The sequence below is a fragment of the Xenopus laevis genome, chromosome 3L (genome assembly GCF_017654675.1).
Source record: "Xenopus laevis strain J_2021 chromosome 3L, Xenopus_laevis_v10.1, whole genome shotgun sequence".
Taxonomy (NCBI): Eukaryota; Metazoa; Chordata; class Amphibia; order Anura; family Pipidae; genus Xenopus; species Xenopus laevis.
In genome coordinates, this window is record NC_054375.1 from 158,623,146 (window position 1) to 158,744,437 (window position 121,292).

General features: G+C 45.9%; 7 protein-coding genes across 18 annotated transcripts; 2 read left to right on the forward strand and 5 right to left on the reverse strand.

The window, feature by feature from the left end:
- Window positions 1–235: 235 nt before the first annotated feature.
- Window positions 236–6,400, reverse strand: mospd3.L (motile sperm domain containing 3 L homeolog). Of its 5 annotated transcripts, none has more exons than XM_018251158.2 (6): window positions 6,002–6,400; window positions 5,031–5,310; window positions 4,154–4,229; window positions 3,860–4,071; window positions 1,714–1,867; window positions 236–678 (listed from the first exon to the last, which is right to left on the reverse strand). In XM_018251158.2, the coding sequence occupies exons 2-6, from the start codon at window positions 5,227–5,229 to the stop codon at window positions 582–584; spliced, it is 738 nt and encodes a 245-aa protein (XP_018106647.1). In that variant the 5' UTR covers window positions 5,230–5,310; window positions 6,002–6,400; the 3' UTR covers window positions 236–581.
- A 2,139-nt stretch (window positions 6,401–8,539) lies between these two features.
- On the reverse strand, window positions 8,540–21,476 carry pcolce.L (procollagen C-endopeptidase enhancer L homeolog). Its single transcript, NM_001094308.1, is given in 9 exon segments — window positions 8,540–9,066; window positions 9,174–9,347; window positions 9,530–9,610; window positions 10,024–10,367; window positions 10,697–10,833; window positions 10,967–11,091; window positions 11,203–11,461; window positions 12,509–12,617; window positions 21,373–21,476. Coding segments are annotated over 9 exon segments (1,443 nt in total). The 5' UTR covers window positions 21,456–21,476; the 3' UTR covers window positions 8,540–8,935.
- A 3,075-nt stretch (window positions 21,477–24,551) lies between these two features.
- Window positions 24,552–36,334, reverse strand: fbxo24.L (F-box protein 24 L homeolog). 2 transcript variants are annotated; one of them, XM_018253855.2, is made up of 10 exons: window positions 36,198–36,334; window positions 34,834–34,917; window positions 32,719–32,887; window positions 31,277–31,515; window positions 30,883–31,135; window positions 30,543–30,701; window positions 30,284–30,405; window positions 28,437–28,568; window positions 27,659–27,829; window positions 24,552–24,949 (listed from the first exon to the last, which is right to left on the reverse strand). In XM_018253855.2, the coding sequence occupies exons 2-10, from the start codon at window positions 34,834–34,836 to the stop codon at window positions 24,638–24,640; spliced, it is 1,560 nt and encodes a 519-aa protein (XP_018109344.1). In that variant the 5' UTR covers window positions 34,837–34,917; window positions 36,198–36,334; the 3' UTR covers window positions 24,552–24,637. The 2 variants fall into 2 exon arrangements, with proteins under 2 accessions (XP_018109344.1, XP_018109343.1); XM_018253854.2 differs by lacking the exon at window positions 36,198–36,334 and adding an exon at window positions 35,365–35,903.
- Window positions 36,264–51,843, forward strand: lrch4.L (leucine-rich repeats and calponin homology (CH) domain containing 4 L homeolog). Of its 2 annotated transcripts, none has more exons than XM_018251270.2 (19): window positions 36,264–36,480; window positions 40,507–40,651; window positions 40,726–40,852; window positions 40,960–41,065; window positions 41,150–41,286; window positions 42,760–42,872; window positions 43,154–43,250; window positions 43,525–43,612; window positions 44,216–44,313; window positions 44,737–44,798; window positions 44,949–45,140; window positions 45,230–45,295; window positions 45,416–45,452; window positions 45,994–46,045; window positions 46,134–46,214; window positions 46,859–46,965; window positions 47,082–47,219; window positions 47,302–47,379; window positions 48,178–49,491. In XM_018251270.2, exons 1-19 carry the CDS (start codon window positions 36,264–36,266, stop codon window positions 48,430–48,432), a joined length of 2,196 nt encoding a protein of 731 aa, XP_018106759.1. In that variant the 3' UTR covers window positions 48,433–49,491.
- Window positions 51,844–53,141: 1,298 nt separating this feature from the next.
- On the forward strand, window positions 53,142–61,536 carry LOC108711801 (sialidase). Of its 3 annotated transcripts, none has more exons than XM_018253857.2 (6): window positions 53,142–53,631; window positions 57,645–57,736; window positions 57,950–58,023; window positions 58,105–58,227; window positions 60,443–60,537; window positions 60,611–61,536. In XM_018253857.2, the coding sequence occupies exons 1-6, from the start codon at window positions 53,557–53,559 to the stop codon at window positions 61,421–61,423; spliced, it is 1,272 nt and encodes a 423-aa protein (XP_018109346.2). In that variant the 5' UTR covers window positions 53,142–53,556; the 3' UTR covers window positions 61,424–61,536. The 3 variants fall into 3 exon arrangements, with proteins under 3 accessions (XP_018109346.2, XP_041443332.1, XP_041443333.1); XM_041587398.1 differs by lacking the exon at window positions 53,142–53,631 and adding an exon at window positions 55,221–55,489; XM_041587399.1 differs by lacking the exon at window positions 53,142–53,631 and adding an exon at window positions 55,221–55,485.
- Window positions 61,537–65,918: 4,382 nt separating this feature from the next.
- irs2.L (insulin receptor substrate 2 L homeolog) lies at window positions 65,919–87,976 on the reverse strand. Of its 3 annotated transcripts, none has more exons than XM_018253863.2 (5): window positions 87,761–87,976; window positions 84,782–85,198; window positions 78,495–78,784; window positions 76,193–78,014; window positions 65,919–67,285 (listed from the first exon to the last, which is right to left on the reverse strand). In XM_018253863.2, exons 2-5 carry the CDS (start codon window positions 85,104–85,106, stop codon window positions 67,278–67,280), a joined length of 2,445 nt encoding a protein of 814 aa, XP_018109352.1. In that variant the 5' UTR covers window positions 85,107–85,198; window positions 87,761–87,976; the 3' UTR covers window positions 65,919–67,277. The 3 variants fall into 3 exon arrangements, with proteins under 3 accessions (XP_018109352.1, XP_018109350.1, XP_018109351.1); XM_018253861.2 differs by having other exon boundaries at window positions 84,782–85,302; XM_018253862.2 differs by lacking the exon at window positions 87,761–87,976 and having other exon boundaries at window positions 84,782–86,457.
- Window positions 87,977–102,261: 14,285 nt separating this feature from the next.
- nyap1.L (neuronal tyrosine-phosphorylated phosphoinositide-3-kinase adaptor 1 L homeolog) lies at window positions 102,262–117,035 on the reverse strand. 2 transcript variants are annotated; one of them, XM_041587400.1, is made up of 8 exons: window positions 116,900–117,035; window positions 109,985–110,938; window positions 108,739–108,900; window positions 108,065–108,351; window positions 106,645–107,715; window positions 105,286–105,474; window positions 105,114–105,193; window positions 102,262–104,950 (listed from the first exon to the last, which is right to left on the reverse strand). In XM_041587400.1, the coding sequence occupies exons 3-8, from the start codon at window positions 108,858–108,860 to the stop codon at window positions 104,699–104,701; spliced, it is 2,001 nt and encodes a 666-aa protein (XP_041443334.1). In that variant the 5' UTR covers window positions 108,861–108,900; window positions 109,985–110,938; window positions 116,900–117,035; the 3' UTR covers window positions 102,262–104,698. The 2 variants fall into 2 exon arrangements, with proteins under 2 accessions (XP_041443334.1, XP_018109355.1); XM_018253866.2 differs by having other exon boundaries at window positions 109,997–110,938; window positions 116,900–117,034.
- Window positions 117,036–121,292: the final 4,257 nt, after the last annotated feature.

Below are 121,292 nucleotides of genomic sequence, written 5' to 3' on the forward strand. Positions count from 1 at the left end.
CAGAAGGAGAGTCCCTCCCCCTGCAGGGTGATACAGTGACACAGACAGAAGGAGAGTCCCTCCCCCTGCAGGGTGATACAGTGAGACAGACAGAAGGAGAGCCCCTCCCCCTGCAGGGTGATACAGTGACACAGACAGAAGGAGAGTCCCGCCCCCTGCAGGGAGTTGTGATTATACAGTAATGCAGTAGCAAATACAGATTGGGTGCAATGGGCCCAAATAAAGACAAAACATCAGCTGATCACAGAATTTATTTAGTAAAAATGATTTCAGGACAGATGATGTATCAGTTACATGAGATCTAGGCAATGTACACAATACAGGAATTTGTATCATTTCACTTGATTTTATACACAAGACTTGGATCTATTATCTGAAATGCGCGTAACCCCTCTGTAATGTGGATCCCTCTATAATGTGGATCCCTCTATAATGTCCGTGCGTTTAGCAGGGAGAGTTGCAGCTGAGAGAATACGGACTCATTATACCGGGAAAAGCAAAGCAGCCGAATATGGGACACAATAGGTAATGACATATTCTGGGTCCTGGGTTTCCAGATAGTAGATCCTCTTGCTGTATACTCATACACAGAGCTGAGACCTGGGGGGTTCATATCCTGGGATTGGAGTGCAGGCCATGGGCTCAGTCACCCTTGCAGGAAAACCATAGTCAGGAGGCCTAGAGAGAGAGAAAGAAGCGTCAGCTCCATAAACCTGTGATCAACACACATACAGGAGTAGTACAACTTATACTCTCTGCACACAGCCACCCCTGACTCTCTGGGTGCAGCTTTTCTGCATGAAACTGCCCATGCATTAAATACCATGTGCCCCCGTTATAACCCCCTAAATACCGCGTGCATCTATTATAACCCCCTAAATACCATGAGGGTGGGCAGCAGCATGAGGAGCAGGTGAGGATGAGGGATGAGTAATAAGGAATGAGGGGTGAGGATGAGGGTGAGTGTGAGGGATGAGTAATAAGGAATGAGGGGTGAGGATGAGGGTGAGTGTGAGGGATGAGGGTGAGGAATGAGGGGTGAGTGTGAGGGGTGAGGGAAGGATGAGGGTGAGGAATGAGGGGTGAGTGTGAGGATGAGGGTTGAGTGTGAGGGATGAGTGCAAGGGATGAGGGATAAGGAATGAGGGGTGAGGATGAGGGTTGAGGTTGAGTGTGCGGGATAAGGGGTGAGTGTGAGGGATGAGGGTTGAGTGTGAGGGATGAGGGGTGAGTGTGAGGGGTGAGTGTGAGGGATGAGGGGTGAGTGCAAGGGATGAGGGATAAGGAATGAGGGGTGAGGATGAGGGTTGAGGTTGAGTGTGCGGGATAAGGGGTGAGTGTGAGGGATGAGGAATGAGGGGTGAGTGTGAGGGATGAGGGATGAGGGGTGAGTGCAAGGGATGAGGGATAAGGAATGAGGGGTGAGGATGAGGGTTGAGGGTGAGTGTGCGGAATAAGGGGTGAGTGTGAGGATGAGTGTGAGGGATGAGGGTTGAGTGTGAGGGATGAGGGTTGAGTGTGAGGGATGAGGGCTGAGTGTGAGGGGTGAGTGTGAGGGATTAGGGATGAGGGGTGATTTTGAGGGATAAGGGATGAGGGATAAGGGGTGAAGATGAGGGGTGAGGATGAGGGTTGAGGCATGAGGATGAGGAATGGGGGGTGAGGGGTGAGGGTCAGGGGTGAGGGGTAAGGATGAGGGTACCTAGCACATACGCAGCCACTAGTTTCTGCACCACCGACACCTGCAGGTTCTCATGGATGAGGCTTCTGGAGTCTCCGTGCAAAGGCAAGATCAGGATCACCATGGAAACCAGCCCGGCCAACATGTACAGCCCAAATAACCACGGAGAGGGAGTGCGAGGGAATCCTGTGTGAGACACAGCCCAGTATCAGTATCTCTATATAGTATTATATATACAGTCATGTGAAAAAGTTTGGGAACCCCTCTCAGCCTGAATAATAATTTACTCCACTTTCAACAAAAAAGATACCAGTGGTCTGTCTTTCATTTCCCAGGAACATCTGAGTACTGGGCTGTTTTCTGAACAAAGATATTTAGTGAAGCAGTATTCAGTTGTATGGGATTAATCAAGTGTGAAATCTGGCTGTGCAAAAATGTGGGTACCCTTGTAATTTTACTAATTTGAATGAATGTTACTGCTCAATACTGATTACTGGCAACACCAAATTGGTTGGATTAGCTCGTTAAGCAAGTTGTGCTTGTGTTTGACTCTCCTCTGAAGAGTGACAGTATGGGATCCTCAAAGCAACTCTCAAAAGATCTGATAACAAAGATTGTTCAGTATCAGGGTTTAGGGGAAGGCTACAAAAAGCATCTCAGAGGTTTATTAAACTATCAGTTCCAACTGTAAGGAATGGAATGAGGAAATGGAAGGCCACAGGCACAGTTGCTGTAAAACCCAGGTCTGACAGGCCAAGAAATATACAGGAGCGACATATGCGGAGGATTGTGAGAATGTTACAGACAAGCCAAAGATCATCTCCAAAGACCTGCAAGAAGATCTTGCTGCAGATGCAGGTGTATCTGTACATCGTTCTACAATTCAGCACAATTTGCACAAAGAACATGTGTATGGCAGGGGGATGAGAAGCCCTTTCTGCACTCACACAAACACACTCGCTTGTTCTATGGAAAAGATCATTTACACAACACACAGGCATTTGGGAACAAAGAGCTTTGGACTGAGGAGACACAAATTGACTTATTTGCTCATAACAAAAAGCGCTTTGCATGGCGGGAGAAGAACACGGCATTCCAAGAAAAACACCTGCTACCGACTGTCACATTTGGTGGAGGGCCCATCATGCTGTGGGGCTGTGTGGCTAGTTCAGGGACTGTGTGGCTAGTTCAGGGGCTGTGTGGCTAGTTCAGGGGCTGTGTGGCTAGTTCAGGGGCTGTGTGGCTAGTTCAGGGGCTGTGTGGCTAGTTCAGGGGCTGTGTGGCTAGTTCAGGGGCTGTGTGGCTAGTTCAGGGGCTGTGTGGCTAGTTCAGGGGCTGTGTGGCTAGTTCAGGGACTACTGGGGCCCTTGTTAAAGTCCAGGGTCGGATGAATTCAACCCAATATGAACAAATTCTTCAGGATAATGTTCAAGCATCAGTCACAAAGTTGAAGTTCCGCTGCAGGGGTCGGATATTCCAATAAGACAATGACCCTAAACTCACTTGGAAATCTACAAAGACATTTATGCAGAGGGACAAGTACAATATTCTGGAGTCCCCCGACTTGAATATCATGGAAAATCTATGGGATGAGTTGAAGCAGACTGTCCATGCTCGGCAGCCATCACATTTAACTGAACTGGAGAGATTTTGTATGGACCAATGGTCACAAATAGCCACATCCACAATCCAGACACTCATCAAAGGCTATAGGAGGCGTCTAGAGGCTGTTACATTTGTAACTAAGTATTGATGGAATATCTCTGTTGGTGCCCAAATCTATGCACCTGTCTCATTTAGTTATGATGCATATTGTATATTTTCTGTTAATCCAATAAACATGATGTCACTGCTGAAATACTACTGTTTCCATAAGGCAAGTTATATATTAAAAGGAAGTTGCTACTTTGAAAGCTCAGCCAATGATGAACAAAACTCCAGTGAATTAAGAGGGGTTCCCAAACTTTTTCCTATGACTGTATAGGTATAAAAAGAAGCATGAGTATATATGTATCAAAACAAACGAGTATATATGTATCCTTGTGATTGGTGCATAGTGAAGTCATGTGACTCTTGTGCAACAGAAATAACGTCCCCCTGTTGTGCGACATGAAGGAACTGAAAGTCACTTGAGACCCGCGTGGCCGGTATAAATAGTAAAGCAGGGGGGTCACTTACCATGTCTCAGGGAATACACGTGTGAGGGGGGGTGCCACGGCAGGGAAACTTGGGGGAGCCGCTCTGCTGCCTGTGGTTTGGTGCCATGTAATGTGGCTGGCACGTCTTTTCTGCCCCCCCTGCCCCTACTTGCTCCTTCCTCCCAAACTTCAATGCGGAATTTATCTGTAGTACCGTAATTCCTCGCCCGGATATCTCGGTGCCGCGTCACTCTGTAACAGACGGGAGGAAAGAGGTGAGACGGGGAGGTTCCATTCTGTGCCATGGATGGGGGGCAATGTGGGGGGCTCTTACATGTCAATGCAGGAATTTGGCTTCACCAGACCTTCAGCTTCAACCACCGTGTACCGTAACGGAGCTGTACAGAGAACTGGGACACACAATCCACATATCAGATACACAATAGTACAGTGTACCCCAATGTTTCACTATATCTGGGGCAACTGGGTACCCTATAACCACATGACTGTTACCCCAATGTTTCTATATATCTGTAACCTTGTTATGAGCTAAGGGGACCCAGTCTGAAGGTCAGTTAGGGGGAGATTTGGGGTGAGTGATTATTTGTACCCTGGGTACCCCTGGAACTATAGCAGGGTGACACCCCAATGTTTCTATATATCTGTAACCTTGTTTTGAGCTAAGGGGACCCAGTCTGAAGGTCAGTTAGGGGGAGATTTGGGGTGAGTGTTTATTTGTACCCTGGGTACCCCTGGAACTATAGCAGGGTGACACCCCAATGTTTCTATATATCTGTAACCTTGTTATGAGCTAAGGGGGGCCCAGTCTGAAGGTCAGTTAGGGGGAGATTTGGGGTGAGTGCTTATTTGTACCCTGGGTACCCCTGGAACTATAGCAGGGTGACACCCAATGTTTCTATATATCTGTAACCTTGTTATGAGCTAAGGGGGCCCAGTCTGAAGGTCAGTTAGGGGGAGATTTGGGGTGAGTGTTTATTTGTACCCTGGGTACCCCTGGAACTATAGCAGGGTGACTGTTACCCCAATGTTTCTGCAATTCTGGTGCAATTTAAGTGCAGTTTTCATACAAATACACAGTGGGTGCTGATGCTGAAGGGAATGCTCGGTATCACATACACTAGGACTCCCACTCATACTTTATGGTGGTGCTGAAAGATGGGGTGTATGTTGCCCGTGGGTGCAGGTCTCACCTTTGAATCGGAGCACGTGGGAGAAGGGGTTGTACAGGGTGAGCACCTGCTTGTGGCTCCCTTGGTCATCAGCATAAAAGTCCAGTTTTGGGGGAAAGATAAAAATGGGGGTGGAGGAGGGTTGATCGGGGTGAGAATAAGGCACGGCGCTTCCCCGTCGGTCTTCATCTTCGCCCCTAGCCAGGGACCCCCGCTGCATGGTGCTGAGAGGGCACAGGCATTAGGGGCACAAGTACTTGATGACTCTGCACTCCATCATCAGGCAACAGCTGGAAGGGCCCTGGGACGGGAGAGATCAGTTAGTTGTGGAATATAAACAGCAGGGGGGCATCACTAGATCCTCCAGCCAATCAGATCACAAGATCATCGAGACCTGGCTGAGAATTATCCCCATTTATCACATGCGCCTGTGTAATAATAATCATGGCTGTACATTTCCACTAGAGCCCCGTGTAACCCACACATTGCTACTAACGACACTGAGATCATGTGATGCGTCTGTGCAATTGGTCACTTTGTACAAACAGAAAGTCTGGGCCTGAGAATTAGGGACAATGAGTAATTACAGGAATGTCTGTCCCCTGATCATGTGATGCGTCTGTGCAATTGGTCAGTTTGCAGAGGGAGAGGTGAGGGAACATTGAGCAATCAGTGGCCTCCATTTCCCAGAAGTCTGTGTCAGTATCTGAGGCTGTTGGGGCCCAGGGGTCGGGGAGGGGAGCCCTGGTTGTTCTAGGGATTCTAGGCTAATTGAACTAAACTACAAAACGTGGATGAGATCAGAGGCCTCTGTGCTGACGCCACTAAACCAGCAGCGCACCATGACGTCACCCTTTCCACGTCATCACGCCCCCCCCAGTAGGAAACTACAAGCCAGCGCTAAAGGACCGCACAGTCAGCGTCACCGGGAGAGAGCGCCTTTCTCTCTTACCAGCTCAATAATATAACGGAATGTCACCGGGGCTCTTTACCTGCAGCTTCCGCCATTAGCAGGGCCTGCTTCCGTGACGTCACTCCGGGTCCCGCTCGGATTGGTCGCACAGCAGCGCTGTCAGCTGGTTAGTTGGAGGGCGGGCGTAGGATCGCGAAGCGCGTGATGTTTTTGTAGCTCATTGGCTAAACGATGTCCTATTACCCACCACGCCACTTCCGTCGCTCGGCAACTGCTCTTCTTTGTATTCGGATTGGGTAGCGCTGGAACTAGCGACTCCCGGATTGGTTGCTTATGGTGGGCACGGCCTAGAGTGGCGGATACCCTGTGCTGGTCTGTCCGTGCCAACGACTGATTGTTGTGCGGTGTGAGGAGTCGCTAGCGGCTGATTTGGGGGTTTCTTTGTGTCAGGGTTTAGTTGTGTGGGGAAATAATGTGTTTGGCAACTACGGGATCCCCCAGTGTAGAGACAAACAGACCCGCCAGTAACGCTCAGTATAGAGGCCAATGAGAGCCGTTGGGGGCGGGGCCTATTGAGTGTTGAGGCCAATGAGGGCGGGGTCTATTTGTGTATTGGTGGAACTGCTGGAGACTCCAGTCACAAGGGCTGCCCGGGCCCCCTGGTTCCATCCCCGAGTCACATTCACTGTCCCCAGTTGAGAATCTTTAGGCACCGACGAGACTTAGCGCCGAGCGGTTTCCTCTGCGTTGGACGTCACGTGTTGGCTCAATATATAAAGAATTGTACAGTTATTCCGAGTCAATGCACGGAGTGGGCGTGTACAAGCGCGTGTGGGCGTGGCGGAGGTGTATGTGGGCGTGGCATATACACAAGTTCTGGCTGTGGCTTTGGTATCGCCCAATTCCCTCTGCCACATCACTAAGTTGTTCCACATGTGCAGAGACATAGAGCTGACACTCAGGTCCGGACTGAGAATTATAATAGGCCCTGGCATTTCAGCTACACAGAGGCCCAATCAGCCCCCACCAGCCCACTAAATAGTGACTTTCTATGGGACCTTATAGCAGCCCCTCTGGCATTTGCCACAACCCACAGATTGTCAGTCCAGGCCTGAACTCACACTCCAACCACTGGCCTCGCACTCACTGAACTCACACTCACTGAACTCACACTCACCGAACTCACACTCACTGAACTTGAACTCACTGGCCTCACACTCACTGAACTCACACTCACTGAACTCACACTCACTGGCCTCTCACTCACCGAACTCACACTCACTGAACTTGAACTCACTGGCCTCACACTCACTGAACTCACACTCACTGAACTCACACTCCCTGAACTCACACTCACTGAACTCACACTCCCTGAACTCACACTCACTGAACTCACACTCACTGGCCTCTCACTCACCGAACTCACACTCACTGAACTTGAACTCACTGGCCTCACACTCACTGAACTCACACTCACTGAACTCACACTCCCTGAACTCACACTCACTGAACTCACACTCCCTGAACTCACACTCCCTGAACTCACACTCCCTGAACTCACACTCCCTGAACTCACACTCACTGGCCTCTCACTCACCGAACTCACACTCACTGAACTCACACTCACTGAACTCACACTCCCTGAACTCACACTCACTGAACTCACACTCACTGAACTCACACTCCCTGAACTCACACTCCCTGAACTCACACTCACTGGCCTCTCACTCACCGAACTCACACTCACTGAACTCACACTCACTGAACTCACACTCACTGAACTTGAACTCACTGGCCTCACACTCACTGGCCTCACACTCACTGAACTCGCACTCCCTGAACTCACACTCACTGAACTCACACTCACTGAACTCACACTCCCTGAACTCACACTCACTGAACTCACACTCACTGAACTCACACTCACTGAACTCACACTCCCTGAACTCACACTCCCTGAACTCACACTCACTGAACTCACACTCACTGAACTCACACTCACTGAACTCACACTCAAACAGGTCAGGTCCATAGAATATGAGCACTTGCCTTTAGCCCTTATATATGTTTTATCTGTCAGTGGGTGTCTGAGACTATAAAGTTATCTCTGCTCACTGCAAACTTGGGGTGCAGAAAGTGCTTTTGGGCTCTGTATCCTTGGGCAAACTTCAGCAGAACCAGAGATAAAGGGAATCTCCCCAACTGTGAGACAAAAGAGAGTGTGAATTCCTGTGCCCCATATGGTGCAGATTGGGTCTCACTGACCTTCACACGAGCCCAACGACCTTGGTTGCCTCTTGGCCTGGGGCTTCTGAATTTTTGTGGCACCTGTTCCTTTTTGGTCGGGCATATTCCCAAATATTGAGTAGTGAGCCCCATCAAATGACATATTCCTTTGCTACAACTTGACCGATACCCACATGGATGTGACTGGCTACCGGCTGTGCCATTCAAGCATTGGAATGGCTACGATCCAACCATCTTGTGGAACATCTCAAGTTCAGGGTAGGAAGGAATTATGCATTGGTCTCATCTGTGGTATCACAAGGGGCCCCACTGCACCCAGTCTCCCATCATGCACTGAGCTGGGATAAATAAAACATGGTGACACAACAGCACCAGTCTAAGCTTTTTATTGTTCTAATCCATGGGAGACAGAGGACAGAGGGATTAAAGTAAGAAGAGAACTGGGGCAGGAAGGAGAGAATAAAAGACTTTTGAAGGAAAGAAGAAGCAGAGCAACAGTAGGAACAGAAGCAGCAAAGGAAGAAACAAAGACATGGGGCAGAGAGGAGAGAAGAAGGGCACAGAAAGGGGGACAGTGTGGGAGATGATGTTTGGGGTGGGGGTTGTAGAACATAATATGACAATGAGCAATATGCAAGAGAATAATGTTGGACAACCTAGGTTCCTGAAGAGCAGCTTATTGCCAGGGAGGCTATGTAAGTCCAGCACCACAATGTTGTCGGTTATAAGGAACCCAGACAGGACTATCTTGACCGATGTGAGGTCCTTAGCAGGGTTTCTTGGAAATGGCCGTAAGGAACTGATGTTGAGCAACTTTGTAGCCAATGACAAAACTCTCCGGAACGATCCTGCCCTGTCCCTCAGCATTGACCTCTCCCATGAACAGGTAACTGGAACCTGGCGACACAGAGAGGACAGGATTGCAATTGGTGTACAGATACTCAGCACTGCTATACAGAGCAGGAAGTTCACTACCAGTGTGTAGCTACTCTGTTATACGTTACCTTTCTTCAGGATTGGACACTTGGGACACTCATTGATAACCTTGATGCTCATGGTCTTTCCCGATCCTTGGATGCTCAGACCTTCAACCTTGTAGGTTTTGATGATGGTGACTGTTGCCAGGAGCGACTTCTCCGAATCTCCCTGCGTCAGAGCGTTCACGGTCCCTGTCACCACTACAGGAACAAGATATGGGCAGTAATAAAGAGTATATGGGTGACCATTCGTGAAGAAGACCCTTAGGGTGCATAATGAGATCTTGTGGGAACGATGAGGCTTTCCGACCAAAGTTTATCCTGAATACTCAATTTTATACGGAAACTGAACAAGCTCAGCCCATAATAAGATCATTTCTTACCAAACTGATTGGCGCAGTAGTGACTTCCAAGGGATCCAGATTTCCTGCACTTTAGAGGGCACTTAACAGCCGATGAAGAACCTGTAAAAATTCAGTTGATTCATTGAGAATAAAACAGAACAATGGCACCATGAACCCTTGCATGGATATCAAGCCTAACATTCTGGAGCGCTTGATTCTTCTTCACCCCACCACTTCAATCATCCAACAATTATCTAATAATATGATGTCCATGTTTTTATTTATGCAACCAACCTGTCACAGACTGGAAATATGTAGGCAACACCCCCCCCCTTAAGTCCTACCCCATCGTAAGCCCCACCAATTTGCAAAACAACTGGGAGCTATGATGACATTTAATGAAGCTGAAATATTTTTAAAGTGGCTGAAAGCCTATGACCTTGGATGGTTTTCCTGTTGGGTTAGTATTTCCTAAGGTTACACTGACTAGAGTCACCTAATGAAGTGACAGCCGGACTATTTCCCACAAGTACCTGGGCTCTTGGGCAGTTTGGTTGGCTTGGTTTTGGGCTTTGGAGTGGTTGCAAGTTTCTCAGCTTTAGTGGGCTTTGCTTTCATGGTGGGCTTGACTGTGGTCTTGAGGATGGGCTTGGCAGTGGTCTTGAGGATGGGCTTGGCTGTGGGTTTTTTACTGAGCTTGGTATCCAGAGGTGCCTTTTTGTCTGTAGCACCAGTGGATGTAGGTTTGGAAGTTGGCTTGGTCTTTGGCACGTCTGAGGCGTCCCTCATCCTGTAGTTTGCTGCAAATCCATCAGCCGTCACGCTGAGATCCGACACAAACTGGACCAGCATTTCATTGCCATCAGAGTAAATAGTTCTTAAAAACAGAAATCAGAGAGTTAGCTCTTTGGAACACATTGCCCGTATCTCACTTTCCCTGGTGTGTAGTAAGTTCACTGGGACAAACATGAGGGGCGAGACTGAAAGTGTTGAACTATACACAGTATACTGAGCCAGGAATCTATTAAGCAGCTTTGGATAGCCAGTTTGGCTAGGATAACTGAGGTGCTCCTCTCCCAACTGGTCTGTAAATGGGGCAAACATCTGGATCTTTCCGTGTAAGGGAAACTTCTACTGAAAACAGCCTGTTGCAACCCATCATTTCTCCGATTCCCATGGAACATAGTTCTGTTTTGTTGGACTCACTTCGGTGGAGAATCGCCACAGAATTTGCCGATTAGCCGGGTGTTGTCGCTTTGTCCCCCGTTAAACACGGCCAGGTAGTCGTAACGGCAATAACTGTCCCCTTCAACATCAAACTTCCCGAATGATAATTCTACCACCTGAAGGCATAAAGAAGAGTTGGGGGCAAACACTTAAAATGAGAAACTGATGAGACTATTCGAATTAAACATGGGGTCACAATAAATGTAAGGGTCCTGACCCCTCCCTCTGATGGGACAGCAATGTTCTTACCTTTTCCTTTGGGGCCACAATATGCCAGGAGCAGCTGGTCCCACTTGGATAGTTGTTTTCCGGCCAGTTGAGTGTGTTTATACTTCCCTGTGGCTTCTCAAGCTTCCCCCCACAGATCTGACTCTCTAAAGGAAGAAAATACCATAATGTGACCCACAATGTGACACTGAATATCCCAGGCTCCTCCTCTTCTGTCTGTCCCCCTGACGGCCTATCATATTTGCGGTGGTCCCTACCTGTGGGTTGGGTGGAACCAGCAGTGTACCAAACCACAAATCCTCGCCCTCCCGTCCCCTCATCTGTGACCATCTCCAGCATCATTTGTGGGCCGGTAGAGAGAAGAGCTCCTGGGCGAAACGTTCCACAGACACGGGCCAACCTCTGACCTTTCTCACTGTGCCCATTGTAAATGTTTAGGTAGTCATATCGGCAACTGGGATCTGCCTCCATGTCCAGCAGTCGGAACGTGAGCATAACCACATGCCCATCTGGCACCTACAGCAGAAATGGGAGAGACACCTCAGTGCATTAGAGATTCTTATTCCTTTCTTCTCGATCTTATCCCACACACTCATCTCTCTTCTCTCCACAATTACGCTCCCACCTGTCCCCCATCTGTCTCCATTACCCACTCTTCTCTGCAGAATTCTTCCATATTCTTCCCTTTTGTGTCACACATCAGTCTCTTCCTCCTCCTACACTCATCTTCCTTCTAGATTTCCTCTTCCATCATCTCCCACTTTTCCTCACCTCTATTCTCTGCAGAATTATTCTTTCATCCTTTCTCAAGTACCACTTTGTACTCTCCAGACTTTTTTCCATATTCTCCAGAAATCTCACATACTCATATTCTTTCTAGAATCCCTTTTCCACATTTCCCCCCTCTGTCTTGCTCGCCAAACCATCTCTCTTCTCTCCAGACTCTCCATCTTCTCCCCACTAACCTAAAACTATTGTCTCCAGAATTCTCACATTCCCCTTTCTAGAATTCCTCTTTCATAATCTCCCCCTGTCTTGCTCACATATCCCTCTTCTCTCCAGACTTTTTTCCATCTTCTCCCCCACTTATCCCACTTACCTAACACCATTCTCTCCAGAATTCTCACATTCTTCTTTCTAGAATCCCTCTTCCACATTCTCCCCCTTTGTCTTTCTCACCATCTCTCCAGACTTTTTCTTCAATCTGTTCCATTCACCCAACATTTTCTCTCTAGAAGTACCCTACTTACCTTTCTATGCTCTCTCCAGAAATTTGTCTTTTATCTCCTTCGCCTCTACTCCACACACCTTTCTCTTCCTTCCTTAGAATTTCTCTTCTACCTTTATCTTTACTATCCCTCCACTGATTTCTCCATGGGTCAGAATTGCCCTTCTATACAGCTTCTCTCCTTTATATCTAGATGTTCTCACCAGAATTCCTCCTCCAGTTTTTCCCTTTGTGTTTCTCTCTAGATGCACTCTATTGTTCTTCTGGGACCTCAGCTCCACCATCTCCTCTCCTGCCCTAGTTCAGTTCAGAAATCTGTTTCCCTCACCACTTACCGTGATTTTCCACAGACATTTCTTGTTAGGGGGGTAATTATTTGGAAATCCCTCGCTGGCAATGAACCCCGAATCTCCCGTGAAGTCTCCGCCGCATAGAAACACCGGTCTGTGAAAAGTATGAAGAGCTGTTAGTGGTCAGGGGGTGAGGGTGGTGCAAGGTAGGACACGTAGTTGTTGATAAGGGGATTTATTGGAGGATAAGGGTCCGTAAGGTTCTACTCTTGGCCCATATACGTGGCTTTGTTGTGCAGGTTTGTTTCAGGGAACATGTTTATCTATGTAGCACTTGCTTGTATGTGAGTAAAACTGCTAATATCATGAGAACTAAAAGGTAAAGGTGCCGAGATGAGCACGGGGGGCTTTGGCCGAGTGATTTTCTTCCATAATTAGCTTTAGGCGTGAGGTAGACGCCCCTCGGGAAGGTGCACAGTTAAACTGTAGCTTTAATCAGAGAAACAGGGGGTTCTTCTCCTCCACTATCAGACACACAAGGGAGTTTCTTCATGTGGTTTCTCTGTGGCCCCTAAACCCCCCCTGACCAGACGTGACATTTCCGCTGAGGGAGGGTCAATAGATTTCAGCTCTCGGCCTGTCAATGTGACCTGTGTCCCAGATGAATAAAGGGCCCAGTGTGAGCAAAGAGCTGACTCTCACTACCTGCTTGTTCCCCCCTTCTGCTCATTAAAGGGGTCCTTGTGTGGGTGAGAGCAGGAACTAGAGGATGGGAAATTGGCCGGATTACATATATTAAACATACACTTGGTGCCTTTTACTCTCATTAATCCAAGAGCTGCTCCATATGTGAAACTACAACTCTCAACATCCACTGCCATTCATGCTGGCACTAGACCAGACGGACCACTAGTGGGAACTGGGGACCCTCCACATCTACTAAAGCTCAATAACTGATGTTTTATAAAGAAACGAGTACAGCAGATCCAGCATTAACTAGTTAAGTGCCAGTGACATTCAGTTCCAAGACTCCATAAATAACCCCGTGAGAAGCACTTGCTGTGGCCCCAACACATGTGGGAACATTCCTTATAACCCACTTGCCACATGGATTCCCTGTTATTCCCACACCCTGCGGCTGCAGCTACTGCCCAAGAGATTGTTAGCTCTGCTGCTTCCATTGACATATGTAACCCCATGTGCACTCCGTGTGCCCCCCTCTCCCCACCTCCTGCTGCTTCCCCATATAAATCCTTATAATTAGATGTCAGGATAAAACCAAAGTATGTACGGAATTCCAGAGAGGAGCTCCCCCCCCAGGAACCAGCAGCACATGGAACTTGCCCAGAGTAGTGAAGTAAGGGGGGGGGCAACATGGAGCGACTCACAAATCTTTCTCCTCATTCCCCCCTCTCTGGCCAAGTTGCCCTCCCTCTGAGCAGATAGAGGTACGACTGCAGCCCCCTGTAACCCACCACTCCCCACCTAAATGCTTGAGGTATAGAGTGTATACGTTTGCTCATAGTCTGTACAGAGAGATCCCATAAAACTATGGCAGCATAGGTATTCCCTGTACTAAGCACAATTCAGCAGGAACAGCCCCTAAGTTTGCTCATAGTCTGTACAGAGAGATCCCATAAAACTATGGTACATAGGTATTCTCCTGTACTAAGCACAATTCAGCAGGAACAGTCCCTAAGTTTGCTCATAGTCTGTACAGAGAGATCCCATAAAACTATGGCAGCATAGGTATTCCCCTGTACTAAGCACAATTCAGCAGGAACAGTCCCTAAGTGGAGACACTGCGCTGGTAAGTACCAGGTACCCAATCTCTCCCAATACCACTGTGGAGTGGCTCAGGTTAGTCCCATGCATCAGGTAAGCGCCACACATGAAGTGTAACTGACAAAGGGGTGTAAAAGGGGTTACATTTTGGAGACACTGCTGAGATTACGGCTGGGACCTGGTCATGGAGAAAGTGAGACAAGATGGCGTCATTTGCTGAGAGTCCCCAGAGTGTTCTGGAGTGGTGCAAGAGTTTGGGCCTGAACCCAAAAAAGACTGCTGTAGTAGGTCCAATCATACCCAGAACAAAGGAGGAAGTTATTAAGAAGATCCTGGATACTGATGGATCTATTTAGTGACCTAGAGTGGTAAGTTCATGACGCGACCCAGACGTGTCTGGTAAATGTTCTTGTGGATAGTCCTGGCGAGATTAATAGAGAGACCTGTGTACTTGGTGTTGAAGCAGAAGAGAACTGTTACTGGCAAATTATCTTACCATCTGTTCCAGAGGAGAAGGAATCAGTGACCGTGAGGATGAAGTTGGAGCTGATGTGGAGGAACCAAATCCCCTTTGCACTGATGCGCCACCACTACCTACCGTTGGTCACAGGCCAGTGACTAAATGACAGTTTGAAGTGACGCCCCAGACAAAGCTGAAATACACTGAATTGTGTGAGAGTTTGAATTCTGCTGGGAGAATCCCACCCCTACGTGATGTCTTTGAATCAGCTCAGCTTGTGGAAGTATTGGCACAAGTGAGAATTTGAGACAGTTGCCAATAATAAGAGACTGAAGATATTTTCAGGTGTGGAACCCACTCCCTTGGGTGAAGAGACCTTTGAGGTCTGGAGAGATTCTGCTTTGACCGCTGTTGCTGATTGGCCTGGGTCTGGACCTGCTTTGTGTCGCAAGATCCAAGAGAGTTTGTGAGGGTCTTCACTGGACCTCATTAAGCTACACAGAGAGGTGTGCCCGCACGATGGTCCTGAGAAGTCAATAGAACTGTTGGAAGATACCTATGGACCAGTGGAAGATGAACTTGAGATGCTGTACAAGTTTCAGTCTTGCATGCAGAAAGACAAAGAGAGTCTGAGTATTTAAAGAGACTGCAGCAGATGTTAAAGTTACTTGTTTGCAGAAGGATCATTACTACTGATCGCCTTGATTCCATGAGACTGAAACAGTTATTCCGAGGGGCTTCGTCTATGGACCCCACTGCCGTGATGTTGAGATCTTTCTACAGAGGAAAGAAAGAACCCACTTATCAGAAGTTAATCCGAGAGATCGTAGTTCTGAAAAGACTTCCAGTGATTCCCTAAAGGAGGAATTGAAAAAAGAGATTGCAAAGCTCAAGGCTCGAGTTTCTGGAAGGGTGAGATGCCAACTATGTCTAGACCGGCTCCATCTCCTAAAGTAAGTGGTGATAGCAGAGAACCACCCAAGTTTTTCCTTTCTGGTCGGTTGGGCCATATGTCTACAAACTGCAATAAGCAACGTGAAGAGGCTGCGGCTGCAGAAGTGGCCTCATCTGGATGTGATGTGAAGAAGTTACCCCAAAAGAGATATCGGAAGAGACGTAGTCAGGTGAAGTGTTACACCTGTGGTTGGTACATTCATACTTCCCACTCCTGTGATTGGGGATTGAATGAAGAATCTTATGATGGATATGAGACATCTTTCCCATGTGGATATTCCTGAAGAGAAGTCCTGTGGCACGAGGGTGGTCTCTGAGCACTCTGGCACCCCCCATAAACCTGAGAGACTGGGCCTGGGAAAGTGCAAGTCTTCAGCCAGGGGACATGTCAGGGTGGTTAGTGAGAAAGTTTTCCCCTGTGATTCTCCCCCAGAGGTTAGAGAGAATGAGGATAGTCTGTACAGAGAGATCCCATAAAACTATGACAGCATAGGTATTCCCTGTACTAAGCACAATTCAGCAGGAACAGTCCCTAAGTTTGCTCATAGTCTGTACAGAGAGATCCCATAAAACTATGACAGCATAGGTATCCCCTGTACTAAGCACAATTCAGCAGGAACAGTCCCTAAGTTTGCTCATAGTCTGTACAGAGAGATCCCATAAAACTATGGCAGCATAGGTATTCCCTGTACTAAGCACAATTCAGCAGGAACAGTCCCTAAGTTTGCTCATAGTCTGTACAGAGAGATCCCATAAAACTATGGCAGCATAGGTATTCCCTGTACTAAGCACAATTCAGCAGGAACAGTCCCTAAGTTTGCTCATAGTCTGTACAGAGAGATCCCATACAACTATGGCAGCATAGGTATTCCTCTGTACTAAGCACAATTCAGCAGGAACAGTCCCTAAGTTTGCTCATAGTCTGTACAGAGAGATCCCATAAAACTATGGCACATAGGTATTCCTCTGTACTAAGCACAATTCAGCAGGAACAGTCCCCTAAGTTTGCTCATAGTCTGTACAGAGAGATCCCATAAAACTATGGCACATAGGTATTCCTCTGTACTAAGCACAATTCAGCAGGAACAGTCCCTAAGTTTGCTCATAGTCTGTACAGAGAGATCCCATAAAACTATGGCAGCATAGGTATTCCCTGTACTAAGCACAATTCAGCAGGAACAGCCCCTAAGTTTGCTCATAGTCTGTACAGAGAGATCCCATAAAACTATAGCAGCATAGGTATTCCCTGTACTAAGCACAATTCAGCAGGAACAGTCCCTAAGTTTGCTCATAGTCTGTACAGAGAGATCCCATAAAACTATGGCAGCATAGGTATTCCCTGTACTAAGCACAATTCAGCAGGAACAGCCCCTAAGTTTGCTCATAGTCTGTACAGAGAGATCCCATAAAACTATGGTACATAGGTATTCCCTGTACTAAGCACAATTCAGCAGGAACAGTCCCTAAGTTTGCTCATAGTCTGTACAGAGAGATCCCATAAACTATGGCAGCATAGGTATTCCCTGTACTAAGCACAATTCAGCAGGAACAGTCCCTAAGTTTGCTCATAGTCTGTACAGAGAGATCCCATAAAACTATGGCAGCATAGGTATTCCCTGTACTAAGCACAATTCAGCAGGAACAGCCCCTAAGTTTGCTCATAGTCTGTACAGAGAGATCCCATAAAACTATGGTACATAGGTATTCCCTGTACTAAGCACAATTCAGCAGGAACAGTCCCTAAGTTTGCTCGTAGTCTGTACAGAGAGATCCCATAAACTATGGCAGCATAGGTATTCCCTGTACTAAGCACAATTCAGCAGGAACAGTCCCTAAGTTTGCTCATAGTCTGTACAGAGAGATCCCATAAAACTATGGCAGCATAGGTATTCCCTGTACTAAGCACAATTCAGCAGGAACAGCCCCTAAGTTTGCTCATAGTCTGTACAGAGAGATCCCATAAAACTATGGTACATAGGTATTCCCTGTACTAAGCACAATTCAGCAGGAACAGTCCCTAAGTTTGCTCATAGTCTGTACAGAGAGATCCCATAAAACTATAGCAGCATAGGTATCCCCTGTACTAAGCACAATTCAGCAGGAACAGTCCCCTAAGTTTGCTCATAGTCTGTACAGAGAGATCCATAAAACTATGGCAGCATAGGTATTCCCTGTACTAAGCACAATTCAGCAGGAACAGCCCCTAAGTTTGCTCATAGTCTGTACAGAGAGATCCCATAAAACTATGGCAGCATAGGTATTCCCTGTACTAAGCACAATTCAGCAGGAACAGTCCCTAAGTTTGCTCATAGTCTGTACAGAGAGATCCATAAAACTATGGCAGCATAGGTATTCCCTGTACTAAGCACAATTCAGCAGGAACAGTCCCTAAGTTTGCTCATAGTCTGTACAGAGAGATCCCATAAAACTATGGCAGCATAGGTATTCCCTGTACTAAGCACAATTCAGCAGGAACAGTCCCTAAGTTTGCTCATAGTCTGTACAGAGAGATCCCATAAAACTATGGCAGCATAGGTATTCCCTGTACTAAGCACAATTCAGCAGGAACAGCCCCTAAGTTTGCTCATAGTCTGTACAGAGAGATCCCATAAAACTATGGTACATAGGTATTCCCTGTACTAAGCACAATTCAGCAGGAACAGTCCCTAAGTTTTGCTCGTAGTCTGTACAGAGAGATCCCATAAAACTATGGCAGCATAGGTATTCCCTGTACTAAGCACAATTCAGCAGGAACAGTCCCTAAGTTTGCTCATAGTCTGTACAGAGAGATCCCATAAAACTATGGCAGCATAGGTATTCCCTGTACTAAGCACAATTCAGCAGGAACAGCCCCTAAGTTTGCTCATAGTCTGTACAGAGAGATCCCATAAAACTATGGTACATAGGTATTCCCTGTACTAAGCACAATTCAGCAGGAACAGTCCCTAAGTTTGCTCATAGTCTGTACAGAGAGATCCCATAAAACTATAGCAGCATAGGTATCCCCTGTACTAAGCACAATTCAGCAGGAACAGTCCCCTAAGTTTGCTCATAGTCTGTACAGAGAGATCCCATAAAACTATGGCAGCATAGGTATTCCCTGTACTAAGCACAATTCAGCAGGAACAGCCCTAAGTTTGCTCATAGTCTGTACAGAGAGATCCCATAAAACTATGGCAGCATAGGTATTCCCTGTACTAAGCACAATTCAGCAGGAACAGTCCCTAAGTTTGCTCATAGTCTGTACAGAGAGATCCCATAAAACTATGGCAGCATAGGTATTCCCTGTACTAAGCACAATTCAGCAGGAACAGTCCCTAAGTTTGCTCATAGTCTGTACAGAGAGATCCCATAAAACTATGGCAGCATAGGTATTCCTGTACTAAGCACAATTCAGCAGGAACAGTCCCTAAGTTTGCTCATAGTCTGTACAGAGAGATCCCATAAAACTATGGCAGCATAGGTATTCCCTGTACTAAGCACAATTCAGCAGGAACAGCCCCTAAGTTTGCTCATAGTCTGTACAGAGAGATCCCATAAAACTATGGTACATAGGTATTCCCTGTACTAAGCACAATTCAGCAGGAACAGTCCCTAAGTTTTGCTCATAGTCTGTACAGAGAGATCCCATAAACTATGGCAGCATAGGTATTCCCTGTACTAAGCACAATTCAGCAGGAACAGTCCCTAAGTTTGCTCATAGTCTGTACAGAGAGATCCCATAAAACTATGGCAGCATAGGTATTCCCTGTACTAAGCACAATTCAGCAGGAACAGCCCCTAAGTTTGCTCATAGTCTGTACAGAGAGATCCCATAAAACTATGGTACATAGGTATTCCCTGTACTAAGCACAATTCAGCAGGAACAGTCCCTAAGTTTGCTCATAGTCTGTACAGAGAGATCCCATAAAACTATAGCAGCATAGGTATCCCCTGTACTAAGCACAATTCAGCAGGAACAGTCCCCTAAGTTTGCTCATAGTCTGTACAGAGCATGTTGGCTGCCTCTCTCCCTGTATAACAATGGCAGTTGGTGAGCTATATACATCTATACAAACAATACTGAGCTGATGTGTATTGGTACATTGCAGGGTAGTTTGGGAATTAATTCTTTATTGCTGTCGTTACCACTCAGTTCCAAGACTTAATCGTATTCCTGAATATTTGTGCCTATATATTATACATTTACATTATGTGCATATATGATATGGGGGTGACAGGGGAAAGATGGGGGGCTGTGCCTATATATTATACACTTACATTATGTGCATATATGATATGGGGGTGACAGAGGAAAGATGGGGGGCTGTGGCCTATATATTAATACACATTACATTATGTGCATATATGATATGGGGGTGACAGAGGAAAGATGGGGGGCCGTGCCTATATATTATACCTTACATTATGTGCATATATGATATGGGGGGTGACAGGGGAAAAGATGGGGGGCTGTGCCTATATATTATACACTTACATTATGTGCATATATGATATGGGGGTGACAGGGGAAAGATGGGGGGCTGTGCCTATATATTATACACTTACATTATGTGCATATATGATATAGGGGTGACAGGGGGAAAGGATGGGGGGCTGTGCCTATATATTATACATTTACATTATGTGCATATATGATATGGGGGTGACAGAGGAAAGATGGGGGCTGTGCCTATATATTATACACTTACATTATGTGCATATATGATATGGGGGTGACAGAGGAAAGATGGGGGCTGTGCCTATATATTATACATTTACATTATGTGCATATATGATATGGGGGTGACAGAGGAAAGATGGGGGCTGTGCCTATATATTATACACTTACATTATGTGCATATATGATATGGGGGTGACAGGGGAAAGATGGGGGTATATCTGTGCCTATATATTATACACTTACATTATGTGCAGATATGATATGGGGTGACAGGGGAAAGATGGGGGGCTGTGCCTATATATTATACACTTACATTATGTGCATATATTATATGGGGGTGACAGGGGAAAGATGGGGGGCTGTGCCTATATATTACACACTTACATTATGTGCATATATGATATGGGGGTGACAGAGGAAAGATGGGGGGCTGTGCCTATATATTATACACTTACATTATGTGCATATATGATATGGGGGTGACAGGGGAAAGATGGGGGTATATCTGTGCCTATATATTATACACTTACATTATGTGCATATATGATATGGGGGTGACAGGGGAAAGATGGGGGTATATCTGTGCCTATATATTATACACTTACATTATGTGCAGATATGATATGGGGGTGACAGGGGAAAGATGGGGGGCTGTGCCTATATATTATAACACTTACATTATGTGCATATATTATATGGGGGTGACAGGGGAAAGATGGGGGCTGTTGCCTATATATTACACACTTACATTATGTGCATATATTATATGGGGTGACAGGGGAAAGATGGGGGGGCTGTGCCTATATATTACACACTTACATTATGTGCATATATTATATGGGGGTGACAGAGGAAAGATGGGGGGCTGTGCCTATATATTATACACTTACATTATGTGCATATATGATATGGGGGTGACAGAGGAAAGATGGGGGGCTGTGCCTATATATTATACACTTACATTATGTGCATATATGATATGGGGGTGACAGAGGAAAGATGGGGGGCTGTGCCTATATATTACACACACACATTGGGTGCCCTTACCTGGTGTAGTTGTTGGTGTCAGAGTTCTGAGCTCGGCACAGTCCCAGTACAAGTGACAGACAGAGGAGGAGAGTCGGACTCATGCTGCTCGGGGAATGTCTGCGTGGAACAGTAGCGGAGAGAGTGAGAGAGTGAGTGAGAGTGACTGGAAGGGGAGCAGCGTGACAGCTCTAGTAAGAGACAATGAGAGGGGGGAGTCTGAGCAACTTGGCTGCAAAGTGTCAGGGAGGTTTGGGGAGGGGGTTAATGGGACCCAGATGTGTGTCTGTCCCACAGCAGCGCCCACAACTGTCACTCTTGTGTTACCTACTGACTCTGAATACTCCTGCCCAATCACACGCCTACAAACCTGAAGAGCTGACACTTCTACTGCCACCCTCTCTATATATATCTCATTATATATCTCATTATGTCACTGTAACCTTGAGCTAAAGGGGCCCAGTCTGAAGGTCAGTTAGGGGGAGATTTGGGGTGAGTGCTTATTTGTACCCTGGGTACCCCTGGAACTATAGCAGGGTGACACCCCAATGTTTCTATATATCTGTAACCTTGTTATGAGCTAAGGGCCCAGTCTGAAGGTCAGTTAGGGGGAAATTTGGGGTGAGTGCTTATTTGTACCCTGGGTACCCCTGGAACTATAGCAGGGTGACACCCCAATGTTTCTATATATCTGTAACCTTGTTATGAGCTAAGGGGGCCCAGTCTGAAGGTCAGTTAGGGGGAGATTTGGGGTGAGTGTTTATTTGTACCCTGGGTACCCCTGGAACTATAGCAGGGTGACTGTTACCCCAATGTTTCTATATATCTGTAACCTTGTTATGAGCTAAGGGCCCAGTCTGAAGGTCAGTTAGGGGGAAATTTGGGGTGAGTGCTTATTTGTACCCTGGGTACCCCTGGAACTATAGCAGGGTGACACCCCAATGTTTCTATATATCTGTAACCTTGTTATGAGCTAAGGGGCCCAGTCTGAAGGTCAGTTAGGGGGAGATTTGGGGTGAGTGCTTATTTGTACCCTGGGTACCCCTGGGAACTATAGCAGGGTGACACCCCAATGTTTCTATATATCTGTAACCTTGTTATGAGCTTAGGGGGCCCAGTCTGAAGGTCAGTTAGGGGGAGATTTGGGTGAGTGTTTATTTGTTACCCTGGGTACCCCTGGAACTATAGCAGGGTGACTGTTACCCCAATGTTTCTATATATCTGTAACCTTGTTATGAGCTAAGGGGCCCAGTCTGAAGGTCAGTTAGGGGGAGATTTGGGGTGAGTGTTTATTTGTACCCTGGGTACCCCTGGAACTATAGCAGGGTGACACCCCAATGTTTCTATATATCTGTAACCCAGTTATGAGCTAAAGGGGCCCAGTCTGAAGGTCAGTTAGGGGGAGATTTGGGGTGAGTGTTATTTGTACCCTGGGTACCCCTGGAACTATATCAAGGTGACACCCCAATGTTTCTATATATCTGTAACCTTGTTATGAGCTAAGGGGGCCCAGTCTGAAGGTCAGTTAGGGGGAGATTTGGGGTGAGTGCTTATTTGTGCCCTGGGTACCCCTGGAACTATAGCAGGGTGACACCCCAATGTTCTATATATCTGTAACCTTGTTATGAGGCTAAGGGGGCCCAGTCTGAAGGACAAGTTAGGGGAGATTTGGGGTGAGTATTTATTTGTACCCTGGGTACCCCTGGAACTATAGCAGGGTGACTGTTACCCCAATGTTTCTATATATCTGTAACCTTGTTATGAGCTAAGGGGGCCCAGTCTGAAGGTCAGTTAGGGGAGATTTGGGGTGAGTGTTTATTTGTACCCTGGGTACCCCCTGGAACTATAGCAGGGTGACACCCCAATGTTTCTATATATCTGTAACCTTGTTATGAGCTAAGGGGGCCCAGTCTGAAGGTCAGTTAGGGGGAGATTTGGGGTGAGTGTTTATTTGTACCCTGGGTACCCCTGGAAATATAGCAGGGTGACATTAGTGGGGGATATCACAGTGGAAAAGCAGTTTCTTTAGCGCCTCCTGGTGGAGAATATGAACATTTTACTTTATGTTCCCCTGTGCCACTAGGTGCTCCCCCTGTTCTACTCTGTGCTCCCCCACTGGTACCCCCGTTGGATTCCCATTCTCACTGTAGCACACTGGGTCGTACATCTCAATATCTGAGACTTTAGTTACTGATCAGCATCTCATGTGTGCTTCTTGCACTGGTAACTATAAAGAGGGGTGTAACTATAGAGGAAAGAGGGGTGTAACTATAGAGGAAAGAGGGGTGTAACTATAGAGGAAAGAGGGGTGTAACTATAGAGGAAAGAGGGGTGTAACTATAGAGGAAAGAGGGGTGTAACTATAGAGGAAAGAGGGGTGTAACTATAGAGGAAAGAGGGGTGTAACTATAGAGAAAAGAGGGGTGTAACTATAGAGGAAAGATGTGTGTAACTTTAGAGGAAAGAGGGGTGTAACTATAGAGAAAAGAGGGGTGTAACTATAGAGAAAAGAGGGGTGTAACTATAGAGAAAAGAGGGGTGTAACTATAAAAGAAGGTGTAACTACAGAGGAAAGAGGGGTGTAACTATAGAGGAAAGAGGGGTGTAACTATAGAGAAAAGAGGGGTGTAACTATAGAGAAAAGAGGGGTGTAACTATAGAGAAAAGAGGGGTGTAACTATAGAGAAAAGAGGGGTGTAACTATAGAGTATAAGTTGTAAGTAAGTAAATGGCTTAATTCCCAGAATGGGGGGGAGGGGAGGCAATAAAATGATTTTGTTGTGTGGCCCAGTAACCTCTAGTTCTGTCATTGCCATTTCTGTGTCCTCCTGCCATTGTCCCCCCTTATCTGCCCCCCCATATCTTTCTGCCCTTGTTCCTCCCACCCCCATATTTATTCCTTGTCCTCCTGCCATTGTTCCCCCAACCCCCATAAGCTTTGTGTCCCCCCCAATTCCAACTGCCCTCGTCCCACTCACCTCTTTATTCTTTCAGTCCCCCCTGCAGGTCACTTGTGCCCCTAATTCCCCTTCTCCCTTATGGGGGCACAGAATGGCAAGTAACTGCAGATGCATGATCCCTCTTGCTTGCCATTGGCTCGGGCGCTGCCCAATGACTTGGGGCCGGATGGTGCATTGTGGGAAAGAGCATGAGACTGGCCACCAATTTGGGCACATAGAGAATGAGACCCCACGAGTCACTTGTTTCTGCTGAATTTATTTTGTGTAGCGGTTAGATTGTCAGCTCTGTGCTCTTTATAAGGTGCATGATGGGTGGCCAGTGTCTCTCAGCTGTCACTAGCCCGCAGGATAACATTCAGAGCCTCCCACAGGAAATCCTTCTGTTGCCCCTGGAGGGGCATCTGAGCCACAATCTCCTTGGCCTTTGCCACATGCTCCCGGGGGCTGGAACATTTCAGCAGTTGGCTCATGTAGTTCTGGTAGGTTTTGCCAGTCTCCTCGGCCCCTGTGTGGGTGCCGGGGGGGCCCTCGTGCCCATCAGGGAGATGCCGGTATAAGGTCCCTTCCTCTGTGTCGTAGCCACACACCATGTAGAGACATTCCCGAGTGGAACAGATGTAGCGGGTGCAGAGAGGAACCTGCGGGGGCAACAGGGGTCAGTAGCACTCCTATATACTCCCTCTACATATATAGAGAATTCTCACCAGAGATAATAATCACTTACATTATACCCCCACCCCCAGTGATTTAACCTTCCCTTCTCCTTTACTGGCCTGTACATGGAGCAAACCAACATCCTAGGGCAGGGGTGTCAGTGCAGGAAAGCAGACCCTGCGGCTGCTGGGGGGCCCAGGAGGCCAATTCATTTGCTGTGGGGCCCAGTGAAATCTCCACTCCACTGGTCTAGTGGTAGTCAGGTGCCTGAGGTGCAATGGTGGTGGGCTAACTAGGCCCGTCCCTATTCTGTCACATAGCCCTAGTCTGGGCCCAACATTATGGCTGGTGGCCAGTTAATTGGATCAGCCTGATTGGGCCCAGAACAGGGTAAAGTTTGTCTTGTTAGGGAACACCCCAAATGAGCAGCTCAGGTGGTAAGTGGACAGTTTTAGGCTCAGTTGCCATACAGTGATGTGTGCTGGGATATTGCTATAGTTCCACTAGCTCATGCTCAGTAGGTGGGTTGGGCTCCCGTTTGTACTGTCACTAGTATGTATACAAGGCAGCTGCTATTATCCTTGGATCCCCCTTATAGGCAAGTTGCATGTGTGCCCAGGGCTTCAACTAGGGTTGCCACCTGGCCAGTAAAAAATAATAGGGAATAAAGATAAATATAAAGGAAGGTCAGTGATCCCAATGTTATTAATAGGGAATAAAGATAAATATATAGGAAGGTCAGTGATCCTAATGTTATTAATAGGGAATAAAGATAAATATAAAGGAAGGTCAGTGATCCCAATGTTATTAATAGGGAATAAAGATAAATATATAGGAAGGTTAGTGATATGATCCCAATGTTAATAATAGGGAATAAAGATAAATATATAGGAAGGTCAGTGATCCCAATGTTATTAATAGGGAATAAAGATAAATATATAGGAAGGTCAGTGATCCCAATGTTATTAATAGGGAATAAAGATAAATATATAGGAAGGTCAGTGATCCCAATGTTATTAATAGGGAATAAAGATAAATATATAGGAAGGTCAGTGATCCCAATGTTATTAATAGGGAATAAAGGTAAATATATAGGAAGGTCAGTGATCTCAATGTTATTAATAGGGAATAAAGATAAATATATAGTTAGGTCAGTGATCCCAATGTTATTAATAGGGAATAAAGATAAATATATAGGAAGGTCAGTGATCCCAATGTTATTAATAGGGAATAAAGATAAATATATAGGAAGGTCAGTGATCCCAATGTTATTAATAGGGAATAAAGATAAATATATAGGAAGGTCAGTGATCCCAATGTTATTAATAGGGAATAAAGATAAATATATAGGAAGGCCAGTGATATGGATCCCAATGTTATTAATAGGGAATAAAGATAAATATATAGGAAGGTCAGTGATCCCAATGTTATTAATAGGGAATAAAGATAAATATATAGGAAGGCCAGTGATATGATCCCAATGTTATTAATAGGGAATAAAGATAAATATATAGGAAGGTCAGTGATCCCAATGTTATTAAGAGGGAATAAGATAAATATATAGGAAGGTCAGTGATCCCAATGTTATTAATAGGGAATAAAGATAAAATATATAGGAAGGTCAGTGATCCCAATGTTATTAATAGGGAATAAAGATAAATATATAGGAAGGTCAGTGATCCCAATGTTATTAATAGGGAATAAAGATAAATATATAGGAAGGTCAGTGATCCCAATGTTATTAATAGGGAATAAAGATAAATATATAGGAAGGTCAGTGATCCCAATGTTATTAATAGGGAATAAAGATAAATATATAGGAAGGTCAGTGATCCCAATGTTATTAATAGGGAATAAGATAAATATATAGGAAGGTCAGTGATCCCAATGTTATTAATAGGGAATAAAGATAAATATATAGGAAGGTCAGTGATCCCAATGTTATTAATAGGGAATAAAGATAAATATATGGGAAATATATATTTTTTCTGGAAAAGGTGGCAACCCTAGCTTCAACCAGGAATAGGTGCCAGTGAAGATACGGGCACTAGGGCAGGACAGCACAGGGAGTGGTTCCACATTAACAAAAATGTCATTTATCAGGAGCAAAATCTGGCAAAATGGGTGGGGCTTGGACGGGTAGTAGGCAAGCTAAGCTGGTTTGTGGGTGTGGCTAAGCAGACATTAGGGTATGTGATACCAGTGGAGGCTCCTGCAGGGACACCTATCCAGGTGCTTGTTCAGTTCTCCCCCTAAAATCCTTGCTGGCCTCTCCACTAATCCAGGCCGGAGAGCTGGTCAGACACAATTCCCAGCATCCAGGGGCGTAACTACAGAGGAAGCAGACCCTGCGGCTGCAGGGGGGCCCAGGAGGTACAGGGGGCCCCATGAGGCTCTCATTGATGAGCAATTTGAACATATATTGGTAAAACAGGACAAACACTGGATATGTTGGGGGCCCTAAAATTAATTTGCTGTGGGGCCCAGTAACATCTAGTTACGCCACTGCCAGCATCCCAGGCAAATGAAATGTTCATTATCTAGTGACAAGCACGCTGAGGCTGAGCTGCTCAGTAGGTGGCCACTAGGGGTCACTAGACACTAGCTGGGGCACTAGTAACACTCAGAGTAGAGAGAGGAATAAATGTAATTGTGCTGCACACATGGGCCATAACCCTCAACAAACATTTCACCTGCACATGCAGCTTCACAAACACTGGGCTTCCTCTAGCCCACCCGGGGAGACGCCCACCAGCTCCACATCCACAGCCAAAAATTTCCTTCCTCGTGTCTCGCTCCTGGATCAGTATCAGCGTGTGATTGAGCCCACACCAGATCTGCACTGGCCACTTCATCTGGGCCACCTACTGGGGAAAACATACATTAATAACTGCTGTACTTCTGTATACAGGATATAGATCAGTAATGAGTATCTGTGCTGTGTATGCATGATATAGATCAGTAATGAGTACCTGTGCTGTGTATACAGGATATAGATCAGTAATGAGTATCTGTGCTGTGTATACAGGATATAGATCAGTAATGAGTACCTGTGCTGTGTATACAGGATATAGATCAGTAATGAGTATCTGTGCTGTGTATACAGGATATAGATCAGTAGTGAGTACCTGTGCTGTGTATACAGGATATAGATCAGTGGTGAGTACCTGTGCTGTGTATGCACGATATTGATCAGTAGTGAGTATCTGTGCTGTGTATACAGGATATAGATCAATATAAGTACCTGTGCTGTGTATACAGGATATAGATCAGTAGTAAGTACCTGTGCTGTGTATACAGAATATAGATCAATAGTAAGTACCTGTGCTGTGTATACAGGATATAGATCAGTATCAGTACCTGTGCTGTGTATGCATGATATATATCAGTAGTGAGTACCTGTGCTGTGTATGCAGGATATTGATCAGTAGTGAGTACCTGTGCCAGTGTGAGGCTGAACAGTGACTGTACCTGGCTGGGTTGCCCTCTGTCCGTTCTGTCTCCAGTGCCCAGCTGTCCGTACCGGTTGTTTCCTTGAGTAAAGATTCTCCCGTGCTCATCAGCCAGTGCCAAGTGATTCTTTGATATGGAGCACAGAACTACCTATAGACAGGTGAGACAATAAAGCTTTATACAGGTTGTCCAGACAACACAGAACTGTAATTATATGTCATCTGAGTGCAATAACTGAGCACCTGCCTGATAGGGGCCAATTATGTATTTTATCTACTTCTAATGTACATACATACACATTTAATAGGCACTGTTCCTGCTGAATTGTGCTTAGTACAGGGAAATCCCATAGTTTTCTGGGATCTCTCTGTACAGACTATGAGCAAACTTAGGGACTGTTCCTGCTTAATTGTGCTTAGTACAGGGGATACCTATGCTGTCATAGTTTTATGGGATCTCTCTGTACAGACTATGAGCAAACTTAGGGGACTGTTCCTGCTGAATTGTGCTTAGTACAGGGAATACCTATGCTGCCATAGTTTTATGGGATCTCTCTGTACAGACTATGAGCAAACTTAGGGACTGTTCCTGCTGAATTGTGCTTAGTACAGGGAATACCTATGCTGCCATAGTTTTATGGGATCTCTCTGTACAGACTATGAGCAAATTTAGGGGACTGTTCCTGCTGAATTGTGCTTAGTACAGGGGATACCTATGCTGCTATAGTTTTATGGGATCTCTCTGTACAGACTATGAGCAAACTTAGGGACTGTTCCTGCTGAATTGTGCTTAGTACAGGGAATACCTATGCTGCCATAGTTTTATGGGATCTCTCTGTACAGACTATGAGCAAATTTAGGGGACTGTTCCTGCTGAATTGTGCTTAGTACAGGGAATACCTATGCTGCCATAGTTTTATGGGATCTCTCTGTACAGACTATGAGCAAATTTAGGGGACTGTTCCTGCTGAATTGTGCTTAGTACAGGGAATACCTATGCTGCCATAGTTTTATGGGATCTCTCTGTACAGACTATGAGCAAATTTAGGGACTGTTCCTGCTGAATTGTGCTTAGTACAGGGAATACCTATGCTGCCATAGTTTTATGGGATCTCTCTGTACAGACTATGAGCAAATTTAGGGACTGTTCCTGCTGAATTGTGCTTAGTACAGGGAATACCTATGCTGCCATAGTTTTATGGGATCTCTCTGTACAGACTATGAGCAAACTTAGGGACTGTTCCTGCTGAATTGTGCTTAGTACAGGGAATACCTATGCTGCCATAGTTTTATGGGATCTCTCTGTACAGACTATGAGCAAATTTAGGGGACTGTTCCTGCTGAATTGTGCTTAGTACAGGGAATACCTATGCTGCCATAGTTTTTATGGGATCTCTCTGTACAGACTATGAGCAACTTAGGGACTGTTCCTGCTGAATTGTGCTTAGTACAGGGAATACCTATACTGCCATAGTTTTATGGGATCTCTCTGTACAGACTATGAGCAAACTTAGGGACTGTTCCTGCTGAATTGTTGCTTAGTACAGGGAATACTATACTGCCATAGTTTTATGGGATCTCTCTGTACAGACTATGAGCAAACTTAGGGGACTGTTCCTGCTGAATTGTGCTTAGTACAGGGAATACCTATACTGCCATAGTTTTATGGGATCTCTCTGTACAGGCTATGAACACATTTAGATGCCTGGCTGTTCTTTATATATAGTTATATTGTTACCAACGTCAGAACAGTTTGAATGAACAAGTGATGGTGAAACAACAGATTTATCTCTATAATGCCCCAAACGCTTTATCCCTGAGGGCACCAGGGGGCAGTTCATGGCAGTAATGTTGCTTGATACCCACCTTGCAGGATAGTGGAATGGCGATGGGCATCTCTGTGTCAAAGGAGCCAAAGGGTTGAAGAGTCCCAAATAAGTTTCTATAAACCCCATGAGAGTGGATCTCATAATAGAGAGTTCCCAGATCTGAGGAGGAAACAGAAGACAGAGAGAATCAGCCTGCGGGACAATACCATCTTGGAATTTGCTTTCATTACACTTACCAGACACAAACTGGGACAGAACCCCCAGAGCTAATTATTGGTATGTAAAAGGGCACATACCTGTGATGTACATGACAGTGTTGTGGCCGGCACACAGGTAGGAGATGACATGATTGGTCAGGCACTGGGACACCTTGCGCATCACCATTTGGATATTGTAGGACTGTGACTGCCCCACTTGAGTCTCGTTGAGCATCAGGCTGTAAACTTGGCCCTTTTCTAGGAAAGAGGAAAGTTGTGTCAGTCATAACAGCAGTGCAGGGAACCTCCTACTTTCTTCTTGCACTACTCATGCTAGTGCCTTGCTATGGACACTAGTAGATCTAGTAGAATGGCTGCTTCCATTAACAGCACCTTATTCAAAATGGGCTTCATGGGGTACCCAAACCCAATCAAGTACCTGTTAGCAGAAGTAAAATTCTTTGGGTCTCCTCTCCGAGCAGTGCGATCTGTTTAAATACCATGGAAGGGTGAAACTGAAGCTTAAAGACCCTCTGTCCATCCGACTGCCGGTAGAGTTCCACACAGTCACAGGGTGCTGGGCTTGGGGCCACTTGTCCCTCCAGGAGTTGTTCCTGTGCACCTTCTGTTTGGGACATCAACACATACAAATACTTGAAGGAGACGCTGACACTTTTGGGGTCACCACAAAACTGCAAGAAAAAAAGAAGAGGATTGTGAGGATATAACCTCAGAATATTGGTCAGAATATTTATACATACATGTTGAGAGGGGGTGTGGAATCTGGGGTACACGGCACATGAGCAGCAAGGATATTAATGGGAAGTCCTTACATCCTTGACTTTGTGAGCCAGAACTGTGTAGTGTGAGACTGCTTTCCACCGCACAACACCGTGATTATAAAATGCCATGTCAATGTGGAGAAGGAAGAGGGTGCCATCATAGTCCAGCACAAACATGTGGTCTCTAGTGGGCAGGATGCGCTGGAATCCATTGGCCACGGACAGACCAACAGGACAGGTCAGCACATGCCATTGTCCTCTAAAAGGCTGCGAGTAGATTGCCTTGGTGTCTGAGGAAAAACATCATTGGATGTGACATTAGAATAGCAAATATATAAAGTAGAGAACGAGGGGGGGAGAATTATAAGGAAAGAATCAGAAAGAATAAGGGAGAGAAGAAGTATTAGGAAATGATCATGAATTATAAGGGAGGGGGAAGAAGTATACGGAAAAAATTAGGAAGTATAAGGCAATGGGAGGAAGTATAAGGAAAGAATCATGTATAATAGAGGGGGAGAAGTCTAAGAAAATACTAAGGATGTATAAGGCAATGGGAGGAAGTATAAGGAAAGAATCAAGTATAATGGAGGGGGAGAAGTATAAGAAAATACTCAGGATGTATAAGGCAATGGGAGGAAGTATAAGGAAAGAATCATGAATTATAAGGGAGGGGGAGAAGTATAAGGAAAGAATCAGGAAGTATAAGGGAGGGGAGAAGTATAAGGAAATAATTAGGAAGTATAATGTATTGGGAGGAAGTATAAGAAAAGAATCAGAAAATATAGGGGGGAATATACGGAGGAATGAGGAAGTATATGGGAATGGAAGGAAGTATAAGGAAAGAACCAGGAAATATAGGGGGGAAGTATACAGAAAGAATGAGGAAGTAAAAGGGAATGGAAGGAAGTATAAGGAAAGAATAAGGAAGTATAGTAGACAGGGAGGACATATAAGGGATTGATCAGGAAGTATAGGGAAGGGGGGATACGTATAAGGAAAGAATCAGAAAGTATAAGAGAATGGGAGGAAAGAAAAGGAAAGAATTTGGAAGTAGAGGGGAGCAACAGAGACTATGAAGAAGACAAAATATATGAAGAAAGAGCGAAAGTACGTGAGGAGAAATGATAGAGGATTTATAGGAAGTGGAAGTGAATGATGATGTCAGAGAGCAACATATGGCCCTTCTCTTTTATGTTCTTCCTTCCCTAACCTTCACTAATCACTAGTCTTCACTAGTCGTGTCAGTTTCCTTTCGCCTCTGTTATTCCTTATCTAATGTCAAGGCTTGAGCCCCCCAATAGTTTATTTTTTCTGTCCCCATGTAAAACAAGCTGCACCCATGTTTATGCCTTCCTGCACTTTGAATGAGTCTCATGCTGTGGCAGAATTGGTAAAAATAAATTATATGTGAGTGTCTAATGCACGTGTAGCCATGCAGAGCATGCTTGTGCCCATGACTCTCATTCTTGTACCCCATCTTTGCCCTCTCTCACAATTCAGTATGGCTGCTTTCCTCCAGTTGGCCGTTTTCACTCTGGGATTCATCCGCTGACAGATTCTCTTCCAGGTGGGTTGGCTGTTGCAGATGTTGTTCAGAAAGCGGCATGTCTCCCCAAGGGCCACCACATCCCGGACAGGCAGAAAGGAAATAATACGGTCCAGCTAGATGGAGAATTCAGGCAGAAGAAGGACAATGATGTGAGAAGGGTATGGTGAAGTTTGAAGACAAAAGAATGTCATATATTAGGGTTATAAAACCCTGTCTCAGTTGAGATGGGCACAAGGCAGGGTTATCCCCTATCCCCCATTTGTATTTGAACCCCTAGCTGATCTGATCCATCAGGAAGATAACATCTCAGATCAAATACATAAACACTGTCTATATGTACCACGACTGATGGTATTAATGGCAATACAGTTGACAAATGATATGCTTATAACCAAACCCTTGTATTCCCTGTTTAACCAAATTCGCCCTCTAGATCTCAGGGTTAACAATTAGCCACTTCATATCCCAAACACTAACATATCCTCACCCTCAGACTACTGCAAAACCATTTGACTGTAAATGCCAAACATCATGTATCCATGATTGGGGATTCAATATCCCAAGTAATATATCATCTTTAAAAAATGGAATTATCCCCAGTTCAATTTATTTACCCATTTTATGGCCTTACCCCAAAGCATGTGGGAAAGACCTTAATACAGCAACAGAGGAAGACACCTGGTCCAATCTGGTGATGCTGCCCTGGGGTCTAGAGATTTTTGGGTTCAAGAGTTGACACAATAGTTTATTCAGTGACACAGATAAAGAGATAAATGAGACCCTACCCTGTGGCTTTAGCTTATGTCGCCAGGTTAGAAATTTTAGAAGAGGAACTTTGAGACATATAGATCTTTACTATGATCAAAGCGAATAGTGATTCTGCATTACCTTATCTTCTGGTTAAACTTTTCATGTTAATGTTAACAACTCTTACTTGTACTATTACCCCCTTGCTTTCCTCCATTCCATCCCCTGAAGTCAGTGGCTCCTGGGCCCCCCTCCAACCGCAGGGTCTGCTTCCTCTATAGTTACGCCCCTGCCTCAAGTCCTATCCCCTATCTCCTGTTCTTCCTGGGTGAACTGCTAAACCATTGCTCCACTTAGCCCCATTGGATCACAATATGAGCATGTGATGCAAAAATGTTCAGCTTTATATCACTGGGGATATTGCACATTATTGAAGCAAATCAGGGTTATTAGCCTTGAGCAGAAAACATTGGGGGAAGTTGTAACAAAGTGTTAGAGAGTTGGTAATTAGCCCCCATTGTAGAAGTAGAAGTTGAGTGGCAAAGGAACAAGTGTTGGGGGGATCATTAGGCTTGAGGTTGAGCAGCTGGGGATAAATGTTTGGAGAAAGACAGAGGACAGAAGAGGAAGTTGGGGGTGGTGAATGTTACAGAACATTGGGGGTTATTAGCCATAAGAAGAGGAATTTGGTGGACAAAATTTTGGGGTGTTAGAGAGGAGGGTTACTAGCTTCAAATAGAAGAAGAAGAAGAAGTTGGGGTGGTGAATGTTACAGAACATTGGGGGTTATTAGCCATGAGTACAATAATTTGCGGGACAAAAGTTTTGGGGTTTTTAAGAGGAGGGTGACTAGTTTCATAAAGATGAGGAAGTTGGGGTGAAAGTTAGAGAATGTTGAAGGAGTCATTGGCTTCAAGAAGTAATGCTACAGAGTGTTAGAGAGGGGGCTATTAGCCTCAAGAATACATAGTTGGTGGCAAGGGATAAAGAGTGTTCATGGGTTATTAGCAAGGGGTAACTACAGATGAAGCTGACCCTGCAGGTTGCAGGGGGCCCAGGGGTGTAGTGGACCCAATAAGGCCCTAAATAATGAGCAGTTTCCATATATCTTGGTAAAAGAGGTCAACTTACCTAAATTAGATTTACTGTGGGGCCCAGTAACATCTAATTATGCCCCTGGTTATTGAGAAGAAGAAGCTGTGGTTAAACTGTTACAGAGTGTTAGAGGGGAGATTGTAAGCTGCCCTCAGGTATAAGCTGTTGGGACGAATGCACCGGGTGAACCCTCTACAGACAATTATCCTTTACTCACCATTTCCGGGGGTAAACCTAGGAAGGTGAGGGGACGCAGGCATTTAGTTCTACTTTGCTGCCTCTGAAGTTTCCTCTTCCTTGTCTGAGGGACAAAAAGAGAGAGAACTGTTCATCATTTCCTCTATGAGCTTCCCCTTTAACCTTAACAACATTAGTAACTGCTCTGGGTTTTGCTTTTAGTAGAGGCAAATGTGGGACCGGCCTTGTCTCCTGCCCAGAAGAGCTGGGAGGAGGGCTCCGTGCAGGCCTGGACTGGCAATCTGTGGGTTCGGGCAAATGCCAGAGGGGCTGCTGTAAGATGCCATTGACACACAGTATGTATTGGGCTGCTGGGGGCCTCTGTGTACTTGAAATGTACTTGAAATTTTGATTCTCAGTCCAAACAGAGACCCACAGTAAATGCCCCCTGGCCCCTGCCCAAATGAGACCTGTAATCCAGCATTCTCATTGGCTGGGCTCTCCACCAACCAGGAGCTTTCAGACAGGCCCTTACTAATATGCTGAGGGATTGGGCACATCTGTGTTATACCATTGCTAATGGCTCGGTGGCGCTCCTCCTGCTGCCAGTCGCCCGACACAAGCGCTTCATTCTCAGCCTCATGCCGTCTCGCTCAGACCCTTCCCTCGTGCAACGCTGGGATATCGGGGTTTCGAATTGCCCAGTAACCAGACTCTGTGGTCTCCTCACAGCTCCGGCGCCAGTTTAACGGTTCAAGGTGATGCAACTTCCTGTTCCTGTGAGGCATTCAGACATCTGAACCCCCCAATATGTGTCCCCCAATCAATACCCTCTGTAAATAAGGGCAGTTAAGTCAGCAGTCCCTCTAATTCTACTTAGAGTGTAAGCTCTGCGGGACAGGGACCTCCATTCTTTTGTCTCCTTGACAGTCAGCTCTGGGGAAAGTTTAATTCAACAGGGATTGTTATTTAGTCACAATGTCTCCCCAACACACACACATTTCAGCCATAACCCCCTTTCCTTCCCAAGAGGATTTCTCAGGCCTCTCTGGTAATGAGAACCATTGCAGCTCCCTCACACTCTCCCTCCATTTCCACAGGTGTGAGGGCGTCGCCTCGCTCCCCAATTGGCCAACTCATGTGTCAGTCAGTCGTACATGTTTTATTCGTAGGACAGATTTATGTAGGCGGGCTTTAGGGGAGGCAGGAAGTAGAGGCGTGATTAGATATATTTCACCTCCTATTGGCCAATAGTATCGTGTTAGCCAATGCTAATTCGCGCTAACTCTTCATTGCTTTCCGTTATAGAGGGGCGGGAGTTGGTTTTCCTCGCGTTGAGTGGTTCTTTCAGTCATGTCATTCAGGCCTACGTCTTACGCTAATTGGATAAACGCTGATACTCACCTGAAAGGCGACGTGCGATTGGTTGTCGCCTAGCAGCGGCCCTGACCCACTTTATTCCGTTCGCAAATGGCGGCGGGTAACGACGAAGAGGAAGGCGGTGGAGGGGATGGGGACTCCGAGCTCAGTAGAGCGGAAACATGTCAGGGCAGCGGCTCACGTAGGAGCGCAGAGAAGGCCCTGGAGGAGGCGGTCAGTACCGGGGTTCTCAGTCTGTCCGGGAGGAGAATGAAAGGATTTCCCCGCAGCGCCAGGAACTACGATCTGACCGACATCACCAGGGCTGGTGAGAAGCGGGGCCTGAGGGACTGACGGGGGACTGCTCATTATTGGGAGGGGCGAGAAGCTCGGGGTGTCTGGGAAATACCAAGTGTGACACAATATGGGGGGCGGTGACCCCAATGTCTCTTGTCTGATCCCCATTGTAAGCAGCAGTCCTATCCTGCTTTATGGCAGCTGAGATTCTAGCTATCTGTATAACAGAACATTCTGTCCCAGTGGCTGCACAGATCCTATCTGATCCCCATTGTAAGCAGCAGTCCTGTCCTGCTTTATGGCAGCTGAGATTCTAGCTATCTGTATAACAGAGCATTCTGTCCCAGTGGCTGCACAGATCCTATCTGATCCCCATTGTAAGCAGCAGTCCTGTCCTGCTTTATGGCAGCTGAGATTCTAGCTATCTGTATAACAGAACATTCTGTCCCAGTGGCTGCACAGATCCTATCTGATCCCCATTATAAGCAGCAGTCCTGTCCTGCTTTATGGCAGCTGAGATTCTAGCTATCTGTATAACAGAACATTCTGTCCCAGTGGCTGCACAGATCCTATCTGATCCCCATTGTAAGCAGCAGTCCTGTCCTGCTTTATGGCAGCTGAGATTCTAGCTATCTGTATAACAGAACATTCTGTCCCAGTGGCTGCACAGATCTTATCTGATCCCCATTGTAAGCAGCAGTCCTGTCCTGCTTTATGGCAGCTGAGATTCTAGCTATCTGTATAACAGAACATTCTGTCCCAGTGGCTGCACAGATCCTATCTGATCCCCATTGTAAGCAGCAGTCCTGTCCTGCTTTATGGCAGCTGAGATTCTAGCTATCTGTATAACAGAACATTCTGTCCCAGTGGCTGCACAGATCCTATCTGATCCCCATTATAAGCAGCAGTCCTGTCCTGCTTTATGGCAGCTGAGATTCTAGCTATCTGTATAACAGAACATTCTGTCCCAGTGGCTGCACAGATCCTATCTGATCCCCATTGTAAGCAACAGTCCTGTCCTGCTTTATGGCAGCTGAGATTCTAGCTATCTGTATAACAGAACATTCTGTCCCAGTGGCTGCACAGATCCTATCTGATCCCCATTGTAAGCAGCAGTCCTGTCCTGCTTTATGGCAGCTGAGATTCTAGCTATCTGTATAACAGAACATTCTGTCCCAGTGGCTGCACAGATCCTATCTGATCCCCATTGTAAGCAGCAGTCCTGTCCTGCTTTATGGCAGCTGAGATTCTAGTTATCTGTATGACAGAACATTCTGTCCCAGTGGCTGCACAGATCCTATCTGATCCCCATTGTAAGCAGCAGTCCTGTCCTGCTTTATGGCAGCTGAGATTCTAGCTATCTGTATAACAGAACATTCTGTCCCAGTGGCTGCACAGATCCTATCTGATCCCCATTGTAAGCAGCAGTCCTGTCCTGCTTTATGGCAGCTGAGATATAAGAGTCCTGCCCATGGGGTGCCATATGTTAGTTTTATACTGAGTTGTATTTTGTGCAGTTTGTTAATGACAGGGCACTAGTGTTGTTGGTGTTCGTGCCAAGGCCCAGACTCTTCTCTCGTCACAAGTGTGTTAGTGTGATTAGTGTGTTAGTGTGATTAGTGTGGGCTGGTTGTGTTGATATGACACAGGGCTTGTGTTGTACAAATATAGTTGCTGTGCCCGGGGGCTGTTGGCACTGATCAAGACGTGGCATGTCATGTGCAGAACGATGGAGACTCTCTGCTCAGTTACACCACGGCCCATTCATCTACATTAGTTGTGTGTTTGTGTGTCGCACAGTGTCATGGAGGGATTTGGGGTGTCTCACTGAACACTTGGCTCCATACTGTAGGACATCAGTGGGGGGTTCTGTACAGGGCCCTATGTGGGGTTTTACCCCCCCCCCCATACTCAGATTCTCTATTCTAGCCCTTGGTTGATATCACTGGGCTGTACCAGGGATTGTGGGGGTGTAGAATGTGGGGCATTGCTGCATTTGAGGCACAGTAAGTGAGTGTGGGGTTCAGCAGACACACGGCCGGGGCTCCCTCCCCCTCAGCTGTAGAAATCAGTTTGCAGAAGTCGCACAGACCACATCCTGGGCCCAGACACTTCCTGCTCAGCTCCACCCCCCCCCCACTGGATTTCATGATACGCTTTTATACATGTCAGCTGCTTCTGCAACAGGAACAACAAGCAGTTTGCCAGTAGCCTATTGAGCCCCCCAGTGTGTGATGGGCACATGGCTAATGACTGTAACCTGGTGTTCCCTGTCCACACTTTCCCTTTAATTCATTTCCTGCGTTGTTAAAAGTCGTGAGCAGCGGGTGCATTTATCTTCCCCCCCCCCCAACTCCCAGCGTGTGGGAAACACTCCCAGCAACTCCCGTGCACCAGTGTAAATATTTGTTATCCATCATGTCCCAGGGTCAGGCTTGTGCCAGGCTAATGAATGAGCCCCTTTATAGCCGGCCCTGGGAACTGGCCCAGAAATAGAGTCACTCGCTGGCACCCAGCCATACCGCTCCCTCTAGCAGCACCCGGGACAAAGGAGCAGCAGCTGAGGGTGCCATTCACTAGGGTGCTACACGTTTATACCATTGCCCCATATGCTCAGTGCCAATAACAATGGCTGATCCCCCAGTGGAGCACAACCTGGGCTGCTCCATGTCATACACGAGTGTTACACAAATACACAAATCTTTTCCTGCTTCTCTTTCTGTCTGTGTTTCCTCTGGTGACATAAGCACATGGGGTGTCCTGTCTTCTACCCAAAATTGCCCCAAGCTGTGTACCCTAAATGTACAGTACTAACTGCTGTACCCTAAATGTGCCCCTCTGTGTAACTGTCTGTACAGGACTGACAGTTACACAGAGGGGTAAATTTAGGGTATGACAGTCAGTCCTGTACAGACAGTTACACAGAGGGGTAAATTTAGGGTATGACAGACTGTACAGGACTGACTGTCATACCCTAAATTCTGTGTAACTGACTGTACAGGACTGACTGTCATACCCTAAATTTACCCCTCTGTGTAACTGACTGTCATACCCTAAACCCCCCTCTGTGTAACTGACTGTACAGGACTGACTGTCATACCCTAAATTTACCCCTCTGTGTAACTGACTGTCATACCCTAAACCCCCCTCTGTGTAACTGACTGTACAGGACTGACTGTCATACCCTAAATTTACCCCTCTGTGTAACTGTCAGTACAGGACTGACTGTCATACCCTAAATTTACCCCTCTGTGTAACTGTCTGTACAGGACTGACTGTCATACCCTAAATCCCCCTCTATGTAACTGTCTGTTCAGGACTGACTGTCATACCCTAAATCCCCCTCTGTGTAACTGTCAGTACAGGACTTATGGAGCAGTACCAGCTAATGTGAAGTGATTGTCAGCCTCAGTCCCAGTTCCTGCACCCCCCATGCTTTCCTGCCTTATACTGAATATTCACACAATTGCCCCTGCTGATGCCAGTGTAGAGATGCTACATGGAATTATATCCCTCATATGGGTGTGCCACTTTTGTGTTTCAGTAGCCAGGCACTGCCACATGGACTTGCACCTGTATGAGGGGCTCATGCCCACAGAGCAAGTGGCACATCTATCTGACAGTTTACTAGAAATAAAGACTTTTTCCAATGACTTTCTATTCTCTGTGTGAAGTGTAAACTGTCATTTTTTACCTTCTAAAGCAGCTCTGGGAGGGGGGTCGCTGACCCTTCAACTGTTCTAAACTGATCCATTAGTGAATATATTTTTTGTGTTTGTCCCTGCTGAGCAGAATCCCTGAGTTTCATTAGAGGCAGCTGTTAGACTTGATCCAATAGTTGCACTTATATTGCCCATAGATCTATGAAGATGTTCACCAGGTCATGGTATATGTAGTATAGTATATACTACATATATGTATATATGAAGTAAATGTAAAAAGAACAGCTGAGTAATCAGTCAGTTGAACTGAAGAAGCTGCTCGGATGAGTAGTGAAAAGTCTTCATTGATTACTCAGCAAGTCCTGTTCCTTTAACGCAGTTTGTTGGTCCCACAGATCTTTCCAAAAACCGCTTCTCGGAGATGCCGTCAGAAATGTGCCAGTTGGTATCACTGGAGTCGCTGAACCTTTATCACAACTGCCTGCGCTTGGTGCCCCCTGCCATATCCAACCTGCAGGTTCTGACCTACCTGAACATTAGGTAAGTGCCCCGGGGAGAGTGGGTGGTTGTGGGTAATACTCTAGTGCTTCCGCTAATCTCTTGTATCTCTGCAGCCGCAACCTGCTCCCCTCACTGCCGCCCTCTATCTGTCGCCTCCCACTCACAGTCCTGATCGCCAGTAACAATAAGCTGGGCTCCCTGCCTGACGAGATTGGCACCATGACTAGTCTGCGCCAGCTGGTGAGTCTGACCTGAGGGCTCATTTATTAATGGTGACAAGTACCAACAATGCCCGTGTGCCCCCGCTGAGTGTAGGGACTTTAGTGACTGTATGTTTGTGACCCCAGGACGTCAGCTGTAATGATCTGCAGACTCTGCCCCCCCACATGGGCTCCCTGGAATGTCTCCGGGATTTAAACCTGCGCCGGAACCAGCTGTCTGTGCTGCCCGATGGTAAGTGCACTCTCTTCCTTTATATGGGCTGTATTGCTGTATACTATACTGCTCCTCTTCATTTGACTCTATTGTGCCCCCCAGAGCTGTCTGACCTGCCCCTCATACGCCTCGATTTGTCTTGTAACCGAATCACCCACATTCCTGTCTGTTACCGACGCCTACGCCACCTCCAGACCATCATTCTGGATAATAACCCCCTCCAGTACCCACCTGCACAGGTAAGTGCCACTCTCATTCATACACAGGAGACTCATGTCATCTGCTCTCCCTGCTCCTTCTGTCTGTGTCACTGTATCACCCTGCAGGGGGCGGGACTCTCCTTCTGTCTGTCTCACTGTATCACCCTGCAGGGGGCGGGACTCTCCTTCTGTCTGTGTCACTGTATCACCCTGCAGGGGGAGGGACTCTCCTTCTGTCTGTGTCACTGTATCACCCTGCAGGGGGAGGGACTCTCCTTCTGTCTGTGTCACTGTTTCACCCTGCAGGGGGAGGGACTCTCCTTCTGTCTGTGTCACTGTATCACCCTGCAGGGGGCGGGACTCTCCTTCTGTCTGTGTCACTGTATCACCCTGCAGGGGGCGGGACTCTCCTTCTGTCTGTCTCACTGTATCACCCTGCAGGGGGAGGGACTCTCCTTCTGTCTGTGTCACTGTTTCACCCTGCAGGGGGAGGGACTCTCCTTCTGTCTGTGTCACTGTATCACCCTGCAGGGGGCGGGACTCTCCTTCTGTCTGTGTCACTGTATCACCCTGCAGGGGGCGGGACTCTCCTTCTGTCTGTCTCACTGTATCACCCTGCAGGGGGAGGGACTCTCCTTCTGTCTGTGTCACTGTATCACCCTGCAGGGGGCGGGACTCTCCTTCTGTCTGTGTCACTGTATCACCCTGCAGGGGGCGGGACTCTCCTTCTGTCTGTGTCACTGTATCACCCTGCAGGGGGCGGGACTCTCCTTCTGTCTGTGTCACTGTATCACCCTGCAGGGGGCGGGACTCTCCTTCTGTCTGTGTCACTGTATCACCCTGCAGGGGGCGGGACTCTCCTTCTGTCTGTGTCACTGCATCACCCTGCAGGGGTCGGGACTCTCCTGTCTGTGTCACTGCATCACCCTGCAGGGGGAGGGACTCTCCTTCTGTCTGTCTCACTGTATCACCCTGCAGGGGGAGGGACTCTCCTTCTGTCTGTCTGACTGTATCACCCTGCAGGGGGAGGTACTCTCCTTCTGTCTGTGTCACTGTATCACCCTGCAGGGGGAGGAACTCTCCTTCTGTCTGTGTCACTGTATCACCCTGCAGGGGGAGGAACTCTCCTTCTGTCTGTGTCACTGTATCACCCTGCAGGGGGAGGGGCTCTCCTTCTGTCTGTGTCACTGTATCACCCTGCAGGGGGAGGAGCTCTCCTTCTGTCTGTGTCACTGTATCACCCTGCAGGGGGAGGAGCTCTCCTTCTGTCTGTGTCACTGTATCACCCTGCAGGGGGAGGGACTCTCCTTCTGTCTGTGTCACTGTATCACCCTGCAGGGGGAGGGACTCTCCTTCTGTCTGTGTCACTGTATCACCCTGCAGGGGGAGGGACTCGGCTCCTTCTGTCTGTGTCACTGTATCACCCTGCAGGGGGAGGGACTCTCCTTCTGTCTGTGTCACTGGAATGCCACCCTCCTAATGACAGGGTCACCCTGCTTTTTCATTCTGCAGATTTGCCTAAAGGGTAAAGTTCATATTTTTAAATACCTGAACATAGAAGCGTGCAACAAGCCGGTGTCAGAGCTGGGGGTGAAGCTGAGTCGACCTACAAGTCTTACTACTTGGTGAGTATTTGGACCTGTAGACCTGCAGCTCTTGTGCAATGAGCCTAATATGGGTGCCTGTGGGTGCTATGCCACAAATAGTGATAAATATCAGTAGTCTTGTCTCTTGCTCTCTCCCTGGGCTCATGTTGGTTCTACCGACCTGTTAAATTAATTGTACAGTGAATAACAGCCGGGGTTAATCACAAGGGGAAACGTGGAACATGCCTGGAGTTTGTTGTTGGTAATACAATGGGTTACAGGTGAGACATACTCAACCTCCCTCTCCTCCCTCTGTGCAGCCTTACTGAGGAGATCTATTCCTCCCGGCCCTACGGAGCCCTGGACTCTGGATTTAACAGTGTAGATAGTGGCAGCAAGCGCTGGTCAGGCAATGAGGTGAGTGCACACTTAATCTCTTATGCTCACACTCACTCTATGTGGTGACCTCTTGTACTGTATAAGCAAGTGCTTGTCTCACTCACTCTCTCTCTCTCTCTCTCTCTCTCTCTCTCTCGCTTACTCTTACTCTCTCTCGCTTACTCTCACTCTCTCACTTACTCTTACTCTCTCGGTCACTCTCTCTTGCTTACTCTCTCTTGCTCACTCTTTCTCACTCTCACTCACTCTTTCTCACTCTCACTTACTCTCACTCACTCTCTCTCTCTCTTAGTCGGCAGATGAGCTCACAGATCTCTCACTAAGGATTGCGGGATTCATTGGGGATTCCAAGCAGCTTAGGGAGAAACACAATGGGACAGGTAAACAACTCCGTTAAAGGAAAACTAAGCCTTATAAAGAAATCAGGGCAGAATACTATAATTTATAGTTTGTACCTTCTGTACCAGCCCAGAGGTTCAACAGCCCCATAACATTAATGATCCAGACCTTCTTGCATCTTGTTAGGCATGGTTTGTGTTTCTGTGGCACTGCACATGCTCAGTGGGCTCTGGGGAAAAGCTAAGCTTAGGGGGAGGTGTATAATCATCAAGCAGGAAGTGAGGTCACACCTATTATAGAAGCTGATTATTAACTAGACTGCACTGGTTTTTTAAGCTCCCATGTAATGTGAGTTAATGACTAATCAGCCATGTATTGTGACTGTAATAGTGTGTATATATTGTGTGTGTGTGTGTGTGTGTGTGTGTCCCTAAACTCAGGGAAGTGACAGCAGCTACTGGGGTTTCTTCACTGGCACAGATCTGCCCTGCTGAAAAAAATCTTGCACCCCTTTAGCTGGTACAGATCCGCAAACCATAATGTGCAGCATTTCTAGCTACTTTATTTGCTAAATGTTGTTTTGTAGATGATTGTGAAGCCTCCCAGCACTATGATTCACTGTATTGTCACTATTATTCCACTAGAGGGAGACACTGAGCACACAGATGTTGAGAGTATAAATGAGGAGGAGGAGGAGGATACGAAATCTGACTGCGGCCTCCAGATGTCTGTGACCCCTCAGGTAAGTCATGTTGAACTGTTTCTCTCTGCCATTGCCTGGGTAACAGACATAAGTAAATTCTGCAAGACCTGTAATGGAGGGGGGGAATAAACTAGGGGTGAATGGGCAGTTGTGATGTCACCGCTTGTGCTAAGAGCTAGCAGTTATTTGCATGTGACCATGTACAATTCAGTCACAACTTCAGGCGGGATCTTTGAACAGACAATACAGCGGTTGGTAGTTTGTCTCCCTGTTGTTCAGCCCCGTGGCATATGGTGGCCCTCTATGAATAAGGAACAATAAAGGGAAAGTAAAGTAGTGCTTAGCAATGTGTGGCTGCGGGTGCTCACAGGATCAAGTTATACTGGACGGCTGGTGGCCCCATACAGATGTTATATTGGCACCGGGTTATTAATCCCTCGGACATCTGTTTTCTTTCTGTAGGAAAAGCACAAGCCGGATCATCACTCCACCCCCCGCACAGAAGAGAAGCCCCTTGTTTTTGGGTAGGTTCCAACTCCAAGGAATTAAATATAGGGGTCGTTACCCCGTGTAACTTCCAGCTGCAGCCAGTCCCTTTGGCAAAGAGTCCCTGAATATGTGGCTTTATCCTAAAATGAGGTTTTGCCAAGAATGATCATATTTCTGTTCTGCAGGCGGGCACCTTCCTCCGTATCTCCCACCACTGGCCGATCAGACCCTCCTGCAGAGGAGAGACTCCGCCCAGACCCCCCTGCAGAGGAGAGACGTCGCCCAGAAACCCTCCTGCTGTGGCGCGAGAGGGAGAGGCAGCAGTTGCAGCAAAAGCAAGAAGCGCTGCGCAGACAGTCAATAGATCGCAAGGAGAGGTGGGTGTGCCCGTGGGAGAGGGTGGGCTTTGCCAGTTGGAGATGGGTGGGAGAGATGGATTTCTAGCTTTATGTTTCTTTGGTTTCAGTTTACACAAAGTGTCCTCCACCCATTCGACTTTCCCTGCAACTCCACCTTCCAGCGATGTGGCAAAGTAAGTCTGGGATTTGTGATGCGGGAATGGGCGGGGCCATGCTGTTAGCAGTGCACTAATGAGCAAGTGAAACGTTAGTGTTAAGGGGTAACTTTGACTATTTCATTTCTCTCCAAACAGTGGCCCTGCCGATACCCCCAGCCGACTTCGGAGCCAGGTAGGAGTTTGCAAGTGGAAAGGGTCATAGTGTATAATTGTGACTTATTCTCATGTCTCCTACAGCAAATGGATAGTCTGTCATTTTATAGCTCTACTGGGGCTTTGTATGGAGCAGTGGAAGGAGTTAAATGGAGGGGTATATGGAGCAATAGGAGAGTTATAGGGAGGGGTATATGGAGCAATAGGAGGAGTTATAGGGAGGGTTATATGGAGCAGTAGGAGGAGTTATAGGGAGGGGTATATGGAGCAGTAGGAGAGTTATAGGGAGGGGTATATGGAGCAGTAGGAGAGTTATAGGAAGGGGTGTATGGAGCAGCAGTAGGAGGAGTTATAGAGAGGGAAATAGGGAGCAGTAGGAGGAGTTACTGGGAAGTGGAGGCTACACAGAGGCTTATATAAGAATAGTACCATGGATAGGATGGAGTTAGGCACTAGGAGGAGCTGTTTGGATGCATTAGAAATAGAATGGGATTTTAGGAGGACGAGCAAAAGGCAATTCTTACATCCAATACAGTTACTTTTCTCTGATCTCATTGCAGGGCTCCCAGTCGAGTATCTCTAACCCAACCTCACCTACCTCCTTATCCTCAGGTACAGACTAATGTTTTCATTGGGGGTCTGAGAGAAATTTATAGTGGGTTGAGCTGTGTACTTATAACTCCCTGTATCTTTCCCATAGACTCATGTGTTAGTGCCACCCAGAAACCCAGCAGCTTTCTCTTTAGATCCTACTCACGGGGGGGACTACGTGGCACAGCGGGTAAGTGGCACTGCCTTCAGTACAATCAGCGACTAGATAATATCTCACATAACAGTGACAAAATAATATCTCCCATAATAGTGATTAGATAATATCTCCCATAATAGTGACTAGATAATATCTCCCATTATAGTGATTAGACAATATCACCCATAATAGTGATTAGACAATATCTCCCATAAAAGTGATTAGACAATATCTCCCATAATAGTGATTAGACAATATCTCCCATAATAGTGATTAGACAATATCTCCCATAATAGTGATTAGACAATATCACCCATAATAGTGATTAGACAATATCACCCATAAAAGTGATTAGACAATATCTCCCATAATAGTGATTAGACAATATCTCCCATAATAGTGATTAGACAATATCTCCCATAATAGTGATTAGACAATATCACCCATAAAAGTGATTAGACAATGTCTCCCATAATAGCGATGACATAACTCCCATAATAGTGATTAATATCTCCCATAATAGTGGCAGCCGGATAATCCTGTGCCCAAGGTGCATCTTTGCAGCAGGTGTGGCCCCATGGCTTCTACATAAATGACAATATATATCATTATAGCCATAGCTGTACAGAATGTGCCCACTCACACTCACTCTCTCATTAACTTCTTTATATTTTCAGCTTCCAGCCCCTCAGATGTGAGTCCCATGGAGCAGTGCAGTCCTGTGAGGTTACGGAACCCCCGGCCCCCCTTTGATGAGAAAGCTCTGCTGTTGCAGCTCCGCAAGGTGCATTACTTCTACCCCCACTCTGCACCTCACCTTTGTCTGTCAGACCCCCCATTCCTCCATCTGTGTCTCCCCAATCCCTCACTGTCTTCTCCCTCCCAACTGTCTCTTCCCAGGACATAGAGTCTCGCTTACCCGTCACACTCAGGGAGCCCATTGGAGAATCTCTTGCCAACGGAGTGATGCTCTGCCAACTGCTCAATCACCTGCGGCCTCGCACCATCCCCTCCATCCACGTACCCTCCCCCGCAGTGGTAAGGGCCCTCTTGTCTATGAGCAATACATCTTGGCCTCATTTATTGGGGGGGGACTCATGTTGCTTCTCTTCCTCCCCAGCCTAAACTCAACCCAATCAAGTGCAGGAAGAATGTGGATAGTTTTCTGGATGCGTGTCGTAGGATCGGGGTCCCTGAGGTAATTACTCACCCTCTCCCTCCTGCTCTGTATTCCTTGTGCCCCACAACTGATATTATTATTTATATGAGAGGGAATCAGCTGTCCTTCCTCTGTCTCCTCCTCATATCTCTGTATTAGTAACCCCTCTTCCCTACACTCTATTCCTTGTCCCCCAATACAGATACTGTATCTAGTGCTTATATCTGGAGCTGGTGGGGTATCCGCTATCCTTCCCCAGTCTCACCCCATTCATTGCTTTAATCCTTCCTTTCCAGTAATTCTCCTTCCCCCAGTTCCTTAGTAGACTGTCTGGATTCTCCCCAGTGCCAGGCTGTATGTGGGTGCATGTGCCGCTGGTGGGGGTGCTTAGTGCCAGGGAAATTTCCAGTAGCCACTCCAAGACTGTCCTGTTTCCCATGTGATTCTACCCCCGCATGCTCTACTGGTTATTACTGGTTGGATAGAGAGATATTGAGCTGCTTCTGGTCTGTGCTTCAGTGTATTAATGTGTATCTCTTTTCTCTTGCTTCTCTCCCTCTGCTGTATCTTTAATCCTCCTACTCACTCTCATTTCTCTTCTCCTCCTTAATTCTTCTCTCTTCTTCATCTTCCTCCATACTCCTCTTCCTTCTACACATTCCTTCTACTCCTTGTCCCACTACACCTGGCTGTCTACATGTGCAATTGTCTCCTACACACACTCCCTACTCATCTCTCTCTACTCCAACTCACACCCCTGTACTCCTGGTCTAACACACTGTGTGTTCTCCTCTCTCTCTGGCTCCTGTCTGTGTATCTCCTTTGTGTCTTGTGCAGCGAGATCTTTGCTTGGCCACTGACATCCTGGGAGGAGAGCACCCCCTCATCGTACAAAGGACGGTATCTTGTCTCCTGCTGCTGCCCCCTGGAGAAGCCTCCTCCTTGCCCCCCACCTCAGAGCTGTATCCTGAGGCATCAGAGTCCTGTCCGCCCCCCACTCCGCTCCTGACTCCATACACCGGCTTCCTGCTCTTCTACGCTCTCTTCATGCTGGCGCTATACACGGCCTACAGCAAGCTCATTGCAATGTAGCCACTTGTTTAGTTCTCACTAGTTGCCTCTGGGGCTACACGTTGGCTGCTTCTCTGCATAGTGCCTCCCGTGTGCCAGTCGGATTATCCAGTCGTTTGCTGTGCCTCCTGCTGTCGCATAGTACTTAATATATGTAGTATGGGGCCCCTGGTTCCAGTAGCTCAGGTGGGAAAGCTTGCTGCGGATACTATTAATTGAGCCGTCAGGTAATGACTATGAGGTGACTACTGGCTCCATATTCTCCTTCCTGTGCTTCTGATTGGCTGTTGGGAATGTAGAATTAGTGCTGACTGACATTGTCCTCTCAGTGTAAAGAAGAGCAGCAATAGGTCCCCTACAGGGGGGGGGGGAACTACTGCCTTAATTCTGTGCCTTTTCCTCTATGGAGCTTTATCCATTGATTAGGCCACGCCATTTGTGTTGGTCTCCAAGCCTTACGTGCTCAACGGGCCACCCATGTAATTAAGGACCAACCCAGTGGCAAAGCCTTTTAACATTGACTCACTGACCATATTGGAATGTGCAGAGTCAGATTAGATGACAGTTGCATACACAATGTTGGTGGAGCATCCATACTACGCTGGATAGTAATGCCAATTGGGGGCAGTCCTCCTCAGTTACCCATAGGCAACAGCAGCAGAGCCTTAAACATAGGGGGATACATTTACTGTCATGGGCCCCCGAATTGTTGTGGGTTCCCTGGCCCTTTACATGTTGCCCTTCCCACCCCCCCCCCCATTTGCTGCAATTACTGGTACAATAATAGAAATTGTATATATATATATATATATACATCTGCCTTAATATATGAGTTTTCCTTTAATATATGCCATAAGAACTAGTGCCCACCTACCCGCTAGTGCCTAGAGATGGTTTGTGCTCCCTGAGCACACTATTTATATATCTGTACTGTATATACCCAACACTAATATGTCTGCACATACATAGTGATGCTGAGTATCCACACACTGATAAAGACTTGCCACACTGTATAATGATGATGAGTAGCTCTACTTTCACAAGTCTTTTATTTATGATTAAATGTTTCTTATTAATGGATTGATTGGAATTTTAGGAATTCATTGGGTGGCCATCAAGAACCCTCCTCCAAAAAGTTGGAAATATCTGTCCTGCTAAGGCCCACCAGGTTCTGTATAGGCAGGGCTCCTTGGAGTTGTACTCTGCAACTGCCAGTTTCAAGGTTGGCTGCACTGCTAGACCTTGTAATGAGTAATAAGTTGCACCTCCCAGTCTGAGGGGAAACCAGGAGAACACTACCTGCTCCTAATGGTAATGGTGGTGGTGGATTAATGGGCAGTACTGTCACTGGTTTGGGTGAAGGACTCCTGGTTTTGCTGGAACAGGAGAGGGGGGTTCACCTTTAAAGTAACTTAAAACGTTTTTGAAATATTTGTAATCTTTTACCTTTTTCAAACTGTCATATGGGGGTCACATGTCTACATCCTAAGTTTAATTAAAGGCAAAGCTCCTCTTTAAGGCCCTGTCCTGTTTTAGAACAATAATCCCCCTGTGCACAGAGCCAGGTCTTTAGGTTGGAAGAACCCGACCTCAACCCAACTGAACCCCTGTGGGATGAACCGGAACCCCAGCTGTGAGCCTGATCCTCAACATCAGTGCCAACCTCACTGATGGCTGAATGGAAGCAACTGGCAGCAACATTGTTGAGATATTAGGTGGAAAACCTTCCTGAGAGTAGGGACCAAAAGGTAGGACTAACTTCATTCCCAATGGTTGGGAAATGAGGAGTGACAGGCAGGTGTCCAGGTACTTTGGACCATATAGTGTATAAGGGGCAGAAGATTTGAGGAGCACTTTGGAAGTCCACTGTGGGACCCTTGTGGTGCAGAAGCGAAGACCCAGTATATGAGCAACCCTAAGTTCCTCTGGGTTCCTGTAGGTAAGTAGCCTCAATGAATGCAGGAATCCTGGGTGTATTTGTGGTGTAACCCCAACAGGGTGTGGTGGTGGGTCAATCCCCCCCCCCAATCTGTTTTTAGAAACCATTAGCCATGAAGATTTAAAGAAAACTGGGTTATCCCCCTAAAAGTGATACTTCCATAACCGAGTTAAGAACCACAATACAGGGACATTTGAGATTCCTTTGGGTGCTATGAGGAACCTTTGGGAGTTGTCTGAACCCTCCTCAGTCCGTCAGAATGTTCTGGGCCAAGAGTCTTCCTGCTTGGACCCATATTTCTGATCCCAACATTTCAGGTTGAACATGGTTCCTTCCAAAGAATGACCATGGTGCAGGGAAAGAGCAACCAGTGGGACTGGGGGTGTCCATTTTATCTGAATGTTGTTGGAAGATCCATTAGTGGTTGGTTTTGTGTGATGGAGGGGGGATGTATATGGATAAAAAGGGCACCCGTGGGTGCTGACAAGAATGAAGGAAGTGGGACCTTTCTAGGCCCAAACACCAGGCTACATGTCCCTGTTGTTTTACTATTTAGCTCTGAGATACCCCTGATACCTGAGAAAGGAATTCTGGGAAATGGCTTCTTACCCTCTGTAGTACATTGTAAGAAGGAGAGTTGGGGAAACAGCCTGAGAATGACCCCCCATCAATGAATGTGACTAGCCAAAGCTGCCTCCATGGTCATACTATGACTATCTGCCCCGTACCCAAAGACTTCTCCCCCTAAACACAAGGGGGTGCCATTGTACACATTGCATTGGATCTTTACTCAAGAGAAGGTCTTCTGCCCCAGTGTGTGGTACAGGCTCTCTGACAGAATATAACGGGGGGCAGCCTTGACTCCATGATTCCCCTGTGCTGAGAATGAGCCGCATCACAGCCACCGGGGATTATGGGTAGGAACCGTGTATTTGTGGGTTACACTATATTGTCTTTTCTCTCTGCTCCTCTGTGTCCCCCCATTTCCTCCTCGTCCCCAGATAATGAGGCCTATTGTCTCCTTGCCCTCCCACTGTTTGGATTTCTGTGTGTTCCTCCTGCATGTTCCCCCGTTCCTCCTGCATGTTCCCCATCCCTCCTGCCCATCAATTCTTTCTCACCTTCCCCAGGAAAACGTTTGTTCACCCCACGATATTCTGGAAAATGAGGGGCTCGTTCGGGTGTGTGCGACAGTCCAGACTCTCGTCCAGTTCTGCTCGTCGTCCCCCAGAGTATGACCCGTCCTGTCTGTGACCCCCAGAATGTGACCAGTCTTGTCTGCACCCCAAGAATGTGACCACTCTGCCTACACCCCAAGAATGGCAAAGCCACAGCTCTCAGGGACCTGCTCGTATCATGCAATTCCTTCCTCCATCCAACATATTTGTACATTCCATGATAATGTAGATATATATCATTCTGTTCCACATTGTTTTCATGCCTTTTCCTCTTTTCTGTTTTTTGAACAAATTAATAATAATCAGTGACCTAAACCCCAAACGTTGTGTGTTTTACCCTGAGCAGAATATTCATTAATCATTATCTGCCCAAGTGCAAAATTATCCCTTATAATACATGAGTGATACTCTTATCCTTATCATTTACAGTAGGGGGTACATTATCCCTTATAATACATGAGTGATACTCAGAGTTCCCTGTATAACTCAGCCTGCAGCCTTGTGTCTTTATATGGTCACAGAACAACCCCTCAGTGACTTCTAATATCCTTATCATTTACAGTAGGGGGTACATTATCCCTTATAATACATGAGTGATACTCAGAGTTCCCTGTATAACTCAGCCTGCAGCCTTGTGCCTTTATATGGTCACAGAACAACCCCTCAGTGACTTCTAATATCCTTATCATTTACAGTAGGGGGTACATTATCCCTTATAATACATGAGTGATACTCAGAGTTCCCTGTATAACTCAGCCTGCAGCCTTGTGCCTTTATATGGTCACAGAACAACCCCTCAGTGACTTCTAATATCCTTATCATTTACAGTAGGGGGTACATTATCCCTTATAATACATGAGTGATACTCAGAGTTCCCTGTATAACTCAGCCTGCAGCCTTGTGCCTTTATATGGTCACAGAACAACCCTTCAGTGACTTCTAATATCCTTATCATTTACAGTAGGGGGTACATTATCCCTTATAATACATGAGTGATACTCAGAGTTCCCTGTATAACTCAGCCTGCAGCCTTGTGCCTTTATATGGTCACAGAACAACCCCTCAGTGACTTCTAATATCCTTATCATTTACAGTAGGGGGTACATTATCCCTTATAATACATGAGTGATACTCAGAGTTCCCTGTATAACTCAGCCTGCAGCCTTGTGCCTTTATATGGTCACAGAACAACCCCTCAGTGACTTCTAATATCCTTATCATTTACAGTAGGGGGTACATTATCCCTTATAATACATGAGTGATATATGGTCATAGAACCTTTATAAAATGACGTTTGTTTAGAATCCACAGGCAAAATGTTTTATTTATTTTATCCATCATTTGCAATAGGCCACAATCATTTGCCAGTGATCCATACAGCGGGAGATGCCATACAATTTGCCTGGGCTGAGCTATACCGTGTGGCTGAGGAGGTGGAGCCAAGAATAAAGTGGGGGGAGGGGATCCAGTAACGGGGGCAGAACACCACAATCATTCACCAATCCTCCTGAATAAACAATCCCTGCGATGTATCCGCCCCTAACACACAAATGTTATCCATATTGTTGAAGGTTAAGTGACAGTTAATTATAGGCGAGTGCATGGCGGAGCAGAAAGAAGTGCAGTCTGCAGGTAAATCATTAGCTAATTGGGCTGCAGGAAGGGGATTGACACATAGAGGAAACTACACTTTACATATAAACTATCCCTGGGTAACGCGCTGCAGTCTGGCATCAAAGGGTTAATCCACTGATTCCCACAATCCAGTGCTGCCCAATCAGGACAAGGTGAGAGCAGAGGGGCAAAAGTCTCATGACCCCCATCACCTGATCAATAACCTCCAATCACTGAAACTAATTCCTTCCTGAGGCATCAGCCCTTTAACTGCTGAACATTGTTATCCAAGGGTGAGTTCTACTGCACCCCAAACTCCAGCCCTCCTGACTGCACCCTAAACCCCAGCCCTCTTGACTGCACCCCCAAACTCCAGTGATCTGCTCACATCATTCAGGTTGGAAGGAATTCAGCATGCAGTACCACATGTCACCTGCAGATGGCAGCTCCGCCCCCTTCCTGCTCTCCATGAGTTTCCTCACAGGACAGGTAAGTGTTACCTCGTTACATTGGGCTCAACCTTCACCTTCCCCCCCCCGATGTTTCAACATTTAATAAAGTGCACTCGGGGGGGCAGAGGGGGTTGTGGATGAGGGACATGAGGGGTGAGGGACCCCCAGTCACATTCCCATCAGTCCCTGCCCCAGTGAGCTTACAATCTAAGGTCCCTATCACATTCCCATCAGTCCCTGCCCCAGTGAGTTTACAATCTAAGGTCCCTATCACATTCCCATCAGTCTATGCCCCAGTGAGCTTACAATCTAAGGTCCCTATCACATTCCCATCAGTCCCTGCCCCAGTGAGCTTACAATCTAAGGTCCCTATCACATTCTCATCAGTCCCTGCCCCAGTGAGCTTACAATCTAAGGTCCCTATCACATTCCCATCAGTCCCTGCCCCAGTGAGTTTACAATCTAAGGTCCCTCTCACATTCTCATCAGTCCCTGCCCCAGTGAGCTTACAATCTAAGGTCCCTATCATATTCCCATCAGTCCCTGCCCCAGTGAGCTTACAATCTAAGGTCCCTATCACATTCTCATCAGTCCCTGCACCAATGAGTTTACAATCTAAGGTCCCTATCACATTCCCATCAGTCCCTGTCCCAGTGAGCTTACAATCTAAGGTCCCTATCACATTCCCATCAGTCCCTGCCCCAGTGAGTTTACAATCTAAGGTCCCTATCACATTCCCATCAGTCCCTGCCACAGTGAGCTTACAATCTAAGGTCCCTCTCACATTCTCATCAGTCCCTGCCCCAGTGAGTTTACAATCTAAGGTCCCTATAACATTCTCATCAGTCCCTGCCCCAGTGAGCTTACAATCTAAGGTCCCTATAACATTCTCATCAGTCCCTGCCCCAGTGAGCTTACAATCTAAGGTCCCTATAACATTCTCATCAGTCCCTGCCCCAGTGAGCTTACAATCTAAGGTCCCTATCATATTCCCCTGGAAAATAATCGAGTTGCACTCGCACACCCTGGCCTTCAAATTAGGATAATCCCTGGTGCACAGCAATGGTGGAATCGGCGTCCCACCTTGTAATGACGGATCAGAAGAAAAGAATTTTCTTCTGACCCTATCACATTCCCATCAGTCTTTAGTCACAGCTATGAGGAGTCAATAAAGTTGTCTGTATATATTTTTGGGGTGTGGGGGGACACACAGACACAATATTTGGGGGATGTGCAAAGTACAGGCCTAAATCTGACATTGTACTACAAGTCCCAGCATTCCCTGTTATTCAGCACAAGAAGTGGCAGTTGAAGAGCTGGAGGAGAATTAGTTGGACAGGGAATCTAGATCAGTGGCAGGGAATTGTGGGTATTTGGGCAGGTAATACAGTACAGTCTGCAGCAGGTATCTGATTGGTTGGCCTGTGCTGCATTTGTATCTGACTCGCCCCTGTATCACTGATATTGGGGAGGGGTCAGTGATCACGTGTGGTTGAGGAGGAGGGTGGGTATGGGCGGTGCAGAGTGACAGGAAGTCTCAGTGATTGGGGCAAAACACTGGTCTCATAGGCCCCCCTGTTGCCGCCCCTTCCTTTAATGATTGGCTACAGAGAATTCTCCCAGCAGCTCATTGGCTGAGAACCACACACACCCCCTCACAAACGCTGTCATGTTCTACTTGCACTTCCTCTCCCCGGGCACAAGGTGGCGCCAATCAGCTTTCAGCCGAACGCGTCTCGAAGGTCTCCGGAACGTCTGGTGCTGAACAGCCTCCCAACGCCAGGTGGCGACTTATTGGTGAATTACACGCGCACTATTATTGCGCAATCAGTATCAGTGCGCGCCATCTAGCGGCCGGAAGTGGGACTGGCGGAGCTGCGCTTGGCTTTCTGTAGGTACGAGGGCCCCGCCCCCAGACTTGTTACTGGTACAGACGGAGACATGACAGCTGTGGGCAGCAGGAGGCACAGACTGAAATAATGGGAGGAGTCCAGAGCTGGAGGGGAGTAGAGTTTGGCAGTGGGGGAGGGGACTCAGTGGGGGGCGTGTCCTGTATGGGCTGTATCTTATCACGTGGGGAGGGGATTGGGGGTGGGGCATGATTACAGACTCTACACAAAGCTGATTTCTCATTGGTTCCTCTGTCTAACACCACCCCCAATATAAGAACCTCCCCTGTCTTGTGGTTACATTTAGTTTAGCCGGAGAGGAACACGTCCCCCATAGTGTGAGGTTCCACCTGTCCCCGTCTCCTGGGGACCTGCCCATTTCAGCTGCTTTATCCCCGGGAATGTCCCCGCCTGCTCCACCCCCTCAGTTCCATGCGCTTAATATGCCCCCGCCCTCCTGCTCCTCTACTTGTTATATGTGTGTAGTAACGAAAGGGACAAGTTTCCCCTCCTCTGTTGCCCCAGTGTGTCTGTGTGTGGCCTGTGTGTGACACTATGGAGGAGAAGCTCCAGGCAGGACAGCAGAGAGAAGCTGAGAGAAGCAGAGAGAAGCAGAGAGAAGCTGAGAGAAACAGAGAGAAGCTGAGAGAAACAGAGAGAAGCTGAGAGAAGCTGAGAGAACAACGGGAAACAGAGAGAAGCAGAGAGCACTGCAGGGAGTTGTCTGAGGAGGAGAGATAGTGAATAAAGTACCCCCTCTTGTAAAATATAAGGATATTATTAGTTACCGAGGAGTTTCATGACCATATAAAAGTACGAGGCCGAAGGCTGAGTTATACAGGTCATGGAACTCCGAGGTAACTTCTAATATCCTCATATTTTACAACTGGGGGTACTTTATTTATTATAATACACAAGTTTCAGTGAGTCATGTGACAGAAATGACATCAGAACTCACCGTTTATAAGGATATAATTTACAGGATATTCATGGCTTTTGTGTATTATAATGTCATACCGGAACAACAGGGAAACATGGAGATATGAGGAAAGAAAGGAAAAGGAAAGCTCCTCTACTCAACATCTCATTTATGTGTCACTTTCATGTGCCTTTTCCTATTAATAGACACATATTTGTGGAGACTTGTAGTTCAGAGTTCTGACTGTGTCCGACATTTTCATCTGCGGAACTGAAAGAATTAATGAACAGGAAGTTGCATTTATACTGCTGCCCGTCTGTAGGAAATGGGCAGGAAGTTGCATTTATACTGCTGCTCGTCTGTGGGAAATGGGCAGGAAGTTGCATTTATACTGCTGCTCGTCTGTGGGAAATGGGCAGGAAGTTGCATTTATACTGCTGCTCGTCTGTGGGAAATGGGCAGGAAGTTGTATTTATACTGCTGCTCGTCTGTGGGAAATGAACAGGAAGTTGCATTTATACTGCTGCCCGTCTGTAGGAAATGGACAGGAAGTTGCATTTATACTGCTGCTCGTCTGGGGGAAATGAACAGGAAGTTGCATTTATACTGCTGCTCGTCTGGGGGAAATGAACAGGAAGTTGCATTTATACCGCTGCTCGTCTGTGGGAAATGGACAGGAAGTTGCATTTATACTGCTGCCCGTCTGTAGGAAATGGACAGGAAGTTGCATTTATACTGCTGCCCGTCTGTAGGAAATGGACAGGAAGTTGCATTTATACTGCTGCCCGTCTGTGGGAAATGAACAGGAAGTTGCATTTTTACTGCTGCCCGTCTGTGGGAAATGAACAGGAAGTTGCATTTATACTGCTGCCCGTCTGTGGGAAAACAGGAAGTTGCATTTATACTGCTGCCCATCTGTGGGAAATGCGCAGGAAGTTGCATTTATACTGCTGCTCGTCTGTGGGAAATGAGCAGGAAGTTGCATTTATACTGCTGCTCGTGAGAAACTTGCCACAATGGCTATATGTCCCAGTATGTACTTTGAAAATCTGGTATCCTTACTATAGTTGACTGGAGGTGCATTCCCCAACCTCACTGTCCTCACTGTGATGAACCCCGTACTCTGTTCCTTTAAATGAAACTTCTCTAGTCCTAAGGGGGGGTTTACAGTATAAGTGGCGCCCCCTGATGGCAGGGGTAGGGAGCTGGCAGCAGGGGCAATGGATTGTGTATGTGTTGCAGGAACAGTGTGAGGACGCATGGATGGAGGAGGAGGAGGAGGAGGGTTGGAGCTGTGAGGAGGAAGGCTGTGACTGTTGGCAGGAGGATTTCAGGTGAGTGTGTTAAAGTTGCTAATGCCCCCAGGCTGGGTTATTCTCAGGTGCCATGTTGTTGTTACTTCACTGATGTTAAAGCTCCTCCCCTTGAGACTGAAGAGCCAATAGGGCCCTTGCATATAACGGTTTATCACATGACAGTATTTTAACACATATTGCAATTAATCTTCATAGTATTACTTGCCCTTTAAGTTGTAGCCACTCTTGCAGGGCTGGTGATGAGAGAAAGAGGGAGAATGAGGCACTGTATCCCAGAACATTGGCACAGATACCCCACGGCACAGGTGAGAATTGCCCTGCCCCCCCCTCTTCCTTATTACCCCTAATGTCACTTTAATTAACTGCCCTCCATGTTATACCCCCAGGGAACTGCCCCACCAACCACAGCTCCCGGGTCCTGCACCACCCCTCCTTCCAGGCCTACTACTCCGCCGTCGCTCTACACCAGGGGCTGCCGACCCCCGACATGGACAAGAGGAAGGAATTAGGTGAGTTGCCCAATATTGTGTTGCGCAGGGAGTTGGGCGGCAACTCCCAGCAATGTCCCTTCTGTGCACTGGAGACTGATTGTAACCAGACATCACACCACAGTGGCGCTGGGAATGGGGGGGGGAGTCCAAAGTCCCGAGTTCAGCCGAGGGAAAGAACTGACGTGAAGTCGCAACCAGCTGTTCAGACACTGCTTCTCTATAGGGTCACTGAACCTGTTATATGTTACATTCACTCTGTATTGATATTGTACATCAGTCAGGAACTCCACTGTCCCTCTATACTCCTGCACCCCCAAACCTTGGGATAATGATCTGTATCTCACACATATATTGATATTGTACATCAGTCAGGAACCCCACTGTCCCTCTATACTCCTGCACCCCCAAACCTTGGGATAATGATCTGTATCTCACACATATATTGATATTGTACATCAGTCAGGAACCCCACTGTCCCCTCTATACTCCTGCACCCCCAAACCTTGGGATAATGATCTGTATCTCACACATATATTGATATTGTACATCAGTCAGGAACCCCACTGTCCCTCTATACTCCTGCACCCCCAAACCTTGGGATAATGATCTGTATCTCACACATATATTGATATTGTACATCAGTCAGGGACCCCACTGTCCCTCTATACTCCTGCACCCCCAAACCTTGGGATAATGATCTGTATCTCATACATATATTGATATTGTACATCAGTCAGGAACCCCACTGTCCCTCTATACTCCTGCACCCCCAAACCTTGGGATAATGATCTGTATCTCACACATATATTGATATTGTACATCAGTCAGGAACCCCACTGTCCCCTCTATACTCCTGCACCCCCAAACCTTGGGATAATGATCTGTATCTCACACATATATTGATATTGTACATCAGTCAGGGACCCCACTGTCCCTCTATACTCCTGCACCCCCAAACCTTGGGATAATGATCTGTATCTCACACATATATTTATATTGTACATCAGTCAGGAACCCCACTGTCCCTCTATACTCCTGCACCCCCAAACCTTGGGATAATGATCTGTATCTCACACATATATTTATATTGTACATCAGTAAGGAACCCCACTGTCCCCTCTATACTCCTGCACCCCCAAACCTTGGGATAATGATCTGTATCTCACACATATATTGATATTGTACATCAGTCAGGAACCCCACTGTCCCCTCTATACTCCTGCACCCCCAAACCTTGGGATAATGATCTGTATCTCACACATATATTTATATTGTACATCAGTAAGGAACCCCACTGTCCCCTCTATACTCCTGCACCCCCAAACCTTGGGATAATGATCTGTATCTCACACATATATTGATATTGTACATCAGTCAGGAACCCCACTGTCCCTCTATACTCCTGCACCCCCAAACCTTGGGATAATGATCTGTATCTCACACATATATTGATCTTGTACATCAGTCAGGAACCCCACTGTCCCTCTACTCCTGCACCCCCAAACCTTGGGATAATGATCTGTATCTCACACATATATTGATCTTGTACATCAGTCAGGAACCCTCACTGGCCCCTCTATACTCCTGCACCCCCAAACCTTGGGATAATGATCTGTATCTCACACATATATTGATATTGTTCATCATACACATATATACATATAATACATATAGATATATACATACATACACACATATATTGATATTACTATATATATAGTTATATACTATACTCTATAGGAAGACAGGACCAAGTTCAGGTGTGCAGCACTTGTATGTATGGGGAACCCAGCGTTATTTCCCCTTTAAAGGCGCAGGATTAGAGGAGGAGCCCTTGGGTGCACGGGTGGTGGGTGCACGTGGCTTCCAGCTGACTCGTGTTTGCCCGCCAGTGACTTTCGGCTGCTGTATGTACCTGGCTGTGCGTCGGCTGACGTCCTGGTTGCTATGGAGACATATTAATACTAATAATGGCAGAAGGAGGCAGTAAGGGAACAAAACGACATGTTCTATCTGTGCTTTAATTCTGTTCTTTTCCTCCATTCAACCTCCCCCACACGGGGGTCACTGCCCGCAGCAGAGAGGATGCCCTGCCTGTGCCCAGTCAATATGGGGGTGTGTCGTACCCACTCTCATTCCTCATAATTGCCCCATTACCCCCCTCCCCATGTAACCTCCAAAGCTTTGCCCCTGGCACTTGCCCCGACTAATGCCCCTTCTTATGCCCCTGCAGGATTTACCTTCAACTGTGCCGATTATTTCTACAGCGACCCCTTAATGAGCCCCGGGCACCGCACCTACAACTGCCTGTCTCCTGGGACCCAAAAAGTGAGTGACACCTTCCAGGGGGTGGGGCTTTCTATTAAAGGCTAAATACAATCTTCACTTTCTTTTTCCTCAGATTTTCAGCTGTTTCTCCCTGGACACCCCCCCTCCCATCATGGCTCCCTGTGAGTCCCCAGCAGCACCCGCCTCCTCACACAAGAGTCCTCCTGCAGCACCCGCCTCCTCATACAAGAGTCCTGCTGCAGCACCCGCCTCCTCATACAAGAGTCCTCCTGCAGCACCCGCCTCCTCACACAAGAGTCCTGCTGCAGCACCCGCCTCCTCACACAAGAGTCCTGCTGCAGCACCCGCCTCCTCATACAAGAGTCCTCCTGCAGCACCCGCCTCCTCATACAAGAGTCCTCCTGCAGCACCCACCTCCTCACACAAGAGTCCTCCTGCAGCACCCGCCTCCTCACACAAGAGTCCTCCTGCAGCACCCGCCTCCTCACACAAGAGTCCTCCCACAGCACCCGCCTCCTCACACAAGAGTCCTCCTGCAGCACCCGCCTCCTCACACAAGAGTCCTCCTGCAGCACCCGCCTCCTCACACAAGAGTCCTCCTGCAGCACCCGCCTCCTCACACAAGAGTCCTCCCACAGCACCCGCCTCCTCACACAAGAGTCCTCCTGCAGCTCCCCTTGCACCGATTGGCTCCTCCCATATGGACACAAGAGGCCGGACTCCTCCCTTGGAAAAGTGCCAGTGGCCGCCATTGTGCGAGGAGAGCGAGATGGAAAACCAGGAACTTGAACCCCCCTCTCCAGGGGGCGACATTTCCACTTTCCCCCAGTGCTCCCCGTCTGAGGCTGATGCCGTCTGTGCCTTATTATCCCTCTCGGGCTCCTGCCCCCCACCTGCTGGCCAGTCATGGGGCCCCAGACACTGAGGACATTCCCCTCCATGGGGCTGTTACAGTTTATTTTTATATTTGATTGAAGTTTCCCTTTGTGTCCGTTGGAACTGGTTCTTTATGTTTCTATTAAAGGTAATGAGAATGCAGTGTGGCCCCGGAGCCTTTTATCCTTCCACTTGTAAGTGGGGCCCCTGGAATGTGGCTGCTCCAAGAGGAGTGACACTGAGCTGGGTATGTTAGTTCTTAGTTTTCTAATCAATATACAGAGATTAAGTAAAAGACAGTAGGAAGTAACCCCTGCCCTATAGAGCTTACAATCTAATAGGGAGGTGTAAGGCCAGTGTCACATCAATCTGCTCAAGAGTGAATTGTCAGGACAAAATCAGCCCGTTGAATCTCCATGAACAGCTTTCAATTGATTTCACTGTGGATTGAGGATCATATAATGGGCATGAGATTTCACATTTCTTTCAATTATTTAAAGACACGCCTTTAGAAGGGTGGGGGTTTGAAGGGTGTGGCCATAAAGTGGGCATGGACTCTAAAAAAGTGGGTGTGGCCTATCCTTCCTATGCACATACTTTACAGAAACAGGGAACAGTCTTCCAGCAGGGGAGGTGGAACTAATACACACTGGGGTCATTTATCAACATGGGACAAATTTGCCCATGGGCAGTAACCCATGGCAACCAATCAAATTGCTGTATCCATTGTTCTACTTGCAGCTGGTTTGAAAAAGCCAATCACTGATTGGTTGCTATAGGTAACTGCCCATGGGCAAATTTGCCCAGTGTTGATAAATGAGCCCCACTGTGTGATATAATATGAATGTATTGGCTCATTCCACGAGTTGTACTGCAGCATTGGGATACAATCACCCCACACCCTGTGCCTCACAGTTAAGGGTATGCTCTGTATTCGATGATTTATGGGGGAGACCTCGGGAGAAATATATGTTATACAGATAGCTAGAATCTCAGCTGCCATAAAGCAGGACAGGACTGCTGCTTACAATGGGGATCAGATAGGATCTGTGCAGCCACTGGGACAGAATGTTCTGTTATACAGATAGCTAGAATCTCAGCTGCCATAAAGCAGGACAGGACTGCTGCTTACAATGGGGATCAGATAGGATCTGTGCAGCCACTGGGACAGAATGTTCTGTTATACAGATAGCTAGAAACTCAGCTGCCATAAAGCAGGACAGGACTGCTGCTTACAATGGGGATCAGATAGGATCTGTGCAGCCACTGGGACAGAATGTTCTGTTATACAGATAGCTAGAATCTCAGCTGCCATAAAGCAGGACAGGACTGCTGCTTACAATGGGGATCAGATAGGATCTGTGCAGCCACTGGGACAGAATGTTCTGTTATACAGATAGCTAGAATCTCAGCTGCCATAAAGCAGGACAGGACTGCTGCTTACATGGGGATCAGATAGGATCTGTGCAGCCACTGGGACAGAATGTTCTGTTATACAGATAGCTAGAATCTCAGCTGCCATAAAGCAGGATAGGACTGCTGCTTACAATGGGGATCAGATAGGATCTGTGCAGCCACTGGGACAGAATGTTCTGTTATACAGATAGCTAGAATCTCAGCTGCCATAAAGCAGGACAGGACTGCTGCTTACAATGGGGATCAGATAGGATCTGTGCAGCCACTGGGACAGAATGTTCTGTTATACAGATAGCTAGAATCTCAGCTGCCATAAAGCAGGACAGGACTGCTGCTTACAATGGGGATCAGATAGGATCTGTGCAGCCACTGGGACAGAATGTTCTGTTATACAGATAGCTAGAATCTCAGCTGCCATAAAGCAGGACAGGACTGCTGCTTACAATGGGGATCAGATAGGATCTGTGCAGCCACTGGGACAGAATGTTCTGTTATACAGATAGCTAGAATCTCAGCTGCCATAAAGCAGGACAGGACTGCTGCTTACAATGGGGATCAGATAGGATCTGTGCAGCCACTGGGACAGAATGTTCTGTTATACAGATAGCTAGAATCTCAGCTGCCATAAAGCAGGATAGGACTGCTGCTTACAATAGCAGGGGCTTTGCACAGTGTTACTATTATTAAAGCTCAGACAGAAATTGATGTGAATAGGAAGGATATTAATGTGGATGCAGAGGGCTGGGCAATATAATAACCTAAAGAGCTGGCAGTCGATGGAGGTACAACACAAGCAGAGAAAATACCTGCCGGCTGCCAGTAGGGTGCAAGAAGCAGCCAAGAGCTATAGCGTGGGGGTGTGGGTGCCAATTAGAAATTAAATCTGGGAACGTTCTTCAGCCGGAGCTGCACTGGATCATTAGACTTGCTGTGTCAGCTCTTGGGCCAATTCCCAGCAGCCAATTAGCAGCCGGCGTGAGTATTGGACAGGGTTTGGACGGAATGATAAGTAGGATCAAACCTGTAAATTTCTTCTTTTATCAGGAACCCACCATTCAATATTGATGCCCCGCGCATTGCCCATGTGTCTGTAGGAGAATAAAATGAAGGTCAGTTACAAAAGGGCTCAGTTTCCCTTTAACTGGCACACAGTCATTTATCTGGGAATTATTTGGATGGTAGTGGTGCCCCCCAAAGAGCAAGACTGGGGGTGAGGCTGGTACTAATGGGCCCCGTGGGGTCACACTGCTGCTCGTACAGTGAAACAGCCACCTCTGCAGGTCAAATGTCTGCGCAAAACAACTCCTTTAGCTTTAGCCTAACCTGCTCCCTGTGTGTCTGCCACTGGGGGGCGCTGTCCCATGATTCTCTATGGGGTGGGCAGGAGCACCTGCTTTATATGAGAGATGTCAGGGTGCAGAAGGAAGCCCACCCACGGGTGCTGTACAGAAGAGCAATGTGTAGGCTTCTATAAACAGGGGCCCCCCAGACAAAAGGGAGTGATATTAGTTTGTGCACAATGAGCTGGGGGGTTAGTGCTGGGGCCGATATTAAAGGCCACAATAAGAAGAGACAGAATCGGGGCTCCGGGAGTTGTCGGGTTACACAGCAGAGAGTGTTAGCTCAGGGGAAGCAAATAAACGACTCATTATCACTTTCTACTGATCAAACAACCCAACTGCTCTCATATAAAGCTTCCCTACTATAAGGCTACTGTCCTACACTGTGTTACTATCACTTCATACTACTGTCATACTCTGTGTTACTATCAGTTCATACTACTGTCATACTCTGTGTTACTATCAGTTCATACTACTGTCATACTCTATGTTACTATCAGTTCATACTACTGTCATACTCTGTGTTACTATCAGTTCATACTACTGTCATACTCTGTGTTACTATCAGTTCATACTACTGTCATACTCTGTGTTACTATCAGTTCATACTACTGTCATACTCTGTGTTACTATCAGTTCATACTACTGTCATACTCTGTGTTACTATCAGTTCATACTACTGTCATACTCTGTGTTACTATCACTTCATACTACTGTCATACTCTGTGTTACTATCAGTTCATACTACTGTCATACACTGTGTTACTATCACTTCATACTACTGTCATAATCTGTGTTTCTATCAGCTGATACCACTGTCATACACTGTTACTATCAGCTGATACTACTGTCATAGTCTGTTACTATCAGTTCATACTACTGTCATACACATCTGCCTGTGTCTGGGGACCAACAAATATTTGTATTTTGTCACCTAATAATGGGCTTCTCTCTCCCTGACATCACTCACTCACTGAGACACCTTGTAACCACTTCCTAATGGTAACCACTGTCTATGTGCCTGGAATTTGCCCCTGTACTACGCACAATTCAGCAGGAACAGTCCCTAAGTTTGCTCATAGTCTGTACAGAGAGATCCCATAAAACTATGGCAGCATAGGTATTCCCTATACTAAGCACAATTCAGCAGGAACAGTCCCTAAGTTTGCTCATAGTCTGTACAGAGAGATCCCATAAAACTATGACAGCATAGGTATTCCCCGTACTAAGCACAATTCAGCAGGAACAGTCCCTAAGTTTGCTCATAGTCTGTACAGAGAGATCCCATAAAACTATGACACATAGGTATTCCCCGTACTAAGCACAATTCAGCAGGAACAGTCCCCTAAGTTTGCTCATAGTCTGTACAGAGAGATCCCATAAAACTATGGTACATAGGTATTCCCCTGTACTAAGCACAATTCAGCAGGAACAGTCCCTAAGTTTGCTCATAGTCTGTACAGAGAGATCCCATAAAACTATGGTACATAGGTATTCCCTGTACTAAGCACAATTCAGCAGGAACAGTCCCCTAAGTTTGCTCATAGTCTGTACAGAGAGATCCCATAAAACTATGGCAGCATAGGTATCCCCTGTACTAAGCACAATTCAGCAGGAACAGTCCCCTAAGTTTGCTCATAGTCTGTACAGAGAGATCCCATAAAACTATGGCAGCATAGGTATTCCCTGTACTAAGCACAATTCAGCAGGAACAGCCCCCCTGTAATTCAGTTGCTAATTCCCCACAGGTTGTGAGTGTGAAGCCTGAGACAATAACGGGGCGCACGGTTGGGTTGAAAGGCTTTATTATTAGGGTTGTAGCTTATTCAGGACAATAAACCTCTTTTCATTGAGGGCCCCCCAACATCATGTGCAGCAGCCGTAGTTTCAGGCCTCAGTGAGGGGCAGCTCGTACCATTGCAATGGGTCCCTTAAGGGCCTAAGTACCATTGACCTATCAGAGGTTGATTTCATAGAAGCATCCTTATTGGCTCAGATTGCGGTCCCACCCCCTTATCCGCTACTGGAATGTTCCATTCATTCACAAGCACAGGGGGGTGAGGAGAGCACCATCTCACGGTTCAAGTCTTCAGTCGCTTTTTTGGCTTTTACGGGCGGCAGCGGTACCTGTGCTTGCGGAGGCGCCTCGGGTGGGGGGGTGAGAGAGATTTCCCTGCCCTGCGGGGGGGCATCATAAAACTCTCTCATTCCTCCGTGACTCCGCCCTCTCTATCGCTATTTACTATCCGTAACATATATTAGATCTCATTTCCATAAACAGAACTTTATATCTCACTATTATTTGGTATCAGAACAGGGGACACCGGACCCACCGGGACCCCAACGCAACATTCAAGTTTCCTTTTTATATTGGCAGAACGTCAGTAAAAACTTTCTGATTGGCTGTCGGTTTCACCTGACCCAGAAAGTTCCTTAAGGTGCCACAAGTCACCGTACCTTTAAGCACCCCTCCCCCCAATAATAATTATAAAGCTGAGCACCTTGTTGCTATGGGCAGCAGTCCATTGTTACCCCCATCGCTATCAATCAGTACCCGGGTGGCAGTTAGGGTCATTGGGCAGCATTTAGGGTAGTTTGTAGGGTTGACACCTTTTCTGGAAAAAAATCCCGGCCTTCCTATATATTTATCCTTTTTCCCTATTAATAACATTGGGATTGACCGTTATTTTTACCGGCCAGACCAATAAAATAGCGGCCCGGTGGCAACCCTAGTACCGCCCCCCTGGTTATCCAGGTTCCTATGATCCAGTTAATGAGAGTCCTGGGATCAGACTTCAGCCTATCAGAGAAGATACGAGATTTTGCATGAATTCCCATTGCAGGGGCCCCGGGGCCCCATTCCCTTTAGCTGCGGGTACATGCGGTGCTGCCATGGTGCTTCCAGTAAGGCTCGGGGGGAAATGGCATTTCCTGCGGAACACAAGGCACTGCGTAACAACAACACAGACAAATTGCAAATATAAAGATACAGAAGTGCAAAAAAAAAAAAAAGAAAGAAAATAAAATGCATCCCGTCCACTCAGGCTCCGCCCCCTGCGACATTTCTCCTGTTTCTCCAGGCGCCAGGGATGGTGGAGTCTCCCGGGTCACAGGGGGTTGTGGCTACGAGGACGTCGCTGCGGCTTCTCAACATTCTGCAAATAAAAAGGTTCAGCCCATCATTAAAGGTGAATTCATGTAAATACACATTCCCTGCAACTGGACTGCAACTCCCAGCAGCCCCTGATGGTCTCAAGGAGATATTGCCAAATCAGCATCAGCCGCAGCTCCGTGATTCCTGCAGTGTCACATTATACCCCACTCACCCCAAACTGCACAAGAGACTGTTCCTTTAAATCTTCAATAGAAGCATTAAAATAGCAAAAGTGACTGTGATTGGCTCCTCCCCTCCCTGTTCTGCAGCCTGCACAGCAGTGCACTGAGCTCCTTCTGGATTGGTCAATAGAGCAGATGGGAGAAATTACAGTTCCTAAATACAAACATACTATAAATACAGATTGCCCGTCTGTCCCTACTATTCCTACTACCCCTCTGTTAGTCACCATCTCTCCCTACTATACCTGCTATCCCACAGTCACACTCCCTTCCTAGAGACTATTATCCACTGTTACTATAGGCACATCTCTCCCTACTATACCTGCTATCCCACAGTCACACTCCCTTCCCAGAGACTATTATCCACTGTTACTATAGGCACCATCTCTCCCTACTATACCTGCTATCCCACAGTCACACTCCCTTCCCAGAGACTATTATCCACTGTTACTATAGACACCATCTCTCTCTACTATACCTGCTATCCCACAGTCACACTCCCTTCCCAGAGACTATTATCCACTGTTACTATAGACACATCTCTCCCTACTATACCTGCTATCCCACAGTCACACTCCCTTCCCAGAGACTATTATCCACTGTTACTATAGGCACCATCTCTCCCTACTATACCTGCTATCCCACAGTCACACTCCCTTCCCAGAGACTATTATCCACTGTTACTATAGGCACCATCTCTCCCTACTATACCTGCTATCCCACAGTCACACTCCCTTCCCAGAGACTATTATCCACTGTTACTATAGACACATCTCTCCCTACTATACCTGCTATCCCACAGTCACACTCCCTTCCCAGAGACTATTATCCCACTGTTACTATAGGCACCATCTCTCCCTACTATACCTGCTATCCCACAGTCACACTCCCTTCCCAGAGACTATTATCGACTGTTACTATAGGCACCATCTCTCCCTACTATACCTGCTATCCCACAGTCACACTCCCTTCCCAGAGACTATTATCCACTGTTACTATAGACACCATCTCTCCCTACTATACCTGCTATCCCAGTCACACTCCCTTCCCAGAGACTATTATCCACTGTTACTATAGACACCATCTCTCCCTACTATACCTGCTATCCCACAGTCACACTCCCTTCCCAGAGACTATTATCCACTGTTACTATAGACACATCTCTCCCTACTATACCTGCTATCCCACAGTCACACTCCCTTCCCAGAGACTATTATCCACTGTTACTATAGGCACCATCTCTCCCTACTATACCTGCTATCCCACAGTCACACTCCCTTCCCAATGACTATTATCCACTGTTACTATAGACACATCTCTCCCTACTATACCTGCTATCCCACAGTCACACTCCCTTCCCAGAGACTATTATCCACTGTTACTATAGGCACCATCTCTCCCTACTATACCTGCTATCCCACAGTCACACTCCCTTCCCAGAGACTATTATCCACTGTTATTATAGGCACCATCTCTCCCTACTATACCTGCTATCCCACAGTCACACTCCCTTCCCAGAGACTATTATCCCACTGTTACTATAGGCACCATCTCTCCCTACTATACCTGCTATCCCACAGTCACACTCCCTTCCCAGAGACTATTATCCCACTGTTACTATAGGCACCATCTTTCCCTACTATACCTGCTATCCCACAGTCACACTCCCTTCCCAGAGACTATTATCCCACTGTTACTATAGGCACCATCTCTCCCTACTATACCTGCTATCCCACAGTCACACTCCCTTCCCAGAGACTATTATCCACTGTTACTATAGACACATCTCTCCCTACTATACCTGCTATCCCACAGTCACACTCCTTCCCAGAGACTATTATCCACTGTTACTATAGACACCATCTCTCCCTACTATACCTGCTATCCCACAGTCACACTCCCTTCCCAGAGACTATTATCCACTGTTACTATAGGCACCATCTCTCCCTACTATACCTGCTATCCCACAGTCACACTCCCTTCCCAGAGACTATTATCCACTGTTACTATAGACACCATCTCTCCCTACTATACCTGCTATCCCACAGTCACACTCCCTTCCCAGAGACTATTATCCCACTGTTACTATAGACACCATCTCTCCCTACTATACCTGCTATCCCACAGTCACACTCCCTTCCCAGAGACTATTATCCACTGTTACTATAGACACCATCTCTCTCTACTATACCTGCTATCCCACAGTCACACTCCCTTCCCAGAGACTATTATCCACTGTTACTATAGGCACCATCTCTCCCTACTATACCTGCTATCCCACAGTCACACTCCCTTCCCAGAGACTATTATCCACTGTTACTATAGGCACCATCTCTCCCTACTATACCTGCTATCCCACAGTCACACTCCCTTCCCAGAGACTATTATCCACTGTTACTATAGACACCATCTCTCTCTACTATACCTGCTATCCCACAGTCACACTCCCTTCCCAGAGACTATTATCCACTGTTACTATAGGCACCATCTCTCCCTACTATACCTGCTATCCCACAGTCACACTCCCTTCCAGAGACTATTATCCACTGTTACTATAGACACCATCTCTCCCTACTATACCTGCTATCCCACAGTCACACTCCCTTCCCAGAGACTATTATCCACTGTTACTATAGACACATCTCTCTCACCTACTATACCTGCTATATCCCACAGTCACACTCCCTTCCCAGAGACTATTATCCCACTATTACTATAGGCACCATCTTTCCCTACTATACCTGCTATCCCACAGTCACACTCCCTTCCCAGAGAACTATTATCCCACTGTTACTATAGGCACCATCTCTCCCTTACTATACCTGCTATCCCACAGTCACACTCCCTTCCCAGAGACTATTATCCACTGTTACTATAGACACATCTCTCCCACTATACCTGCTATCCACAGTCACACTCCCTTCCCAGAGACTATTATCCCACTGTTACTATAGGCACCATCTCTCCCTACTATACCTGCTACCCCACAGTCACACTCCCTTCCCAGAGACTATTATCCCACTGTTACTATAGACACATCTCTCCCTACTATACCTGCTATCCCACAGTCACACTCCCTTCCCAGAGACTATTATCCACTGTTACTATAGACACCATCTCTCTCTACTATACCTGCTATCCCACAGTCACACTCCCTTCCCAGAGACTATTATCCACTGTTACTATAGGCACCATCTCTCCCTACTATACCTGCTATCCCACAGTCACACTCCCTTCCCAGAGACTATTATCCACTGTTACTATAGACACATCTCTCCCTACTATACCTGCTATCCCACAGTCACACTCCCTTCCCAGAGACTATTATCCCACTATTACTATAGGCACCATCTTTCCCTACTATACCTGCTATCCCACAGTCACACTCCCTTCCCAGAGACTATTATCCCACTGTTACTATAGGCACCATCTCTCCCTACTATAACCTGCTATCCCACAGTCACACTCCCTTCCCAGAGACTATTATCCACTGTTACTATAGACACCATCTCTCCCTACTATACCTGCTATCCCACAGTCACACTCCCTTCCCAGAGACTATTATCCACTGTTACTATAGGCACCATCTCTCCCTACTATACCTGCTATCCCACAGTCACACTCCCTTCCCAGAGACTATTATCCACTGTTACTATAGGCACCATCTCTCCCTACTATACCTGCTATCCCACAGTCACACTCCCTTCCCAGAGACTATTATCCACTGTTACTATAGACACATCTCTCCCTACTATACCTGCTATCCCACAGTCACACTCCCTTCCCAGAGACTATTATCCACGTTACTATAGGCACCATCTCTCCCTACTATACCTGTTATCCCACAGTCACACTCCCTTCCCAGAGACTATTATCCACTGTTACTATAGACACCATCTCTCCCTACTATACCTGCTATCCCACAGTCACACTCCCTTCCCAGAGACTATTATCCACTGTTACTATAGACACCATCTCTCTCTACTATACCTGTTATCCCACAGTCACACTCCCTTCCCAGAGACTATTATCCACTGTTACAATAGAGACCATCTCTCCCTACTATACCTGCTATCCCACAGTCACACTCCCTTCCCAGAGACTATTATCCACTGTTACTATAGGCACCATCTCTCCCTACTATACCTGCTATCCCACAGTCACACTCCCTTCCCAGAGACTATTATCCCACTGTTACTATAGACACATCTCTCCCTACTATACCTGCTATCCCACAGTCACACTCCCTTCCCAGAGACTATTATCCACTGTTACTATAGACACATCTCTCCCTACTATACCTGTTATCCCACAGTCACACTCCCTTCCCAGAGACTATTATCCACTGTTACTATAGACACCATCTCTCCCTACTATACCTGCTATCCCACAGTCACACTCCCTTCCCAGAGATTATTATCCCACTGTTACTATAGGCACCATCTCTCCATAGTATTTCTACTACAAGCTGCTTGAACAATAAAATCCACTTGACTTGACATCCCTTTAAGAAGTAAATGTAAAGAGCCTTTCCAGCCTAAAAGTCCTGCAGTGTGAGGGGCTACGTCCCCCCCCCATCTGATGGGAAGAGATATACGTGTAGCAGTTCCTGAGTAAGGGGAAGTACATCAATATATGGAATATATAGAGTGAGTATGTGAGTATGTGAGTATGTGGCAGTTGCAGTGGGATATTTGCAGTTACAAAGAGCTCTTTCTATGTTATCAGTGGGGAGGGGGGGGGCAAACATAAGGAATGAGAGGAAAGGTTATTTTGTCGGCAGGAATGGAGATGTTTCCCAGGGAGGAGGTGCCGCTGCTTTGCCTGAGACCTATAGGGGGAGTTGGCTGCCCCCCGAGAGAGTTCTGTAGAAAGTCCCGCAACTGCCAGCTGTCTGTGCTTCTCTGCCCATCTGCTCCAGCCATAAATAATCCCAGACATGAAAATGGCCCAAGTGGCTTTGTGGCCAGTGGAGGGGGCTGGGAGTTACTGACTCATTATTATAAGTGACAGATAGTGGGCACTCGGCAGGGTGGGGGCACCACAAGGGGTCTGGGTGCTCAGGAGGCAAATACCAAATGAACGGCCGGCACAGATTTATTTACTTTAAACAGGTTTCTGATATCGGTGTCGCTGTAAAGTGTGTTTCTATTGGTTGTCCACATTGGGGGAGTGGCTTCCATTCCCCGCATACATTACGCTTGTGCTCGTCATTAATAAGCTGAATTAATTATCTATAATTAGGGGTGCAACACGGCACAATGAGCCGAGAGAAAGTAAACTCTAAACACAAAGTGACAGTTACTATCTGTGTATAAGTGTCAGTTTAATCATCTATCCGTGAAACAGCGCCCCCAGGGCAATGGAGCTGGAGATGCAAATGACTCCCAATGCTGCAGAACTGCAATTCCCAGCATCCTTAGCAACTGGACAGTTAACAGAGGAGCCTGGGGGGGGTCAGAGTCCACATCAAGCCTTGTAGTGCCCCCCTCCTCGTGCCAATAAATAACGTCTCCCAAAACAAAGAGACGAAGGCTAGAGAATGAGAGCGCAGGGTATAATTAGCTGCAACTGAAACCTTCCTGGTCTCCCACTGTCTCAGAATTCCTGCAGCCCTCGGCCAACTCCCAGCACCACACAAATCTCACCGCCGCCTTACAGGGGATCTATATATTCTATTTATACCCCGGGGATCCTCTTTCATTTCTCCCCCATAAGGAGAGGCCGGGACAAAGCCTATAGTTCTGTGACCAACACATTCCTTCCCCCCAAACTCACACTCAATTGCCAGGCGGCCAATGGGATAGGGCCACAATTGTAGGGGACCCCAATAACCCTCATTTTATGTTGCACAAAGTGAAACATTGAGAGAGATTCTAGGGGAGCAGCGGTGAAAATGTATAGACTGTAAGCTCTGGGGAACAGCACCTGGCACCTCTGTGTGTCACAGTATGAAAATATATCAGTGTGAGTTTTGTACTGCACTCAGGCCTATGCGTGTGCCATTATACACCGAGAACAGATACAAGGGGAACTTACAGCAGCCGCTTAAACCAAAACTTGGTCTTGATCAACTAAATAAGAAAGGAAGGGGTTAAGTGAGAGAAGTGACAGGGAGACTCAGAGAATAAGGGACAAGAATGAGTTATGGCAGTAACAGAGGTGAGACATGTAATGGGACAGAGGAGACTGCTGGAGAAAGAGAGACGACAACAAAGAAGAGAAAGGGACAGTTAGATGGAAAGAGACAGAGCGATGGGGAGAGGAAGAGAGTAATGCAGAAGAGATGTAATGGAGAGGGGGGAGAGGATAAGAGAGATGGGAAAAGAACTCAAGAGTAATGGGGAGAGAAAGTGAGAGAGTTAACAGGAGGAAGACAATGGGAATGGAGGGTAATTGATGGGGAAGTGAGAGCGACAGGAAGAGAAATTGTTGAAGAGAGTGATGGGGAGAGGAAGAGAGAATCAAGGGGTGAGGAAGAGAATTTCATGGGAAGAAAAAGAGAGAGGGGAGTGATGGGGAGAGGAATAGACAAAAAAGGGGAGAGTGTCTACAACGAAGAGAGAAGTGAGAGCAACAAGAAGAGAAATTGTTGAAGAGAGTGTTATGGGGAGAGGAAGAGAGAATAAAGGGAAGAGGAAGAGAGTGTTATGGGGAGAGGAACAAGGCCGGATTTGTGGAAAGGCCACCAAGGCCCGGGCCGAGGGCAGTAGGATTTTAGAGGGCGGCATGTTGCCCAACCACACCCACATTGGTTCAGATACACTGGGGATGCGCTGGAGATACAATAGATATTTACATTTCCCATGTGCAAATCCCCATTGCTCTGGTCCAGATGATGAAAATTTGCACAAATAAAGGGGAGAGGACAGGGGTGACGAACGGCAGCAGCCTAGGGGTGCCCACTATGTAAATCCGGCCCTGGAGAGGAAGAGAGAATAAAGGGGAGAGGAATAGAGAATAAAGGGGAGAGGAAGAGAGAATAAAGGGGAGAGGAAGAGAGAATAAAGGGAAGAGGAATAGAGAATAAAGGGGAGAGGAAGAGAGCGTTATGGGGAGAGGAAGAGAGAATAAAGGGAAGAGGAAGAGAGCGTTATGGGGAGAGGAACAAGGCCGGATTTGTGGAAAGGCCACCAAGGCCCGGGCCGAGGGCAGTAGGATTTTAGAGGGCGGCATGTTGCCCAACCACACCCACATTGGTTCAGATACACTGGGGATGCGCTGGAGATACAATAGATATTTACATTTCCCATGTGCAAATCCCCATTGCTCTGGTCCAGATGATGAAAATTTGCACAAATAAAGGGGAGAGGACAGGGGTGACGAACGGCAGCAGCCTAGGGGTGCCCACTATGTAAATCCGGCCCTGGAGAGGAAGAGAGAATAAAGGGGAGAGGAATAGAGAATAAAGGGGAGAGAAAGAGAGAATAAAGGGGAGAGGAAGAGAGAATAAAGGGAAGAGGAATAGAGAATAAAGGGGAGAGGAATAGAGAATAAAGAGGAGAGGAAGAGAGCGTTATGGGGAGATGAAGAGAGAATAAAGGGGAGAGGAATAGAGAATAAAGGGAAGAGGAATAGAGAATAAAGGGGAGAGGAAGAGAGCGTTATGGGGAGAGGAATAGAGAATAAAGGGAAGAGAAAGAGCGAATAAAGGGGAGAGGAAGAGAGCGTTATGGGGAGAGGAAGAGAGAATAAACGGGAGAGGAATAGAGAATAAAGGGGAGAGGAAGAGACCGTAATGGGGAGAGGAATAGAGAATAAAGGGAAGAGGAATAGAGAATAAAGGGGAGAGGAAGAGAGCGTTATGGGGAGAGGAAGAGAGAATAAAGTGGAGAGGAAGAGAGATTAAAGGGGAGAGGAAGAGAGCGTTATGGGGAGAGGAATAGAGAATAAAGGGAAGAGAAAGAGAGAATAAAGGGGAGAGGAAGAGAGCGTTATGGGGAGAGGAAGAGAGCGTTATGGGGAGAGGAAGAGAGAATAAACGGGAGAGGAATAGAGAATAAAGGGGAGAGGAAGAGACCGTAATGGGGAGAGGAATAGAGAATAAAGGGAAGAGGAATAGAGAATAAAGGGGAGAGGAAGAGAGCGTTATGGGGAGAGGAAGAGAGAATAAAGTGGAGAGGAAGAGAGATTAAAGGGGAGAGGAATAGAGTTTAATGAGGAGAGGAAGAGAGAATAAAGTGGAGAGGAAAAAAGCGTTATGGGGAGAGGAAGAGAGAATAAAGGGGAGAGGAATAGAGAATAAAGGGGAGAGGAAGAGAGAATAAAGGGAAGAGTTATAGAGAATAAAGGGGAGAGGAATATAGAATAAAGGGGAGAGAAAGAGAGTGTCATGGGGAGAGCAAGAGAGAATAAAGTGGAGAGGAAGAGAGATTAAAGGGGAGAGGAATAGAGTTTAACGGGGAGAGGAAGAGAGAATAAAGTGGAGAGGAAAAAAGCATTATGGGGAGAGGAAGAGAGAATAAAGGGGAGAGGAAGAGAGAATAAAGTGGAGAGAAAGAGAGCGTTATGGGGAGATGAAGTGAAAGGCAGAACAGGAGATGGTAGAGGCAGTGGTTGGAGGAAAGAACAGAATAAGAGACAGGGCAAATATAGGGAGTGGGGGGGTGAGACGGGTGAAAGTGGAAAGTGATGACAGAATTATAATGGTAACATGTGAGTGTGGAGCACAAGAGGAGAGCAGAACATTGGGGGAAGCACATGATGTGTGGGTCTCTGGTCCTTACCTGTCCCATCCCGGCTGCCTCTGCGCAGCTCCCCAGACATGTGGAAGTCAATGCTGGCATAGGTGTTAATGTTGGGGGCAGTGCCCAGAGATCCAGTCTTTGGTGGTGGTGCTGCACCCGGTCCAACCAACATTGGTGCTGGAATTGCACCTGCCGCTTCTTTTGACAGATCTAAGTCAATGTAGTTAAGTCCTGGCTCCAGTGCCATGGGCCGTGTTCCGTTGCAGGGGGCGGGAGGACGGATGGTTTCAGGGCAGTGCCTTTTTCGGACGGGAGCGTCTAACCGCATCAGACTGGCACGGTCCTGCCCCATGTTTAAGCTGCAGCCAGTGACCGCACACACCAAGCTTTTCAGTTCAGAATCTTCAGCCGAATGCTTTGGTGCCAGAACCTTTTCGGGGCGCCCTACATCACTTTCTATAAGGAGCCCTGCCGCCAGTTTGCCATTTGGAGATGTCTCTTTTGGAGTCATTGGCCACAATACTTTATCTACAGTCCAGGAATCCTTCTCCGGGGGAGTCTTCTCTAAGGCCGGCAGTAATTTCTCCATAGAAGGTTTAAAGGCATTTTCCCCGTTATTCATTTTAACACGAGGCTGTAAAGTTCCGTGAGGCACAAAATCCATTTCCGTGTAGTCTCCGTTCGGCACTGCAGAGGGCTGCACCTCCATGGAAATGTACTCTGTTGGGGGATCAATAGCTTCCTTCCCTGAGGTCTTCTTTTGAGGGGCCCTGAAATGGATGCTGACATATTCTCCAGGACTGGGGGGCCGACGGTAGTTCCCAGACAAGATTCCTGTACTCCAAGTGTCAACAGAAATACTGAGAGGTCTTCGATTCCTCCCAGCACTCAACTCTTCCAAGCTGTCAGAGGATGAGGAGCAAGAAGTGCGGGCAGATGGTAGTGGTTCCATCTTGTATGAACGAGGCAAAGAACGGTATGAAGCTGGCACCCTAGAGGGCCCACCAGGTGAGAATAGACAAGCCTCCTGTGGAGGTGGCGTGCTTGAGGCTGAGCGGCTCAGTGGCCACATGTTCATATAATCTGAAGCATGGCTATCAGAACTGCCGGCAGATACCTCCTGGGATGGTGGCCAGCTCAACCTCTCAGTCTCAGGAGAACAGCTGCCAAGGGGCGACATCATAACATAACCAGCCATTTCCACATGGGCGGGGGGTGAGATGCTGGTGGGTGTCATGGCCATGTAATCTTGGGACTTGTTACTGCCAGGTAGCATGGGCATGTAACCAGTCTCCTGGCGCGGCTCACGACGCCCCATCATGGCATAATTATCTTCTTCCTGAAATACAGATACTCTGCCACCCTCCTCCTCTGTCACATTGGCATTTGTAGAAATAGGATCCATCACCTGTGATCTTCTTCCATACAGCGCCATAGAGATATAATTGGTCTCTCTTGGCCCAGGAGATGGAGGTGGGAATGCTTGAGGTTCCACAACACTTGGACTAGAACCATATTCATCAGAAGAAGCAGAGCCATAGTCCGCTGAAGGCTCGTTAGTTTCCAGCTGTGCACCTTTCTCCTCTTCCTCCTCTTCAGTTGATTGGGTAGAATAATCTTTGGATAAAGAGTGAGGTTTTGGGACTGGAGAACTTTCATTGGGTGTCTCAGTCCTTGAGCGACGACAAAAGCCCACTTGGCTTGGAGGAGGAGGGTTTGGGTGGTGACGTCGAGATGGGACAGAAATGGGGGTTGATGAAAGGGACTGGCTCTTGGTCCTAGGCCTAAATTCCTCACTTAGAGACTTCATCGCCTCAAGGATGGTCTCATGCATGTTCTGAGCGACCACCGAGTCTTCAACCTAAAATTTAATTGATGCCTGCAGTTAATGAGTGGAGAAAGGTATCGTATCCAACAGCTCCGAGAACGAACTACATCAATGCAAAACAGCTAAATCCCAAAGTTCTTTGTTGGTCGATATTTTGGTTTTGTCCTTAATACTCTCTACAGCACCCACTGGAAAAGCGATTATATATATAACCTTACTGTGAAGAAGCAAGTAATTATGTTCAACCCCTTCTGCAATTTTTTTCACTGTATTTTTCCCACTGCCCCAGCTGGAGGGCTGTATCTACCCCCATTCTGTAACGTGGCACTTCCTAGTCTAGTCTAGGACAAGAGGAGTCCCTCTGACATCATTGAAATTCCAACTCTATGTCCCGTGAAGCCCATCGGAGGGGTTAAAGGAACTGTCCCATCACTAAAAAACTCCCGAGAGCAGGCCCCAGCCAATATGTGAATGCTAAATGTGTATAAAGGAATAACATATGGATTTAGGTACCTGCATCCAGAGTTCTCCTGGACCTGTGACAGCGGAGCGTCCTACTTCCACAAAGAAGTAGTTGTCAGAATGACCACAGCGACGAACATTCATGAGCTGTAGGGTGACAGAAGGATTTTCGGAACGTAAGCGTAGGAGGCCCAAGGTTCGTTCGGTAAGGCAGAGCCGGTAGATGCCGGAGAGATTGCGTGTTTGGCCCAGGCCTCGTGGACGGACACTGACTTGCCAGACTTCTCTGAATGCTGGGCCGGGCCAGGCAGCTGCTTCTGGAGATGAGGAGAGGGCTAGACCTGAGGAGGACAACATTATAACAGGAGGACAACATTATACTGAACCACTTTAAATTTACACCCAATACTACCCAATAGCCCTACACTACACAATGCTGCCCCTGGAACCACACACAGAAGACCATACATTTACATTATGTGGTACATACAACCACTTGGACACACCCAAAATATATCCCACCCTCTATACAAAACTATACCAGTCACTCAACCACTCAGATCTAAAGCTCACTAATTTAGTCAATTCCAACCAACATGTGTCTCCACACCCAAAAACACTACACAGAACCCCCATTTTACTTTTTTTTTTCAGAGGACCAGAAAAAAATGGTGTAAAATCCAGGAAAAAGTAAAATCGGGGAAAATGTTATGCATAATATATAGGTGGGACCACAAAACAACAATGTAAAATAAGAGAAAACTTAAAATCAGGGGATGTAAAAACAACCCCAGTAACTTGACTCTGTACCCAACCACTGCATCGCATACCAACCACAGTCTCCTGACTCTACATAAAACCACTTCAATCTCACACTAATCTCCCACTAACCACAGCAACCTGACTCTACATCATTCATGCCACACCAACCTTAGCCAGCTGACTCTACACCCAACCAATTCATGCCACACCAACCTGTCACTTGACTCTACATCGTCCATGCCATACCAACCTTAGCAAGCTGATTCTACACCCAACCAATTCATGCCACACCAACCTCAGTAACTTGACTCTATATTGTCCATGCCATAACAACCTTAGCTAGCTGACATTACACCTAACCACTTCATGCCTCACCAACCTCAGTAACTTGACTCTACGCCCAACCACTTCATGCCACACCAACCTCAGTCACTTGACTCTATGCCCAACCACTTCATGCCACACCAACCTCAGTAACTTGACTCTATATCCAACCACTTTGTGCCACACCAACCAGTCACTTGACTCTACACCCAACCACTTCATATCACACCAACCACAGTCACTTGACTCTACACCCAACCACTTGATGCCACAACAACCTCAGTCACTTGACTCTACACCCAACCACTTGATGCCACAACAACCTCAGTCACTTGACTCTACACCCAATCACTTCATGCCACAACAACCTCAGTCACTTGACTCTACACCCAACCACTTCATACAAAACCAACCTCAGTCACTTGACTCTACACCCAACCACTTCATATCACACCAACCACAGTCACTTGACTCTACACCCAACCACTTGATGCCACAACAACCTCAGTCACTTGACTCTACACCCAACCACTTGATGCCACAACAACCTCAGTCACTTGACTCTACACCCAATCACTTCATGCCACAACAACCTCAGTCACTTGACTCTACACCCAACCACTTCATATCACACCAACCTCAGTCACTTGACTCTACACCCAGCCACTTCATGTCACACTAACCACAGTCACTTGACTCTACACCCAACCACTTGATGCCACAACAACCTCAGTCACTTGACTCTACACCCAATCACTTCATGCCACAACAACCTCAGTCGCTTGACTCTACACCCAACCACTTCATACAAAACCAACCTCAGTCACTTGACTCTACACCCAACCACTTGATGCCACAACTAGCTGTCACTTGACTCTACACCCAATCACTTGATGCCACAACAACCTCAGTCGCTTGACTCTACACCGAACCACTTCATCTCATACCAACCAAAACCTCCTGCCTCTACATATAACCACTCCAATCTCATACTAACCACAGCCACATGACTGTACCCCACTTCATCCCCCACCACAGAGTAGAGCCATGGCGTTAGTACATGGAAGGTTAAGATGGAGTGGTGTGGAGTGGCTCTGGAAAATGAGGGGTTAATTTGGGGATTCATCACATGGCTTTGGTGTGTAAGAGAATTTTAATGGGATTCATCACATAAAACGGGTGGACAAAGGGTTAATACAGAAATGAATCACATAACTTGTGGTAAGGGGTTAATATTAAGAAACACCACAGGACTGGAAAATTAGGGGTCAAGACAGGGAGGGTTAATAATATTATGTGTCACATGACTCTGGTTTCAGAAGATTCCAGTAGGAAAGGGGAGGGTTAGACAAAGAAGCAGCGGAGCCAATTCTCGCCTTTAATTACAGGCGTTTATAAAAATTCCCAGTCCAAGGACCAAGCACCGCCCTACGCACTGCATTCCTGTAAGGGCCACTAATTAAAGGGATGACATGGCAAGTCAAAGCAGAAGATAGGGAGGTAGCGTGTGGCTCTGGCAGGGGTTAAGGGAGGATGCTGCAATAACACAAGGCTAATGACGCCAGCATGTCCATAGCAACTCACCATTACCGTGTGGAGGCTGTTACCACGGCAACTGGCTGACATGCTTTGGGGCTTAGTACAGAATGACTGTCAGCTCTCAAGGACAGGAAGTCCCAAAAAGGCAGTTACGCGCACAAATATATCCTCCATGTAATTCCCAAAGGGCCAACAAGGTTTCTCAAAATTTGTTTCTGATGATCCCAGTGTCCTGCTACAGACCTGTAACATTGGACCTACTTCAATATCTGCCCTAATACAACAAGTTGTCTGGTTCTACCCAATATCCTGCCCCAAACAGAACTGTCTACATTGTTCTTCCTCATATCCAGCCCCAAACTGGACAAGCTCTCTGGTTCATCCTATAATCTGGCCTTCAAGAGGACAAGCTCTCTGGTTCTACCTATAATACTGCCCCAACAGGACTATCTTTCTGGTTCCACCTATAATCTGGCCTCCAACAGGACTAGCTTTCCGGTTCAACCTATAATACTGCCCCCAAGAGGACTGTTTTACTGGTTCTACCGATAATCTGGGCTACAACAGGACTAGCTATCTGGTTCTACCTATAATCTGGCCTCCAACAGGACTAGCTATCTGGTCCCACCTACAATCTGTCCTCCAACAGGACTAGCTATCTGGTTCTACCTATAATACTGCCTCCAAGAGGACTCGATTTCTGGTTCTATCTATAATCTGGCCCCCAACAGGATTAGCTTTCTGGTTCTACCTATAATACTGCCTCCAAGACAACTAGCTTTCTGGTTCAACCTATATTCTGCCCCCCAACAGGACTAGCTATCTAGTTCTACCTATAATCATCTTTCTGGTTCTACCTATAATACTGCCTCTAAGAGGACTAGCTTTCTGGTTCTACCTATAATATGGCCTCAAATGGGACTAGCTTTCTGGTTCTACCTACAATACTGCCTCCAAGAGGACTAGCTTTCTGGTTCTACCTATAATCTGTCCTCCAATGGGACTAGCTTTCTGGTTCTACCTATAATACTGTCTCCAAGAGGACCTATAACCTGGCCTCCCAACAGGACTATCTATCTGGTTCTACATATAATCTGGCCCCCAACGGGACTAACTTTCTGGTTCTACCTATAATCTGGCCTCCAACAGGACTATATTTCTGGTTCCACCTATAATCTGGGCTCCAACAGGACTAGCTATCTGGTTCCGCCTATAATCTGGCCTCCATTGGGACTAGCTTTCTGGTTCTACCTATAGATCTGGCCTCCAACATAATATCTTTCTGGTTCCACCTAGTTTTCTGGTTCTCCAACCAGACTATATTTCTGGTTCTACCTATGATCTGGCCTCCAACCACACTATCTTTCTGGTTCTACAGAATATCCTGCCCCTTGACAAAACCTTAATGTCTGCATGTTATGTAGGGTGAGCACTGGCCAGGGTTAGGAAGGCTGGATCAGTGGGATTTGAGGTACAATCAGGCAGTGGGGGGAAGAGAGGACAAGTGAGGAGGAAACCCAGGAGACCAGGTGGACAAATAAAACCGTGAGCCGTGCAGAATTGTGCAATTAACTCACTACTAATGTCTGCAATTGTGCAATGAGCTCACTATTACTGTCTGCAATTGTGCAACAAGCTCACTATTACTGTCTGCAATTGTGCAATTAACTCACTATTACTGTCTGCAATTGTGCAATGAACTCACTATTTCTGTCTGCAATTGTGCAATTAACTAGTATTGTCTGCAATTAACTCACTATTATGGTCTGCAATTGTGCAATTAACTCACTATTATGGTCTGCAATTGAGCAATTAACTCACTATTAGTGTCTGCAATTGTGCAATGAGCTCACTGTTACTGTCTGCAATTGTGCAATGAGCTCACTATTACAGTCTGCAATTGTACAATGAGCTCACTATTGCTGTCTGCAATTGTGCAAATAACTCACTATTACTGTCTGCAATTGTGCAATGAGCTCACTATTACTGTCCTCAATTGTGCAACAAGCTCACTATTACTGTCTGCATTTGTGCAATTAACTCACTTTTACTGTCTGCAATTGTGCAATTAACTCACTATTACTGTCTGCAATTGTGCAATGAGCTCACTATTACTGTCTGCAATTGTGCAATGAGCTCACTATTACTGTCTGCAATTGTGCAATTAACTCACTATTACTGTCTGCAATTGTGCAATTAACTCACTATTACGGTCTGCAATTGTGCAATTAACTCACTATTACTGTCTGCAATTGTGCAATTAATTAACTATTACGGTCTGCAATTAACTCACTATTACTGTCTGCAATTGTGCAAATAACTCACTATTACTGTCTGCAATTGTGCAATTAACTCACTATTACGGTCTGGAATTGTGCAATTAAGTCACTATTACTGTCTGCAATTGTGCAATTAACTCACTATTATTGTCTGCAATTGTGCAATTAATTAACTATTACGGTCTGCAATTAACTCACTATTACTGTCTGCAATTGTGCAAATAACTCACTATTACTGTCTGCAATTGTGCAATTAACTCACTATTACTGTCTGCAATTGTGCAATTAACTCACTATTACTGTCTGCAATTGTGCAATTAACTCACTATTACTGTCTGCAATTGTGCAATTAATTAAATATTACGGTCTGCAATTAACTCACTATTACTGTCTGCAATTGTGCAAATAACTCACTATTACTGTCTGCAATTGTGCAATTAACTCACTATTACTGTCTGTAATTGTGCAAATAACTCACTATTATTGTCTGTACTTGTGCAATTAATTCACTATTATTGTCTGCAATTGTGCAATTAACTCACTATTTCTGTCTGCAATTGTGTTATTAACTCACTATTACTATCTGCAATTGTGCAATTAACTGACTATTAGTGTCTGTAATTGTGCAATTAACTCTCTATCACTGTCTGCAACTGTGCAATTAACTATTACTGTCTGCAATTGTGCAATGAACTCACTATTACTGTCTGCAATTGTGCAATGAGCTCACTATTACTGTCTGCAATTGTGCAATTAACTCACTATTACAGTCTGCAATTGTGCAATAAACTCACTATTATTTTCTGCAATTGTGCAATTAACTATTATTTTATGCAATTGTGAAATGAACTCAAAATTATTGTCTGCAATTGTGCATTTAATTCACTATGACTGTCTGCAATGAGCTTACTATTACGGTCTGGAATTGTGCAATTAATTCACTGTTGTCTGGAATTAATTCACTATGACTGTCTGCAATTGTGCAATGAGTTCACTATTACGGTCTGCAATTGTGCAATTAGCTCACTATTACTGTATGCAATTGTGCAATTAGCTCACTATTACTGTCTGCAATTGTGCAATTAATTAACTATTACGGTCTGCAATTAACTCACTATTACTGTCTGCAATTGTGCAAATAACTCACTAATACTGTCTGCAATTGTGCAATTAACTGACTTTTAGTGTCTGTAATTGTGCAATTAACTCTATCACTGTCTGCAATTGTGCAATTAACTATTACTGTCTGCAATTGTGCAATTAACTCACTATTACTGTCTGCAACGTTTGCACTAATTGTTCATTGGCCATTGTGGTTCCCCATGTGATGGATGAGATGGAATGTTCCAGTGGCTTTGGCTGGAATTGCAAATACCCATCCCAAAACCCAAGCCCCCCGTGCACATGATTATATATATATATATATATAGTTACCCTGTGCCTGCACCTCCAGGATGGCTTGGTACCACTCCTCCTGCTCTTCCTCCCCATCGGCCGACATTCCCAGTCCCCCGTCCCGTGTGTAAATCACCAGCAGGTGCCTCCTCTTTGCGTCCGACCTCTTGTTAACGCTAAATGCCTCCTCTAGGTTGAGCGTACCCCGCGGGCCGCCAGAACCTTCCGCCAATCGGAACTTCTTCTCATTCTCGTAGTATTCCAGGCGGCCCGGCCCCCGAGATCCAGGACTGCGGAGGACGAAGAACCTTTTCCGCATGGATTTCTGCTTGCGCAGGTAACCGCACTTCTTGATGTCCTCCATGGCCCGTGATTGGTCGTGTCTAACTGAGGTTTCCCTTTGCGTCGCTCACTGGGGACTTTGCCATCAACACAAAACACAAGCCCAGATTTTTCCTGGGAATCAAAATAAAATAAAAAAATCCTTGATGTTTTTCCAAATTTAGAATTTCCTCAAATGTCGTGTAATTGTGCAGTCGCGCAACTTCTCCAACGGATCCCTGGTACAAAAAGTCAGTTTTTGGTAAATATGAATATTCTGCAAAATCCACAGCATTTATTTGCCTTTGTTGCCTTAGTCCTTCAGCAGCCTATCAACACCCAGCAATAAATGCCCTCCTCCAATAAGCCCCTCCCACTAGATATAACCAACTCATTGCACATTTACCCTTTAAACATTACTCTTCTAAATGTGAGCAAATGACCCGGAAAAAACAAACAAATTCCAACCAAAAAAAAAAGTACACAAAATAAATACTTCAGATGTTGGACGTTCTCAGTTAAAACATTTCCTACAAAAATATGCAAATGAGTTGAACAGAGGGGATTTTAAAGTGCTGTTTAAATTATGGGATACGTTTGGATTGATTTTTAAATAAAATCGAGCTCATTTGTGTAACAAAAAAGCCCATGAAAACAAAATAAAAACTGAAACCGAGAAGAAATGAAAGAAATTAGAAGCACTTTCACGGGAGGACAGAATAAAGGCCAGAAATTCAAACTCAGCAAAACTGGAATATTTGCTCTTAATTTAGAGATTTTGGGGCACAGGGATCAGGATAAGTTGGGAATTGAGTGGAAAATGGGAATCTTGGGACAGTGCGGGGGAGGCACAGAATGAGGGGAAAGAAGAAAAAACAGCAAATAAAATGAAATTGCAGCAAATCCAAGGCTGAAATTTCCAGTGAAGGGAAGAGGCAGCAGAAAAGACTAAATGTAAGAGACCCCTTAGCACCCATGGGTGTTGCAGCAGCCGCTGATTGAGGGATCCGTGTTCCACAGCGTCGCCCCAGGGACTGGAGGGAATTGACAACGTGCACGTATGGGGGTGGGGGGATTGAGAGCTCACGCGGCACAGAGGGAAAGTTCTCTCCCTGATTCTGACGGCAACAGAAACGCTGCCAAACTGCCCCACGGGCAAATAAATACCGGCAATTTCTGGCAAGTTAAAAGGCAACGATCAGGAAAAGTGAAGATTCAGCAGAAAGGGAGTGAGAAAAGGGGAGACTGATGATTACTGGGGGGAGGGCAGGAGTTTAGGGGGCACAGTCTGTCATGACCCCCATTAGGTTCAATTTAACCTTCCCTATAATAGGGAGACAGTCTATTTATATACAGATATATAAATGTGTGTATTATATATATGTGTGTACTATATATGTGTACTATATATGTGTGTATTATATACATGTGTGTATTATATACATGTGTGTACCATATATGTGTACTATATATGTGTATTATAGATGTGTGTATTGTATTTGTGTGTATTATAAATACGTGTATTATATGTGTGTATTATATATGTGTATTATATATGTGTATTATAGATGTGTATTATAGATGTATGTATTATATATGTGTATTCTATATATATATATATATATATATATATATATATATGTGTGTTGTGTGTATATATATGTGTATTATATATGTGTATTATATAGTGTGTATTAATATGTGTGTTTTATATGTGTGCATTATATATGTGTATTATATATGTGTATTATAGATGTGTATTATATATGTGTGTAGTATATGTGTGTATTATATATGTGTATTATATATGTGTATTATAGATGTGTATTATATATGTGTATTATATATGTGTGTAGTATATGTGTGTATTATATATGTGTATTATATATGTGTATTATATATGTGTATTATATATGTGTATTATATATGTGTGTTTTATATGTGTGTATTATATGTGTGTATTATATATGTGTATTATATATGTGTATTATATATGTGTATTATATATGTGTGTTTTATATGTGTGTATTATATATGTGTATTATATGTATGTATTATATATGTGTATTATATATATGTATTATATATGTGTGTAGTATATATATGTATTATATATGTGTATTATACATGTGTGTGTATTATATAGCCTCTGTGCACCCCAAACTCAGGATTTCCATTACATGCATTTTTGCCTGTGCACCCCCAATCCTGGATCCCCCCAAATCCTGCCTCCCAACTCTTTCATTACAATACTTTTCCTGCACCCCCTGTTTGTTTGCTGCACACCCTGTTTGTGTTCTGCACCCCCTGTTTGTATGCTGCACCCCGTTTCTATCCTGCACCCCATTTGTGTCCTGCACCCCCTGTTTGTGTTCTGCACCCCTGTTGTGTTCTGCACCCCCTGTTTCTATCCTGCACCCCCTGTTTCTGTCCTGCACCCCCTGTTTCTGTCCTGCACCCCTTGTTTGTGTCCTGCACCCCCACATGTAACTGCCCCTTTAAACTCCCCCCTGGGCAATTTATTTGCCCCCCAACAGCTCAGCCTCTGAGTTAATCGCACCCCTGTCTCTTCCAGCAGCTCCGAGTCCCCCCGAGTCCCTCCGAGTCCCCCCGAGTCCCTCCGAGTCGCCCCGAGTCCCTCCGCTAATCACAGTCGCGTGTGTGTCCCCTGGGCCCCAGTGCCGGCGGCTGCAGTACCTCGTGCTCGCGGGGAGGCGCGTCCATGTGTCGGTGAGACGGAGAGCGGAGCGGTCAGGCCCGGCCGGTACACACGGTGGGTCGGGGCCGGAGTCCCGGGGTGGGGGCAGTGCCCGGCGCAATGGGCAGCGGCTCCAACTAAACTTGTTTTCTTCGATCTCCTCCCCTGGGGAGACTTCCCGCACCGCCGGGTCCTACCGCCGCCTCCCCGCGCCCCCAGCGGCCTGTGAGGGAAGTGCACGAGACAAGATCTGGGACAAAGTCAGGGGCCGCGTCTGGACTGAGAATCGAAATGAGTTGCCCAATAAACATGAGTGTCTGTGGGACCTGCCCCTCTGTCATTGGCTGAACCCACGCACTCCCCCCCGAGACTCATGAGAATCTCACCCCCCCACTACTTCTTTCCCTTCTGCTTCTCCCCAAGTCTGAATTACTGACCATTCTCTCCCCCTGGTACTTCTGTCACTTCCTCTGCTGCCTGAGCTCCCACTCACCCACTGTCTCACCCACTGTCTCACCCACTGACTCACCTACTGACTTACCCATTGTCTCACCCACTGACTCACCCACTGACTGACCCACTGACTCACCCACTGTCTCACCCACTGACTCACCCACTCATTCCCCCACTCACTCACCCACAGTCTCACCCACTCACTCACCCCCTGACTCACCCACTTACTCACCCACTGTCTCACCCACTGACACCCTCTGCTGCCTGAGCACTCACTCACCCACTGACTCACCCACCCACTCACCCACTGTCTCACTCACCCACACACTCACCCACACACTCACTCACTTACTCACTCACCCACTGACCCACCCACTCACCCACTGTCTCACCCACTGTCTCACTCACTCACCCACACACTCACCCACTGACTCACCCACTGTTTCACCCAGTGTCTCACCCATTGTCTCACCCACTGACTCACCCACTGACTCACTGACTCACTCATTCACCCACTCACTCACCCACTGTCTCATCCACTCACCTACTGACTCACCCACTCATTCACCCACTGACTCTCCCACTCACCCACTGTCTCACCCACTCACTCACCCACTGACACCCTCTCACCCACTGACTTACCCATTGACACCCACTTACTCACCCACTCACTCACCCACTGTCTCACCCACTGACTCACCCATTGACTCACCCACTGACTCAACCACTGACACCCTCTCACCCACTGACTCACCCACTGACTCACCCACTGACTCACCCACTGACACCCTCTGTCTCACCCACTGACTCACCCACTGACTCACCCACTGTTTCACCCACTGTCTCACCCACTCCTTCACCCACTGACACCCTCTCACCCACTGACTCACCCACTGACACCCTCTCACCCACTGACACCCTCTAACCCACTGACTCACCCTCTGACACCCACTGACTCATTCACCCACCCACTCACCCACTGACTCAGCCACAGTCTCACCCACCCACTGACCCTCTGCTGCCTGAGCTCCCACTCACTCACCCACTCACTCACCTACTGACTCACCCACTGTCTCACCCACTGACTCACCCACTGTCTCACCCACTCACTCATTCACCCACCCACCCACTCACCCACTGACTCAGCCACTGACTCACCCACTGTCTCACCCGCTCACTCATTCACCCACTCACTCACCCACTGACTCACCCACAGTCTCACCCACTCACTCACCCACTGACTCACCCTCTGCTGCCTGAGCTCCCACTCACTCATCCACTCACTCACCCACTGTCTCACCCACGGACTCACCCACGGACTCACCCACGGACTCACCCACTGTTTCACCCAGTGTCTCACCCAGTGTCTCACCCACTGACTCACCCACTGATTCACTCACCCACTCACCCACTCACTCACCCACTGTCTCACCCACTGACTCACCCACTCACCTACTGACTCACCCACTCATTCACCCACTGACTCTCCCACTCACCCACTGTCTCACCCACTGACTCACCCACTGACACCCTCTCACCCACTGACTCACCCACTGTCTCACCCACTGACACCCACTTACTCACTCACCCACTGACTCACCCACTGACTCACCCACTGACTCACCCACTGTCTCACCCTCTCACCCACTGACTCACCCATTGACTCACCCACTTACTCACCCACTGACACCCACTCACCCACTGACTCACCCACTGACACCCTCTCACCCACTGACTCACCCACTTACTCACCCACTGACACCCTACATCACCCACTGACACCTTCTCACCCCTCTGTACTGGATATAATAAATAATATATAGATTTGGGATATAAAGATATAGATTTGGGATTATCGGGGGATTATGGGATGGAAGGTACAAATTGCAGATGAAATAGAAATATCTCTTCTGGGAGCAGGAAAGACATTAAGTGACAAACACGATTGTAAATGGATCAGTAGAAATAAATCCAAACACTCGGGCCAGAGTCAAGGGCGTAATCCCTGTCATTATTATTAATAATACTAATAATAATAATAATAATGGGGAACTGACCAACGCATTGAAGAGGTCGGCCATGATAGATAAGGGCAACACCTGCTGGTGAATTATCAGAAGTGCACCTCATATTCCATCCCCCCGTGAGAATAAAGTGCCCCCTCTCAGTGCAGCATTTCCCACGTACCCCCATGTCTTGTGCTGTGGGCTAATACTTTGTATAATACTGGGGCCCAGTACAGATGCACCACATTTAAAGGCACACGAGGCGGCTCTGCACCTTCCTCCTCCTCCTCCTCCTCCTCCTCACACCCCTGACACTGGATTAGTTGCTCAGATATGAATGTAGGAATCAGCAGCCCCACGCTCACAGGTTCCCCCAGGCCTCGGGGGTCTCATTTGCCCACGGCACAAACACAATGTACAAGGACATTCCACTGATGGGCTGAACTACAACTCCCACAATCCCCCCTGAGCAATAGGAAGATGGAACTCAGCCAGTTCTGGAGATGATTAGAATGTTGGTATAAATAACAGTGGAGCCTCACACTATAATAGCCCCCTATGAAATGGTTATTGCCCCTACTCTGTGGTTTAGGCAAATCGGGGATGGTCTGGGTGGGACGGGTTGTGGGCAAAACCTCTTCTAACAATTATATCAGGTGTGAGACGCCTACTGGTAAGCTGGCTTCTGATTGGCTGCCTGGAGAATGACAGCACTGTGTCCCTGCCCAGGAAGAGCCAAACAGGTCACATGACTGGGACTGAGTTGAACAGTTAAAGGGGCCCATTAGCTCAATGAGGATGTACCATGTGGGGCCACTCTTGCCTGGGAGAGACAGGGAAATACACACCATTTTTTACTTGGGCTGTAGCTTTCGGGTGAAATGTTGAAGTCTCCCCAGGTAGCCCAGCCCCTGCTCAGCACTCCTGCCCACCAATGATGTCATCAGGAAGTGTCAGTGCTTGGGGAGCCATCTGATTGGCTGGGTGCCAGGCTGCAGCCAATGGGGAGACTGGAAGAACTTAGATTTGGTGCCCAAACTGGAGAAACCATATAATGGGTCTCCTTGAGGTGTTGGACCCACTATGTGGAGGTGCCTAAAATACATGGCATGTTCCCTAGCCTGTCCCCCCAATACTACAGAGGGTTCCCAGGTCTGAGTGTATTGGGGTAACATGGGGCCTAATAACGGGGTGTCAGATATACAAGTAGTACCATGAATATGTAGGGCAACTAATAGGTGTTTCCTAAAATCTCGGGGTACTGGGCACTCGCTGTAGGTGCTGCTCCCCTGGTAGGAGGGTAAATCCTGTGTTTTACATTAACCACTGAACCTTCCCCCCAACACGAGTGACATCACCCCACAATGCTGCTGCCCAATGATATTTGTCTAATGGCCAACAAGGTGCCCACAGCACATCTAATGCAGAGGCTCCTGGCCCCGCGGGTTCCACCTTGTGACTATGTGTCCCGGGCACAACGAGGCTCATGAGCTGTTGGTATGAAATGTCCCAGATAAACATTCACTGCCTCCGGCTCAAAGATTCCTCCCTCCCTAAAATCCTGTGGGTTTTGGCAGTTCCTCTCCACTTCCAACGCCCTTCCAGGAAGATTTGGCTTCACTTTTCATGCCAGGATTCTCCCCTGGGCTCCAAGAATTGGCCTTGAGATTCTTGGAAGTGGCTTTTTGCCTTGGGGCCACTGAAATCCACCAAGTAATCCAAAAAGGTATCAATATTCTGATTATGCGGCGCCAGTGATAACCTTCACATGTTGCTCAACTGCAACTCCCAGCTAAACCTTAATGACCTGTCTCTTCTCCTCTCTCCTTCTGTCTCTCATCCCCTCTCCTTTCCTTTTCTCCCCAACTGTTTGGCCTTACTCTCCCCCATCCTCCCTCTTCTCTCCCCTTCTATATTTCTTCCTCTCCCCCATTTGTCTCTCTACTCCTGAACCCCTTTCCCTTCTCTCTCCTTCTGTCTCTCATCCCTCTCCTTTCTCTTTTCTCCCCCAACTGTTTGGCCTTACTCTCCCCCATCCTCCCTCTTCTCTCCCCTTCTATATTTCTCCTCTCCCCATTTGTCTCTCTACTCCCCTAACCCGCTTTCCCTCTCTCCTTCTGTCTCTCCTTTTCCTTTTTCTCCCCAACTGTTTGGCCTTACTCTCCCATCCTCCCTCTTTCTCCCCTTCTATATTTCTCCTCTCCCCATGTTGTCTCTCTACTCCTAACCCCCTTTCCCTTCTCTCCTTCTGTCTCTCACCCCCTCTCCTTTCCTTTTCTCACCCAACTGTTTGGCCTTACTCTCCCCCATCCTCCTCTTCTCTCCCTTCTATATTTCTCCTCTCCCCCATTTGTCTCTCTACTCCCTAACCACCTTTCCCTTCTCTCCTTCTGTCTCTCATCCCTCTCCTTTCCTTTTCTCCCCAATGTTTGGCCTTACTCTCCCCCATCCTCCTCTTCTCTCCCCTTCTATATTTCTCCTCTCCCCATTTGTCTCTCTACTCCTGAACCCCCTTTCCCTTCTCTCCTTCTGTCTCTCATCCCCTCTCCTTCCTTTTCTCCCCAACTGTTTGGCCTTACTCTCCCCCATCCTCCCTCTTCTCTCCTCTTCTATATTTCTCCTCTCCCCCATTTGTCTCTCTACTCCCTAACCCGCTTTCCCTCTCTCCTTCTGTCTCTCATCCCCTCTCCTTTCCTTCTCTCCCAACTGTTGGCCTTACTCTCCCCCATCCTCCCTCTTCTCTCCTCTTCTATATTTCTCCTCTCCCCCATTTGTCTCTCTACTCCCTAACCCCCTTTCCCTTCTCTCCTTCTGTCTCTCATCCCCTCTCCTTTCCTTTTCTCCCAACTGTTTGGCCTTACTCTCCCCCATCCTCCCTCTTCTCTCCCCTTCTATATTTCTCCTCTCCCCCATTTGTCTCTCTACTCCTGAACCCCTTTCCCTTCTCTCCTTCTGTCTCTCATCCCTCTCCTTTCCTTTTCTCCCCCAACTGTTTGGCCTTACTCTCCCCCATCCTCCTCTTCTCTCCCCTTCTATATTTCTCCTCTCCCCATTTGTCTCTCTACCCTAACCCCTTTCCCCTCTCTCCTTCTGTCTCTCCTTTCCTTTTCTCCCCAACTGTTTGGCCTTACTCTCCCCATCCTCCTCTTCTCTCCCCTTCTATATTTCTCCTCTCCCCATTTGTCTCTCTACTCCTAACCCCCTTTCCTTCTCTCCTTCTGTCTCTCATCCCTCTCCTTTCCTTTTCTCCCCCAACTGTTTGGCCTTACTCTCCCCCATCCTCCCTCTTCTCTCCCTTCTATATTTCTCCTCTCCCCATTTGTCTCTCTACTCCCTACCCCCTTTCCCTTCTCTCCTTCTGTCTCTCATCCCCTCTCCTTTCCTTTTCTCCCCAACTGTTTGGCCTTACTCTCCCCATCCTCGCCTCTTTCTCCCCTCTTCTCATATTTCTCCTTCCCCATTTGTCTCTTACTCCCTAACCCCCTTTCCCTTCTCTCCTTCTGTCTCTCACCCCTCTCCTTTCTCACCCAACTGTTTGGCCTTACTCTCCCCCATCCTCCCTTTCTCTCCCCTTCTATATTTCTCCTCTCCCCCATTTGTCTCTCTAACTCCTAACCACCTTTCCACTTCTCTCCTTCTGTCTCTCATCCCTCTCTTTCCTTTCTCCCCCAAATGTTTGGCCTTACTCTCCCCATCCTCCTCTTCTCTCCCTTCTATATTTCTCCTCTCCCCATTTGTCTCTCTACTCCGAACCCCTTTCCCTATCTCTCCTTCTGTCTTCATCCCTCTCCTTCCTTTTCTCCCCAACTGGTTTGGGCCTTCACTTCTCCCCCATCCTCCTCTTTCTCTCCTTTCTATATTTTCCTCATCCCCCATTTGTCTCTCTACTCCCTAACACGCTTCTTCCCCTCTTCTCCTTCTGTCTCTCATCCCCTGCCTTTCCTTTCTCGCCAACTGTTTGGCCTTACTCTCCCCCATCCTCCCTCTTCTCTCCTCTTCTATATTTCTCCTCTCCCCCATTTGTCTCTCTACTCCCTAACCCCCTTTCCCTTCTCTCCTTCTGTCTCTCATCCCCTCTCCTTTCCTTCTCTCCCAACTGTTTGGCCTTACTCTCCCCCATCCTCCTCTTCTCTCTCCTTCTATATTTCTCCTCTCCCCCATTTGTCTCTCTACTCCCTAACCCCCTTTCCCTTCTCTCCTTCTGTCTCTCATCCTCTCTCCTTTCCTTTTCTCCCCCAACTGTTTGGCCTTACTCTCCCCCATCCTCCCTCTTCTCTCCCCTTCTATATTTCTCCTCTCCCCCATTTGTCTCTCTACTCCCTAACCCCCTTTCCCTTCTCTCCTTCTGTCTCTCATCCCCTCTCCTTTCCTTTTCTCCCCCAACTGTTTGGCCTTACTCTCCCCTTCTGACGTTTGTCTCAGCCAATGCAATGACTTGGGGTGCAGTCACAAGTGTGGGTTGAGGGGAGCATAGGGGCTTATTTTCGGCCTGTTTCGCCATTTATCCACAAGCCCGGTGTGGCCATTGCCTAAATCTACTGGCTGTGATTGGCTCACAATCCAACATTTCTATATCCCAATATGTGGAATACAGTGATAAAAACACCAGTGGGCTCATGCAGAGGTGCATAAGAAAATCCTTCCCCCATGATTCTTTGTTAATAAATATATAAATATCAGGTGACGGCAGCAGAGTAACAATGTGGGTTTCGCATTCCCTAAGGCTTTGCTACGAGGCAGCGGTGACTCTGTTTAGCCCATAACGGTGCAAGTCACATGTGCACCCAAATGAACTGTCGGCTGATGGGTGCCCCTTGTTATTCCTGTGTCTGTGCAACAGATAAGAGTGTTTCTCCAAGCACAGCTCCCCCACCCCACGCCCATCTTATCTGCCCCATTCTGCTGTGTAAATATCATTTCTCTTGTTTTCTGTGCGACACACGGACTAGGATTACAGGATCGCCCCGAGCCTTCCACTTGTGCAGAGGTCACGCCGCAACCTTGAGGCTTTTGTAAAGTTCATTTTTTTTGTTTGTATCAGACACAAGCCCACAAGTCAGGGGGTTATCCAGGCATACATACGGGGTTCACCCTAAAAACAGAAATCATTTCTGAAGATAACACAATTTATAAGATTTAAATTGATTTATGGGGAGTCCTAGGCCTAGTTCTGATTGGCTGAAAGCAGGGCCAAACTGGCAATCTGTGGGTTCAGGCAAATGCCAGAAAGGTGGCTGTAAAATGCCATAGACTCACTATTTATTGGATTGGAGTAAATGTTATTGCTGATGTCATTCCAAATATTCAAAAAAGCCTGGCAATTAAAGTCCAGTAAGTTTGACATCTCTGGTTGGCAAGTCATTTGAAAGCTTGTTAAGGGTTTGCATTCAAGATAATGTTCTTCAGAATAGAATTATAGGTAGGAATCAGCATGACTTTATGAAGCATAGGTCATCTAAGACAAATTTCCTGTTACAAATAAGCACTCACCAAAAAATTGCCCCTACCTGGACTTTAGACTGGGACCCTTAGCTCATAACAAGGTTACAGATATATAGAAACATTGGGGTGTCACCCTGCTATAGTTCCAGGGGTACCCAGGGTACAAATAAACACTCACCCCAAATCTCCCCCTAACTGACCTTCAGACTGGGCCCCCTTAGCTCATAACAAGGTTACAGATATATAGAAACATTGGGGTGTCATCCTGCTATAGTTCCAGGGGTACCCAGGGTACAAATAAACACTCACCCAAAATCTCCCCCTAACTGACCTTCAGACTGGGCCCCCTTAGCTCATAACAAGGTTACAGATATATAGAAACATTGGGGTGTCACCCTGCTATAGTTCCAGGGGTACCCAGGGTACAAATAAACACTCACCCCAAATCTCCCCCTAACTGACCTTCAGACTGGGCCCCCTTAGCTCATAACAAGGTTACAGATATATAGAAACATTGGGGTGTCACCCTGCTATAGTTCCAGGGGTACCCAGGGTACAAATAAACACTCACCCCAAATCTCCCCCTAACTGACCTTCAGGCTGTGTCCCCTTAGCTCATAACAAGGTTACAGATATATAGAAACATTGGGGTGTCACCCTGCTATAGTTCCAGGGGTACCCAGGGTACAAATAAGCACTCACCCCAAATCTCCCCCTAACTGACCTTCAGACTGGGCCCCCTTAGCTCATAACAAGGTTACAGATATATAGAAACATTGGGGTAACAGTCACCCTGCTATAGTTCCAGGGGTACCCAGGGTACAAATAAGCACTCACCCCAAATCTCCCCATAACTGACCTTCAGACTGGGCCCCCTTAGCTCATAACAAGGTTACAGATATATAGAAACATTGGGGTGTCATCCTGCTATAGTTCCAGGGGTACCCAGGGTACAAATAAACACTCACCCCAAATCTCCCCCTAACTGACCTTCAGACTGGGCCCCCTTAGCTCATAACAAGGTTACAGATATATAGAAACATTGGGGTGTCATCCTGCTATAGTTCCAGGGGTACCCAGGGTACAAATAAACACTCACCCCAAATCTCCCCCTAACTGACCTTCAGACTGGGCCCCCTTAGCTCATAACAAGGTTACAGATATATAGAAACATTGGGGTGTCACCCTGCTATAGTTCCAGGGGTACCCAGGGTACAAATAAGCACTCACCCCAAATCTCCCCCTAACTCACCTTCAGACTGGGCCCCCTTAGCTCATAACAAGGTTACAGATATATAGAAACATTGGGGTGTCACCCTGCTATAGTTCCAGGGGTACCCAGGGTACAAATAAACACTCACCCCAAATCTCCCCCTAACTGACCTTCAGGCTGTGTCCCCTTAGCTCATAACAAGGTTACAGATATATAGAAACATTGGGGTGTCACCCTGCTATAGTTCCAGGGGTACCCAGGGTACAAATAAGCACTCACCCCAAATCTCCCCCTAACTGACCTTCAGACTGGGCCCCCTTAGCTCATAACAAGGTTACAGATATATAGAAACATTGGGGTAACAGTCACCCTGCTATAGTTCCAGGGGTACCCAGGGTACAAATAAGCACTCACCCCAAATCTCCCCATAACTGACCTTCAGACTGGGCCCCCTTAGCTCATAACAAGGTTACAGATATATAGAAACATTGGGGTGTCATCCTGCTATAGTTCCAGGGGTACCCAGGGTACAAATAAACACTCACCCCAAATCTCCCCCTAACTGACCTTCAGACTGGGCCCCCTTAGCTCATAACAAGGTTACAGATATATAGAAACATTGGGGTGTCATCCTGCTATAGTTCCAGGGGTACCCAGGGTACAAATAAACACTCACCCCAAATCTCCCCCTAACTGACCTTCAGACTGGGCCCCCTTAGCTCATAACAAGGTTACAGATATATAGAAACATTGGGGTGTCACCCTGCTATAGTTCCAGGGGTACCCAGGGTACAAATAAGCACTCACCCCAAATCTCCCCCTAACTGACCTTCAGACTGGGCCCCCTTAGCTCATAACAAGGTTACAGATATATAGAAACATTGGGGTGTCACCCTGCTATAGTTCTAGGGGTACCCAGCAGATCATATTAATAGCAGGATGTTTCCCGTGTGAGTTAAGTACATATTAGTTATTGTGTATAAACATCAGTTTGTATCTGTCAGTGTATTTTGTACAAACACAGCCCTGTGTATATATCACATACATGTCACACGCATATGTCACACACACTGTACTGACTACACATGGCACTAGTGATGTCTATTCCCAGAATGCTGTGCTAAACAAGTAACTGACTCACATCCAGTCCTATTTATTTATACAGGAGTTTATGTCTGAGATCTACAGAGAGTTCCCCAATAACCAGCAGGGGGCAGAATGGCACAGACATGACTTCTCCAAATTGCTATTTATTAAAGCACTAAGAGATCATTTTGAAACAAGTAATTAACTATAAAAGCCACAATCACATTAATTACTAGTTTCTGTGACTATACCCATAAACAGCAATAAAATCAGCACCATTTCTAACAACCTCATGTGATTGGATAGTGAGAAAGGCTCCAAACTGCAGGATTTTGATCATTTACTTGTAAAATTTAGTATCACAAATAACACACGGGAATAATTATTCTTCCCCCAAGATGGGCTCAGCCTGCAGCCTTGTGCCTTTATATGGTCACAGAACAACCCCTCAGTGACTTCTAATATCCTTATCATTTACAGTAGGGGGTACATTATCCCTTATAATACATGAGTGATACTCAGAGTTCCCTGTATAACTCAGCCTGCAGCCTTGTGCCTTTATATGGTCACAGAACAACCCCTCAGTGACTTCTAATATCCTTATCATTTACAGTAGGGGGTACATTATCCCTTATAATACATGAGTGATACTCAGAGTTCCCTGTATAACTCAGCCTGCAGCCTTGTGTCTTTATATGGTCACAGAACAACCCCTCAGTGACTTCTAATATCCTTATCATTTACAGTAGGGGGTACATTATCCCTTATAATACATGAGTGATACTCAGAGTTCCCTGTATACTCAGCCTGCAGCCTTGTGTCTTTATATGGTCACAGAACAACCCCTCAGTGACTTCTAATATCCTTATCATTTACAGTAGGGGGTACATTATCCCTTATAATACATGAGTGATACTCAGAGTTCCCTGTATAACTCAGCCTGCAGCCTTGTGCCTTTATATGGTCACAGAACAACCCCTCAGTGACTTCTAATATCCTTATCATTTACAGTAGGGGGTACATTATCCCTTATAATACATGAGTGATACTCAGTTCCCTGTATAACTCAGCCTGCAGCCTTGTGCCTTTATATGGTCACAGAACAACCCCTCAGTGACTTCTAATATCCTTATCATTTACAGTAGGGGGTACATTATCCCTTATAATACATGAGTGATACTCAGAGTTCCCTGTATAACTCAGCCTGCAGCCTTGTGCCTTTATATGGTCACAGAACAACCCCTCAGTGACTTCTAATATCCTTATCATTTACAGTAGGGGGTACATTATCCCTTATAATACATGAGTGATACTCAGAGTTCCCTGTATAACTCAGCCTGCAGCCTTGTGCCTTTATATGGTCACAGAACAACCCCTCAGTGACTTCTAATATCCTTATCATTTACAGTAGGGGGTACATTATCCCTTATAATACATGAGTGATACTCAGTTCCCTGTATAACTCAGCCTGCAGCCTTGTGCCTTTATATGGTCACAGAACAACCCCTCAGTGACTTCTAATATCCTTATCATTTACAGTAGGGGGTACATTATCCCTTATAATACATGAGTGATACTCAGAGTTCCCTGTATAACTCAGCCTGCAGCCTTGTGCCTTTATATGGTCACAGAACAACCCCTCAGTGACTTCTAATATCCTTATCATTTACAGTAGGGGGTACATTATCCCTTATAATACATGAGTGATACTCAGAGTTCCCTGTATAACTCAGCCTGCAGCCTTGTGCCTTTATATGGTCACAGAACAACCCCTCAGTGACTTCTAATATCCTTATCATTTACAGTAGGGGGTACATTATCCCTTATAATACATGAGTGATACTCAGTTCCCTGTATAACTCAGCCTGCAGCCTTGTGCCTTTATATGGTCACAGAACAACCCCTCAGTGACTTCTAATATCCTTATCATTTACAGTAGGGGGTACATTATCCCTTATAATACATGAGTGATACTCAGAGTTCCCTGTATAACTCAGCCTGCAGCCTTGTGCCTTTATATGGTCACAGAACAACCCCTCAGTGACTTCTAATATCCTTATCATTTACAGTAGGGGGTACATTATCCCTTATAATACATGAGTGATACTCAGAGTTCCCTGTATAACTCAGCCTGCAGCCTTGTGCCTTTATATGGTCACAGAACAACCCCTCAGTGACTTCTAATATCCTTATCATTTACAGTAGGGGGTACATTATCCCTTATAATACATGAGTGATACTCAGTTCCCTGTATAACTCAGCCTGCAGCCTTGTGCCTTTATATGGTCACAGAACAACCCCTCAGTGACTTCTAATATCCTTATCATTTACACTTCTATACTGAGTTATACAGAACTGGGGGAATATTATGGTGAAACAAGGACTAGAAATAAAAGCGGACTCAGTCTCATAACTTTACTTTATTCTCTATTCTGTAAACAGGTTCATTCATTTTGGCCGCAAACAGCACATTTTTGTTTCCTTCCATCGAAACATCAGAAAGCGAATGTGGAAATAGATGAAGATAATGTCAAATAAAGTGCAGAAAAGGCAACGGTTCTGCTCTGACTACCGGCAGAATGTTCACTACCAACACGGGAGCACATACTTAATGCAGGGAGTCGTGAGCCGCCAGTTCAATGCAACAACATTATGCCGAGAGAGAATCATAGAAAACAGTTAAATAGGAGGAAATATTAGAAAATGATAAGAAAGTTACATTCATGATGAAACAAGGTGCCAGAGGAAAATACATTCATTAAAACCCCCAAATTTGTTTTAAAAAAAATATCCACAAATAATTCATGAGAAGCACAATAAAACATTCGTTCCTTATCTGACACGGAATCCATGGCAACTGGAGAGAGTTAATAACATAAAGCGAGACCATGGCATTCTAATGGTAACTGGCTTTTACTTTGCTATCCGGTTGCTACGGAACCACTTGCCCTAGCAACCAGGTGGTTGAAACAAATAGGAGTTTCATAGGGGAGATAAATAGAAACTGAACATTAAATTAGGAAAACGAAAAAAAAAATGACCAATTGCAAATCACCTTAGAATCTCAATGTCAAGTATGGAGCTTTCTGGATAACAGATCCCATAGCAGAACTGCTCATTTGTTACCGTTCTAATTCCAGTGTATTTCCAGATTCAAGAAAATCGCAGGGGAAAAAAAAATTGTGAATTTGAACATTTTCCAATTTCAGTTTTTCTGAATTATTTTTGAGATATAGCCATCAAACATCGAAATTAAAGTATTCGGCACAAAAAAACTCCAGTCAACGGAGAGGTAGAATTTTTTTCCATATTAATTTCAAGTTTGACTTTTTATTGAAAAAAATGTGTCCGAATCCACAAATTTGAATACATTAGATTAGTGATTCCTTTCCCCCCCCTCAAATTAACATGATTGAGCCTTTCAAATGCTATTTTTTCAGAAATATTTAGGGGGTTATTTATCAAAATACAAATTTTTCTGATTTCTTTTTTTAAAAAAATTCAGACCAAACCAGAATCCACTATTTGACCTTATTTATTATTAAAAAAGCTCAATTGAATCGGATAGAGGAAAAACTTCAAATAAAATTGAGCGAAAACCCGAATCAACAAATTTTTGGGCTTTTTCCTCAAAACGTTCAAAATGTTCAGGAATTTTGCCTGAAATAGTCAGATTTTTTGGCTAATTCCAGAACAGACAAGAGAAACTTTTAAATTGATAGGGACCTCTCCCCTTGATCCCCAGTATATACAACCTCGGCAGGCCTGAGATGCCAGACTTTTTCTATCCTAAAAATTTCATTAAAAATTCTGTTTTTTTTTGTAAAAAAAACCCTCGAATTTTTTTAGAAATATGCGTCCGAATCCAGAAATTTGAATAGATTAGAAATCAAATTTTTGTATCAGTCAAAAACAAAATCTTGCAAGATTGGAAACTTGGCAGCTAAAGTTGGGATTTGCTTTCAACATTCAATTTCATTTACAGTTTTTACATTTTTATGGTAAAAGCTGAATTTTAAAAAAATTAATACAATACTGTGATTTTCAAAGTGATTCTTTTTTTTTCACCCTCAAATGAACATGATTGAGCCTTTCAAATGCAGAAATATTTAGGGAGTTATTTATCAAAATACAAATTTTTCCGATATATTTTAAAAAAAAAGTCCGACTAAACTACAATCCACAATTTGACCTGATTTGAGTCGCCATTGTTTGTAGAAATGAATGGAATATTGGGATTTCAATGCTTAAAGAACTGAAACAGAAAACAGATTGAATGGTGAATCTCTGCCTCCCACTGGTTTCAGCTGCTGAAGTTTTTTCAATGAAAAATTTTTAATTCAATTTCACAACATTTTTTAACCATGATTTGCTTGAATCGCGTCGAAAACTCCAAAAATTCAGGTTTGCTAAAATTGTTCTCTAGAAATAAATATAAAAAGAATCAATAATTTCGATTTCGTTTGTGAAACACAATTTATACTCTAGAAATAAGTTAAGTAAAAATAAATAAATAAAATAGAAAAAAAATATAAAATAGCAAATACATTCAAACAATGGCAATTCCGTCACATTTTTCTTCAGGTTACCGTCAGAGAATTAAGCGGCCAATGAAATGCCGGAGAGACAATAAGCAACCAATTATGGCAGACGTAGGATTTAAAGAGGCAAACGGAATTGATGTTACAATCTTTTTAACCCTTCGGTTCCTCCTCTGTACAAAAGTGTTTCATTTTTACCGTTTATATACATGGATAAATATTGTAAATCTTTTTACAGTTTCAGGAAAAAAAGATACTAAAAAGCGATATGTACGATGATTATGTATTTGTAGGAATTTTCTAGTAACTCAAAAAAGTCCCAGTAAAAAAAAGATTTTTTTTTCCCCATAAGCTGGAGCAGAATATGGTCCGTTCTGAGAGGGCAGTTGCCTAAACCTTCCAGAAGGGGGTCAGATGAGCATTAGCAGCCTGGGGTCCTCCATGTCTGCCTCAAATACAATAACTTTCAGGACCCCCCACAACCAATTGTTCTGGTTCCAAGGTCCAATCTACAACTCTAAAGAAGCTCAAACCTATCTCAGATGTCCTCCAATGAGACCATCACTCATCCTCCCTTTATTCTGAGTGTCACTCAGTGTCTCACACTCACTTTATGTTTCCCTTGAGATCTGGGTGTCACTCAGTGTCTCACACTCACTTTATGTTTCCCTTGAGATCTGGGTGTCACTCAGTGTCTCACACTCACTTTATGTTTCCCTTGAGATCTGGGTGTCACTCAGTGTCTCACACTCACTTTATGTTTCCCTTGAGATCTGGGTGTCACTCAGTGTCTCACACTCACTTTATGTTTCCCTTGAGATCTGGGTGTCACTCAGTGTCTCACACTCACTTTATGTTTCCCTTGAGATCTGGGTGTCACTCAGTGTCTCACACTCACTTTATGTTTCCCTTGAGATCTGGGTGTCACTCAGTGTCTCACACTCACTTTATGTTTCTCTTGAGATCTGGGTGTCACTCAGTGTCTCACACTCACTTTATGTTTCCCTTGAGATCTGGGTGTCACTCAGTGTCTCACACTCACTTTATGTTTCCCTTGAGATCTGGGTGTCACTCAGTGTCTCACACTACCTTAATGTTTCCCTTGAGATCTGGGTGTCACTCAGTGTCTCACACTCACTTTATGTTTCCCTTGAGATCTGGGTGTCACTCAGTGTCTCACACTACCTTAATGTTTCCCTTGAGATCTGGGTGTCACTCAGTGTCTCACACTCACTTTATGTTTCCCTTGAGATCTGGGTGTCACTCAGTGTCTCACACTCACTTTATGTTTCCCTTGAGATTTGGGTGTCACTCAGTGTCTCAGACTCACTTTATGTTTCCCTTGAGATCTGGGTGTCACTCAGTGTCTCACACTCACTTTATGTTTCCCTTGAGATCTGAGTCTCACACTCACTTTATGTTTCTCTTGTGATCTGCATCCCACCTTCAAAGCTCCACTAAACCTTGAGTGGCTTCACTTATCTCCAGATTAGACTGAGCAGACTGACCACCCGCTGTTGCTCTCCAAGTCCCGTGGCCATTAGAAGGCACCAGTTTGCATAAGATGATGATGGGTTTTGTAGGACAGCACAGGAGGCTGCAGCCTTGAACATCATTTAAGAAAATATCTGCAAGCCTCAGAGTTGCACCTTTTGTGGCGCATTCGTGTTGTGGTCTTGGCATGTGATCTACTCTACAAGGCAACACCCCAAGGTGGGACTTCACTGCCTTCATGGTTCTAAGCTCCATGTACCATATGACAAGCTCAGAGTCCATCTCCTGCCAATGCGCCGAGCCTCTTCCATGGGAACACAATTGTTTGGCACAACTCAAGAAACCAGCCCAAGAAACAATGGCTGCCTGGTCCCATCTCTCTCTTTCATGGTGAGCTGTATGTACATATAATACTTCTCCATGTGGGGACACCTTTCCCCCTGCCCAGTGAAGACGCAGAGCACTCCCCACATCATTACATCTTGGCTCTACTCATAAATACAATACTCCAAGCCTCCCTCTTACATTTCTTTTCCATGGCATATTACTAATACCTTAATTACATGCAGATCATGTTTCATCCTCTACTAAGAATCTCCTCTACATTTTGAGACCACACTGTGTCTCCACCCATGGCTCCCTCTTCAGGGTTCCGGCCAGCGTCCCTGGGAGAGATCTCAGGTTGAAGTCAGGCAGAGAAACTCAAATGGCAGTGTCCCACACCACAGCTTGCTGCCGATGGCACGGCGGGGTGCCCCCTTTCTGTCCCTCGGGGACCCTACGCCAGCTGGGCAGAATGGGCAGGCTCTCCTGCTTGCACAATCCCCTCTCCACTCTTGGCTGCCGGGATTTAATCTCATGGCACAGGAATCGCTTCCGTTCAATGACCTCCTGGAGCTTTCCATCTCTATCCTTGCTGGTTGAAGGGACCGGGGGTGTACTCGGCAGCAAGGTCTATGAGGAAAAGGAACCATCAGAGCGAGAAAGATGGGCAAGGGCGGAAAACCCCTAGGGCTTATTCCTAACGCAAACCCCCCCCCCACAACTTTCCTGGATTCCAATTGTTGCCAAAGTGAGAGTGAACTGATCTACTGGTTCAGAAATAGAATGTACCTACCTGGCTCTGCCGCTGAGTCGATGCTTGACGTACCCCGGAGGTTGAGGCAGAGCGACCAAGTCGGTAAATTCCCCCGAGATCTGCAGAGAAGGGAAATATAATAGGAGTGCGTTTGTGAAAAAGGAGACTGGGAAAACATGGGTTTATTAAGAGACGGACAATAAGCACTTACCAGTGGCCCGGTGACAAGATGGGAAGGTTTGACATGGAACTGGGAGCCCTGTTCTGCCTGCTCCACGGCCACTTGCACCATCCAGGCTCTGCTGAGTTCTGACTGGAATTCCTGAACCTCCAGTGCTCTGACTCCCCTTTTCTGGCCTTGCTGGATTCCCATTCCAAACCCGTGATCCATCTGCAATAGCTATGGAGAGACAAATGCATTTATACCACCATTCCTAATTCATTGGAATATTATTACAGTCGCAACTACTCATTCCAAAACATTGCTATATGTATATTGATATGTAGGAGGGTGAAGGCTTTGCCAACTGTTAATTCCTTTAGTCCCCAGGAGGGTTTTGGCCAGCGAGATTTGGTCCTAAATTACAGTTGGGAAGGGGAGCAGGATCCTTTGGCAGTTCAGTATGTGACCATGGGATGTCAGCTTTCCCAGGTTATAAAAAAAGAAGCCCACGTGTACTCAACCTATTTTAGCTTCCCACTTGCTGGAGGGAGTGGTGTGTAAGCTAAAGGGTCTGGAACCGAGGAAGATTCCAGTAGGAGAAGTGCAAGGTTAGATTTGTAACAGTTCACTGTGAGAGACAGGATCAGGGTAGTTAGTAGAGCAGCAGAAGCTCCAATGAGGGGTCAGGTTCAGGGATAACAAGATTCCTGGATTAATACAATATAATTTTCCCAAGTCCTGGGAATTGTTCACCAATGCTGTCAGTACTACCTATGGGTGTTGTAAATACTATCACTGTGATTATTTGAGTAACAACTGATGCGAGAAAGTACTTTTTTTTTGTACCATCTGAAGCAGCACCCACCATTCCAAATTGGTTAACCAGCAGACAGATGGAATCCTCACCAAATTGGATTTTCCAGTCATCTGGGTCACTATTAGTTGATGGGCTTTAGTTCCACCAACTAGTTTAGTTGAGTTAGGAATGGCCAAGTAGGCCAATTCTAAGACCTGATAAACTCGCAAGTAGTGGGGCACAGTAATTGTACTTAATCAACTTAAGGACCTGTTTCAGAACCTGCTCTGTAGTGGTACAGATGATTCATCTCAAACATGCTGGCAGTGGTTAAGCCTGAAGTGGGTGCTCTAACAATTCCCAGCCAAAGTCATGGTGGAGCAGGCTGATGTGTATAGACCTGTGGAGATTGCCTCAGAGATCAGCCAGACTAGTTAGCATGGGCTTCTGTTGCCCCACTGAGGAGGTTAATAGGGCTATAGACACTGATGGTAAAACCACAGTTAGGGAAAAGTGTGGAGCTTCAGGTAAGTCCTGAACATGAACAGCTGGAAAGTGTCTCCCAACACGTTGCAGAGGTACTTAGATGAGCCACACCAGCATTTACTTACGTTCACCAAGTTGGCTTCTTCGTCCACACGACATCCTCCTCTGTAATTCCCAAACTGTACCGCCCCTTTCCTCCTCCACTGTCCCTCCTCGAGTATCTGTGGCCTGTGTTCCTCTGGAGCCCTTCATGTTGTTTTCATATGCTGGTGGCCTCCTGCCTGCAGGATATGTCCAGACAACAGGGGAAGACTGTTCCCTTAGGCCCTGGTGAAGCTGGGCTGAGGGTGGGCGGCTGGGCAACTGTGTTCCTGACACACGAGATGCCGGACAGATGAGTCCAGCCAGCACTGAGATCTCTCGTTCTGTTTTCTCTTCCACCTGTGAGGCTGGAAGTAGGGAATGGGTCACCTTCACGGAAGAGTAGACCATAGTGTAAGAGAGGGACTTGTCTCGGGATTGCCCATGTGGAATGGGAAGCATTGATGTCCCTTTCTCCTGTGTGCAGCCTGAACCACGAGAAATTGGGGTTACAGATTCTGGCCTATGCTGGACTGAGCCCTGTGGGGGCAATGGAGTTGAATGGCTACGAGCACGTCCAGAAGGAGGAAGATGAATGGAAGAGGAAGCAACTGAGGGTGGCAACTCCTTTTGAGGAACTGGCAGCTTGGATGACACTGGGGGACCAGGTTTTGTAACTTTATTGCCCTTGCCTGAAGGGGCTCCCAGTAGTGGAGGACGATGTTGCAGTAAATTTGGGAAGGGAGGGGGGATGTCCACATCAGGTGTCCTGCGTGGTGGGGGGTGACGGCGATGAGGATGTCGCAGATGAGATGAATGGTCTTCATGGACAGGATATTTCATTTCTTCGTAAATGGCCTCTTCCTCTCCATCTGAATCTTCATCTGGAGGAGCTGGGGTCGAAGGTGGAGCGTGCCCTCTTGAAACATTTCCCACCATTTCAATGTAGACCGGCTCTTCGGGGGAGTGAGAGGAAGAGCACGGTAGGATTGCAGAGGTGGAGGCTGGTCGTCTGGCGTAGGTCTCATCAAAGGAGGCTGAAAGGTGTGTATGGGGGCTCCGCTGTGGCTTTTGGGGGGGCATGCGACGGGATTCAGAGGCACTTTTTAGGGACCCTGGAATAAAAAATAGCAGAAGATGATTTACAGAGACTAGGGTACGACATTGCTTCCTTCTCAGTACAATTGTGGAATCTATTGGGAACACATGAACCCAGTACAGATGTACCAATTGGCAAAATGGAATCCTAAAGAGGTAATAAGAGACAAAACTGACCTAATAATGAATTGGCCATGATGGGTGCCAAAGGTTTTGGGCAAGTTCGGTCTATGGAAATACTATATGACTGCAGTTGCCTCAAGGGTTGCAACACTAGTATGTAAAGTCTATAGGTGTAGGGTTTAATCTGTGGCATCTCGGGGGAGGTTGACTTAGCAAGAACAATGTACAGGGGAACCAACTCACCTCCTTCCTTCCTGATCCTCCGTTCATCCTGAACTCTCCCCTCACCGGCAAAGCTGAGTTTGGTGCTGGGATTCCTCTTAGGTTTGGCTGGGGGTCTCCTCCCTGTGGGTCCACTTTCACCCCTACTCTCTTCTGGTGCGCTGCCAACAGAATGACAGGACAGGGAGCGGGGGGGCATGGCATTCCCACTGGAGAGAGGGTCTCGTTCCTGCGAGGCCGGCATCGTCATGAATCCCATTCTGAAGTGGCGGCGGAACGAGGCCATGTCCCGGACCTTCCCTGTATTGCTATGGAACCAAAGGAGAACACTGGTCAAAACACAGGCCCCAACAGAAAATCTGTTATTTCCAGGTCTCTCAGGCCACATGTTGGTTTCTCTCTCTATAGTTTTCCATGCAGTATCTCCACTATGTCTAATAGAAAATGTCTCTCCCACCTCTATGTCTTCCATCCTATATGTCCCATTTTTCTTCTTTCCTCTCTCCCACCCATTCAATAAAGTCTTCTTCCCATACCATATTTTCTCCTCATCACTCATCTCTCTCTAGATTTCTTATCTCATACTTTGCCCGTCTTGAATGTCGCATTTCCCTCTGTTTCCCACCCCTTCATACCCTTCAATCCCATTATCCTCCTTTAATTAACCCAGATGTAGCCCAAATCACCACTTTCACCTTTTTTTTGACTCCTCGTCTTTCTGTCTCCACTCCACTCTACTCTTTCTATACAGGAGATTCATGGCTCCGTTCTTATCAACCCCAAGAATGGTTACCAGGTCAGAGGAACCAGTGGTCATCTTCTGGAGTCTGAACACTAGACCCCCTTTGAAATGGGAACTGCATAGTGAATAGAACAATAACAATAAGAAACATTCTTTCAAACATAATGACAGTAACTTTATTTAGACTTTTTAGGTTTAAACTTCATTCTTCCCTGCCCTAACATTTGGTCAAAGGTCAAGTTTACTTGATAACAGTCTCCCTGCTATAGTTTCAGAGGTACCAAGAGCAGCTCTAAAACTAACCTTCAGACTGGGCCCCCTTCACAAAGTTATCAATATATAGAAATATTGGGGTAGCAGTCACCCTGCTATAGTTCCAGGGGTACCCAGGGTACAAATAAGCACTCACCCCAAATCTCCCCCTAACTGACCTTCAGACTGGGCCCCCTTAGCTCATAACAAGGTTACAGATATATAGAAACATTGGGGTGTCACCCTGCTATAGTTCCAGGGGTACCCAGGGTACAAATAAACACTCACCCCAAATCTCCCCCTAACTGGCCTTCAGACTGGGCCCCCTTAGCTCATAACAAGGTTACAGATATATAGAAACATTGGGGTGTCACCCTGCTATAGTTCCAGGGGTACCCAGGGTACAAATAAGAACTCACCCCAAATCTCCCCCTAACTGACCTTCAGACTGGGCCCCCTTAGCTCATAACAAGGTTATAGATATATAGAAACATTGGGGTGTCACCCTGCTATAGTTCCAGGGGTACCCAGGGCACAAATAAACACTCACCCCAAATCTCCTCCTAACTGACCTTCAGACTGGGCCCCCTTAGCTCATAACAAGGTTACAGATATATAGAAACATTGGGGTGTCACCCTGCTATAGTTCCAGGGGTACCCAGGGTACAAATAAACAGTCACCCCAAATCTCCCCCTAAATGACCTTCAGATTGGGTCCCCTTAGCTCATAACAAGGTTACAGATATATAGAAACATTGGGGTGTCACCCTGCTATAGTTCCAGGGGTACCCAGGGCACAAAAAAGCACTCACCCCAAATCTCCCCCGAACTGACCTTCAGACTGGGCCCCCTTAGCTCATAACAAGGTTACAGATATATAGAAACATTGGGGTAACAGTCACCCTGCTATAGTTCCAGGGGTACCCAGGGTACAAATAAACACTCACCCCAAACCTCACCTTTACAGCACTTGCTGGAGTGGCTTCTCCGCCAGACTTTTCCTTTGTGTGCGGCATCAGTTTCATATGGAATTATCAGTCTTTCAAAATTCTTTTATTCCTAATTTATTCCCACCGCACCCCACAGCTTTGTATAAATCCCCTCCTGTAGATGTTGGAACCTTTCATCCGCACATCATTGAGAAGAGACCTTCTGGGGTCCTACACTGGGCATCTTGCCACTTGGGAATGTTTCAATGGAAGAGCAGAAATCCCGATTATACGTTTCCATTGTCGATGCAAAGTTGGTGAGTGTTGCTCCTTTGCACCCCCTTACTGGGCTATTATTGGGCTATTACTGGGCTATTACTGGGCTATTACTGGGCTAATACAAAGTACTTAGTAGCAGCTTTGTCCAAGCTGATTTTGGATCCAGAACCACAGATAGAGATTCATTTCTGACATGTTTGTCTTAGGAAACGTCACCCCCAAACAAGCAAAATGATTTAGAAGAATTTTCAGTAAAATTTATTGGTGTCTCAGCCCGAAATGGAAGTAAAATGCGTCTCACTTGGGGCAATGGGGTGTTTCTTGAGGGTCCTGCTCAGCACTGGAAACTTATGAATGGAGGGTCTGTATCATGGGCCAGTCCCATTGTGAGCAAATCCTTTCGTGGTGACTTTATTGTTAGAAATTACATTGTAAAGTAGCATGGACCATACCACTTTCACCCCAATGAGGGTGCCCTCCCCAAAGGTTTTGCCATTTTACCCACTTCTTGTGCTACGTAAATCATGAAATCTTCAAAGAGTATCAATGTCCTCATCAGAATATTGGCCAATATACAAGATAGTGAGAGAACATGATAATGACAATAAAATATTCATATCTGAATCCCAGGAATTTCCAGAATTGTCACAAAATATTAGCGGAGATCCCTCTGTTTATCTCAATGAGAGTTTCCTGAAATAAATGTAAACATAAAGAATACACAGTTAGGGAATGCAGGCCAGGGAAAGTATCACTCATGTATTATAAGGGATAATGTACCCCCTACTGTAAATGATAAGGATATTAGAAGTCACTGAGGGGTTGTTCTGTGACCATATAAAGGCACAAGGCTGCAGGCTGAGTTATACAGGGAACTCTGAGTATCACTCATGTATTATAAGGGATAATGTACCCCCTACTGTAAATGATAAGGATATTAGAAGTCACTGAGAGGTTGTTCTGTGACCATATAAAGACACAAGGCTGCAGGCTGAGTTATACAGGGAACTCTGAGTATCACTCATGTATTATAAGGGATAATGTACCCCCTACTGTAAATGATAAGGATATTAGAAGTCACTGAGGGGTTGTTCTGTGACCATATAAAGGCACAAGGCTGCAGGCTGAGTTATACAGGGAACTCTGAGTATCACTCATGTATTATAAGGGATAATGTACCCCCTACTGTAAATGATAAGGATATTAGAAGTCACTGAGGGGTTGTTCTGTGACCATATAAAGACACAAGGCTACAGGATGAGTTATACAGGGAACTCTGAGTATTGTATTATAAGGGATAACAGTCCTGGATAAGCACAGATTGGCCTAATCAGCATCACATTTATATATACCGTATATACTCGAGTATAAGCCGACCCGAGTATAAGCCGAGGTACCTAACTTTACCTACGAAAACTGGGAAAACTTATTGACTCTAGTATAAGCCTAGACACAACTACAGCCCTGTCTCCCAGCAGCGCACATTCTGCCAAAGCGACCCCCCCAGCGATCAACCGGACTTCTTTGCAAAGTTGATGGTGACAGAGAATTTTCAAACGGATTACTGTGTGCATTGTCCCACTGTCCCACTACCATGTGCTGAGGGTGCTGTTTGATATTGCCATCACTGTTAATCTTTCATATAACCAACAGAGGGTGCTGTGTGATATTGCAGTCACTGTTATTCTTTCATATAACCAACAGAGGGCGCTGTGTGATATTGCAGTCACTGTTATTCTTTCATATAACCAACAGAGGGCGCTGTGTGATATTGCAGTCACTGTTATTCTTTCATATAACCAACAGAGGGTGCTGTGTGATATTGCCATCACTGTTAATCTTTCATATAACCAACAGAGGGCGCTGTGTGATATTGCAGTCACTGTTATTCTTTCATATAACCAACAGATGGCGCTGTGTGATATTGCAGTCACTGTTATTCTTTCATATAACCAACAGAGGGCGCTGTGTGATATTGCAGTCACTGTTATTCTTTCATATAACCAACAGAGGGCGCTGTGTGATATTGCCATCACTGTTATTCTTTCATATAACCAACAGAGGGCATTGTGTGATATTGCAGTCAATGTTATTCTTTCATATAACCAACAGAGGGCGCTGTGTGATATTGCAGTCACTGTTATTCTTTCATATAACCAACAGAGGGCGCTGTGTGATATTGCAGTCATTGTTATTCTTTCATATAACCAACAGAGGGCGCTGTGTGATATTGCAGTCACTGTTATTCTTTCATATAACCAACAGAGGGCATTGTGTGATATTGCAGTCACTGTTATTCTTTCATATAACCAACAGAGGGCATTGTGTGATATTGCAGTCACTGTTATTCTTTCATATAACCAACAGAGGGCGCTGTGTGATATTGCAGTCACTGTTATTCTTTCATATAACTAACAGAGGGCATTGTGGGATATTGCAGTCTCTCCCCAAGTGTACTATTGGTATAGGAATGATTAAAAGTGACTAAAATCTCAGCTACTCGGGTCGGGTACCGCTGACCCGAGTATAAGCCGAGGTAGACTTTTTCAGCACATTTTGGATGCTGAAAAACTCGGCTTATACACAGGTATATACGGTATATATATCTAGAGTTTCAGTTGGACTATTATGTTGGGGACATTACCTGCCCAAGTGCCAGTTGTATGAGTACACACACTATATATAGAGTACACACAGTATATATAGAGTACACACACTATATATAGAGTACACACACTATATATAGAGTACACACAGTATATATAGAGTACACACAGTATATATAGAGTACACACAGTATATATAGAGTACACACAGTATATATAGAGTACACACAGTATATATAACGTACACACAGTATATATAGAGTACACACAGTATATATAGAGTACACACAGTATATATAAAGTACACACAGTATATATAGAGTATACACAGTATATATAGAGTACACACAGTATATATAGAGTACACACAGTATATATAGACTAATACACATATATAGAGTACACACAGTATATATAAGAGTACACACAGTATATATAGAGTACACACAGTATATATATATATAAGTATACACAGTATATATAGAGTACACACAGTATATATAGAGTACACACGTACACACAGTTATTATATAGTACACACAGTATATATAAAGTACACACAGTATATAGAGTACACACAGTATATGTAGTACCCACACAGTATATATAGAGTACACAGTATATATAGTACACAGTACCACAGTATATGTAAAGTATACACAGATATTATAGAGTACACACAGTACACAGATATATTGAGTACACACAGTATATATTAGAGTATACACAGTAGAGTAACACAGTCACACAGTATTATAGAGTTTACACACAGTTATTTATAAGTACACATATATAGAGTACACACAGTAATTAGAGTACACAGTATATATAGATACACAGAGTACAGTACACAGTACCACAGGTATTATAGTTATATAGAGTACACACAGTATATATATAGAACACACAGTATATATAAAGTACACACAGTATATATAGAGTACACACAGTATATATAAAGGATACACAGTATATTTGGAGTATACACAGTATATATAGAGTACACACAGTATATAGAGAGTACACACAGTACACAGTATATATAGAGTACACACAGTATATATAGAGTACACATAGTATATATAGAGTACACACAGTATATATAGAGTACACACAGTATTATATCAGTATATAGTAGTACACACAGTATATATAGGTAACACAAGTATATAGAGAGTACACACAGTAATATATAGAGTACACACAGTATACACAGTATTATAAGTACACACAGTATATATAGAGTACACAGTATATATAGAGTACACACAGATATATATAGCAGTACACACAGTATATAGGGTAAAGTATATAGAGCACACACAGTATATATAAAGTACACTCAGTATATATAGAGTACACACAGTATATATAGAGTACACACAGTAGATATTAGAGCTACACACAGTATATATAGAGCACACACGAGTATATATAAAGTACACTCAGTATATATAGAGTACACACAGTATATATAGAGTACACACAGTATATATAGAGTACACACAGTATATATAGAGCACACACAGTATATATAGAGTACACACAGTATATATAGAGCACACACAGTATATAGAGAGTACACACAGTATATATAGAGTACTCACAGTATATATAGAGTACACACAGTATATAGAGAGTACACACAGTATATATAGAGTACACACAGTATATATAGAGCACACACAGTATATATAAAGTACACTCAGTATATATAGAGTACACACAGTATATATAGAGTACACACAGTATATATAGAGTACACACAGTATATATAGAGCACACACAGTATATATAAAGTACACTCAGTATACGTATATAGAGTACACACAGTATATATAGAGTACACACAGTATATATAGAGTACACACAGTATATATAGAGCACACACAGTAATATATATTAAGTACACACAGTATATATAGATACAGTATATATAGAGTATACACAGGTATATTAGAGTACACACAGTATATAATATAGAGTCACAGTATTATAGAGTTCACACAGTATATATTGGAGTATACACAGTATATAAAGTACCACTGTATATATTAAAGGATACACAGTATATATGGAGTATACCAGTAATAGAGGTACACAACAGTACACAGTATATATAGAGTACACACAGTATATATAGAGTACACACAGTAATATAGAGTACACACAGTATATATAGAGCACACACAGTATACACACAGTATATAGAGAGTACACACATATATAGAGAGTACACACAGTATATATAGAGTACACACAGTATATATAGAGTACACACAGTATATATGAGTACACCACAGTAGTATATAGAGTACACACAGTATATAAAGAGTATACAAATAGTATATTAGAGCACACCACACAGTATATATAAAGAACACACGTATTATATAGAGTACCACAGTATATATAACACAGTATATATAGAGTACACACAGTATATAGAGTACACACTACATAGAGTATAACACAGTATATATAGAGTTACACACAGTACACATATATAGAGTACACACAGTATATATAGAGTACACACAGTATATAATAGAGTACACACAGAGTACAACAGTATTATATAGTACACACAGTATATATAGAGTACACACGTATATATAGAGTCACACCAGTATATATGATATACACGAGATATATAGAGTACAACAGTATAATATAGAGTTACACACAGTATATATAAGAGTCACACAGTATTTATAGTACGAACAGTTATATATAGAGTACACACAGTATTATAAAGAGTACACACAGTATATAATAGAGTACTCACAGTATATATAGAGTACACACAGTATACCTATAGAGTACACACAGTATTTGAGTACACTAGTATATATAGAGTACACAGTATTATAAAGTAGCACACAGTATATATAGAGTACACACAGTATATATAGGAGTACACACGTATAATATTAGGAGTACACACAGCAAGTACACACAGTTATATTAGAGTATACACAGTATATATAGAGTACACACAGTATATATAGAGTATACACAGTATATATAGAGTACACACAGTATATATAGAGTATACACAGTATATATAGAGTATACACAGTATATATAGAGTATACACAGTATATATAGAGTACACACAGTATATATAGAGTACACAAAGTATATATAGAGTATACACAGTATAAATAGAGTATAGCCATAGGATTATGAGGGGCCTATCCCTAGCAGAGAGCTGAGACAGCTGAATCCCAGCACGGACATGCTGCAGTACAGCCATTCTAACACACACACACATATACACACACATATATACACACATATACACACGGGGCAAATAGAAGACAAGGAATGAGCATATCCCAGGGGCCACTCACATTCCTCGTGCCATCATATTCTGTTTGTATCAAGAGAATGGCCCAAATGACATTCCTTCATCCAACCGCACCCAGTCCCCTCCAGCTTCCGGGTGTACCTGTGTGTGTGTGCGACAGTGAGTGTGACAGTGAGTGTGACAGTGAGTGTGACAGTGAGTGTGTGTTTGTGCAACAGAAGATGATATTGAGTCAGTAGGGAGAGCCACTGAGTAATGAGATATTGAACATCAATAATAGCAGGGCCCAGTACCGTGTGTGTCAGATGCTGCATGTGATAATGTGTGTATTTGTGTATATACAATATGTGTGTGTGCTGAAAGAGATAGAGGGGCCAATATACTAACTCAAAACAGTAAGCAACCAATTAGCAATTAGCCTTGACCTTATTTCTGTGGATAGAAAAATAATAGCAAATCTCTGCTCAGTGTGTATGGATGTGTGTACATGTATCTGTGTTTTTGTGTATATAGGTGTTTGTGTGTTTATGTGTATATGTATGTGTATATACATGTGTGGGTGTCACTGTGTGTAGATCAGTGTCTGTGTTTATTATGCTCAGCCGCTTATTGGCATCTTTGTTACTGTGTGTGATTGTGTGTGTGTGATTGTGTGTGATTGTGTGTTTGTGCACTGGGGGAGCATTAAGCTGGTGAATGAGGAGAATATGAGATCCTGGCCCCAGTAATACTCACAGCAGAACGTGGCTCAGGCCGATGTTGTCTTGGTGGCCCCGGTCCCGGTGTTGAGGATCAGGCTGAGAAATGATGGAGGGGAGGGGGAGGTGCAGGAGATGGTGGGGAGGGGAGTGGAGGGAGGGGGAGCTGGTCCTGAGAGCTCAATGCGGCTCTGCCTCACTCCTCTCACCTACTGTATCTCTCTCCTTCATCCCTTCCTCATCCTCCTCTCACCTACTGTATCTCTACTTCATGCCTTCCTCATTCTCCTCTCACCTACTGTATCTCTTCTTCATCCCTTCCTCATTCTCCTCTCACCTACTGTATCTCTCCTTCATCCCTTCCTCATCCTCCTCTCACCTACTGTATCTCTCCTTCATCCCGTCATCCCTTCCTCATCCTCCTCTCACCTACTGTATCTCTCCTTCATCCCTTCCTCATCCTCCTCTCACCTACTGTATCTCTCTCCTTCATCCCTTCCTCATCCTCCTCTCACCTACTGTATCTCTCTCCTTCATCCCTTCCTCATCCTCCTCTCACCTATTGTATCTCTCCTACATCCCTTCCTCATCCTCCTCTCACCTACTGTATCTCTCCTTCATCCCTTCCTCACCCTCCTCTCATCTACTGTATCTCTCTCCTTCATCCCTTCCTCATCCTCCTCTCACCGACTGTATCTCTCCTTCATGCCTTCCTCATCCTTCTTTCACCTACTTTATCTCTCCATCCCTTCCTCATCGTTCTTTCACCTACTGTATCTCTCGCCTTCATCCCTTCCTCATACTCCTCTCACCTACTGTATCTCCCCTTCATACCTTCCTTATCTTCCTCTCACCTACTGTATGACTTACTCGTCTTTTCCTCATCGTCCTCTCACCTACTGTATTTCTCCTACACCCCTTCCTTATCTTCCTCTCACCTACTGTTTATCTCTCCTTCTTCCCTTCCTCATCCTCCTCTCACCTACTGTATCTCCCCTTCATCCCTTCCTTATCTTCCTCTCACCTACTGTATCACTTACTTGTCTTTTCCTCATCGTCCTCTCACCTACTGTATTTCTCCTACACCCCTTCCTTATCTTCCTCTGACCTACTGTTTATCTCTCCTTCATCCCTTCCTCATCCTCCTCTCTCCTACTTTATCTCTCCTTCATCCCTTCCTCATCCTCCTCTCACCTACTGTATCTCTCCTTCATTCCTTCCACATCATCCTCTCACCTATTTTATCTCTCCTACATCCCTTCCTCATCTTCCTCTTACCTACTGTATCTCTCCTTCATCCCTTCCACATCATCCTCTCACCTACTGTATCTCTCTCCTTCATCCCTTCCTCATACTCCTCTCCCCTACTGTATCTCTCTCCTTCATCCCTTCCTCATCCTCCTCTCACCTACTGTATCTCTCCTTCATCCCTTCCTCATCCTCCTCTCACCTACTGTATTTCTCCTTCATCCCTTCCTCATCCTTCTCTCACCTACTGTATTTCTCCTTCGTCCATTCCTCATCCTCCTCTCACCTACTGTATCTCTCCTTCATCCCTTCCTCATCCTCCTCTACTGTATTTCTCCTTCATCCCTTCCTCATCCTGTATCTCTCCTTCGTCCATTCCTCATCCCTCTCACCTACTGTATCTCTCATTCATCCCTTCCTCATCGTCCTCTCACCTACTGTATTTCTCCTACACCCCTTCCTTATCTTCCTCTCACCTACTGTTTATCTCTCCTTCTTCCCTTCCTCATCCTCCTCTCACCTACTGTATCTCCCCTTCATCCCTTCCTTATCTTCCTCTCACCTACTGTATCACTTACTTGTCTTTTCCTCATCGTCCTCTCACCTACTGTATTTCTCCTACACCCCTTCCTTATCTTCCTCTGACCTACTGTTTATCTCTCCTTCATCCCTTCCTCATCCTCCTCTCTCCTACTTTATCTCTCCTTCATCCCTTCCCCATCTTCCTCTCACCTACTGTATCTCTCCTTCATTCCTTCCACATCATCCTCTCACCTATTTTATCTCTCCTGCATCCCTTCCTCATCTTCCTCTTACCTACTGTATCTCTCCTTCATCCCTTCCACATCATCCTCTCACCTACTGTATCTCTCTCCTTCATCCCTTCCTCATCCTCCTCTCCCCTACTGTATCTCTCTCCTTCATCCCTTCCTCATCCTCCTCTCACCTACTGTATCTCTCCTTCATCCCTTCCTCATCCTCCTCTCACCTACTGTATCTCTCCTTCATCCCTTCCTCATCCTCCTCTCACCTACTGTATTTCTCCTTCATCCCTTCCTCATCCTTCTCTCACCTACTGTATTTCTCCTTCGTCCATTCCTCATCCTCCTCTCACCTACTGTATCTGTCCTTCATCCCTTCCTCATCCTCCTCTACTGTATTTCTCCTTCATCCCTTCCTCATCCTGTATCTCTCCTTCGTCCATTCCTCATCCCTCTCACCTACTGTATCTCTCATTCATCCCTTCCTCATCTTCCTCTCACCTACTGTATCTCTCCTTCATCCCTTCCTCATCCTCCTCTCTCCTACTTTATCTCTCCTTCATCCCTTCCCCATCCTCCTCTCACCTACTGTATCTCTCCTTCATTCCTTCCACATCATCCTCTCACCTATTTTATCTCTCCTGCATCCCTTCCTCATCTTCCTCTTACCTACTGTATCTCTCCTTCATCCCTTCCACATCATCCTCTCACCTACTGTATCTCTCTCCTTCATCCCTTCCTCATCCTCCTCTCCCCTACTGTATCTCTCTCCTTCATCCCTTCCTCATCCTCCTCTCACCTACTGTATCTCTCCTTCATCCCTTCCTCATCCTCCTCTCACCTACTGTATCTCTCCTTCATCCCTTCCTCATCCTCCTCTCACCTACTGTATTTCTCCTTCATCCCTTCCTCATCCTTCTCTCACCTACTGTATTTCTCCTTCGTCCATTCCTCATCCTCCTCTCACCTACTGTATCTGTCCTTCATCCCTTCCTCATCCTCCTCTACTGTATTTCTCCTTCATCCCTTCCTCATCCTGTATCTCTCCTTCGTCCATTCCTCATCCCTCTCACCTACTGTATCTCTCATTCATCCCTTCCTCATCTTCCTCTCACCTACTGTATCTCTCCTTCATCCCTTCCTCATCCTCCTCTCACCTACTGTATCTCTCTCCTTCATCCCTTCCTCATCCTCCTCTCACCTACTGTATCTCTCTCTTTCATCCCTTCCTCATCCTCCTCGCACCTGCTGTATCTCTTCTTCATCCCTTCCTCATCCTCCTCTCACCTACTGTATCTCTCTCCTTCTTCCCTTCCTCATCCTCCTCTCACCTACTGTATCTCTCTCCTTCATCCCTTCCTCATCCTCCTCTCACCTGCTGTATTTTTCCTTCATCCCTTCCTCATCCTTCTCTCACCTACTGTATCTCTCCTTCGTCCATTCCTCATCCCTCTCACCTACTGTATCTCTCATTCATCCCTTCCACATCATCCTCTCACCTATTGTATCTCTCCTACATCCCTTCCTCATCTTCCTCTTACCTACTGTATCTCTCCTTCATCCCTTCCTCGTCCTTCTCTCACCTACTGTATTTCTCCTTCATCCTTTCCTCATCATCCTCTCACCTATTGTATCTCTCCTACATCCCTTCCTCATCTTCCTCTTACCTACTGTATCTCTCCTTCATCCCTTCCTCATCCTCCTCTCACCTACTGTATTTCTCCTTCATCCCTTCCTCATCCTCCTCTCATCTACTGTATCTCTCCTTGTCCATTCCTCATCTCTCTCACCTACTGTATCTCTCCTTCATCCCTTCCTCATCTTCCTCTTACCTACTGTATCTGTCCTTCATCCCTTCCTTATCTTCCTCTCACATACTGTATCACTTACTCCTCTTTTCCTCATCGTCCTCTCGCCTACTGTATCTCTCCTTCATCCCTTCCACATCCTCCTATCACCTACTGTATCTCTCCTACATCCCTTCCTTATCTTCCTTTCACCTACTGTTTATCTCTCCTTCATCCCTTCCTCATCCTCCTCTCACCTACTGTATCTCTCCTTCGTCCATTCCTCATCCCTCTCACCTACTGTATCTCTCTCCTTCAACCCTTCCACATCATCCTCTCACCTATTGTATCTCTCCTACATCCCTTCCTCATCTTCCTCTTACCTACTGTATCTCTCCTTCATCCCTTCCACATCCTCCTCTCACCTACTGTATCTCTCTCCTTCATCCCTTCCTCATCCTGCTCTCACCTACTGTATCTCTTCTTCATCCCTTCCTCATCCTCCTCTCACCTACTGTATCTCTCCTTCATCCCTTCCTCATCCTCCTCTCACCTACTGCATTTCTCCTTCATCCTTCCACATCCTCCTCTCACCTACTGTATCTCTCCTTCATCCCTTCCACATCCTCCTCTC

Coding starts and splice junctions, on each gene's coding strand:
- mospd3.L (XM_018251158.2), bottom strand. CDS start 5,229: ATGCAGCGGGGGTCCCTGGCTAGGGGCGAAGATGAAGACCGACGGGGA. Junction 4,230..5,030: donor CCACGTGCTCCGATTCAAAG/GTGAGACCTGCA, acceptor TGTGTGTCCCAG/TTCTCTGTACAGCTCCGTTA. Junction 1,868..3,859: donor CGTGTATTCCCTGAGACATG/GTAAGTGACCCC, acceptor TGTCTCACACAG/GATTCCCTCGCACTCCCTCT.
- fbxo24.L (XM_018253854.2), bottom strand. CDS start 35,436: ATGAGGCTGAGAATGAAGCGCTTGTGTCGGGCGACTGGCAGCAGGAGG. Junction 32,888..34,833: donor TAGGTTTACCCCCGGAAATG/GTGAGTAAAGGA, acceptor TTCTCCATCTAG/CTGGACCGTATTATTTCCTT. Junction 28,569..30,283: donor CCATTCCACTATCCTGCAAG/GTGGGTATCAAG, acceptor ACCTGTCTATAG/GTAGTTCTGTGCTCCATATC.
- lrch4.L (XM_018251270.2), top strand. CDS start 36,264: ATGGCGGCGGGTAACGACGAAGAGGAAGGCGGTGGAGGGGATGGGGAC. Junction 47,220..47,301: donor ACGTACCCTCCCCCGCAGTG/GTAAGGGCCCTC, acceptor CTTCCTCCCCAG/CCTAAACTCAACCCAATCAA. Junction 47,380..48,177: donor GTAGGATCGGGGTCCCTGAG/GTAATTACTCAC, acceptor TGTCTTGTGCAG/CGAGATCTTTGCTTGGCCAC.
- LOC108711801 (XM_018253857.2), top strand. CDS start 53,557: ATGCAGTACCACATGTCACCTGCAGATGGCAGCTCCGCCCCCTTCCTG. Junction 58,024..58,104: donor ACAGATACCCCACGGCACAG/GTGAGAATTGCC, acceptor TTATACCCCCAG/GGAACTGCCCCACCAACCAC. Junction 60,538..60,610: donor TGTCTCCTGGGACCCAAAAA/GTGAGTGACACC, acceptor CTTTTTCCTCAG/ATTTTCAGCTGTTTCTCCCT.
- irs2.L (XM_018253863.2), bottom strand. CDS start 85,106: ATGGAGGACATCAAGAAGTGCGGTTACCTGCGCAAGCAGAAATCCATG. Junction 78,785..84,781: donor CCTGGAGGTGCAGGCACAGG/GTAACTATATAT, acceptor TGTCCTCCTCAG/GTCTAGCCCTCTCCTCATCT. Junction 78,015..78,494: donor CAGGAGAACTCTGGATGCAG/GTACCTAAATCC, acceptor ATTAAATTTTAG/GTTGAAGACTCGGTGGTCGC.
- nyap1.L (XM_041587400.1), bottom strand. CDS start 108,860: ATGACCACTGGTTCCTCTGACCTGGTAACCATTCTTGGGGTTGATAAG. Junction 108,352..108,738: donor GACGAGGAGTCAAAAAAAAG/GTGAAAGTGGTG, acceptor TTGGTTCCATAG/CAATACAGGGAAGGTCCGGG. Junction 104,951..105,113: donor CGACTCAGCGGCAGAGCCAG/GTAGGTACATTC, acceptor TTTTCCTCATAG/ACCTTGCTGCCGAGTACACC.